We start from the raw sequence: 144,179 nt of genomic DNA, 5'->3' as shown, positions 1-144,179 counted from the left end.
CCTTGGGGTCCCCCCGAATTAATTGGTGGAGGTGGCTGGGGAGAAGGAGGTCTGGGCTTTTCTGCTTAGGCTGCGGTCCCACGAACTGGCCCCAGCAAAAGAAAATGGATGGATGGATGGAGAGAGAAAAAAAGGCTTCACAGGAAAAATAAAAGACAGACTTGGTTGAAGCAACAGCTGTTTGAGTGTTAATTATTAAGATAGCTGTGCTGAGGGCTCAACAGTTGCCTTACACTGGAGTAAATTTAGAGCCATTAGCAAAAGGAGCTGATGATAGGATGGGACTCATGCTGTTATGCTATATGCGGTAGTTAATTTAGACTGCTGCACAGTAGATCATTTAAGGCTGTTTAGGCGATGTGGATTCACTGACTCATTCCAGATCACTCTATGAGTCACAGAGTTCATTTAATGTGAGCAAACAAGTTCAATAAAGTGAAGGTTGACTTGAAAATTGTTCTGTTACTCCAAGAAACATCAAATCCCATATACTTTCTGTGATCATAGCACTTTAATGACCTACTTTCACGTTTGCTTCAAGGTTACTGGCTATTCTTTTTTGAGCTACTTTATACTCAGAGTCAGTAAAAAGTCTGCGTGAAAAATTCCTGCAAGAAACTAAATGGAGAATATTATGTTCCCTTCGTGCCTTCTGTGGGTTTTCTGAAGAGTTTGAACCCTCAAAAATACACATCTGTTAACATAATCCTTGTGTTTCTTTTGAAACAGTACAGTTATCTGAGAATGATTATTTTAAGGATAACTCATCTCTATCAGTTTTAAAGGGGTGTGAAAATAAGTTAGAATTATTCATTATTCAATTATTCATCAAATATCCAGTATATGTTTTCTAGAGTGTGTTCGACATGTGAACATGATAAAACATCAGTTTTAAAGTTTATTTTTAATCAGCCTTTCTAAAATGAAAACTGTATCAAAATCTATGTAAAAGATTGCACATTCAGTGGCTTATTCTTCCAAAAATATTTGGACACATACTGTACTAGTTATCAGGTTTAGCACATCCCGACTCAACAGTGAAAGTACTCTCATAGGGCTGTTAGAGGATACCTAATGACTCCATGTGTCTGTCTCATATGGCACAATGTTGACTGCGCTTTGCTTCCAAACAACATCTCAAACTGAGTGACCTTAACTCAATATCCTGTCTGCTATCAACGAGATTATGCAGGCATGCTAACAACAGGAAATTTGCTCTCACAGGGATTGACCAACAGCCATTTATAGTGACTCGTGACTCAGAGGTAAGTCATGGCAGGGCTGCCTCAGACCACACTGTACAAGCTTGCATTTTATAATCAGTCATAGCAGGAACAACGAGTTATCTCTGGGACTGTCGTTTTATATAATGAGTCATTGCTCGAGTGGAGATAAACTTTTCACTGCAATTACGAAGACTTAGGTTCACCACAGCTATATAAGGAAAGAGAAAAGACCCACCTGGACTGTGAGTCATGTGTATTCATGGAGTATCAGGGAGAAGTCGCATCAGCAGAGTCACACAGTGCTGATGAGCAACAAACATATGAGTCTGTTGTACCAGTCAGGATGCTCACACTGACCCATTTCCCTTTGAATGCTGCAGCACTCGCAGAGAGTCATCCTCTTAATCCCCCTTTGTGTGTGTATATATATATATATATATATATATATATATATATATATATATATATATAAAAAATCTAAACGGGATAGGCTCCAGCCCCGCTGCAACCCTGAATTGGAAAAGTGGAAGAAGATGGATGGATAGATGGATGGATGGATTTAAATGTGACTACTTTTGGCCAAAAAAACAAACAAACAAAAAACTAATGGGTTGCATTTGGACTTCTATTTTGAAAAATAAAAATAACAGCAGCTGTTATTGAGCAGTAAAGTGCAAAATTCAGTGGGTGCGGGGGTAATACAAGCAGTTATTACCATTTTACATTTGCACTGGAAGGAAATCCATTTTTAGAAGCTTGAATTTATGGGAAATGTTCTTTATTTCTGCTTTATTTCACTGCCTTGAGCCAGCGTACAATCAAACAGTGAAGTTTTATTCATTTAGCACTTTTCAAGCAAATCACATGCGTTCAAAATGCCTTCTGAGTGGCTGGCAAAAAGAGACATTACAGTGACTTTAATTTATTTATGTCCCAACCCTCGCCACTATTTGCCATTAGCTTATTTTAGTGATTTATGTTATGGTGGGCATCCAAGAGTACATGGGTGCCCACTATGTGTCTTTATTTTTTTCTTAAGTTTTGTACATCATACCACACAACCAGTGGGGTTACTAACAAAGTCAGAAAGACTGGTTTACATGAACCATGCTTCAATATGAACAACTTTGACACAGCCTTCAAAAGAAGCATTTTAAAGCTACACCAAGTTGAAAAAGGCTACAATAGAATTTCTAAATATAATAAACAATAGGAAACTCTGTCTATTGCTCCTCTACTTATAAGAAAGTGTCCTAAGACCAAGTGTATGTTCAACATTAATTCATTTGGAGGAAAAGGGGCTGTGAACCCCAACCCAACAAAATCTCAGTGCAAGTATGGTGGAGGGATCATCATGGTTTGGGGCTGCTTTGTTGCATTTTGTTTAGGGGAATATCTGGAGTTCAGGAGGGATTGGTTGATACAAGAATGCAATAATTCAAAGCACAGAAGTAAATAAAAAACAAGAAAATGCTAAGCCAGAGTCCTGACATTAACCCAATTGAGATACCAAAGCTGGACGAGAAGACAGCTGCTCTATTAAAGCATCCCAGAAAAACTGATGAATTCAAACAATTTTTCAGAACCAACAGTTCAAATTTAATCCCCATCACTGTGCAAGTCTCATAAGCAGCAACAGGAAGAAGATTGCTGCTTCTTTCTATGAGTTATAATGTCAGAGTTCACTTGCTTTTTTTTTTTTCTTTTGTTTAATTTGCATTGCACACCAGTTTAATCAGACTGTCTCTGTAACTCAGATGAAAGCCGCAAATAATTCAGAAGTGGTGGAGTTTTTCTTTCAGCTGTGTGATATGTAATTTTAATATGTGCAAACATGCAATAAGGATAAGTTTGTGCAGACTGACTATGAAGATATTGTTGAATGACAGGCAATTAGACTGACAGAAAAAAAAAAGCTGTCTTCCTGTTATTCATAGCACGGTGAGTTGAGCAACAGCCCAAAGACTCAGAAGTTCTGTCACAAGGGATTTGGACCAAACACCATTTCCTGTACTTGAGTAAATGAGCTGGTAAAAATAAAAAAAATCTGTATATGGATGTGGAAATGGGGTCTTTCGCATACTAAAGTGAAAGCACAAGAAGACATGACAGGAAGGGCCTACTGCATGTGAAAGGGTGTGTGTGTGTGTGTGGGGGGGGGGGTGGGGGGGGTGGGGTGGTGTTGACTGGTACACCATGTGCTCTACCATCCCTGGAGGAGCTGTCATAAGCTGTTGAACGATTGATGGCTCTCTCTCTCAGAGAGAAAACACACTGCCAAGAGGATCAGTGTTAACACTTTTATATGGCAACAAGCAGTTTGCCCTGAGCTCTGTTCACTCATGAACTAGTTTATGTCAAACACACACAAACAAACCCATACAGGAAGGCACACCACCTTTGTGTATATATATACATGTGGTTCTCAGAGACTGGAATCTATCTTCCTTTCCAGGTAAAATATTGTACTTTTAAAATCAAGGTTAATGTTATTTATTGTCTTTTTTTTTTCTTTTACACCTAAAAATGTGTCATTTTCTGAGATCATAATGTATTGCTGTGTATTAAACTATAAAACAACATAAAAAGTAGCTAAAAGGTGCTCTTCTTTGGGGAGTTATTAATTAACAGTGAAATAGTAACAATGTAACACTGGCAGTAATCACTGCTTCATAGTGTACTGTTATTAGTAATCCATTAAGTTCAGCCTTCAACACTTTTGCATAAGCTTTTGAAGTGGAACTGGCTTATGACTGCATTTTTTGGGAAGTATTTTTGCTGCTTTTCATACATTTGTAATCAGTGTCAAATACAGGGTTTTATACGTGATAATCCAAAACCCCGACCCTCAAAAAAACTCTAAACAGTTTACGTTTCAATTGAATGTGTAGAAAATGTCCAGCAGAACACAAAAGATCTAAATTTTTTGTCTATTACCATTTTCAGTATGGCTTTAAAATGTATTCTTTATTTGATTTACTGAAATAAAAGTGTACTATAATTATAGATGTATTGGGGTTGGTAACCATCAGAGATACTTTCTTCAAATATTTAAGCTGAATGAAACTTTATGGTGGATACTGAATAACTTTAAATAGCTATTTTCTATACAAGTTTAAATGTTGTATTCTTCAGCATGCTGTCTTTTTTTTTAAGTTGGCTAAAAGCTGGTCATCTGGTTTCTTATCACACACCATCCAGAGACCCACAATTTGAATACCTCTCCACTGGGACACTGTGACGTCAAAGAGGTTGAGGCCAGCACAATGTCATTATCATCCATCGGATTGTAGTGGCCGCTGCCCATTCAGTCTCACTGACGTTCCTTTTGTGCTCAGTAATTCTTCTCACAGAAGCCTCCACCCCCACCCGTACACCCTGTCCTACCGCCTGTCTGCTGCAGCCCATCTGTAATCCCATCCCCCACCCCGCACCCCCATATCCGCCCCGTCTCGCCCTGCACTTCTCCAAAACAAACCAGCTGTCTTGGCCGGTCGTGTCCCCGGGGGCGTAAACAGGTGTCGAAGAGGGCCGCAGGGCCTCAGCATGTGACACATGGCCACACGCTCCTCCGGCCTTCTCCTCCAACCTGCCAACACACCACAGAGCGAGAGAGAGTGGTGTGTTTTACACTTTATGGACTTGATTGTTACTGCAGACAAGGAGCTGTTGATAGCTGGAGCTGCACAGAAAACCTTCTCTCTGGGTCAAAGCATCAGTTCACGCTAAATGTTTGCGATAATTTCCTCATGGTCTAAAAAATACTCTTTAAAAATTAATTTTGCACCGGGGTGAAGATTAATTTAACAAAGATCCTGCGTATGAGGAAAGAACCTTGACATACCTTTAGCACATATAAAAATACACACTGCTGTGTAACCAAAATAGATGAAAGGAGAGGGGTATGTCCTGCTGAGCTTAAAGCCAGCTGTATTTTTAGCACAAACTTCACACTGTGCACAGAGGGGGAGGGGGGGGGGGGGGGGGCTGCTGGCTGGATGCAGGTCAATGTGCCTGTACACACATACCAAAATGGTAACAGCAGGTCAATGCCACTATAGTTGTATAATTCTGACCTGCCAGTGGAGGCACGGAGCAAACGTTGGCACCTTACCACCATCACAGGCCTCGTATCTGTTCGCCGAGGGCCATTTGAATTCCAGCTGTGTGAGTTATTCTTCTTCTGTGTGACTCTCTGGAAATTTTGTAAATTGAAACCTACAGTATGTCTTTGTGCAGAGCGTTCACATCTTTTACAACTCTTTCAAGCGCCTGCTAAAAAGATAGCTGACTTTGCAAACTGCTGCTTGAAAGCTGTAAAGTCTTTCTTTTGAAGCTAGAAGAACAAAGGCAGCTTCACACCCTAAACTGTGCCGCTATCACTCTCTCTGTGGTGAGCTCAGCAGTATCGCACAGCCTATTGTACATCTGCCACTTGACTCCTTGACACTGTGTGTGCATGAACCAGGGAGTGTGTGAAGAAGAGGGGGTGGGTGGGTGTTTTGGGCATACATGTGCATGCGTCAGGCTGTACTTGTGCTTTAGGGACTGAGCCAAGCTTGCAAACCAAACTGCCACCCTGTTGATTCCTGTGTTCATGTGTCAAACAAGCTGAGGCAAGTTAGTGGCTCATCTTCTGCGTGCGTGCATGACTTCTATCAGCTTCCATCTCGCAGCAGCTCCAAAGTTATTCACCCATCTGGAGACAAACAACCCAGTAGCAATTACTGGAAAGCCGTATGCTGGAGATGCTGAATGTCAAACCTCAAGTCTTTTATTCAACAAAAACACAGGCACGAACGTATTCTTATGCAACCTCGGTTATGCGGCTGCCAGCCAGACAATTAAGAATATGTGGATTTCTAAAAGTAAAACGGAAAGGAGCCATAGAGCATAGTTTCCACTTGAAGCTGAAAACCTACACTTTCTATTGTAACCATGTGGATGGAGAAAAGAACAGCTCTTTTGATTACAATTATGTCTCATAGATAAACCGAGTCTTTCCAAAAACCCAACAGAGCCAACATTTGTTTTTTCAGACAGCACCAGTTGGTCCTATAGACTACTGAAAAATATAAACACAAGAAAAAACAAGGATTTCTGAAGTGAAATCACATGCAAAAAAAATGTGTTGCATAACTAAATCAAGTGATCTGTTGTGACAGCTTATTTAGACAGAGCCACGTGGAAGTTTATCAGCAATAGCGGGGGAAAGGATGGAGATTGCGCAACACCAACACAGCACATTTGGCCAGCTGCTCAGACTGGCCTTTCATGGCTCTGCTGTGCAGTCTGAAGTCTGAATGGAGACTCACAGCAGCAGATCCTGCATTTGCATTTGATGCAGACTCCTAGCAGACTTCAGGCGGCGGATCCAGCACCCGCGGATGACTCTGAACTTAACCAAAACTTTGCTGATCGAAGGTTAGTGCACTCAGAGGCATACGACGCTAACAAAGTACTTTCGTTTCTGCGTTAGAGCTAGAGACGTAGTTTGAGTGTGACTCGGGTGCGGTGTATTTACAATAACTCCGGCCTGAAGGAGCGCAGACGGAACTAGGTTTTCTAGCGGAGTAGCACTAAATCCACGGCGCATCAGACTACCGGTGCACAGTTCGCCGCTGAGCTCGAGGCAGACGGAGTGAGTCCGCTAAAACTGAACGGTTTGACTCCGACATGTGTTTTATGTGACTTTCAGTAACAACTGCAGTTTGTCTTTAGCTGAATAACGCGGTCATCTCCACTGCTCGGAGCGCTTTAGGGACACTTGTTCCCGTGTTTTCTCCAAACTGACGGGACATCTCGACACTGGACGGACTTCAGCTGAACTCAAAGATGTCAATTTTGCCTTTCACTCCCCCCATCGTCAAAAGACTTTTGGGCTGGAAGAAGGGAGAACAGAACGGCCAGGAGGAGAAATGGTGCGAAAAAGCGGTGAAAAGCCTGGTGAAGAAGCTGAAGAAGACGGGACAACTGGATGAACTGGAGAAAGCCATCACCACCCAGAATATCAACACGAAATGCATCACCATACCGAGGTAAGGAGAGTTTGAGCGCCCTGTTGATGATGTTGACCGTGAATCCAGCATCCTGGCTATAGCTGAAGCAGCTTGGGGGTTATTACTTCAGCTGATTTCATTACAGCTTTGTTTGTTATAGAAAACTCAGAAGGTCTCCCCTCCCTGGTCTTTGCCGTCGGTATCATTGCTTGACTGAGAAGTTGACATTTCCACTTCCTTTCTGGCGTCAATATTTCAAACTCTTGATTTCCTTTACGTTTATTCTGCAGCAACATGGTGGCGAAGGTGCTGCTTAACGAGCTAGCGTTGGACCCCAGAGCAGAGCTAGCAGATCGTGTCTTAAACAAATCGGTGGAGAGCTGCTGTGGCATCATGCTGTCATCATGTGCGCACTTCACTTTAAGTGAACAGCCTTCAGCACTTTGCTGTTATCACAGTAGCGTTCAACTGGGGGCGTTTGGTTCAAAAGCACGGTGCAATCTATGCATTAACTAGCCAGCAGAGCACATGCAATGCAAAAGCATTAATGGAGTCCAAGTTATATAACTTGGCCTTAATCTGGGACGCTTTCTAGCGTTCTTAGTGCGTAGGCGAGCCTGTGGAGCTGGCCTCTCTGCTTTCAGCCTGCACAGCCATTTGTCTATCAGCACATTATTTAGAACAAATAACTAGGACTGGCATTTGTCAGCAAATCACTGCTGGTAGCTTCAGTGAGTCACTTCTGAGCAGTCACTCTCCTTCCCTGATGAGAGGCTGCGCATGTGAAAGCTTCTGAGGTGCACAGTTTAAACACAAGTCTATATCGCTCCTTAAAATATATGTGTAATGCAGACTGGTTTCCCATGTAACTCCCAGTTGCTGGTTGATTCAGTACACCTTATTGCACCCACTGTGCAGAGTGCTGCTGCAACAGTTAGTCAAAACTGAAGTTTTTGTCAGTCATTTTGATGATCAGTTTATTGAGTCATTTCGCATACTCGCGTGGGTCAGCTTTCCAGATTTGGTTTTAAGGGGCATCTCTCTGAGATAACAGAATTGGCATATAATTAACAGATTTAAACCCTTGTCAGTAGCTACAGACAGCGAAAGTCTTCAGTCTGTGGTGCAGAAGAATCCAGTGGTCTGCAGCCTCCACTGTAGAACTAAAATTCCCTGTTACACCTCCCTGTAACAGTTAAAAAAAAAAACTTTAAACATTATAAATGTTGTTTGAGAGTTGTCATATTAGACTGAATTAATATTAACCAGGTACAATGTCTACTGAAAATACAGTATAAACTCACATGTATTTTTTTTTTTTTTAGTTATGTATATCTTTTACAAATAAAGTCTCCAAACTTTTGCTTGCATTCGCAAAATCTCACTAGTGTTCATCAGTTATTCATATTTAATAGCATACTATGTCAGATGAGAACTTAGCCTCTGCGGGGCACTCCCACATTCTTCATTGCCACAAGTGTGCATATCACAGCTTGCACGGGCCTGGGCCAGCGTTCAGAATTAAGCCTACCCAGAAAGTTAAATAATGTTTGCCATGATCCAGGTTTCATATTTCCCACCACTAATGCAGAAGGGAAGAGGCGGAGTGCATTAAGATGACCCCAGATCAGAGCTGGCTGTCAGTGTGGGCTAACAGAGTCCCTGGAGAGCTGCTGTTTCTATTAATTCCCCCACGTTCTGGCTTGCTGACAGCAGCTGCCTGCATGTTCAGGCCTGTCCATGGGGAGATCAGCTTCTATCTCTCTGACACATGAACTGCCTGATCAAGCTCATTGCCACCCCTCTCAATGGTGGTTTGCAATGATGCTGAATGGAAGCAAGGAAGCAAGCACTGTGTATATTGATTGAATCAATAGTTGTATCTGGTGGGGGAATAGCAGGAATGTTATATCATGTATCAGTGGAGTACTTTGAGGTAGAGTTATTAGGCAGCAGATCTCAGACCAAGTGACAGAATGTTATATTGAAATCTCAAGGCTAATTTTTTTCCTTTTGTGTCAAGCACACTTATTTCTTCTTTCTTTTTTTTGTAAGTTTTGTCTGTTTCTACCTCCAAATCATTCTGTTTGACAAGGGGTAAAAATGGGATGCTCAGGAGCTTTGAGAAAAACAGCTGGTTTTTGAATGGCTGATGGTGGTGGTGATGGTGGTTATTTTAGGGGTGGAGGTGATCGACGTGCTTATTGGGGCAGCATGTATTTGTAGGTGTGCCTTCATCATATGAACAGTCACCGGTTGAGGTCAAAAACAAATTATTGCAGGCTTTGACTACTTCTCAGGGACTGCCATTGTTCTACTTGCCTTTTAGGTCTTGGTGGTTTTTGACAATGAGCAGTTTTACTTAAGACGTAATAGGCTAAGTAAAAGTTTAAACCTGTCCAATTTAACGGCTGACTCATTCAGCAGTGAGCAGCTGTGGTACTGACCTACCCTCTTTCTTTTCTCCATTCGTCCTATTAAAGTCCTCTCTTCCTGTGAGCTGTAAACGTGGGTTAGTCACAAACACTGGTGTGTAAAGGGCATCAAGCCACTACCAGTTTCTGATGCGTGAGTGGTGGATGTGGCACGTGGCAGCCTGCCATCTTTTTGAGCGTGACAAGATGACTAACAAATGTCTGTCCCGTTGTTTACCAAGACCATTATCTCTAAACAGAAGCCAAGTTGTGTTTCCATTATACCAGGGTAAAGTGGGAGCAGAGTTAAAAATAGTTAGAAAATCTGTAGGGGGGTGGAGGTCAGATTGGCTGGATGGGTCAACAAAACCTCAGGCTTTGAGAAAGAAGCATGTACATTAGCTTTCTGTTTCCTAAAAATAGTTCATGTTGGTTTCTTTCTATGCTATGGCCATTACTGTTTCCTAACTTTAACCAAGATTACGTAGGCTCTTTAGCCTTAAGGAAGTAGTTACTTTACCCAAACCACATTTTTCAAAGCAAACTATCCCATGTCTTATTTTAACCTAAACCCCTGACCTTTCTCTAACCTTACCCAAGTCACTTTCGTCCCAAACATCAACCACAGCGTAGTCCATTCTTGCATGGTTTTATATTCAAAGAAGTGATTTGTAACTGTTTTGGAAGGCATTGACACTGCCACTACCAAGTAAAAACCCACTCTTGTGGTTTGAAAAGCATTTCTTTCTTGTTGCCCCCCCCCCAAGTTAAAAACCTTTGCATGTGTGGCAACAGTTGACAAAGTTAATGTAAACCTTTAAACTTGATGGTTTTGAGGTCGAGCTTGAGGTCCAAAGCAACTGTGAGGCAGTGGTTGGACAAGTCACAGAGTTGCAGACACTTGTACAGCTTTACTAAAGAACAGCTACGTTGATTAAAAAAAAACAACGTAATATCTTCCTGTACCTCCTTTGGAGATATATCCATAGACAGTATAAAAGATGGACATAGCTACCGTGATGGCACCCATTACCTTCTGAAGTCCCATTCTGAAGCCTTGAGATGAGCGTTTCCTTCATTGCCATCATGGTTGCAAAAAACTGGATGTGACAAGGAGGGAGCGGGTCTGACTGTGGTACTGCACACTCACTGGCTAATGATTTGATTGAAAAGTCATTAATCAATGAGCATGCCTTCATTGGGCTTGAAAAAAAAACTGTGGCACTTTCCCTAAACCATGCTGCAGAATGGAAAACGTGCTTGTCATCATGACTTTGAATCCATTCATAAACTAAACGACACTCCAGTGTGTGTGTGTGTGTGTGTGTGTGTGTGTGTGTGTGTGTGTGTGTGTGCATTCTAATTAAATGCAAGCACAAGTCTACAAGCAAACAATTGACCTTCACCAAAGCTGGGACCAGATATTGGCTTTAAAATTTCTGAAAGAATCAGTTATAGAAGTTGCTGTCAATTACATTTCTGGTAGTCAAAGAATCTGTAGTTTCTGTACTTACAGTATAATAACTAATCACAAACAGAAGACTTTTAGAAGTTATAGTTGTATTTTTGACATGATGGATTTTAATTTTTTGATAACTGTTGACATAACTGGTAGGAAGCCTCACATGTAACTCATGTGTTTTGTGTCAGATATTAATTATTACATAATCATGCAACTGTGTGTAAGGATTCTGTCATGTTTGAACAAATGGTAACATTTTAATAAAAAGTTTTTGGGGGTCAAAAGATCCTTAGAAAGACACACCCATCAAAGTTACCGCTTCTGTGTGTGTGTGCTTTAAAAATATACGTGGGGTTAATGGGTCTGAAATATGACTAAAATAGTGTAGACAGCTGTCAGCAGTTGCTTGGTGGTATAAGCAATTTTCCAAGGTGTGTGATATATGTACTGTGTGAGTTTTCAGGGTTTTTTTCACAGGGCCTACGGGAGAGGATTCCTCACTTTTATCTTAACTTACTTTGGATTTCAGCCAGAGCTGGTTGGGTGCATTTGTCTTGTGCACACACATCCCTCCTGGCAGTAAGGTTATAATCTGATTCACACTGCATGTTAGGGCAGGATGGAGTGAAGGAGCTTCAAGTTCAGTAAAAGAGAAACAGGAGAGCGAGAGATTGGATTAAGAATGAGAGGGACTGCATCCACACTGTTGTTTCTTTACATGTCACTGTTGAAAGTACCTGTTGATATTTGAGAAGTTTATTCTTGGTTTAGGAGATTTCTTGTGTTGATTTTTGTCAGGCCATCATGTTTTCCTGCCTTATCAGTGTGCAGCAAGAGATGTCTTTGTGGTCCAAAGCAGCAGAACCTACTCCTGAGATGTAGAATGAAAACCAATAGATTTATTTGGCAGTGCAGTTACTGTCGTTTAGATTTGCCGCTTTTGGTTAATACCTCTTCTTGTTACTCAAGAAAATAGCTTTTCTTTTGTCTCATAACAAAAACTGTTAGCATGTTTTCACTGTAGCATTAAAAGCACTGAGAGAGAGAGGTATAGGGAAAGACAGTGCAGAAGAGGAATATGGAATTCCCAGTGTATTGTGCAAGTGGTGTTAGACAGTAGCTGTTGTTATAATGGAAAAATGTCCTTTAATGAGGGAAGATGAGACATTAATGGGTGATGGAAGATGACAACCAAAAAGGGGAAGTGACACAGTTGACAAGTGGAATGAAATCTGAGAATGAAAGAGAGAGGTAAACCAGAAAGCCAAGGGTTTAGATAAAAGAAACTGAGGTAACAGGCTGTTTGGCAAGAGGCAGCTTCTTGGATTCTCAAGCTTATCAGCGGGAGACAGTGGTTAGTGTGGTTCACACGCATAAAAGAAGTGTATTCACTAATAGCTGAGATAGAGCCAGTTTGTTTACCTTGTAGACAGCAGCTGAACATCAAAAGAGGTGTGTCTGCATGTGTCTGGGTGGCAGACTAGACTTCATTAAATGCACACAGACACACACTGCTGCTCTTGAAAGCCACACATATACAGCATGCTGTTTATACACTATGCACAGCACTCTGTCAAGTCATGACATTCTGCCATTGTCAGATTCAAGAGTTAATTTTGTCACCCTCGAATCAGCTGATGAATTTTTAAGCTTAGTTCAGCGTCGCTGCTAAAGAGAGAGGATGTTCATATTGATGATTGGTCAGGTGTGTATGAGGTCGCAGTAAGAATGTCCTGTGTTTTGGACCTTGTCTGTTAGAGAAACATGCTGTGCAGTTTAATGTGGAACAACAACAGAGCTGGTATTTGCTCATTCTTGTGCTAATTATATGAGCAGCACAGCAGACGAAACTACCCCAGCAGCATGCTAAAAGCACTTTAAGGAAACGACTTTACTGCTGCATGCTTTGCAAAGAAGATATTCTGCTTCCAGACAACCGAGCAGAACTGGGGAGAAACTTTCACATGAAATCAATCGTCAGTATGTTGCTACATGATACACTTTAAGCGCTCTGCAATCCCCCAGAATATGAAGTACAAGTGGCTACAAAATTGTTAAGTGCACATTCCCGTACAAACATCCTGTCCACAGTTCTTTGGGGCTGGACTGAAAACAACATTTAAAATAAATAAAACAGAAGGGACTTAAATCTCTTATAAAGGTTCTGGTTGATCTGTTCTGCACCTTAGTGTGATAATCTGCCCAAACAAACTGCAGAACAACAGAAACCTTAACTAAAGAGCACGAGTGTGAAAGCACCCAATGAGATTTGTGCTGTGTCTGGTGAAAATTGGTTTGTAATTTTGTCCTGGTTACCTCCCCCCAAAATGAACCTAAAATGACAAATGACCGTAAAACAATAGATGCATATCGCAGGTCTGATTTTAAAATGTGTTGTCCCCCTTTTTTTTTTATTTTTATTTAAATGAAAACGCACACATTGTCATTCACTTTCATGTCAAGTATCACACCTGAGTCATCTGAGACAGCGTTGTTCAACAGGGACAGGTCACAGAGAGTTTATGTGTGTTGTCTGTCTGTGTGTGGTTTGGTGTCTCTAATGACAGTGACAAGTTTCCCTCTTCAGTTGTGTTCAGTATTCCTGTCATTGTTTGATTTGTTTCACTGAAAGGGAATACTGCTGTGAGTCACGACTAATGCATACAGTAAGTTTCTGCGTTTGTAAACTGTAACTGTGTTGTTGTGTTTACTTTGTTTTGATCTAAAAAAATGCGTAGTCTGGCTGTTTCATAGTTAAGTCACATAGCGATGTCATCCTGATATTGTTGCATTTTTGTTGATGATATCGCTGATGTTTGTAGAAACAACAGGTTTTATTTAAGAACCTGCAGAATTATAGGCATTAGGTTTATTTGCACTGCCTGAAGTCTCTGGAGCTTCTGTTTTTGTTTCCATCAAAGAAAAAAAATACAGTAGAATTGAGGCTGAGCACTAATAGCTATAAATGTATTTATGCCATTGTACATGGTTTTGTGTGCGACTGTGCGTGTTGTTAGTCAGCTCAGAGGAATGCTCTTTCAGACAGCTCGAGGGCCTTGAGGAGGGCGTGGGCTGCTGTTTGGTTTGTGGCTTGCACCACGGGTGGAGGGGTTAGAGAGACAGCCCTGCCTCGACTTGGCCCTGGCCCGTCTCACTATCTGCGGGGGAGTGCACATGCAGAAACACACACACAGAGACGTATTCGCCAGACAACAAATGCTCCTTTGTGCTCCACTGGCCACTACTGCTACCACCACCGCCGCCGCTGCTTCTGCTTCAGGTGCTGGGCTACAGCTGGGTGTGTGTGAGAGAGCAACTTACAGGTGAAAGTCATAAAATACAGAAATTGGGCAATCGCTTGTCAAGGAGGTTGTCTGACATTAAGATAAGCGTTCGTTACTGAAGTTGCCGTAGTGGTTCAGGACATGCTAAAAAAAAATAAAAATAAATAAATAAATTAAGAGAAGGGAGAGAAACATGAATCTTTCTCAGCCACTAGATGAAAAACAAACTGTTGATCATTTATGAGGTTTGATGGGCTGAAAAATCTTTACCTCTCACGATGAGAGCAATCTATGAGCTCCGCTTACACTTTTACTGCCAATGACACCGGAAATAGTGACACAAGAAACTTTAGACAAACACAATAAGATCTACTTTATATATCCCAGGGGTTGGGAAATGATTGTGCCACAGCTCAATAAAGTAGGTACAATATACAAAAAACAAAATGGCAGTAAAAGGTAAAAAGTTGCACAAACAAAGGACCTCAGTTAAAAAGAAAATAGAAAAGAATGAAGAGCTCAATAATTAAAACCCAGATTTAATACACTAGGGAGATTAGTAAGTAAAATCTGTCAAAAAAATGCAAGCGGTCTGAGGTGGTGAGGATTTTCTGAGCCTGTGCTTGTGGCAACGGAGCTAAAACAGATTTTGGAGGTGTTCGGCTGCCTGTCCTGTAAGCGGTGCAGTTGGTGGGCCAAGTTGTTCATTTATTATCTGATTTTTGATTTTGATCAGACTTTGACATGAAGTATGAGCAAGTATTTGATATTTGATGTTTTCTTTTGTGCCATAAATTAAGGTCATTATGGAACATGAACCCTGGATGCGCCCCCCCCCCCCCCCCCCAGTTCAGAAACCTGCATGCTCTATGTTGTGTAGATCAGAATTGTCTGTAAGGTGCCAGTGTGTTTGTCTGTTCACCTTTCTGATGTTGGGTTGGGTATCAAAATTGTAATTAGATTAATCTTACTTACTTATTGTTCATTAGATCTTTTAAAAATATATTTTTGGTGCTATTTTTGAGCTTGCATACACTTAAATTTTTTGGATTAAGCACGGTAAAGCTAAAACGAACCCCATTTTGAGGTTTAATGATATCATTATTTACACTGTAAGAGCTCAGCGAAGCCCAGTGGATTTTTGCCACTGAATAAACAACAAGTTAATGTTGGTTGTGAAATCATACTTATTTTTTTTTTTTTTGTGGAAATTTCACTGTGAGATATCATCTCCAGCTGGAGGCTGGCACAGCATGGGGGTATCCATTTTTAAGAATAAACAACACTAATTTTCCTTGAATGAGTGATCATCCTACACGCTGCCCTACCCTAGGAAAAAATGCAACTGGATTGTGGACTGTGGAGAGCAATTTATTGATGACTTGCATCTGGAATATTCTCCGTCATTCATCATTATGGTTCAGAAAGAGAGACGTACTGCTCAGCTCATTGACTATTTGCAGTAAAACTAATGGCTCCCAGTCCTCCATTGTCTCCCCAGTTTTGGGAGTCCAGACTCTGTTATTTGTCATCTAGCCTTGGCAACCGTTTGTCTGCTGGTTTCATGTTTCAGTTAGGCCCTCCTTCACTGGAACCCGGCACACTTCAGCCCTATGATATCACCTATGGGCCAGACTCCCTCTCCTTCCCTCCTTCCTCCACCTTTGGTAGAAAAAGAGAAGTCTGATAGCTTTTCCAGAGAGAGAGTGTGTGTGTGTGTGTGTGTGTGTGTGTGTGTGTGTGTGTGTGTAAGTAATGTTTTTTCCACCTGAGCCTCATTGTTGCTTGAATGCGTTCACAAGACAATATGTTTGGACATCATTGATGAACCATCTGTGTGAACTAAAGAACCTAAATGAAGAAAAACTTTAAAACAAAGTTTTATTTATTTATTTTTTCAAATTCATGTTAATGTAAAAACTGCAGCTTTTATTTTAGTGGTTAGTTTTTTGACTGTTTTCTCAATTACTTAATTCATTGTTTGGGCTACAAAACAGTGAATTTGTGGTCCAAACAATGGACTGCAAATTGGATGATATCAGTGTATGTTAAGTAAAATAAGAAATACATGTAAACAAGATACAGCCCTACAGGACAGTCAGCCCTTTAATCTTTGTTGCTGCAATATTGCAATATTGCTAGAAAACATTGCTTGAAAATAAGTAATTATGACTATAAATAGTGTATATGTGCTTTTGGCCCATGATGGGCTGATATACTTGCTGTTTGCAGAACTGTTGCAATAGCTGCAGTGCTGACATTTTTTCATGGTTACATATGTTGTGTTTATCTCGACGATTAAAGTATATTCACAAAAAGATTAGGACTTAATTATTTCTGCTCAAATGTGAAATATCTTCCCTGTAAACATTTGAGGTGGTTACATTATTGTTGATGTTTAGATGGTGGTAGATAAAATGGGCATGTCAGACATAAGTGAAATTTGTTACTTTGAATTATCCTTCATGGATTATTTAATTGTCTTTCTCTTATCCAAAACATCAGGCTCCAGTGCTCCCTTGTATTGTCTGTCAGAGGCCGAGGAAAACAAAGAGAGCTTGCAAAGGGGGTGCAGAGACAGCTCAGATTGTCACTGTCTTTATTTTTCTGATTCAGTTATGTAGTTGCAATTCTGCAGTTTCAGATCCTTAAATTGGTGGGATAGCAAAGGATTAGCCTGTGATGACGCCTGCACAGGAACAGCTCCTACTCGGAGAATTTGTTAATGTGCAACTTGCTTGGAAATATTGGAAAATATTTTACACAACAATGTTTAACTTTAACACAATGCAAAAAAACAAAAAAACAAACTCCTGAAGTTAGTTAAACTTCAGACTGGTGAGGCAGCTGTGTCTAACCAAAAGGTAGAATTGGTGAAAGATTTGTCTCTTCACATGTTGTTGTTGGAGGGCACCAGCCTCTGCTAAATTTCATTGGATTGTAGCCCTGTTACTTGTGGCTCGACAGACTGGCCGCAGACTTTATGAAAGGCACAAAGGCCATTTCAGCCCAATAGCCCCTCACCCTCATCCCTCACTCAGTACTGTGATGGAGGCTGCGTGGTCAGGATAGTGGGACAGGGGGACAGACGGAGGAGAGGGAAAAGGGGGGGTTTAGAGGCTCAGTCACAGACACTCTGAGCTGCCCTGAGCTGTTGAGACGGTCTGCCAGCCCTATTGTGCAGCTGCAGCCCTCCTTTCTTTATCCATCACCCACTTTGTCCTCCACCCTCCATGCTTTTAAAGCACATATTGTGACTGATCCCGATCTTTGTGATGCACTTGTGGGCACTTAAAAAGTAAAATATTTTCACCATTTTAAGTTAAACATGCAAGTTGAGCTATTTAATAGCTAACACTGGATGACAAAACTGGATCACAAAACAAAAGAAAAGTTTCTAAAAGGCCTTCAGTTTCTGACTGTGTGCTGGCATCCTCCTAGTGAGGTTAGACTTTCATTGGAGCTTGTAGCTTGGCAGAGAGTAAAAAGTCCATGCTAAGCCCACAGGGAAGGAGTGTGTGTGTGTGTGTTCAACAGTCCTCGGACTATTGGCAGCCTGAACACACACACGCACAGTGTGTATGTTTGTGTCTGAGTGTAACTGGGCATGCCTCAGGGTGTTTGTTTTGCCCCCTCCCCCTTCCCCAGCTTAGTGAAGCTCAATCTGCTCTGTCTGAGTCTGTATAGTGAGTCAGCCAAAAGCACACACATTCAAAATTTATGTATGTACTAATCTTCACAATCACTCACATCTGCATATATTCATTTCTTTCTTTTTCTTTCCTTTTTTTTTTGTTGGACTACCACTGTTACACTGCCATACTTTAAAAGTGTGGTTATCTTAAATTGAGACTGTGCTCTCTGCCATCCACACAAACATACATGCTGGTTGGGTGTAAAGGTCACGTTCAGCTTCAGCTATGGGTCATGGGGCACAGTGATGTTGACACAGTTACCCCTGTGGCAAAAATCTATACCAATTTGTCCCTTTTATTTTTAGACATTAGTTCCAGTCTGTCTCCTGACAGAAACATCAGCACTTTGCCTCCTGTTCTCAATCAGAAAGGCAGCCAAGATTTGGTAAAGATGACCAGACACTCGTGTGATTATGTTTAGTTGTTTATCAGCAAAATTATTCAAAAACTACTGAGCCACATTGCAGGAAACATGTATGAAAAAAAAAAAGAAATATTGTCCCAGATTTCAGGAGACTTGATGTGGAGCTGAAGCACAGGCGGAGGAAGAATACATGTGGATCTGTATCACTTTCTTTAAAATCTTGTACAAAATCTTGAAGATGTCACATCGGACGTTTTTATGGATTGATAATCAGACCAATCAATAATTGCGTACCTTATAACATTGTGGTATTGGATGTACTCTAAAAACATAACTATTTCGTGATACATTGATAAATGAGACTCCTTTAGCCTTGGATTTACTCATTATCAATATTGCTATTTGATCATTTTAAGCATACATGTTATTTTTCAATGCAAGTTGTGCTTTGGTTAATAAAAATCAGTCTGATTAGTTTCTGATACTGTAGAGAGCAGCTGAGGGCTAAAGGGTGGAAAACTCCTAAATCCTTGTAAGGCTTCAGATCCCACACATGTCCTTCAGCTCTTCAGCCTGGAACGCGCACGCAGAGGCCAGCTCAGCCCAAATGGGTATTTGGGGTCATGGGTATTTCCCCCTCTGGTACCTCCTGCCTCGTGGCTGGAGCACTCTGAACTCCAGATCATTTTGTGTTTCAAGATCTGAGGTTGGCTGTTTAAATGGTGCTACTACTTCCACTAAACAACAAACTGAGGCTTGATGGTTTTACAGGAGTGGTTTTTGCTGTCAGAGCAGGGTTACTCATCAGAGCCTCATTCAGTGGGCCATCATAAATCTCTGAAGTGAGTCATTCACAGTGAGCAGGATATAATGTGTCTTGACCTGTCTCATACGCAATATTTTGTCTGTTGCTGATAGTGTTGGCTTGCTTTTAAATCAAACAAAACACCATATAGGAGAATTAATTGCCGTGGCCTGTCAGTAGTGTAGCATATAGGTTATAACCTAAATTGATTCTGTATGTCTGTTTCCATTTGATCTAAGTGCTGGGGTTGGTGTGGGGCAAATGTAAAGCTTGTTTACCCTCAGTTATTCATCTGACAAACAGGAGTTTCTGATCCTGTTGTGCTGACCTTTACTCAAGTAAAATTCAACCTGGATCTCTTTTTTTAAAAATTGTTAATAATTGTTTAAATAAATTGTGGAATGTGAACTTTTTCTGTTTGAGAACCACTCACTCGCTGTTCAGTGAATGATTCATCGTAGTTTGTGAACTAGATTGACGGTGATTCGGTGTTCTCCCACACGTAAAATGTATGTAACTTATTCTTCATGCAGAAACTGGGCAATTAACTTTCTGGTGTAGTAATGCTGAGGGCTGCACCTATGCATGTGTTTCACTGATTAATCTAGAACGTAAACAGCAGATCAGTCGATAAAAAAATGACTTTTATGAGAAGTGGTTGTTAGACACAGATAGATATGTATATATAATGTAATGTGCTATAATGCTAATTGTGACGAGCACACCACACTGCTGTGATGGGAACAGCAGAGTGTGGTAACAGTAACAGCATGAGAGCACCAAATCTCAGTTAATGTTGGTGACACAAGAATGACATAGTGGGCATAGGTGGACAGATGTAAGCTTAACAGGTGAAACACATCAAATTATAGCTAATCAGGTATGGTTCTCTAGTACTGTTTTATAATATCCTGTTTTATTTTTCTTTGAGGTGTATTTATTGTGTAAAAAAGCTGACAGCAGCAGTAGGTTTATAAGATACAGTTCATAAATTAACAGTTGTAGCTTCCGTATTAGAAAAAAAATCCCCAGTGCTTGGGCACAGCAGGAGGTCAACTGAGGCCAGGCTGGGCTTGGTGCAAATTCTGCATCCAATTTCAGTTCTCATTGGGATGTGTTGAGGCTCCTATCGACAAATCAAACATGTTTAGATGAGGGGACTTGGGCTCAGACAGGAGGTTGGAGTTTTTAATTGGACACCTCCAAGCATTAGGTAATTGTCCTGTTTATCCAGGTTGATTTGTCCTGTGTTTTACTGAGCAGCAGAGAATTCAATATGACACTCTCCACAGCGTTCTTCTTCTTTTTTTTTATTCCTAAAAGTAACATTTTGTAACTCTTGCTGTAGAAATAGTGGCTTCTGTGCCTGCAAGTTGTGAGTACAGAGTTCTAGTGCATGAAATTCTGCTTGGGTCCAAGTTGAGGTGGTCAGTGCTGGCAAAATGTTATTCAGCTGCACATGTAACAACCACAAGATCATCATCTCAACACAAACCAGCAATTGCACTGTCTACAGCAACAGGAAAAACTTATGCTACATGCCAGTCATCTAAATAAAAGTGGTTAGTTTACACAACTTGGTATCATTCACCCTTCTAACTTTAGGATTGTAAATCAGGGCCACAAACAGCCATAAAAAAATGTTCCTACACCAAACTGCCAAACACACTTCACCATATATAGCAGAAGCCAGTGTTAGAAGTTATATTACGAGTTGAAATAGACTGATGTGACAAAAACTAGTGAGTGAGCTCATCAGTCCCATTTTTTTTTTTTTTTTTTAATTTTGTGAGAGCCTCCCAGAGATTTACTCTTCTCCTAACTCTTACTGGTCCACTCTTTTTCTTGCTGGATTGTAAAGTGTTGCATTTGCACACCCATAATTCCCTCTGAGACAGATGTACTGTAATTCAACATGACTTAACCTGAATGTCTGTTACCTTGGAATTAAATCAATGGCCACTTGGGCCATTAGATAGGTAATGTCCTTTATAATTACTGCCGTATAAAGTCATATTCCTTGTTTCTGGTTGAACTTATTACTGTGCATGATACCATTATTATAACAATTTTCATTAAAAATACTGACTGGAAACGAGGACATTAAGTAGGGCACCAAAAGACCAGCAGAGTTTAGTTTGTATGTCTGTCCCAGCCCACACAGTCCCACCCACTCAGTAACAGAGACCCAGCACACATACTACTGACATCACATCAGCCCTCTCTGACCATTTAACACATCCACATTTCTTTTGTGTGTGTGTGTGTGTGTGTGTGTGTTGGGGGGGTAAAGCAGCAACTCACAAAATGACTCATTCAATAATTACTTTTAATCTTTTTGCCATTAGTTATTGGTCTACTGTCTGATTGAACATTTTGTGCTGTTATGTAAATGTCTTTTTTTTTTTTTTTTTAAATTCAGTGAGCATACACGTGAACGCTGTTTCCTTCCAGATGCACTTTCCATGTGTTTCCTTCATGTCATCATCACTGTTGGTTAATTTACCATGATTCACTATTTCAGCATCCTAAGTAGCTGTGTTGCATTAAGTTTTTTTTCCAAGCTGTTTATTAAACGAGGGTGCATGTTTAAGTAGTTTAAACACCAGTTATGTGTAATAGGGGTCTAACAACAGCGTACGTGACTTATTGATGCGTGGTTATATGCAATGTGGTAAAAGGAAACAGCCACAATAAGTCATGACAATAGATGCCAACACAGGAAAACCACAAAAGAGGAACTGAGTTCACATGCAGACCTTTATAGAATCAACATTATGCAAAGTTCTGGCTCAACATTATTATAGTCTGCTATATAGCTTTAGGTTCTTTTAGCTGCTCTCTTATTCACAAGTTGTCCCAGCAGATGGATCTGCATATTTGATTTGGCAGATTTTTTTACACTGGGTACCCTTCCTGACGCAACCTTCCCGGGGATTTGCGTCCCCTTCCGGTCTCAAAAAGGGGATCTTTTACATGTTCTGCATATGTGTTAACCACTGAATTATGGAACCACCCACTGTAGAGTTTTAATAATGTTGACAAAATGAACATTGGTATCTTGGAAATATTTATCGACTGAGTTTGTATTCAATTTGCATAATAACTCAAAGTGCTTGTGTTTATGTCTGCTCTATTTAAAATCCAGCCAAATCTTTGTTATGTTGACTCTCAGGACTCAAAAAAAGCTGCACGCTGGGCTAAGCAGCATCTGTTGTTCATTTAAATGTTCATTTAATCGTTCTTTGATCAGACATTAGCCCCATTTGATTGCTCTTGTCTTCTGCATGGAAACAGTGAAAGCTTCCAGGGATGCTTTCCCTTGGCTTCCGTATCTGCCAGTACTCCCCACCACATCACACCATACGCCATTCATTGCTTGATGTGCAGCGGTTGAGCCCGGTGGGCGGCTACTGAGCTTTCTGTACTTGGACGTGGCCTTGTTTTTATTTAGAGTGTCATATTTGTACTTCTAAGGGTTTTATCTTAAGCCTTTGACCCTTACTCTGTATGTGAGAGTGAGTGGGTGGGACACAGAGAATGAGGGGACATATGTGGTTGCCTGCCTCTTGCATAAGATGTTGTGTTGTGTATGTGGTTTTTTTTGTTGTTTTTTTTTTGTTTTTTCCTCTGTCATGGGTCATTGTGTTCCAAGATTACAGCCTACAACCCCATTATGTCAGTCTACAATGTCAAACTGCTGCTCATTACTATCTGGCGGCTTAAATCATCATCATCCTGCCAGAAGCATGCCAGATGAGTGCACATGTTATACAACACAATGAAATTCCTGTTATACATACTGTAATCTCATTGCTGGTTGTTTATTATTAGACATGACCTCATATCGCCTTGTTGCACTCACAGCTGGGACCCTCATCAGAGGAAAGTAGTTCCATAGCCCAGGTTTAACAGTAATGGTGAACGCCAAATTTAGCATGTGATACTTTTTAGAGGACACATGTGCACAGTGAATTCTTGCTTGCAGACCAGTTAAAAGATTAAGAAATATATTTTATTTGTTCTAGAATATGAAAGAAAAGACTGTATACCCATAATACTTTGGCTAGGGATGTTCATTGGGCACCAAAAATACATTTGCAGTAAAAACTGCAGCAATCAGTCAAAAGAAGGTGTCAAATAATTACTACTACTTCATGACAGTTAAACGTCTTTAATGACAGTGGAGGAGAATAATATTAATTCTTAGGTTTATGAATTTCTTCATAAGAAAAAGTCACAATAGGAGCAAGCTCAAACAGTAACCAGCCTCAAAGTGGTAGTACTGACACAGTAATTTCAGAAAAATGAAGACATTGGAGCCAGATGCTGTCAAGAAACAAAATCAAGAGTTCTTCTTTTAGTCTAAGTTATCAGTTTTCAGTTGCTGGTTTCAGATATTTTTCTGCTCTTAAGAGTGCAGTGTGGTGCACAGGCACTCCTCTCTCTCATTTTACTCACAGCACACACATGTGGCAGAGAAAATTCAAGTGTACACAAAAAATAAATAAATAAAAATGTGGTGGACTAAAAATGCCGGGAAAGCAAGTAATTGGAATTTCAAATCAAAAGTCTCAAATTGCTGACGAACCTCTGCTTCTTCCTGTACGTGCAGATCTTTGGATGGCCGTCTTCAGGTTTCCCACAGAAAAGGTCTTCCCCACGTCATCTACTGCCGTCTGTGGCGCTGGCCCGACCTGCAGTCCCACCACGAGCTGCGGGCGGTGGAGCTGTGCGAGTACGCCTTCCACACGAAGAAGGATGAAGTGTGTGTCAACCCATACCACTATCAGAGAGTAGAGACACCAGGTATGACAGCCGGGAGAGTGTTAGTGTTTTCTTCAAACACTCTTGTGGTCTTAAAAAAAATCCTTCAGGAGTTGGAGTTTTACATTTTGTCCAATGTGCTCTAATGGCCGTTTTTCAGTGGAACAGTCTTTGTTTTTTTTATGACATGTTTTTATGGGCTTATTTTTATCCAGAGGGTTTGTGCAACATTTTTCCTCGTATTTATTGCACACAACTATTTATGATCAAGTGTTTGCTATTAAATTGTGTTCCAATAAATGTTTATTTTATCCAGATATGAAACCAATCATTGCTGTATTGCTAGATTCTAAGAAACCACTTTCTCTGTGTGTGTGCGTGTATTTATGTCTATCACACAGTGCTCCCACCAGTGCTGGTCCCCAGACACACAGAAATCCCTACTGAGTTCCCACCTCTGGATGACTACAGCCATTCAATCCCTGAAAACACCAACTTCCCTGCTGGCATTGAGCCCCAGAGCAACTACATACCAGGTACCAGCATGCCTCCTAGCATGACTCACACAAAGGGTCAACTTATGATTTACGGTCTGTGAGAACTAGTTTGTATGTTGTGCTGTTTATGTCGTACTAAAGGGTTTAGTGAAAACTGGCTGCCATAGAGAGAGGGGAGTAGTCATAGAGCTAAAATATGGGGATAATGGTGCACATTTGTGGATATTTATAGTGTTGAAAATGGTTGTTTTCCACAAAAAAGACATAAATACAGTTCTTGGAACAGGCCTATGTAGTTTGTGATCACAAAGGTGTGTGATGAGCAGGCATGTAATTAAACTAGCTTTAGTGTCATTCTCCTTTTGCATCATGAGTTGCATGAAAAGCTTTTATAACATTGTCTGAGGGTCAAGCTTCCAGATAAATATAAATGGACAAATGTGGCTGTATTTTTATTTTCTTTAATGAAGTGGATATTGTGGACCAGCAGTTCTTGAAGTGTTTGTGATCCTTAATTTTGACTAAACCTACCTTCCTTTGGATATTCTGTTCAATAGTCTGATGGATCTGAGAGACTTGAGAAACCTGCCTTTTTGGTTGTGAAGTTAGGAAGGGATTATAAATGTTTCTGAACAAGTTAGCCATTGTTATCCAGCATGGTTTAAACATGCTCCTTTCAACAGTGGTTTAACGCACTCATACACTCACTGACTGCAACTGTCTCCCTGTGTAGGAAGTTCTGCGTAGGTGACAAAACAGTGAACTCATTCATACATCACTTGAGTCATTTTCTGTGCACCGTTAATTATGTCATGCTTTAAAATGATTAAAGTGTAGCAGGCCAACTGTAGTACTATTAATAATAATAATAATAAATCATAATAATAATGCTGAGTGGATTTACCAAAATGATTAAATACAAGTACTTTTGGGCTGTTTATGTTATGATGCGTTGCTCTTGTTCCTCATGTCCATCTGTCATTTTTCCTTCAGTGCAGTACTGGATAGTGAAGCTACAATACTTGGTTAATTATCAGTGACCAACAAGTCAATGCAAGACACATGCAATAAACACATGAGTGTCTTTGTGTCTCAGAAACACCACCACCAGGCTACCTCAGTGAGGATGGAGAGACCAGCGATCACCAGATGACCCACAGCATGGACACAAGCTCCCCAAACCTGTCACCTAACCCAGTTTCACCCACACATAATAACTTAGGTAAGAACTGTGTGTCTGTATGTGTACAAAAGTCTCTGTTTGTGTACTTTTCTGTCCATCTGCCTTCATTTGCAGACAAATGTTTCAGTAGTATCTCCCCAGAGGGAATTCTCTGTTTGGTTTAACTCATTTCTGTAAGGGGAAACCAGATGATGAAAGAAGCCTTTGTGTTCCCGGCTCACCATGTGAACTTTTGAACAGGTCAAGACACCGTGCAGCCCACACTAACATCAATAACAATATCCTACGTTTATTCTATCAGGACGGAAAAGCGCCAGGAGGCTTGGCTGGAATGCAATTGGTGAAATAATAAAGCGACACCAGTTTCATTTGGCAGTGCTGTCCAGTTATGTTCTGGACTTCAAAGCAAAGGACAAAATGTTTCTCAGCTGGTAGAGTGACTGTGTTGAGGGAAAACAGAGCAAATTACCAGAAACAGTTGAAGTTACTGAAAACGACCATGGACAAGTCTGTACTTTGACCAATTGGGCTGCAGAATCCTGCAAGTGAGGGTTGAGTTTCCACATTTTGTCTGGTAAAAGCTTCTGGGAAACGGTGTATGGGTTTGACATTTTGTGACGCAAGCTCTCCGCATGTTTTTCTAGAGTTTTTTTTTCCTATGCCTACAGCTGTTTCAGCCCTTTTCTCCCTATATTTGCCTCTTCTTTGTTATCATTGCTCTTAATTTCAGTTTTCTTCTCCATTGGTTTGGTTTTCTGGCTGTTAATTCTCTGATTTCTGCGTTGCCATTCTACTACTCTGACTTCAGTCTCTTGTTACCCCTTTATTTCCTGCTGAATAATTTCACTTTTCATTTGATTGATCTTCACATCTAAGTCTATATTAACAATGATATTGTACTGCATTGTTTAATTTTTGTGTTCTTTCTCCATCTCAGACCTCCAGCCAGTGACATACTGTGAGCCGGCCTTCTGGTGCTCCATTTCTTACTACGAGCTGAACCAGCGAGTCGGAGAGACCTTCCACGCCTCACAGCCCTCACTGACAGTGGATGGCTTTACTGACCCGTCCAACTCGGAGCGATTCTGCCTGGGCCTTCTGTCCAATGTCAACCGCAATGCAGCCGTGGAGTTGACACGCAGACACATTGGTATGGTTTATGACTCCATTCAGAGAATATCGCATTTATCATCACAAAACACTCGTTTACCCACTTGACCTCTTGAAAGTCTTTTAACTAATTAACAAACATGATTATATATTGTGTTAAACCTTTTATACAAAAAATTTTGTATTTTTAATTACAGCTATTGCTGATTTTGTTTTGACTCTGCTGTTTTCTTTTTTTTTTTTTTTTCCCCCTCAAGGTCGTGGCGTCAGACTGTATTACATTGGAGGAGAAGTGTTTGCCGAGTGTCTCAGCGACAGCGCGATCTTTGTGCAGAGCCCCAACTGTAATCAGCGATATGGATGGCACCCTGCCACGGTCTGCAAGATCCCTCCAGGTGTGTGTCCAGCCAACACAGACAGAGAAAACTGGGGGGCAGTAAGAGACATACAGATGACAGAAAAGAGAGCGAGGCAAATGGGTAGGAAGGAAAACACAAAGCACAAGAGGCAGATGAAAGTCTGCTTATCACAACACTGGAGGACACCTTTATTTCTATGCCAAGGTGTCCTTAAGACACTCCACTTCGTGTGAGTGTGTGTGTGTGTATGTGTGTGTTTGTGTGTGTGCAAGTGGTTGAATGTAAAGTAATTTGGGATAGTATTGCTATATAATAGCATTTCATTTTTCCATTCCATGATGCAGCTGCATCTCATACTTCATCACCAGTCCGTCGATGTCTTCTTTGGCTAAACTGTGGTCTGGTTAAAAATAAAGGTTTTTCCTTTCCACAGTGGTCTCTTTACTTTTACCACATGATCATTTTGGAGCATTAAGTTTCCCCTGAATGTATCTGCAAACGTTAACAATTTGTTATCCGAAGCAAGATGTTTATATAGTCATTTAGTTTCAGATACGCACTGCTTTAATTTAGCTGTTTTTTTTTTTTAAATCCAAATCACTGCAATCTGATTAGATGAGACCAAGAAATATATTCCTACATATTCAATATTTGTAGGCGCTCGGTGCTCTTCAGACTGGATATCGCCTTCACCTTCAGCTGTTGTGACCTGATTTTTGATTGTCTTGTTTCTCTGATGGATCTGTCCTGGTTTGTTATTCTCATCAGGATGTAACCTAAAGATCTTCAACAACCAGGAGTTTGCTGCCCTGCTCGCGCAGTCAGTCAACCAGGGCTTTGAGGCTGTTTACCAGCTCACCAGAATGTGCACCATCCGCATGAGCTTCGTGAAGGGCTGGGGAGCCGAGTACAGGTAAGCTGCAGTTTTGAGTTAATGCTAGCCACTATTTTTTAATTATTTCCTGTTACTGCGACAGCATAATAGCTGCCGTGCATACATGAAGTCTATACGAGGTCTGTATGTAAACGCAGACAATAGACACAAACAGACTGTGAATCACATCCCACAGTCCACCCGCCCCCGCTCACTGGCATCTCTTCAGACACTGGTGAATCCGGTTGATGACATCACAGAGCCCTCGTCAATAGAAACGGGCCCCAGTTGGCAAACCAGTCTGTTTTTAAACAAACACACATGTGCTGTGTCAAAAAGAAATGTCAGACTTTCCCTCTTCCATTCCCTCCCCATTTTCCAAAGTCTGACTCACTGATAGTGAGAAAGGAAGCAATGGAATTAAAGGCGAGCACACGATTGGCTGAAAGTTGCCTGTGCTCAGGAAGTCTCCACAAGGGAGAAACCTTTGTGCTGCGAGTGACTGCTCAGCAGTCCCATCCAGACCAAATGCTCACATGTGGAGACACTTAAACACAGGATTCAGGTTACTGGAGCAGCCAGGCCCTCCTCCTTCTCCACCTCCACCTTCGCCTCACTCTCACTGCCTGCCTGTTGGTTTTATCTGTTTAACTCTTTCGTCCCTCATGTCTCTTCTCTGCTGTGGGAAAAGTTTTTATTTATATGTATGTGTATATGTAGTGCTTCTTTGTCTTTTTCAGGATTGAAAAAAAAAAATCTTTTACGAAAGTGGATTTTAAGAAACCTTGCATCACTTTGTAGATTCCAGTTTTCAAGAGAAATGTTTATGAAAGTTGCAGCATATCTTCAAAATGACCTCTTAAACTTAATTGGAACTGTAGAGATTTGTGAAATAAGAAATATTTTATAAACTGAAAATCAGTAGATGAGGTTGTTGGTTTTTCAGTTTAACACACCATGTGTATCAAATTCTATCTTTAATGGCACAGTGTGTTACCTGTAATTGTAAAGCTGTGAAAGCAATCTACAGTTAACTTTCTTGTGTAGAGGAGTGTGACTTCGCTGAAGCTCAAACTTTGTAAGTTTGCTCACGCTCTTAACAGCTGTGTCTGTTTATTTTACCATCCCTGTGTGCTGTCTTTGTCTCTCTCAGGCGACAGACGGTGACCAGCACCCCCTGCTGGATCGAGCTGCACCTCAACGGCCCCCTGCAGTGGCTGGACAAGGTGCTCACACAAATGGGCTCCCCAAACATCCGCTGCTCCAGCGTCTCTTAGGGAGACCCTTCACCTACTCATTTCCTGTCAGTGACTAAAAATACACAGACTGCATGCGGACGAGAACAGCTACACAAGTACTGAAAGATGACGAGCCCCCCCCCTCATTCAGCCACTGTTTCTTTGTTCTTCCTCCCCACCAGCTGTCAGTAGCACTTTTTTTTTTTATATACTTGTTTATTTCAAAAGGGGACAAGTGCATTAAACCAGTTAAATGTTAGAAGGATCTCCACATTGTGTCCAGAGTTTGATGGCAGTGTTTATCGTTGGCGTGTAAAGGACAGAGAAGCTGATGTAACAGTTTCTTCCTGGCTGTTCTCTTTTGTTTAAACATCACTCTTATGAATTTGTTCATGTTTTTTACAGATGTTAAAGCAAACTTCAGATTAAAAAAAAAAAAGTTTTAATTTTTTTTTTAAGCATTAATCTTGAATTTGTAAATCATGTTAAATGCATTTTCCATGATTTTTGTTTTTGTGTTTGGGCATTGAATAGTTTATGAAGATGTTTTCAGATGTGACCCAGTGAGAGGGATTGACATGAGTCATATAATGGGAATGGTCAACCATCATTTGTAAACGCAGTGTGAAGGAAGAGGAATATTTGTTTAGGTTTTCAGACTTTAAGCTGCCAGTGTTTGTCTGTCCGGGTGAATAACAGGATGTTTTAACTGCACAGTCGAGCTTCAGAAACAAGAGAGAAAGCAAAGCATCAGTCAAATGGAGGGTTAAACTTGCTGTTCTTTATCAGATGCTGATTTGAACCGTTGCCCGATTTTACTCAGAAAGCAATTTGATGCTTGAGGATACACGTAAACTCAGACAGTAGTTACATCTCTTTAGATCCTTACATGTGGAATCATTCAGGATGATGCACTTTTGTAAAATGTTGACGCTCTTGTAAAGTGATGTTGCAGCAGCTGCAGTTGTGCTTGTCAGTGAACTATGTCCTGCATTGGTTTCAGAAAGCTTTGCCAATTTGTATTGAATTGTGTAACACAAACTGACTTGAAAACCTCTCACATACTGTACATTTCTGCATCGTTAAAGGGGACCTGTTATGCTCATTTCTGGCTTCATGTTTTTATTGTTGAACTCGCAGGTCAAAAGAATCCTCATTTATCTCACTCTGAGCCTTCGTCGGGAACAAACTGTTTTAGCTCCTCTCCTTTTTAAAGTCAGTTTTCTTCTGATTGGCCACCTGTTGCAAACAGAAGGTCTCAGCAGCAGGTGGGTGGAGAGTCAGAACTGTGTGTTTGAGATTACCATATTCGGGATGTCTGCTTTCATTAGCATCATACAGAGCTGAATGTAGAAAAAAAAGTGGGACTGACTCACAGGGCTTACTTGTACATATGCTGACATGTTCTGAAGCAATGGCCATGTTTAATAACAGCATACAGTACTGTATGAGTGTCTGTATAACAGAAAATAAGGAAAAACATAATAGGTCCCCTTTGAATTGCAGATTGAACACACACTTGTGTGTGTGTGGTATGAGTACTCTACAGAAGGCTGTAAAGTGCAAGGAGAGCAAAGGGATGCCTTTGCTTTTGCTGATGTTCCCTCTCAGCCATCCATAAAATTGGTCTCATATTTAGCCATGCTGACTTTGTGCACTCAGGACTGTAAAAGAAGAAGAAAAAAAACATGAGCTGAATAACATTCAGAAACCAATGTAAAGGACAGATGCATGACTTTTGAGACTTCAGTCTATTTTGCTATCAGTTAGTTTTGTAAGACCATAGGGTGATAACTTTGTCCGCTCCACGTGTTTTTGCATGACAGAAAATAACTGCTGGGGGTACTAACCTTGTATTTTTTTTAACCAGGTGGGATGAGACGGTTTAAGTACAAAGCACGGCTTTTTATAAAGGGAAATGTTTCAATAAATAAGAGGCATGTAAATACCAATAGCTTCTCAAAAATCCCTATTTTTTTTAGGCCTGTACATATAGTATATACATGTGTTGTGATAATGTGGCCATTAACCTTTATAATGTTGATGGTTTTGGAAAAAGAAGAAAAACTGATCAAAAATTGAAGAAAAACTGATGGGGAAAAGCTATCACAGGAATAGACAGTCATAGCTTTAGTCCTGTTTCAGCCACCCGCTGTGATGGAAGTGGAACGATTTCCTTCTTGTTCTAAAACTAGACAAAAACACAGTGGGTGAGCATGAAAACTATTTCCAATCTTTTGCTTAGTTAAATTAACCCGGCTCTTGATGTTAACGGCAGCCCAGTGGTGCTAACGTTTTAGGGACTCGAGTAAGCAACAAAGCCCTGAGATTTTACCATTAACAATGGTAGATTTTGATCGCTTTGAAAGGATGATGACTTTTAAACCTGCAAACTTTAGTGGGGTGGTTTCAGAAACAGTAGCATCTACCAATCTGAAACGAGCCAGCTCTTTGTAGAGCTTCTAGTGCCCTTGAATGCAGCGGTCCTGATTCTGATGGGCTCATAGTCTTTGTAACTACCCAGTAGGGAATATTTTTAAAGCAAATGTCATTTTTATACATTCTGCAAGTCGTAGTGCTTGTCTTTTTTTTTTTTTTTTTTTTTTAAATCCCCTTTGTTCAAATTGTTCCCTGTAATCGGTATTATTAGTTGTGATTTATGCTTCTGTGCTCTGAATTGGTCTTTTTAGATGTCTTGTATAAAAATTGTACCCTTTTATTTTTCTCTGCCTATAAAGAGTTGATGTGATGCTTTATATTTCTGTGTATTATTGGTTTAAAAATAAAATATATATCTTGTGGTGATACAAGAGTGCCAAGTATGAAGGAAACTGAGGCTGGGTGGAACTAATCTTACATGACAAACTGCATCTTTGTTTCCTCGCTATGCATAATTATTCAAACACTGGAACGAATCGACATTATAAATCACAATTAACTCGGTTTTGTAGTTAAACAAGATTTGTTAGCATGAAATGTACTTAGAGCCCATTATTAACATTTCCTTCATTGTGGGGAATTCCTCGTCTGTGGTGGATAATTTCATACTGTCTTCAAAAGCAGACAGAGATGGTAATTACAGGCCCACAGCAGACCTCTCTTGTATCTTTACTTACTGCTACGTTACAAGCTCATTTAAACCATAAACATTTGTGCTGTCGCAGAGGCGCCGCGCAGCTTTGAACATGAAGGCAGGCTTTGTTGTGATGCCCTTAAGGGGAAGAGGCCAGAACAAGCTGCTAGTCACTGCAGAGACCTCTCCGCTGTGGTGACATGAGAAGATTGGTTGTTTAAGTGTGAGGGTGGAAAGACCAAAAGCTGCTTCACACAACTCTCCTGAAGCTGGATGCATTTGAAAAGCAGTCAGTGCAGCAGCAAGGCTTCATTATTAGCTGTAGGAGACATGCAGACCTGAGTGGTGTGTCATCAGACCTCTGTGACTTGTGTGTTGTCTTCACCACAGCCTCCAACCTGAGCATAAGAGGGAAAACACCAGGTTTATGTATGTGTTTGCAAACTATTCAGACCTTTACTAGAAATCCTGTTACTACATATTTTAATCTGAACTATACCTGAAGACAGACAATGACATTAAGAGGGTCAGCAGCAGCCAGGTACAGCTAATCAAACTGTTCATCAGCCAGTGAGAGCGCATCTATAAAAGCAGAAGTTTTGTCAGTTTGTTTATCTGGAGCTTTCAGATGTGTCTTCCCAAACTATTCACCTCAAGGTTAGACTGTGCAATGCTCAGAGAAACTGTAAAAACCCCAAGAACTACATCTCAGACTCTACAGGCCTCAGTTAGCGTGTTAAGAGTTAGAAAAAGGCTGAACAAGTATGGCTTATGTGGAGGGGTTACAGGAGAAAGCCTCATGTTTCAGAAAAGAACACGGCACCACAGCTTAGGTTTGCAAAAGTGCACCTGAACAAACCACAAAGCAATGTTATCTGTAGCCACAAATGCTGTGGTAGGACCTTAAGAGAGTTGTACATAAACCAATGCCCACAAACCTCAAATGACCTGAAGCAACACTGCAAAGAAGAGTGAGCCAAAATGAGTGTTAAACTAGTTTATAAAATAACCCCATCACAGACAGCCTGCACACTCACCAAAGAAGTGCACCCAGAATGAAATGGGTCCCACAACTGATATAGTGATTACTGGTCAAAGCGAGGCAGCTGTATATCCTCTCCATTAGAACTGTGGAGTTTGCTGGGTCTTTAATAACCTGTTTTAGCTCAACACTGCCACCTATTGCCCACAGACAATAATGACAAGCCATTGTTCTCTTTTCTCCTTTCAATCTTTTTGTTTTTATTTGCCATCAAAGAGATGGTGAGGGTCCACAAAACCATCAGATAAAAGTAGGCAGAGACTTTTTTTTTTTTAAATAAAACTGATCGAGAGATTTTGAAGTTAACTATTAAAACTTTGAACTTAGAACAACTGCAAAGGCAAAGAATGCAGGTTTATTAGATAGGAATGCAAAGAGCACTTGCTTTGCATGTAATAAAATGAAAAGACAACACACACCTCAATATGGTGATAATATTCAGGTGTAGATTAGTGATATGTTGAGGCCATTTCATCCAGATATGGTTAAGGGAAATAGATTCTTGGGGGTTACAAGCTTACAGCTAATAGTGATTAAATGAACATGAGTCTATGCAGTGGAGGGAAAGGGCCAGCAGGACCAGGGTGTCCCTTTGATTGAAAATGACTTAGTGTTGACGAGTGGGTGCAAAGATGAACAGATGAAGCATCAGCTCTGTGTCCGTGTGAAGGTCACTGTGGTGCCGGTGTTGACACTGAGAACATTTGTTGGTAAACAAATCCATCTTTGCAAAGGTCACAGTTTGTTCCTTGGCATTCTCTCTCACTCTCCTTCTTTTATCCTCTTTTTTTTTAATCTTTCCATCTCCCTCTTTGTCATGTAGCCACTCTTTTCCTTCCCTCTCCTGCACCCTGTTTACTCCTCTGGTTCCCGCCTGACTTATTTTCATGGAAAATGCCACATGTCGGCTGCCTCTCTGCAAAGAAAAAGCGTAAACCGCACCATCATCAGCACTCAGAAGCCTCCAACCTGATTGCACAGCCACGGGTGGCTACATTACAGCTGTCTCTGGACAGCAGCAGGTACCCGGAACTGCATGCCAGCAGAGATGGGCACCCATTTCTCCAAATGGCTGACGTTGGCCCTCTGCCTGCATGTCACCCTCTCGCACACAGCAGCCATGAAGCTAGCCAGCACTCATCCCCCCCGTCAGCTGTGCCACCCGTGCAGGAGAGGAAACTGTCACACTCCCTCAACTGAGTAGACGCTTCATTCATAAGCACCTGGCCAACGCTTATGTTCAGTGCAAAAAAAAAAAATTTAAAAAGAAAGAAAGAAATGTGCACATAAAATGCTCAGATGCAACCTGGCTGCAAGCGAATGTTTAGTGTGGCAGGAAACAAGCAAAGAAAGTTTAATTTTGTGCGTCAAAGCAATTTTATGCTCCTTGGCACAATTTACTTTTTCTGCCAATATGTTTCAGTTTGTCTCCCTACCAAAACCAGACGTCGCACTTAAGAGTGTAAATATCTGTTTCTCTATCTTGGGCAGGGAAGTTTCTATGATATAATTAATAAAAAGTCAATATTAAACAGCAAACAAGAGTGGAAAAGAAGTGCAGGGGAGAGAGTGGGAAAGAAAAGTGGCGGGAAAAAGAGGCAGTGAGGGAAACATATTTACTGACATCCATGGGCTGTCACCACTCTGATTAATGGTGGCTGGAATCCCTGCCTGGTGAAAAGGTGTTGTTGGGGTGTAGAGAAAGCCCAGGCGCTGACCCAGAACTAATAGCATTCGACTTGAACAAGCTGTCCAACCTGAGAGAGTGAGTTTCTGCTGTTGCCAGTGTGGGCTGGAAAGAAGCTGAAATAACAAAAGTCAGAAATGGGGAGAAAAAAGGTAGATACTGTATCCAAGTTCACACTGCAGCCTTTGAACTTGGAACAGCTGGCCTCCGTGGCACCTGTCTGGTCTCACTTTGTTCCTAACTTAATACATGGGAAATAGTTACTCAAGTTTTGAGAAACAAATCAAGATTTTTTATACTCAGGAGTCATTTGGTGTCATCTTCACCTGGGCTACAGCCTCCCTGGCTGTACAGCACTGGGCTGGAAATAAAAGGCTGTATAAAGGCATTATTCCCACCAATATTCTCACATCAACAAGATGAGTCAAAAAAGGTTGTTTTTTTTTTTTTTGTAGTTTCATTTTTGTAGATGAGCCAGAATCTGTAAGACTTTTTTAATGCACAGTAAAAATTCACAGATATGCAGAGAGGCACTTTATATTCTCAGATAAAAGCCCTACAATAATGCAGAGAAAACCCCAACAATCACATGACCCCCCCCTATGAGCAAGCATTTGGCAAGAGTGGGAAGGAAAAACACCCTTTCAACAGGAAGAAACCTCCAGCAGAAGCCGGCTCAGGGAGGGGCAGTCATCTGAGTCATCTGGGTGAGTGGAGGAAAACTGGACAAAAGACACACTGTGGAAGAGAACCAGAGATGAATAAATGATGTCAGCATGCTATTAAAAAGTGCATTTGCTGATGTATAATAGGTATAATATTAAACGTGTGCTAGCATGTCAGCATGCCGAAGTTGGCACCAAACAAAGTAAAGCCGAGACAGTTGGGAGTAATTAATTTTTCAGGTAATTTGTGATTATAAATCAAATTACAAGATAAGTTCATCTTTTTGACATTATTATTAAAGCATGACAGGACATCTGATTTATTTTATTTTATTTTATTATTTTTAGTAGCACTGGAGCCATTTGGGACCTGAGGAGACGAGCTGCTGTAGATTTTAATGAGGGCTCTTTTGTATGCTGTTGTATTGAAAGCAGAATGTGGTTTGGTGTTGTCTTACTTAAAAAAATGAAGGGCCCCCGTGCATACATGGTTCAGACCTTTACAGCACCGATGGCGTGCGTATTGAAACATCTCTCCACACATTGCAGATTCTGGCTTTTGAACAATTTTTAATCTGTCTTTATTAAACTTACATTGTAAGTAGAATTGTGTCTGATTTTAATGCACAAAGGGTCACAGCCATTCAGTAGTCGTGGTTTCTGTCCTTGTACAATACATAAATTTATCTTCTTTCAAATCTTTTAATGCTGTTATGTACAGTATATAATTAAAACCCACAATTCTACTCCAGTGGTTCCCAAAGTGTGGGCTGGTGCCCCCTGGTGGGCTGTGAAGGTAGTGCATGTGGGCCGCAGTAATAACAGAAATTCAGTTTGAAATTACTCACCAATATGTACCGTTACATATTTACATAAAATACTTATTCATATAAAATTGAATTTAAAATTATAATAAGAGATGCTTATGTTGTGGTATTTACTCATTACTTTGACATAAATTTACTGCTCTTGTATTGACGTTTGCGTCCCAGAGGCACGTGGGTCACACATTGGCATTAGCAGTTTACATATGACTGTGTAGCATTAGCAATTTATAGCCACCAGCCTGTGTTGTCTATGTTTTTTTAAATAAATTTTTCAAGGAAATACATCACTTTCTCTTGTATTTTGATTAGAGTGAAGATTTAAGAGTGGGTGGGCCTCATGGGATTTTCTGGTTTTTAAGTGGGTCGCAGAACTCTTGACTTTGGGAATGACTGCTCTACTCTTAATTAATTTTTTGGATTTGAGTGTAGCTCTTGGGGCCATGTACTTTTAATGTGCAGCAGTTTGGTCAGCTTTGTTGTTGTAAATGTGCTATATAAATAAACTTGACCTTGAATTGACCTTCATGTTGAGAAACATTGTTCTTAATTTGTTAAGCAATTTGCCCTCTCGGTCTTTCAGAGTGACAAACCCCTCCCCGTCTCTTCCTCCCACAGACTCAAATAGTCTTTTTGCTGAGGAAGATAAGACCTGGTTGAATTCTTTAAATACTTGGAAAATGCGCTTCATTGCTTCCTTTCTTACGTCCTTAAAACAGAGATGAATGTGCCATCCTTTACAAAAGAAAAGGTTTTAATAAAGTTTGCCAGAGTAGCAAAATTGCACTTGTATTATCTTAGGTTATAGGGTATTTTCCTAAGTCCTTATGAATTCTCCTCTCATCTTTGCTCGACCTGAGTGGGTAATGTATGATGTAGAGTGATTAGGAAAAGACAAAGGATGTCATCTTTTTTCTTCCATAATAACCCACAGTGACACCGGTGTCACAGTTTCGCATGTCAAGGAGATTTCCTTAAATAAGTTTGTAGTTAAAAAGTTTTTTGAAATTCTTGATAAATTTTTCTTGAAAGAGAAACGTGTGTGTGGGCTCTTATATATTTAAACACAGCCTCGGCCTTGCTGGGATGTTCTTTTCCAGACAGATTTATACCATTTTGGGCAATAACACATTTTCTTGGGCTTTAATTCAAGAAGGTTTTGTGGTTCTTTTGGTGGAATTTCCTATCATCGCTCTGGAGATGGTACACAACTATAAATTTCTGTTAAGCCCAACAACTTCAACAGCCTCTCCCACCTCAGTGAATACCTCTCTGCCATTAAAGATTGGATGGATTCAAATTTCCTCCACTTTAAAATCCTGCTATTAACATAGAAAGCTCTACATGGACAGGCTCCTGCTTATATGTCAGAGCTACTGAGACCTTATCACTGCCTCTCTGATTCTCTAACCAGGGTCTTCTAACTTATGGAAGTGTGTATGTTGGAATGAATGTGTGACCATGCTTAACATATATGCTTATATGTGGCTTTTATTCAAACTGTGAAGCACTTTGTAACTCTGTGTTTTAACTTAATAAGTTTATAAGTTAATATTATTATTATTATTATTATTATTATTTCTTACCTCTTGTCTTGGGTTTAACGCAGTACTATAAATGAAGCATACCGCTGGCCTCCTTCACCTGTATTAGCATCTCTTCTTGTGAAAGCTATCAGCTTTTTTGGAAACGGGGGTATATTTCAGTTATAGCTCGATATGATGTCAGTGCATTGGACTAGCCTATAGGCTGTAACTGCCACCCTTACAGGTTAATGTTTATGAACAAAACACTGGGACTGTTACATTTCTGTATTTTGTATAAAGATGTTAAATGAGAATTAGGCTTGGGGTGGTAAAAGCTCTTCTACTGAAATTGGCCCCTGGCTCAGCTCAAGTTCCAGCAGTCACAGCTACCTCCCTGTTCTCCTCCTCCTACAAAATACCACATAAAAAGGGGTCTTTGCTTCAAAATAATCTGCAGCATACTTGCCAGGAACATCATCCTGCCGAGGCTGTTTTTGCTGAGGGTAACAGCAAGCCCAACAGCTGGGACATAATGAAGCTTTCAGGCACTTGTTCTCCCATCGTGTAGCGCCAGCCCCTGTCTGCTTCCACCAGATGTTCCCCGCTTTCCCTCCAAAAGGCACTGCTGCCAAAAACAGGGACAATCCCGAGCAAACGAAAACCAGCTAACTCCACAGTCACTTCGTGATTATGGGGTGGTAGTTGGATTAATTGCTTGTTTCGTGTTTTACCGGGCGGTGCCCTGTCACTTAGTTGTCATTGTGTATGTAGCTGAGAAAATCAGCTTGACAGTAACTCGAGCTGCTGCTATCAGGCTCTTTGGTCTGGAGTCAGTTGGGGCAGATCAACATGATGTTATTGATTTCCTTTGAAACTTCAGGGGAGCTGCCATTATGAATAACTATGTTGTTTGAGTTTTGATAGAGGACGTGTCACTGTGTGTCCTAAAAAGCAGGTTCTTTTCCACCAAACCTAATGAAGAGGTTAGTGGGAGGCAGCTGCATCGTGGGTGTAACTATACACTGATCAGAGGAGGCTCAGAAGATTCAGGGATATCTACTCAGCACCACAACTGTTGTTGTGAATCAGTGCTGCTGAACTGAAGTTGGTGTTTCTCAGTGCTGCACAATTATATGCTGAACAATAGAACGGAGGCCCCTGAAACATTTGGAGGTTTAAACAAGTTTGTATCTGTGTGCAGACTTGGTTTAAATGTAGGTTCTGGTTAGGTTTTGGTTAAGTGAGCTTAATGCCCTCTAAAGCGGTGGAAACACAATGGTGTCCCTAGTATGTGCATGTGTACGTGTGCGTGCATGTGTGTGCTTTTTTGCAGTGCAGTTTCTGTTAATTATTTCCTCTGATGTAACCCTTGCCGGTGGAATCATGTTGCAGGCTAACTGAATTAATTGAGACTAGATGTTACATATGTAATTAAATGAACTCGTATCATTTATGCTTCGCTCAGTTCCTGTTAAACTGGTAGCACTCAAACCTTGCTTTCTTTGGGGCAAATGAAGGAATCTCTATGGGCCATCCTGTCACTGATCAATGCACATTTAGATGTTTAACATCTGGCAAGCCACTGGAAAGTGGCTTCTATGGCAACACTGCGTTGCCATCATCCTCCCATCATTAGCTTTCACCATTGCCCCAGGGTTCATAATGTCGTTAGAGATGCAGAAAAGTAGCGTTACATGACGTTTTCCAGCTCCTTTTATTGAAGACGCCTGCTATGCAGCCTGCTCGTCCTATTCCATGGACACCACAGGGAAATAAGACATGATGAGAGCGAGCAGACACGAGGTTTAAAATTTCCTGCATCATACCTAATTTTTTTTTTTTTTTTTTTTTTGGCAAACAAACAACATCACACAAGCTAGTGGAAAAAGCTTTATAGCACTGGTGCAATTTTTGGGGTGCTTACGGAAAATGGACCATAAAGGATTTGATGTTGACCCAGTTGGCATTCACAAACATTAACACTGTACATTTTCGGTCCTTCTTTTACATCCAGAACCTCAGCCTGTTTACATTTCCTACTAACAACCCAGAAATGTGTGCCATTGCTGCACTAAGTTTTAATCGAATGTGCAGTCAAAATGATCAGCCACAATGACTGAAATTATGTAGTTGTAATTACAAACAGATGGGAGGCTTTATTTGCACTTAAGGCGGTAGTGTGCATGGGAAATGCAGTGTGAACAAGAATAATTAAGAAGTTAAAGTCCTGTTTTGGTTTTTTTTTCCAAGTTGTGTTTAAATATCAACACTATGATGTACATTTGTTTTAAATTAACGATATATTAATGCTCGGCCTGAAGCAGCCCTCACCTTCAAGCCTTGGTTGTGAAGATAGTGATTTTATTTATTTATTTTTACTGATACTTCAGTGTGTTTATTTGTTTTGCAGGGAAGCAGTGTGTAAAGGCTCTCACGCTGAGATGTTTCCTGATACCCAGGGACTCACCGGGGAGTCAGTAACTCATCAACCGAGTCCGCCGGTGCTTTCTGCTTTGTGGCCTCCCTGTGGCGTATATACAGGAAAACAGTGTTACACAACGGGCACTGATTCCATTTTATTTGATAACAAGTTTTGACACATTTATGTTTATTTTTCTCCTTTATTTGGCACTCTCAGGACTAGCCTTATTTCCAAGGAAATGATATGATGTAAAAAAAAAAAACATATATATATATATATATATATATATATATATATATATATATATATATATATATATATATATATATATATATATATATATATATATATATATATATATATATATATATATATATATATATATATATATATATATATATATATATATATATTGCAACCTCTAGAGGCTGCTAGTGGACTTCACACTGCATTCAACCTTTTAACAAGAACAATTATCAATTAACTTAAAATGGGTCATTTTTAATCTTTAATTTGGATTATGTACGCACATGTCAGAATCTGGTATGAATGTAGTTTTGTGCAGCCATATGGAGTACTGCATATCTTCTAAATACGCAAATATCTTAATTATGCAGCTCTGTCTAGGAGCGCTTTAGAGTAGCTGCTTCACTGCTCAGGACCCCGACTGTCTGTACTTGCTGTACAACAGAGGTCACCAGAGGCTGCTCTTGCATGAAACTGGCACATCCGTTATATGTCTTGAGCTGTGAACTAAAGTTCCCAAAATGTGCTGTAGTTGTGAAAGTTTTTTTTTTCTCTTTAAACTACCTTTAACAAACAGTTTGTATCTTATTTCCACCCTCTCTGAAACAGCAACCCTGCAAGCACAAGCATGCTTTATTTATGCTTCTTGATTTTTATGTTTGACAGTTTTGCTGAGAGGAAGAAGAAGAAGAAGAAGAAAAACTCCTCCTCCCCATCACCCCCGTGTTTCCCCCATTGAGTTTGGAGCTGGTTTGATGTGAACCGGTGCCAGAAGTGTCACTTAGATAAATCACTGTTAACCCAAGCTGGCATAGCTTGGCGCTGGTGACAGAAGGAAGAATTCCACGTGGATCAAATAAATACAGATGTGAAGTAATTAGATGTATTCCCAAGAAGCCTATTGCAGGGCATGCTAAAGATGGCAGGGATCAGCTGGTTTTCCCACTAGCAGCTTTTATCAGTTTAAACAGGAACAGAAACTGGGTGGGTCACAGCCCAGGAGCTGACTTTTTGTCGGGATTAGCTACAAACTGGCTTTTATTTCTGTGGACACTTTCAAATTTGTCAGATTAAGCAAACGTTATATTGACAAAACACAAAAGTTTATTCAGGTAAAAGTATAAAAGCATAACTACTGTTCATGAATTAGGCTTTATAGTTTGTTTTTGTAGCTGATGGCTAGCATGTAATTTTTCTCTCTTTTTTTTTTCTTTAAATTTGAACTTGATTCAAATAATATGAGAGGCAGAACCTGACAAAAGGGAACAAAACATATAGAAAAGTATCAAACTCCAGGAAATGTCAGTGCACACAGAAAGATATGAACGCTGCCTACATAGGACATTTTTTAAAAATAAAATCTAATAAAAGACCTTATCAATTGTATTCCAAGAATTAAGCAAAGTACAGCATTCTGACGGCCCTGAACAAACAGGACTTAGAGAAAATGTCATTGCTTTGGTTCGGTGCAACATTGTGAGCGGTGCACTCGATCGAGGCCCTCCGCCAGTTTATGTAAAACACACTTTGATCTTCAATCCAAAAACACATTTGAGAAACACGCTGCTTTAAGTGCAGCATCTTATAACAAAGGCGGTGTGCATTTGCCACATAATACTGCCATTACAATTAATGCCACATCCCTGTGAAATTGAACCCCACTTTTTTTCTTTTCTTTTTTTTTTTTCGTCGCAATTATGGGCCCCTTCAGGAGGGGACGTATTTATGTCCAGCAGTTAGCAATGCATTGATTTAATACGTTTCTAATCAGGACATGCAGCTTCGGGGCCTAAAATGTTAATTTTTCCTGCTGCTTACAAAGTAGCCTTTGATTTTCTGTCATGGCAGTAATTACAGTGTTTTGCCACTAGACAGGGGGAGAGCTTTGTCTCGTCTAATTATGAGGTAATCATTGCTGTAGTGCCAGCATGTTGTTCTCACCTTTTGTTGATACTATTTTGATTTTATTTTTACAGCTTCCAGCTATTACCTTCCCTTCCAATTCACACTGTGACACAGTTAAGACTGTGTGTGTGAGTGCACGTGTGTGCGTGTGTGTGTAAGTGTATATCTGGAGTGTAGTAGCCTAGTGACTGTAATTGTTGTGGTATGGGTGCTGTTAATTACTGGAGTAAACGGTTGAATCACGGCCAGGGCCCTTTGTGGCTGCAGAGTGGCGGGCAGCAGAGGAGAGAGACAGAGGGCTGGAAAATTGTTTTTACCATCTGGGGACCGAGGGATAGAGAAGGGGAAGCAGAAAGGAGAAAAAGGGGAACAGCAGCAGACAGAAAGGCCCAATTGGTGGTCAGAGCCTAAGGGTCCGGGGGTCCATATGGAAGGCAACACTTTGCCTTGCGCTTTATTGCACACCTTGCTGTTTTAATCAATGGCAAGCCTGTTCACAGAGCCTAGAGCTGCAGTGGTTGTTTCTCATTGTCATACTACTGCTTCCACTTTTCCTGCTCCACTACACCCCAGCACGCCTTACCAAATCTCTGAAGAGCTGTGCAGCACTTCCAGGTCTCTCTGAAAGCCGGCGAAGTAGGCGTGCTACAGTGAAAATGTTTGCACTTTGTGTGAGGTAAAAGCTCCTCTTTGGTAATGATGATTTGATACGCTTTAGGCTCCTGCCTGCGCAGCTCTAATTTCCCAGCAAAGCGGGATAAGAACGCAGACGCCCGCTGTGTTTGGAGTCGTTTCTTAAAATGGACGACACCATTCCATCTGAATTCCATTTGAGTGCTGAACATAATGGGATTAGGCTACAAAAGGCGGCGAGACAGTGGGATATGTGCTAATAACACCATAAAAGTGCCAGTCAGCAGTGGTCTGACTCCCTTGAAACCCCACACTGGTTGGAGGCAGTTAAGCACGTGGTGAGGGATAAAAGGCCTGTGTAGGGGGTTGAGTGTTTTATTTTATCACAGAACTCTTGCAAGAGCATCAATATTGTATTAAATTAGTCCCATGCATTAAATTACCCCCCCCCCCCCCCCACCCACTCACACACACACACACACACACACACACACACACAAAAACAAAACAACAATAAAAAAATGACAAACACAAAAAACAGGTGAATTCTGCTTGTACCAGGATAGCAATCAGTGCTGTACTGTATCTGGTACCATATAATTACTGTAAAGGATGCATACATTCAAATGTTTACTCTGATCTGAGCATTTCCATACTTGAACAAATATTCCTATATAATCCTAGAAGCTAGAAAACGATAACTTATGAGTGGTTTTATTTAGTCACAAGTCCTCAGAGCTGATTTTTTTTTTTCTTTTTCATGGCCTCTTTTTTTTTTGGCCATTAACATTATAAGCTCATGAAAGGAAATCACACGAATGACTCCAAGCTCATGAAAACGACAGAAAAATTAAATATTTTTATAATAAAATGTTGAACTTGCATCCTGTTCAGCTGTCTTTAGCAACCCAAAGTGGCTGCAATAAAGGGAAGTAATTATGCAAAAAATAACCATTTAACTTGCAGAAATTGTAAAGAGAGGAGATGTACTATTAACATTTTAGCTTAAAGTGGATTCCCTTGGAATAAGACTATTATTATAACGAGATAATGGAAATCTCATAAGTAACAACTCTCAGCTATGGGTAACTAAAACCCTGTTTACAGTTCATTTGAAAATGCGTTGTGGACAGCCAGGACTCTGCCACATTTACACCTGTGTCTGTTGTGCACCACCATGATTTTTAGTTTACTGTCAAGTTACTCTTTGTCACTTACTGTAAAAAAGGGCTGCATGCACAATTATTTTCTCCAACTATCAATAGTCAAGCTCCAGATTTGTTTAGTGGCAAGGAAAACGAAATGCTTCAGTAACTAATATACATCTTCAGGGCGTTCTGACTATGGAAACCGGCAGCCTTTTACTGTCTTTAAAGATTTACGCCTCTCTCACACAGTTAAAATAAAATGCAGAAGTTATCAAAGTTATCGTTTCCATTGAACTAAAAATCACTTTTTTGTACCAAGTTGTGAAAAATGCTTTTAACTGCTGGGTATATTAACATGGGAATATGAAGGGGCCGACTCTTTTTGATGCCGGTGTCAAGTGGCCTTTGGAGGAACTGCAGTATTTGGCACTTCCACTTTGACTTCATTATTCGGCCAAGGCTGGCGTTTGAGTGAAGGACAAGATTGAAAAAAGGACGACCATCTCCAGCACTGATGACATATTTTCATGTTGTGTCCTGGTTGGGGGATACATCGGGGCACATTAGCATTTACTTCACAAAATCGATGTGGTCAGATGTGTCACAGAACATCTCGGCAAGTGTTTTGAGAGCTCGAATCCTAACGTGGTGCTTCTTTACTCTCGCAAAGGAGCTTTACTTTTTGGACTGACTGCCTGAGAGACATCATAAAATTAAACAAGGTCTTAATGCCTGTGTTTTCTGGTATTTTTAAGGTAAGATTTTAAAAACATCAGAAGCAACCTACATTTTATTTGCCCTGTGGAGAGTGTCTGCCGTTCTGCAAACCTCACCATCCCTAAGAATGCTAACTGACACAGCTGCACGATATCATCCAGATGTCTGCATTGTGCAATTAACAGCATGTTCAATGGAAACAGTCCCGCATTATGTCTTCTGTACAGAAGTCAGACTGCAACAGGCTGCACTGACTGCTGCACTGACACCCTCACAACTGTTTGGCTCCTTCTATTACACCCTTTGCCATTACTTGGATTTGTGATTAAATTTAGCAAAGTGCTGCCGATAGCCGAATTGTCCAGCCACTCTCAATTACTGTCTGGGGAAGGCACCTGAGAAAGCTTAACACAGCAATTAACAACTTAATTAAGTGCCACAGCCATTGTGGCATTTCTGGAGCCATGCAACAAGGGGTGTATTGATTGCAGGGGATTGCCAGTTGGTCCCCAATTGATCGCCCAATTGATTGGCTTGGATAGGCATTCCTCAGTGACTTGGGGAAGGAGTTGGTGTGTGTTGTGTGTTTTGTCTCAGAGGAAGTAGCTGTCATGCCATTGCATGACACACTGATAATGACCTGCCAGACTGGCTGCATGGCCTCTACCGGTCCCCCCTGGGTGTGACACATGTGTCTGGTGTCAATCATTCATTCGCTCACTCACTGTCTCTCTCTCTCTTTCACACACACACACACACACACACACGCACGCACACACACACACACACGCACACACACACACACACACACACACACACACACACACACACACACACACACACAAACCGAAGCCTCAGGACTCTGCCTGAATCCTAAGTAACATCTGCAGTCTATTCATTCTAAATACACCTGACAGGGGTGCAGTAACACAAGTACAGACACAGCAGAATAGACTGAAAGCACAAGATGCAGCCATGAACCGATAACTGAAATCACAAATACGTGTTAATATCAATTCAGTGGATAAATTTGTGGCATTTAGATTCTGTGTGATTAAAATTAAGTCACAATTTCTTTAAGCACTGAGACTTTTCTACAAAAAAAAAGATCCATTGATGCCGTTAAAAGACAGAAAAAACTACAACACAGGACAGAAAAAGGATGCACCAGCCAACCGACACACATTCACACAGATGCAGTGCTCCCCTGGGAGCAGTTAGGATGCAGGATGAGGCTGGATGTTGGGGGGGGGGGGGGTGGTGGTGCTAAGATGTCAAATAAAATGTCATCTCTTATTGTGTCAATGAAGTAATTCCCTTTTAAAGGCTTGACCCTTCACCTTAGAGGATCTCGGCCAATTGCACAGTGCAGCCATGAGGTGATAACAAATGGCTCAACCGTGGGGGGGGGGGGGGGGGGGGGGGGGGGGGGGGGGGGTGCTGGACTCACCCTGGACCAGTCTCGCCAGGGAAAGGATGTGTCTGAATCAATTACAAACCGCTTACTCTTTCAGAATCACTCATCCTACAATTTGGATCATCTACAGATTGTAAAATGCACTTAATTTTTTGTTTTTTTATATATATTGAACCATTTTCATTTCAGACTCTGGGGTAAGGTCCTACTAATTAACACACCCCCTTTCAATTTAACATCATTACACTCTGTGCCTTAGTAGTTTCCCATTTTGCCACTGGGGGGTAGTATTATATGGATGAACCTGAAGGTAGCTCCATTGAAAAACTCTGAATTCCTGCTTTGGGACCATGCGGCTGTCCATACAATGCACGCTGTAATATTATTAGATTCTGAGGAGAAAAACACTCTGTGTGTGTGTGTTTGTGTGTGTGTGTGTGTGTGTGTGTGTATTTGTGCATGTCAGAGTGTTTGACAGGCTCAGCTCTGCCTGCACCTGCTGTGGTTCTGAGGTGCTCAACTTATGACCTGTAATTACATTGCTACTTTGCTCTTAAATCTCAACAGAGCAGTTTGGTCTCAGACACTTCAGTTACCACACCTCAATACCTCTCTTGCTCTCACATTCTCGGCAAAATCATAATGATAGTCCAGGGAATGGACTGATTCAAAGTTTACTGCAAAAAACAGACAAAAGACATGGTTACAATTAAACAGTTTTCATCCTTAATATTAGGCACAATTTTAAGAAAAAAATGACCTGTAACCCCCGTTGACAGATTTATAAATTCTAGCACCCATTTAAATACGAAGATGTTTCAACACTTAAAGAAGGGCTTGTGAAAACAGCACGACAAGGCCAACAACAATGCCCCACACATAGTCTTTGGAAACAGTCTGCATCAATTTGCATTCAAACTTGTTGTAAAATAGAGAAGAGCAAGAGATCTATCTATTGGGGCACATTTGAAGGTTGGGTCCAGGTCGCATATGTTTGCCCTTGCATAGTTCTGGCACATTGTGGTGTAACGGAGCCTCAGCTGCAGGATTGCAATTTTTAATGAAAAAGTGGGGGGCCCCACACCCAGGTAAGACCCCTGGAGGTTGTATTTCCAGGGCTTTGTTATAACCCACAATGAGGCGCTGTGGATGAGCACACGTGCACACACACACACACACACACACACACACACACACACACACACACACACACACACACTCATGCACACAGATTTAACCCAACAATGATGATGGCTACAGCAGTGGCTGGTATTTCCCTGAAAAAGCAAATTTTAGATGTATCCTTGATCATCTGAAAGACTCTATCAGACATTAAATATTAAATGTCTCCAAACTTCCATTAAGCATACGAGGAAACAGCTGAGGTTATTAAATGCCCACCAAATACAACTTTAGAAATGGATTGAAAATTTTTTGGTGAAAACGTAAAAAAGGCAGTCAGACATTTTAGAGTTCTTTGTGGGCTTGTTACAGATCAAGGACAGTCCAATCACTATTACGCAGAATACCATAAAATATTCAAATTTTCTTACCTGAATTATGCTAGTCATTTTTTGTAATCATTTGGACTTAGTTCAAACACTTTAAATGGATTTCATCAGTTACAAAAAATGATGCAGAATGAGTTTGTGTTATTGAGCACTGGAGGGACTTACTTTACTGTGTGCATGCAGTCACATGTATCTAAGAAACACCTTTGAATTTCACCAAAAAAGAAAGTAAAGAAGTTCATCCGTCAGTGAGCCGCTGAAAGTGTTTGCTCAGCTGTTCAACATACAGGCACTGACTGGACGGCTGATCCTAACGGCTTGAAATAGTCTGCTTGGAAAAACTGCAAATTACTGGCAAGTGTAGCAGTTGTGTGATCTGTCTTGCATTTTATAAGACACTGAGCTTAAATCTGTACTCTTGTTTCCAGCCAGATGTTTATTGCTGGACACACACACACACACACACACACACACACACACACACACACACAAACACACACACAGAGTAATATCACAGGGCTTGTTGTACTTTACTGTACTTAGTGTTATACCTATCAAATTATAACTAAGATTAAAAAATGTTGCAAATCATCTTACTGTAGGGACAGCACGCAGCAGGCTAACAACTGTCAGGAACCTTCAGTAAAAAATAGATGTAAGTCATTAGTACAATTAACAGTGTGATTGGCATGAATTATGTCAAAATTAATTAATTATGACAAAAAAAAAATTTTTTTAATAATGTCGATTAACACTGAGATGCTTTCACTCAACACATTTCTGACTAACTCTGCAGGATGTACACTTTTCTGAAGTCTGGATTTTACCCAGTGTATGTGAAGGGAAGGCTTTTTTTTATTATTGTTAAATGAAGGTCAGCCTGTCTAATGCTATGATCATCAGTGAAAGGTACCAAAAAGTCACAAGTGTTGCAAATTGTGGTGAATACGCAAAGAAAAAGAAGTGGCAGTATAGACTGAGAAATTGAGTTTTTGTCTTTTTTTGCTAGTTGTTTTTATTTTTATTATTATTAGTTATTGTTCAGTTTTGAGACCAAGGGAAATATGGTGTGACACAGTATGTGTGTCATAATTGGCTAAAATTTGCTAAAATTGTCAGATCTCAAAAATAGTCTTTCTCTTAATGGAAGCATCCCTTCTGAAACCCAAAGATCAAGTCGAACTCCTCCAGGATGACACATCAATATGCGCCATTGCCAGAAGGTTTGCCATGTCTCCCAGCACAGTCTTAAGAGCATGGAGGAGATTCCAGGAGACAGGCAGTTACTCTAGGAGAGCTGGACAGGGCCGTAGAAGGTCCTTAACCCATCAGTCGGGCCTGTGTCTGCTCCTTTGTGCATGGAGGAACTGGATGACTGCCAGAGCTATAGAATGACCTCTAGCAGGCCACTGGTGTGAATGTCTCCAACCAAACAATCAGAAACAGACTTCATGAAGGTGTCCTGAGGGCCCGATGCCCTCTAGTGGGCCTTGTGCTCACTGCCTGGCACCGTGGAGCTCGACTGCTATTTGCCATAGAATACCAGAATTGGCAGGTCCACCACTGGTACCCTGTGCTTTTCCCCGATGAGAGCAGGTTCACCCTGAGCACATGTGACAGACATGAAAGGGTCTGGAGAAGCCGTGGAGAACATTATGCTGCCTGTAACATCGTTCAGAATGACTGGTTTGGTGGTGGGTCAGTGATAGTCTGGGGAGACATATCCTTGGGGGGGATGCACAGACACAGGCAACGGCACCCTGATATCAGAATGAAATCCTTGGTCAGACCTTATGCTAGTACAGTGGGTCCTGGGTTCCTCCTGGTGCACAACAATGCCCGGCCTCGTGCGGTGAAAGTGTCATGGTCCTGGGTCCTTTGAGTTGTATTTAGTTTTTGACCTGTTTTCCTGTCCTTGTGTCATTAGTCTTATGATGTTCACCTGTGTTTCCCAGATGTGTCTTCTTCCTTTATCAGCCCTCATGTATTTATTTGATACCACTGACTGGTTCCCATGCTCATCTGACCTAAATCCAATAGAACACCTCTGGGACTTTATGTTTTGGCCCATCTGACGCTAACAGGTGGGACCTCAGAATGGACTCAAAATGGACTAGCCTGTTGCATAATTTTTCACTTTGAATTCAGCCCTCTGGTTGATAATTTTAATTTCCATTAAACCCTGTGGCATCCTTTCCCTCCTGACACATTACCCAGTCCAAATCAGCATAGATAGCCAGAATTATTTTTTTCCTATTGAAATCTGATGTGTTTTCAGTGTGTTCCTTTAATTCTTTTGAGTTGTATATATTTGATTAACTTCCAGGATTGTTAATGCGTCCCACTTTGTCACACACAAACACTGTGTTTGTCCCAGATTTAGTTTGATGGGAGGTGGTCACCCAATATACAGTATATATTATTGTCTGTTATAGTAGATCAAACGTGATCGTCAATATATTTTGACAAATCAAATAATGTAAAAATCTGCACAATTTTTTTAAGTTATGTGGTGTATTGTTTAGTAGCATTATTTTATTATTTTAGTGTGCTGAAAAAATATTTGCTAATAATGCTCAATAATCAGCCCATATCACAAAATGTCACAAATAACTTGTATCCTTAATTGTTGGATTATCCACTCTTCATTTACAAACATGACATCAGGAAATACATTTTCAGGATTTCAAATGTGTTAGCAGTAGTAAGTGTTTGTAAGTAGTAAGGAGACTCTCACCTGACAGGAAGGACCAACACACACACACACACACACACACACACACACACACACACACACACACACACACACACACACACACACACACACACACACACACACACACACACCAACCTCACCACAGCCTTCCACTGATTCACCACAGTATCAGGTATGCCGTCTGCTGTGAATGTTAAACATATGTAGGTGATGATGGCCCACTTGACAGTTTGCCACAGCACATACTGTAAACATCGTAATATGTTAATGTGAATGTGATTTGAGTCTAATAAAAAATGTTTTCCCATCATATCAGGTCAAAATTCAGGTTTGTGACTATTTGTTCAATTAATTACTGAACTTTAAATCACTCATGCACAGAAAATAAAGGCACGTAAAGATATTATTGAATGTAAGTACGAAACTGAACCAAGTCATTTATTGATTTCACCACAGCATTTATTTTCTTTATGACTTTCATTGCTCAGTTCAGTGCGTTGGTCTTTATGTGACACATGAGTTCTTTCACACAACAAAGGTCAGAGGCATCACTTACAGAAAGAGAAGGACCCCCACAAACACTCAGTTGCTCCTCTATCAATTATTGAGCTGCAGTTGTCAGTTGAAAAGCCAGCCAGACTTTCCGTTGATCTGTTTGATGAATATTTCAGCTGACAAACAGGTCACCTGACACTCTGCACCAGAGCAATGTGTGGTTAGAGAGAGGTCACGCATCCTGGCCACACTCATACACATGTGCATACACATGCATATACAGTTGCAGTGTAGTTGTTGCTGTTCTATTGCGAATGCTTTTAGTTACTGTTTATTTACATTACATTTCCCCCCGGAGCTCTCTGCGGTTGTGTTTGTGTTTCCAGTGTTGATTATAAACAATGAAAAATAATACTTCTTCTCCTCTATACACATAGACTACTACATTTTGGAGAAAAATGCCTGAACGATATAGAATTTTTGAGACCAATACCGTTAAGCTGTGGATTTAGGATTAAAGTTACCTTTAGCTTGCACTGTTTGGTCAGATTTGCAAATTCTTTATTAGGCTGCAAAGTTTTTAGCCTTCTTAATTTGCCAGTGAGTATAACGTACATGTGTGATTTGAGCTACAAAAGGCAGACCAGTACAGCGTCCACATCACTGCAGATGCAGCCCCGATCCATCTATCAATCTCCCGCTCCCTTCTCCCGTCACTCGTGAAAAAGACCCACAGATACTTAAACTCCTCCACCTGGGGCAGCAACCCGTCCCTGAGCCGGCGTGGGCACTCCATCCTTTTCCAGCTGAGGACCATGGCCTCAGGCTTAGAGATACTGATTCTAATGCCAGCTGCTTCACCCTCAGCTGCAAACCGTTCCACTGTGAGCTGGAGGCCACCACCTGATGAAGCCAACAGGACCGCATTATTCACAAAAAGCAGAGATGAGATTCTGAGGCCACCAAGGCAGAAGCCTTGCACCACTTGGCTACCCCTAGAAATTCCCTGCGTGAGGGGCCAGACAAAGAGTGATTCAAAAGACTCACCAAGGGAACTGGAAGAGTCACCAAGGGAACTGTTTATCCTGCCCGGGATAGGGTTACTGGGTCCCAACCTTGGGCAGGAATGTGCGGGTGGTGGCCAAGGGCAGAGGCCCTGGCGGATCGATCCCTGGCTATGGAGACTGGCTAATCTGTTCCTTCCACTCTAAAACTGTAACAATCCAGGTGACCAGGTGACCTCTGCCTGTGGACACAGACCCTGTAATTTCCCGGAAATGACCCGCAATACCGATGTATTTGGCTATGTCTATGAATTAGCCCTTGTGACTTCCAACTCATTTTGCCAGATCAGGTGACATTAGTTGATAGCTGTTGATCCACTTTTAAAATAATCTCTGAAGATCTGAATGTTGAAGACAGACACACAAATATCTCTGTTTACTGTTAGGCTAAAAGTTTGATATAGATATAATAATGTATGATATGTCAGCAGCAGTGTAGGGTAGTTTTCTATGTCTGCAAATATTATCCTTTCTATGTGCTACAACATGGACATAATGATCAAAATCCTGAGTACAAAAATAATTAAACTGACCTTACCACTGTAGTCTCCTAACCAGCAAACTAGTCTCTGCTGGTCAGCTAACTAGCAGTCTTTCCTTTAGCAAACCAAATCAGAGGCTAACAGTAACATTAACATTGTTAGCATCAGTCAGGAAGGTCTGAGGCTAAAACTGGAGCAAGTATAACTCTGCCTGAAACCCTTTAGTCTAAAATAAAGGTAACTGTAAAACACGTTTTATATCCTAGGACTGCACTTTTCTGGACAGAGATCTCGGATGTCGTTCCTGGAATCTGCTTAAGCCATTCTCCCAGTTTGAAGGTCACTGCCCCTAGTGTTCGGATTACCATGGGGACCACTGTTACCTTAACCTTCCTAGCTCTTTTCTCAGCCCTCTGTATTTCTCGAGCTTCTCGTGTTCCTTCTTCTTGATGTTGCCATCACTTGGAATTGCTGTGTCTACCACCACTGCTTTACTGCAGGCCTCTGGTGTTGTTCTCCACATCCCCAATGAGTTCCTGATGAAGGCTCTTAGGGTGCTGTTGATCTTATACAGTTCTAGGCAATCCAGGATCCATGCGTGCGTGGCATCAATCATGTAATCTCGAGTGACTGCTCTCTCTACCAGCAGCTGGTGTTTTATTCCTCTGGTATCTCTGCCAATTCCTTTCTGGGCCCCACTCATATATTGAGCCATGTGCCCGCCCATCATAGCTGCTATGATTCCTGACAAGCTTCCATGTTGTGCTGAGGCAGGTTATTGGCCGGTAGTTGGATGGGACCTTCTGGGGATCCATGGGGATCAGGACTGTCCGGTCTTCAGTCAGCCATTCTGGGTGTGTCTTAGCCTTTAGCAGCTGGTTAATTTATGTTGCCAGGGGCTCATGTCAGGGCCTGGTGCTGTCCAATTTTTATGGTATACATCAACTGACTGGTTTCATTGATGGTTGAAGTAGGGATTGTACATAGTGCTGCATTTGCGTTGTCTAGTAATAGTCTGTGATCTTGTCTTGGGGGCGTCCAGGTTTACAGCTTGGCCATGATCTTATCTTTCAGGTCAGCTGCTCTGGCATTGAACATCCCACTTGTTTTGGGGGCTTGGTACTCAATCTCGGAGTGTGGGGATGATGATGTCCACTTATCATCAGTATGCCCTGGTTCTGCAACACCTTTTACGCAGACCTTGCTAATCTGAGCAACATCCGAGCCGGTTTGGCTTCAATGGCTTCTCACTCATATTCCGAGGTGGGCCTGGTTAGCCTGGGGATCCTTACTTGATGCTTGCCCTGGCTGTGATTTGAATCCCCGTCATATTGTTCCAAAGACAGTAATGTTACCACTACACTGTCCAGGTGGAGTTTTTTAAAATTAATTAATCATTTTCTTTCAGACACACTAAACATCAACCTGCTGATAAATCATTTGGGCTCAATAGTTATTGCTGTCATTGGTACTAAAGATCAGAAACAAAACCAGATGAAAAGTGGCAGCTAAAATGAGCTCCATTGGAAATCTTCACACAGTAGAAATCACAGTAGGTAACAGTGGCAGGAGTTAAACAGATGAAGAACTTTTGCTTTTGATTCTAATATTTCTGTACTTTCACTTGTTCAATATTTTGAATGTAGGGATTTTACTTGTAAAGAGGCATTTTTGCACTGTGCAATATACATCACCATTGTCTATTTTCACAATTAAAGCAGCTTAAGCTGTATATTTCAAGATTTTGAATTGCTGGATTTGCTCACATGACCATGCCTCTCCACATATGATTTAATAAAAGAGTTACCTGAGAAAACCATAAAAAAAAAAACTTTAAATTCATCCCACAATAAAACCTTATTATATTTCTGTACAGAAATATAATAAGGTTTAAATCCAGATTTTTGTTTTTGACTTCACCAACCACTGCTTATTATTCCATGCAGAAAGCAGATATTTGGGACATATTTGCTTTAAGAAAGATACTGGACATAGTAAATAAAATCACAGGTGATCTATACTGATTTTTTATTTTTTTTTTGAGGTGACTGAAGAACAAAGTAGCAAACAAAACTAGTGTCAGGACAATTGAAACCTGCCAACATTTGGGACAATCAAATTCCTAGGCTGAGTCTACCAGCTCATTGCAAAAATGTTACATAAAAGGGAAAATCATTGACCATTTTTAGCATTTTTTATGAAAAAGCAGTAATATCTTGCACTCAATAAAGTGACTTGACCACAGCATGAGAGCTTGGGTGAACTGGTGATGTGTTATTTATGTCAGGCTCAGCTCAGATGCTACCTCAATGGAGGAGACATACCCCATAAATTTTTCTATGGCCACTATGAGCAGGTCAGGAAGGCACCAATATTTCCTCTTTATTAGAAACAACAGAAACAACACACAGCCATAAAAGGGGCCCTCTGAGGTGAATCTGAAAGACTGGAAACAGAGGGAAAAGCATGCAGTTCCAAGAGCTGAGAGGTAGTCACACAATCCATTTCTCTCCAGTCAGCTTGTCTATATCCTGGTGCATTTCCTCATAATTCTTACACCAGTGACTCACAAATTCCCCGTGCTTCATCACAGGTCAACTTGGAGATGAACTTTGAAGGAAGAGGTAACAAATGATCACAGCCTCTCGGGCAATTCATATCTACGGAAGTGCCATAACCGTCTACATATCCTGACCTCAATTTGGAGTCTGCGTGTTGAAGGCCCATCTGAGGGAGATGGTATCGATCTGAGCAGGGGCTCTGGCAGCGTCAATAAACAACAGGCTTCAGGCTTCAAGGCTGAGGAGACACATCTCTATTTCAGCTGGAGGGTTTGCATCTGGATACCTGAGTTGGGATATGGCCCTGGGACAGATGGTGGGACATGTTTTTCTTGCTGAACTCACTGCGGGTCCAACTTGTTTGTAAGACTAAGCCAGTGATATTTACCCTACTCTGTTGTTGGATCTATGAAGGTAAATAAGCCCTCAAACCAAAAGCTGAAACATTTTTGCTCTAAATAATTACCATTAATGTTTAGGGGCACAGTAGCTATAGAAAACTACCAAGAAGCAGCCAATATGGGCGAGAAGGATCAATGTTTAACGAGCAGACAAATAGCATTTCAAGATCTTCTATATCAGCATTACAGTGAGAGAAGACGGTGCTGACTGGCTCATTAATCAATAAACACAACAAGCCGACCAATACATTTGACATAGACTAATGAAATAATAATCACCAAGAGAAAAGGAGGATGTGAACAAAGGCTGCATTTCTCATACACTATAAACAAAGAAGAAAATACAACTATAGTGAAAGTAATTTGGCAATTCTGCCAGGCAATTTTATTGCTGTCTTGTTTACTTGCTTTTCTCTCTTTGCTGAGAAAGTTAAATAAGTGTGCTTCATATATTTAGAGTCAAACTGAGCTCTCTTTGCACTGAGCAGCTTATCAATAACAAGAAAAGAGGCATGGGGCAAGAGAGGAGGTCTGATAAAACGGCTTTTAATTACCAGACAGTGAATGCTGGTCTTCCTCTTCCGCTTTCTCCTCCCGGCTAAGTCAGGAGTTTGATTTCTGATAATGTGGATTGCTGACTGGGCTTCATCCTAGTTGTCCTTAAAGCAGAAGGATCTAACGTCACGTCCTCGGAGAGTACGTCTGACAAAGTGCCATATAGATCCTCTGCTTTTCATCGGAAGGCAGTGCTGGTTGAGGCATTAATCTGAGCGCTTGATAGCCATGCTTTGTTTCCCTGTTACTCTCTTGTAACAATTAGGGAGAGTAATAATTTTAGGCTTTACGTGGAAATCTTTAACCCAGCTGTTAGTACAGGTGTAAGTGGTGAGATAAGATCAGAAAGGGTCAATGCAATGAACTTATAACCTCCCTCTGGGTGTGTGTATGTGTTTTTTAAAGGTTCACATACAGATAAGTAAATAAATATATGGTAAGTTCAGTATTTTACAGGCCCTTCTAAAGGTTCCCCTTGCTTTTTAGATGAGATGGAAACCACTGATAGAGGAGTTCATCCTCAGGCCAATCAGGGGTGGAGACATTTTTTTGTAGCAGCCAGTGAAACCCAACCTACTGCACAGCACGCACACCCCACTGATATTGTTTTCAACTGGCACATGTCTAGCTATAGATCTGAGCCATGGGGGAGATAGAGCAAGCTTTAACAAATTCTTATCATTACACAGAACCCTGGTCAACAGACTTGGGTATCAAGTCTGTGGGCAGAGAGCTGTAAATTAACAGAAAAAGAGAGTTCTCTTTGCTCAGGGATCAATGTCGTTTTCCGTGAACTGCAATCAGAGCTGTTTATAGAGTGGACAGAGCAGCTGCTCAATCATAGGGCCATGATCAACAACAGTTTTAAGTGCCCTTTTGTTTTACGCTCAATTATATGCTAATGACTAGTGCAGAGTGGAAACCTTTAAATACTAAAGCTGTTTTAATGTCAAGTGAAAGAGGTAAAAACCTCTTTAAAAAGCTGTGGTGGTTTTTACCTCGATAGCTGTTCATTTCTGTGAAAGCGAAGGCTATTCATACACTATCCAAATTTCAAACAATCCAGAATTTCGGAACATTTACAATAGTAATCAAAGGTCACTGTAACAAAGAGTATTTGCCTCTTTGTTACCCACCCATTATACCTCAGAAAGCTATTGCATTCTCAGTATTGCCATTAACTTATCAACCTTGATCTAATATCAGTGTTATCTACAACCAAAGGAGGCACCTAGTAAGTCAGTTTCAGTGCTGAAACTTTTGAACACTTTTAAAATTAATTTGTATGTTTAATTTTATCGCATAAACACAACAAAAACCTTACCCAGCTTAAATAAACCCTGCATTAGAACTGCAGCTGTGTCGCAAACCTGGGCTATTAGCCTACATTTAATGCCACGTTATAATTTTTGCAACGTAGAGTTTTATATCGTATTTGCTGCACATCAGGCCGCTGACCCCACCAAAAAAAGACCAATGTTTTTAATGGCATCAAGGGCTTTTATTTTGAAAATGCTGCGAGCGGATGTTGATTCGGAAGCGCTGTTGTAGCAGTTTCCTCAAAACTAGCTGGACAGCTAAACATCCCCCATAACACAGTGTAAAACTTTGCCTCGGGAAACAGTGGTATACACTTTAACACTTCAGGCTGAGCCTTTCATACGGTTATGACGTGACTTTGGTGCCGGCGGTGACTGAGCTCAACAGCGGGCCTGTTTTTTTTGGAAAGCTCCGCATCTCTTAAACCAAGTCCGGACTGAGCAGGATGCTAGCATGCGTCGTTAGCAAACCGAGGCAGGAAATTAGCTGGTTAGCTTCGACATCCAGTCAAGTATTATGAGGCTGAAGTTTCCCTCTTATTACTCACACTGAGGTTAAATACTGACGACGCGATGAACAGCGAAGCAATAGTGATCCGTATAAAAACGCCGTCTGGAGATATGGACTCGTCCGTGGACTGTCCATCTCTCCTGAACTTCAATGACTTGCTGGTGAGTCTCCCACATGCTAACTGTAACTCTTAATTTACAGACACACAGACAGGTTTACCTGGAAGTTTTTGGCTCACTGTGTCTTAGTCCTGTTGCCTCATTAATATATGTCAGTCTGATAATAAGCCTGACCTGTCTGGCCTTAATTCGCCCTGTCAAACGTTACAGGTCGCAATCAGAGATGTCATGCCTGAAGCCACTGTCACCGCCTTTGAATGTAAGTGCCTGCTTTAGATTTGGACTGCTTGTAATGCTGCTGCAGAAACAGCCACAGTACTTTGAAACTTTGAATGATTTACTTTGTGTTTCTTCTTGCACATCAAAACATTAGGCTTATAATTTAGGGGCTTATAATCAACCGTCAGATTAGTCTTAAGGACAGTAGACCTCATACGACTGTCTTTCCCCATCATAAACTATAGTGTCTCTGTTGTCACAGGCGGACGCTTGCCAGCTTGAATCAGCTCTTATCTGTCTGAGAGTAAAAATTTTGACACATTTTTGTTGTGTTAATTTCCTTCGCTTCCTCTGTTGTAGTTTTGCACTATGTGTGTCACAATCTACCCTGCTTTTTATTTGTAAGGTAAAGTGTGGACAGTGCTGAGCATTAGGGCTGTAACAATACAAAATTCCATGGTTTGGTTCACATTGCGGTAGAAGCCACGGTTCGGTGAATTTTGGACCGTTCAAATAATTATTTCTGAATCAAATGATGACTTATGTGACTAAAACAAACAAGTTACTTAGAACTTCTTTATTCCTTACAAACAATAACAAAAAATAACTTTCAATGAAGATAAAAGCTAGCTAACTGTGCAAAAACAGAAGCGGACACTGACAGAGAAGTTATAGAAATCCTTGACACCTCACCTCAGTATCGCTCTCATTGGACAGAAGTGAGTTTCTCTGACTCAATGACTTGTTTTGGACTCTTTTCACAAAGTTTTACAGCCTCCTCCAGAGCAAGTAGACATGGACGCTTTGTCGCTTCATATCTCTACTAAGCAGTGCAAGTGGATCACATGTTAAATTAAGTTTTAGGCTCTTGAAACAGGCATTCAGGCCTGTTTATGGATAGAACAGTTGAAGGGTTTTGTGGACAAAAACACTGCTTATTAAGTGCCTTTTTATATATTCTAATCTTAGATTTAATTGTCTTGTTTATAGATCTATTTTAATATCATGGTAGTTGTTGGCAGATTATTCACATTTGTTTTGTCTTATCACCCCAAATTTTGCTGATGTATTAATGCTTTTCTCTCATTTTGGTTCACAAATGAAATCTATGATTTTGATTTTCTTTTAAGTGACTTGTTATGGCTTTTTTTTTTTTCATGATTATTATGTCAACTTTTACAGTCCAAAATTCAAGATGCATGTGTGTATTTTTTTAGATGAAGATGAGGTGGGAGACAGAATCACAGTAAGAAGTGATGAAGAACTCAATGCCATGTTGTCATATGTGAGTATACAAATGAATGAATGAATTACCTCCACCAAGGAGGTTATGTTTTTGGTAGCGTTTGCGTGCATGCTTGTCAGTTTTGTCTGTAAACACGACAGCTCGAAAAGTTTATATTTTGTTTTTAAGGAGTCAGACCGTCTTGTAAGTGGTCTTGAGCCACAGTTCTCCAGGCTTTCTGAAGGTTCTTTTAAGTGATTTCTTGGACATTGGCTGCTTTTTCACTCATTTTCACTCTAGTCCTTCAACCCAGCCATTTTCAGATGAATGGCTTTTTGTTTGCTAAGCCACTTAACACTGACCTATGAATCATTCAAACATAAAACAGGCACCTGTGTTGTGTCCACACATAACAGACAGCTTAGCAAAAAAATTTTTTAAATTGTATCTTTAGGTACTTTGTTACTAGCAGTTTGTTGCAGAAATGCGCATTTGTTTCCCATCAGTGAAAAATGCCAAAGATAACACAGTTTGACAGGTATAGAATTGTATTTTTGCCCCAACAAGGTGATTCCCAAAGAGCTGTTAGCTGAAAACTTGGCATATCTCAGCTAGGTGTGCAGTGTGAAAAGAAAACTGGACAAGTGGAGGAAAAAAGAAGTTGCAGGCCTAAAAAAAAAAAATTTGCAGCAGATGAACAGTGTCTGAAAGTCATGACCTTAAGAAACAGGGAAAAAAAAAATCCTGCAAAGACCTGACACAGGACCTCAGAGATGCATCTGGACCATCGGCTGATCAATTTACTGTTCACTAAAGTCTCATCAGAAATGGTCTCAGTGGAAGGTTGGCTGTCAAGAAGTCATTCTTAAGGAAGGGAAACATGGAGGAAAGGCTAAGTTATACCAAATTACACAAAAAATGGACTGAAAAGTGGCAACTTATGGAGTGATGAAATTCTTGTTGTAATCATCGTCAATATGTACAGAGGAGGTCAGGAGGGAGGTACAATAGTGAGTGTCTACAGCCATCTGTAAAACACGGTGGAGGCTCTGCCATGGTTTGGGGATGCATTTCATCCAGTGGTGTTTGAGTTCTTGTCAAAACTGATGGAAATATGAACACAGAAAAGTGTTCATCAGAGTTTGAGCCACCATGTAGTACCATGGCAATAGTTTCATTTTTCAGCATGACAATGATCCCAAACACACTGCCAATGTAAGAAAAGCACACCTGGATAGAAAAACGTACAATAGAACACCATCAGTCATGGACTGACCTCCTCAGAGCCTGGACCTCAAAATATTGAAGCAGTGTGAGATCATGTTGACAGAGAACAGAACAAAAGGCAGCCAACATCCAAAGAAGAGCTTTGAATGTCCTTCAAGAAGCCTGGAGAACTATTCCTGAAGAAATGAGAAGAAAGCTGCCTCAGAGAGTTCAGACTGTGTTGAAGAATAAAGGTGGTCATAACAGATATTGAATTTCAAGCTCTTTAGAATTGTACAAACTCTGTTTCTGTGTTATAATGCTGTACTGTATTTGTATGTCTGCATGTTTCAATAAATATCAGCGCCTATTTCCCATTTTCCTAGCAAACTATGAAGAAATGAGGTGTTGATCAAGACTTTTGCACAGTACTGTACATGCCAGGGTCATATTTTCCAGTTGTGTTTTTATATTGTAGCAGTCTTACTGTGTGTCAATTCCTCAATGGAAAGTAGTCCTGAAAAAAAACTGTTCAAGTTCAATTCTTTATGCGGTGAAGATGAAATCGCCAAGAGCATGTGTGAACTACATTTGAGTGTTTTGCACATTCCTCCTCCTTTACCCCCCCCCCCCCCCCCCCCCCCCCCCCCCCCCACACACACACACACACACACACACACACAATTTCTTTTGTGTGCAGCTTTTTAGAGCCATTTAAGTGTCTGGAAATTTGTATATTGTATAGTTTGTCAATCTGAGGCTCGTCAGATTGACATGACATGACAAAGTAACAAGGACATTGTTCCGATTTTCTGTATCTTTTTTTTTTTAGTGCTTCGCACAGCGCAATTATAAAGCCACTCACCTCTGTTTTTATGAAGCAAAAGCCTTAGACCTCAGCATATGACACTTAAACTCTTGGCTTAAGTGTTTACCTTTCTTGCTAGCATGAACTTAAAATATAAAAAAAAAATTTGAGAACGGTTTGAAAAAAACCTTTAATGTTAAATATGTTCTGCTAAAATATTTAATTTTAAAATAAAAGGATTTCTTTGATGGTCACCAAAACCTTATTTAGTGACATTTAAAATGACCTCATCAGGCCTGTGAGTTCTATTGAATACTGTGTCTTAAAAAAGACTTAACACTTGTTTAGGGAGCCCATTGTTCAGTCAGAAAATGGTGTAAAAAGAGACAGGAAGATGCTGAGCCGATAGCATTGACAGGTTTTGACATGTTCCCCCTCTTCACTGACGTATTTATCTACAATATAACACGAAGAAACCACATAGCCTCATCTAGTGGCCTTTAACCTATGGCAATATTCAGCAGCACACACGCAGAGACACACTTCACACTTCCCCTTCAGCTCCCTCAAGTACTGGAGTACATTTTCATATTCGACCATACTTACTGTTCATGCCATGGACAGTAAGAGTAATGGCGTGTAATGGGTTTTCTGTATGAAGTACACTGAAAGCTAAATGAACTGTCAATTTTTATTATTTATTATTCAGTACTTAAAGTTTTGCCTCATTAAAGAGCAGCCCCCCTGGGCTGCAGAGTTGTTCAAAATCTACTTTCATCTGTGGATGTCTTTTACCCCCCATCAGCTCACAATGATGCTACTAGAGCCACAGGCACAATTTACACTCTCTGCTTTTTTTTTTTTCTTTTTTTTTTTTTTTTTTTGGTCCATTTTTGTCATGCATTCACTTGTGGTTGCTTTTTAATCATTAAGTAGCACAGGGTAGCAGGGTGATTAAGCAAAAAAGAGACAGATGTTGTGCCAAGAAGTGTAAAACGGACATGGAAAAGGCTTTGACCTCAGCAAGTTTTGTTTTCCATATGTCCAGCTGATGTTCTTCTGTGAGTCCTGCTAAAATGGGAGTAATGCTTGAGACAGTTGCAGTGTTTATGCACCAGTAAAGATTAAGGAATTGCCCGTCCTTAGTGTTTCAGTATTGCCAGTATTGTTGCGTGTTCTGTGTGCTATATTTGGCATCACATTCATTAAACTGTCTGTGAACTGATGCTGCTGCAGTAGTGCCTCTGTCCTTTGCTTTTAGGATGCTTTTATCAAGATGGTTATTTCATACATGAGTAACCAAATGTCAGCAGTAGTCAACAGTGTCCCTTTGCAACATATTGAATATATTTGACATATTTGCAGCTTGTTTTACATAAAATGTAGGAAATTATCTTATCTGAAACTCCCTTTGTTCTGCTTTTGTGGCTCGTTCACACATACAAAAAGACAGAAACCAAACAGTTGTACATACTTCCTGCTTCCACAGTATTGGATGGAAGCATTAATAAGTTTTTAAACTTTTAGCACAAACCTTACATACTTCTAACAGGAGAGTGTTGTCAGTACTGCCCTACGAGTGCAGGGTCTTGCTTTCCTGCTGCAGGCACACCGCTCTCTTTGTCTGCTTTATACATTCTCTGAGAAGCAACGCAGTCAGTTGATTGTATTAACGTTGACACTGGTGTGAACAAGTGTGAGAGATAACAAAAAATAATGACTTTCTGCTGTTTCTAACTGGGGCGCTGTGATATCGACCACAGAAATCACGGGTCTGTATTTTGTAAAGCTAAACGGTGACTAAAAAATGAGGTGGCCTAAATAGTTTATGTAAAAGCCCCACGTAAGATATCACAAGTAGAGATGCGGTGTTCAATCAGCCCAGGACAGGAAGTCGAAGCTTCTCAGCTGACTTACTGTTGGTTCATTTCTCTGTGTTTTTTTCCCTTGGTTATGTTTACATGCTTTTATATTTTAATATGGTTGTTGCTGGTGCCTCTTCAATCAGTGTGTGTTTGTGTCTAGACTGAACACTGTGCTCAATCCCTTGTACAAACAGTGCTGACACACAGGAAGCGGGGGACTTCCTCCAAAGAACACTGAAAAAGTTCCTCTGGTCCAAAGGCGCCTGTTATTGCCTACTGTGACGTGGAGGTTGAAAATTGGCAGACACTGTTATTCATATTTATTTAATTTTTATTTGTCTAAAAAAGGAGCTCCCTGTAATTTGGTGCAGTTTTGGAGAAACTGTTTTTATTTTGGGCAAAAATGGGAAATTTTGTTAAGGAAAAATTGGAAAATTTATTGTATATACTACCATTCTTCTTTATGCAGGCGTATATTAATTAATTCATGACCACGACCCCTGCCTCATTCTACTGAGCCCAGCAGAAATATTTAGTATCCACAACAGTGCACAGCTTTGCCCACAGATTTCAAACCCCATTTGTTCAGTGAATTTTTGGCAAACAAATGTAGAAGTCCCGTAATGGCTTTCTACTCATGGGACTGCCAGCTGTACAAAAAGCTGCTGATCACCTGGAAATACTGGACTCACTAGACTATAATTTACGCTAGTCGTGTGCTTTGAATGTTTTATGCAAGTGTTATGCATTTCAGCAGTGAATTGCATTTGTATTTAGTTTTTTTTTTTTTCCTCCCCCTGTTGTTTGCTGTGGCTGCCTTTTGGCCTCCGTAGAGACTTTAGTGGGTTTTTTGCTTGAGTGTTATTAATTCCAGGTGAGCAGAGAGCCATTATATGAAGTTAATAGGAATTAAGGGAAGCAGCATGTTAGGTGAAACAGGGGATAATTCATTCAGTTTCTTCACAGTTGCTTTGTGTGTGTTTGTGTGTGCGTGCACACGAGAGTCTGTATGTTTTTGTTAACAAATTTATAATCAGACTTTTAAGTACGCTGTCAGTAGATGGTGTTTTTTTTTTTTTTTCCTTTTTTCTTTTTCTCGTTCAAGATCTTTGCTTTAACATTGCCCTGCGAAAAATTCACGCTCGTGATTACTGAGCAAAATTAATGCTCAAATTCGGCACTTAATTAACATCAGTCTACAGAGGGCATTTATTGTGAGAAGTATCCCCCAGCACTGAGAACATTGATTGCTACATGCTCCTGTGAGACCCGCTAGACTTCCAGGCATTTCTAATCATTGTTCGACACCTTGAAAGACAGACGCCCCTGTTCAAAGTTAAAGACCGGGCGATGTCAGGTGCTAAAAAAAACAAAAAAAAAAAAACATGTGACCTCATCGCTTCCTCACTCAGCTCCCCCTGGAGGTAGTGGCGCTAATTCCACCGTTCCCATTTGCTCTTGGTCTGCTAATGATGATGAGACACACACTTTCTCTCTCTTGCTCTCTCGCTTGTCCCTTAAGGCTGAGCGATGGTATTTGGGATCGGACACTGTTTAGTTATTGGCCAACAATGGAGAATGTCTTTTAATAACACACCTACTACAGATTAGGTGGTAATTGCAGCCTTAATCAATAAGCTAGCTGAGCGGAAAATTAAAGGTACGTGAAGCCCAAACACCCCACCACCACCACCACCACCCCCCAACCCAACCCAACACACACGCACATACACACAACATGTTTTTCGGTATTAAGGCCCATTGTTCAGATGCGGTCTATTGAGAATGCTGGAGGGCGAAAGCAGAGGGCTAGGAGCGAGGAGGGATCTGACAGTGATAAATAGGCCTTTTAATAACAGCTGTGCCACATGGGTAGCCATTCTGATCCATTCCCATCCAAGCCGTGCCCATCGTACTCCCTCCCTCCTCCACAATGAGAGAGCATTTACATATTGCTGTGATGACTCGGTACTAGTTTGTAAATGAATTACAACAAACTCGTGTATGCGTTCACAATATAAAGACATCTTAAAGTTTTTTTTATTTTTATTTTTAAAGCCTCCACAAGTAGAGGACATAAACAAAACGCACATAAGTAAACACACTCTCTCTCCCACGCTCACACACACTCGCAGTTTAACAGATGGTTTGGTTAACTGAAACATCAATTATTGCATTGCCTTGGCAAGCAACCGAGAGGCTCCAGAGTGTGTTCTATGCACGTGCTAGTCCTGTAGGATATGAGTGTTTGGTGAGCTGTTGACCTGGAGGAGAAAAGGGTTAATGCTACACTCCTTCAGAACAAGCCCACAGGGCATTGGTCCTCGTCTGCAACAGATTTCCGCACAGCATGCTCACGCTTTACAAAAGACTGTGGATTAATACTGCTGGCAGTTAAATAAACATTTTTTTGTGTGTAATATTCTAAAATTAGTCTGTGTAGTGAGTGGTCAAATCGTCGAATTGAAGGCTTTTCTTTCTCTGTGGTATGTTGTGGACATTCTTGCAAGGATGCTATTTCTGAGCTTAAATGTTTGTAAGTTTCAGGAAAAAAAAAAAAAATCACTTGAAATCAGTGTCACTCTCAACTATTTGTGGTTTTCTTTTCCCCTTTAGTACTGCAACACAATGAATGAACAACGCATGAATGGACTGCTGCCGGACCCTCTGCAGATTTTTCCAAGAGGTATAAAGTGACATGTTTCATTTTTATCGTGGGCTAGGTGATGCTGAAAGGCTCAATACATCTCTAATTAACATGGTGACAATTAATCACCAGCAACATTTAAATATTTAAAAATATTCACACTTTTCTTATTTTACTAAAATTGGTGTACATGACTTGTGTTGTTTTCAAGGAAATGGGAGCAATTGGTTTCTACAAGGAACAGTGGAGCCTCTGGAGAACATTAACATTCAGTGGTTCACTCTGTTGTTGAATGTCATTCATAAATCTACATTTCTTTTGCTCCAAGGGCATTGAAAGTGCACGCTTGTGTTCGGTTCAGGCTAAGCCTTGCCTGCATCTCTGGCATTGTGTAGTTTTGTTCCTGGACTAGTTTTCATAATGAGAGCCTTTTTCTAACAGTTGTTCTATATTCTCATCTAGTTTTCTCACCACTCAGAGACATACATAATCTCTAACAGGCCCTGGGGGAGAAGTGATGAAACATTTTATTGTCGTCTTCTCACTCTCTGGCTCTCTGTCTCACTCTATTTCTCTCTCTATCTGCCCCTCTTTCCTCTAACTCTGTGATTGTTTTTTTTTTTTTTCTTTCTACCTAACTACCAGCCGACTATCTCAAGAGACCAACATCTCAATCACTCTCCTGTCCACAACTAATTTTATAGTAACTCTCATTTCATTTCATCCTTTTTTTCCTTTATAAAGAACTGATTCCTTTTCAACACATTTGTAAATGGCCCAGTGATGTGTTCTACAATCTAGTCAATTACTGTTTCAGCCGGCAAGACTCCAGGGATCCGGAACATACATGGCCTGAAGGTACCTATCTCAATAATTGTTTCGGCTGCCTTACACAGTGAAAGGAGGGGAGGGGAGGGTGAAAAGTTGAGTCAAATGGATTGATAACACTGTGTTCCACTTATTGAAATGTCAATTGAAGTCAAGGCTCTCCTTCTCTTTCACTCATTGTCTTGCTTCCCTCGACTATGTTTATGTATTAGCATATGGCTGTGGGTGTAGCGGGGTTTGTGTCTCTCTCTTTCTGTTCATCTCTCTGTGTTCTTGTTTCTCATGCTGCGATAGTCATTTAAGAACAAGGTGTTATCCTGAAACCCTGTCTCCCCCTCCAGAGTATTATGATCCTCTCATTCCCTATGATTGGAAGAATGTCAGCGTTGGTTAGAGAAAAAACTAAATCGGGCAATAAGAAGATGTCATTGTTCAACCATGAAATTGTCATTACAAGCCCCCAAATGGCCTCTCGCAGACCTTCCCATTTTATGTTAGGCATATGTTGCTATTGAAACTCACTGCTAATTACCATGGGTTAAATGACTTGACACCTCCTCCATCTCTCCAGATGATCCATATTATATCCATCTGCATTTCAATGATAAAACCAACCCCCCCACCCCCAACTACACACACAAAAAATACTACTTAATGTAACCTCTGAGGAGCTTTTATAAGTGCAAGTGAACGGTGTCAGTTTTTTTTAAAGATCAAGAGTCTGTTTTGAGAATATGATGTTCTCTTCAAAAAACCTTTAGTCTTTTGATAATCTTTCCCCTCTTTTCTCCTGCTTTAATATAAAAGTAATTGGCTGAGGGGAGCCCTGTGTGCCTTTTTAAATGAGGTTTTCCTGGGCACTAATTAAAGAGACATTCCCTGTGCTTTAGTGGACCCAAGACATTGGCCTTTTGACCTCAATTAATACGCTATTTTTAGTATCCCCTTTACAGGGTCTTAGCTCTTCTTTTGTGTTCATATCTAGGTTGAGTGTGGAGGTCTTTGAAGTAAACATATATGCAGATGAATAGATATATAAGAAAAAGTCTCCCATGTGGCATGAAAATTTGAATGTCTTCAAATAAGTTTTTAGCCCGACTCTACAAGGCGATTTTCGCTCGCTTTCTTTCTCTTGTGTTAAACCACATTCCTGTATGCCTGTAAATTCCTTTCTTCTTCAACTGCCTCCTCTTTTATGGCAGCCACTTAACTTCCAAGCTGAAGTGAGAACCTGTGTTTTGTTGTCCAAGTGACCGTATGTCTGCTGGTCTTTCGGCCTAGACCACTACGGCCTGATTTAGACTTCTGCGCTGGATCTTTGTAGAGCCTGTAACGTAACCTATGCAATTGGCCGACGATTTTGCTGGCATTTATGCCTGTGCTGGTGCATTATATGTTAATTACCTTGTGGTTGTTTCCCAGTTTTTTTATATGTGGTGCTAGCCACAATAGAAACAAATAAAACACTGGGACTTGTTGTGGTCAGTTTTTTGGGGGCAAACACTAAGTGTATTTCTGTCTTTTTACTTTCATTTGTATGTCTTTGCACACCTTCAGGTTAATACAAGGCCTAACCCAGTGAATGACTGCAGTCATGCTGTCCCAGACTCTATAGCCAACAACAGGTGAGTTTTCTGGGGCACAAGGATCATGTTACATTACGTGGAATAAATGTCAGTCAGCTGATAAATGTGTCAAAGTCTGGTATACTTGGGTCAGTGTAACATCCCTGGTTTCTGTCCCCCAGCTTAAAAAAGTCATCTGCCGAGCTGAAGAGGATCTTGACAAATGGCCAGGTGAGCCCGTGTACAATTTGACCCTGTAATCCATTGCTGTTGCTCTTATTCCTACTGTAGGACTGTGGGCATGTTATACAGAGTGCGTATTTGTATGTTGTCACACTGAATGCACCCGATCTATAGGCTCTCTCGATCTCCCTCTTTCTCGCACACACACTCTGACTCTCTAACTTGTATACATGTGAAGACACAGTGGCTATTGTGTTAAGAAGACCATTACACATCATCCTTTTTCCTCCTAACCTCCATCCTCTCACCATGCTATCACATCAATTGAGGTTAAATTTGGGAGGGGACGTGCTCATGTGTTGTGTGCAGGCATGTTTACATGCATGTTGCAAGGCCTGACTATTATCAGTACTGGTGAGCAGTCTAAATAAACTAACTGTTGGATAGTGCATTGTTAGTCTGTGAGCATCACACACATTTAGTTCATGTTGAAGGAAGTGTTCCAGTGCAAATTAGAAATATTCACTTTGCATTATGAATTTTAAAATTGTGCATGTAAATAAATTTTTTTTTTTGATGTTTATTATTTTAGCTTTGTGTCAGTAATTTGTCTTTTTCAGTTTAATTCAGTTCTTTGTTCTCAGTGTACATTTTTAAGAGCCATTTTTTTGTTTTCAAAAAACTGTTAATAACCAAAATAAAAAAATCATTATTAATCTAAAACTGGTTATTTTTGGCTTGTAAACTTGCGGTGCTTAGCATGTTGGACTTATTTTGCTTTGTTTATTTTTCTTTTGCGGTATTAATGGAAGAATTTGAAAATGAACAGTGCTGGTTTGATACAGTCATTTTCACCCTGAAATTTTAGACCAACACAAACACTGCATAATTAGCTGTGAAAATGTATTTATGAATTAAATGCATGATTACTGTCTCATATAAAAGTCTTCTGATATTATATAAAAACAAACACAAGAGTCAATTTTTCATCATTTGTCTTTTACATAATTACACCCGTAAGAGCTTTGGCCTTCTTCAGTGCTGAATAGTTTATATTTACATGAGCTCTTTTTTTTTTTTTTTTTAAATCAAGGATTTATAAAATTATGCCAAACAAATCACCAGTAAACTCTACATCAGCCAGTGCCCCACTTACCCAAACACAATATCCTTTTCTGAATTAGACAGCAAAATGTGGTATTGATCTCCTCTCCATCCTCTGTTACTTTGTTTTCACTCCTTATGTCGCTGAACTTGAAGTGACCTGAAATCTTGTCTTGTTTATAGCCTTCAATAACAGTGCAGTCTCATCTCTCTCACGTGCTCACGCCCTGTCTCTCTGCCACTTTAGTTACACATGTAATCCAGCGGTTGCATTCCTTCTCACGTTATAACATCTAATTACAATCAGTGTAATCCTGTGTGTGTTTGCTGTTCTGCAGATAAATGCCCAAGATATCCACTATCAGGAGCAGCTTGGCCATGGAAATGGAGGCACAGTTTACAAGTAAGTGTTTGTTGGCTCTAACATCAGCATTGTAAGGCCAAAGGACAGTAATGGAGAGTGACGCTGAAGAGATACTGTAGTTTGAATGATGGTCTAAGTGATGCATTTAGTAAGCCTGAAGAAACTACATGGCAGATACTCAACAAGAATGCTACATTTAGCGGCTGCTTTTTAGACTGAGTGTGACTTTTGTCATCTTTCTGTCCACCTTTTCTAACAGAATAGGACTCAGAATTGCATTTTGTGTGAACGGTTTTCCATTCCTCACAGCACTCGTTTTCTGTCGTGTCTCCATTTATCTCTCTCTGTTTGGTGTGGCATCTGTCAAGCTGGTTTTTGTCTGTACCTTCTTTTTTTTTTTTTTTTTTTTTTTTTTTTTTTTTTTTAATTCTGAGTTGAAGGTTGCAAACATATATGATATCGATTTGGGGTTGTAAGGTATGACAGCCATTGACTTAATCGGCCTATTGTACAGCACATAACCTGCCACCATGAAGACCTCCATCTTTTCTGGCTAGACAAATGTATAACTGACCTGATAACACTATGACAAGGTTGGCATTTGTGGTGTTCCTTCTATCTTTCTTTTCCCTACCTTGTGCTTTCTCTTCCCCATCAATCCTCAGCTATTGAGCTGTTTTATTGAGATTGAAGTATTGATCACTGCTCAGACTAACCTTGGCTTGACGGAGTGCTTACCCTCAGATAGTCCAACAAAGCCAAACGCCTGTCTTTATTTATTTCTTTATCCTTTTCTTTCCAAACACCTTTTACTGTTTTATGATTTTCAGAATTTTTTTTTTTTTTTAAAGCAGCAGTTTCTTATAGATGTTGTAGAATAAGATTGTTCATCAGTTTGGCACCAGAAGTGGTTACACTGCACAGGGGAAGGCCAATATTGCAAGGCCAACAACTTTTCAGTCAGTTTAGCCCAGCAAAAAAAAAATCTATATGCAATGGTGCTGAAATTTCTGTGGTTGGGAGGAGAAGATTTGAAAAACACAAATAATACTTGTTATTTTTGTGGTTGTATTTTCAGTTTTAATGCAGCTATGTCTTTTTTTAGTATGATGCTAATTCCATTTAGCAAATTTTGTGAAATAAAAGTAGAATACTCTGCCCTCTTCAGTCTCTGCTGTTCATTCCAGCTTATATTGGGCCTATCACTTGAGAATAGCGCTACGATAAGCTCCCCACCTTTTAACCTCTTAGCCCATTTATGACCTAGAGCCATTTAGACTCAATTGGATGTTACCAGCATCTCAGCTCTCCATAGCCACATGCTGACCTAACCATCCATCAATGTCAGCCTTTGTTTTTTATTACACACTCTTTCAGAGGTCCATCTTGTCCGTCACTCCTACTGACTCTCCGCCTTATAAATACAACAAGGACACACAGGCTGTGTTTGTGCTTCGTGGATATGGCGGTGCAATTAAAAGAAGCACATTTACCTGGCTGTGGTGACATCTACTTAGACACCCACGGCTGCTCCTTTAGTCACTCAGCCCATTTTCTCCATTGATTTAGTTTTTTTTTTTTTTCCTCCTATTGATTATTGTATTTTAAATGGCCACACTTCATTGGTTGATTGCTATCAAATTCTCTAGTTGTGTTAAATGTGATTCCACATGCCTGTCATCACAGTGAACACTTTTTTTCCTGTTTCCTTCATTGAATTTAGTCCAATATATGTATTTGTGCAGTGATGGGCAAGAGATGGAGCCTGTGTTGGCTGTTTGATACTTTGGTAAACTTCCTGCTGTGGTGTGGAACAGGTATATCGAATGAGATTAGGGGATGAGGGATTCCATCCATAAACGCACAAACCTTTTCTTGGCTGTTTTGTGTGAGATGTCAGCATCCAGCTCTGCTGTGATTTTTTTTTTTTTTTTTTGATCCCTGGATGTCCCAATGTTTGTAACTCAGATGTTCAGAACATCTCCAAACTTGAGAATAAACATCGCCTTTTGCATAAAACTGAGCCAACCTTTGTGTTGAGCTTGATCATTGCTAATGAGCTTGGCAACCCAAAGATCAAACTGCAATTTTCAGTAGAGGAGCCAATAATGTCTTAGACTGAAAGTGTCACATAAAAAAAGTGATGAGTGTGTTTTATTTAACATTCATCGTGAAATTGCCCATCAGGGTCAGACTGAGTTCAGAGTGTCTGCTATAATGTCCTGAGGGACAATATTCCCCGTATTTGGCCTTATCTTTGGTGCCTGCAATTGTATCCAGACCTACAGCACATTGAAAACACAGGAGTATCTGTACACTAGTACAGTCTTCACTCACTGCCTACCCTTCTTGCCAGATTTAGCTTCCTGTGACCACATCCTCTGTCCTAAAATCAAATTTGAGTTGAGGGTTTCCACTGGAGGTGAGTCTCTGCGCTTCCCTTGTGTGCATGTGCAAATGGTCAGCCCAGTGAGTTATGGTTTTTGATATTTGTTAGCCAATGCACGGAAAGTTTTGGATTGCACCTTGTATATGAAGAGCTGTGAAGCTAACCTGGGACTCACTGAATCCACATCTCTGTAATATGTGTTTCAGCCATAAGAGGCCTGTTCACAAAAATAATGACAACTCCTATTTTGAATATTTGTTTTCACCTTTTAGCAGATTATGAAATAACCCTTTAAATTTTTTTAAAATTAGAATTTATATGCATTTCTGCATACAATGTTTTGGATAATTAGGAAGCCTTTTATGTCTCTCTGTGAATGCCTGTGTTTGGGTTTCTGTTAGTCTGTGTCACTTGGGTGACCGATGAAAGCAGTATCAGGTGAGAGTCAGAGAGAGAGAAAGGCAGCTCGTCGTCCATGTGGCAGTGTAAGCGTACCACGTTAGCCCTGATCCAGCAGGCCAGTCTCTAACCCACGGCCCCAACTTCAGAGACATAGAGAGAGGCCCTATGAATACTGCATGATGAAGCTTTTATTACAGAGCGAGCTGGAGTGTAAATAAGATCCAGGCAATGGTGCACGTTTACTGGGGTCAGATCAGGGGGAAGTGGCAGGGGGTGGCTATGTAACCTTGTCCCTATGTCTCCCGCTGTCACAGGCCTGTCACTGTAACTCATACAGGGATGTTCGGCCCTGAGGCAGTCAAGGACAACCTAAGAAGAAAGCTTTAACTTAATGGAGGTCCCACTGTATCACCAGCCCTAAAACATTGGGATTACTAATCTATCTATATTATATCTAGCTCAGATTTACCATTTCTCAGATTTTGTAACCTCCTTTAGCTGCAACAACCTATATCGGATGTTTCCTGTAGTTGGAATATTTGTAACTTGATTTGAGGAGGAAATTTTGGCCATTCCTCCTGGAAAACCATTTCAGTTCATTAGTATTTAAAGTCTTCATAGAATAACTCTCTTAGGTCTTGCCACGCATCGTAATTGGTTGAGGTTGAGACATTTTAGAACTTATATTTTCTTTTCTGAAAAACAGTATTCACTTAAAAAAAAGTGAGACTTACCATGAAGTCACTCATGTGCAATGAAGTAGTGGTTCCAGTAGTTGCATTCAGTCACATGCTGAGTAGTTTTTCAGCATTCTTAGACTCCTCAGTGAGAACTACAAGGTATCTAACACAGTGAAGATGCGGTTTAATCTCCTTTCAGGCTGCCTTACTTGCACAGCCTGCCCAGTCAGTATTTAACATGTCTACCCCTGCAATCTTGCCTCAATTAACATCTTTGTCTTAATTAAGAGGCAGCAGTCATGCTTAACTGATATTGATTGTAGCTTAAAGGAAGACACAGACATCAACATGAAAACAAGGCCATCAGCTTTATGTTCAAAAGGCTCTGGTCTAGAAAGATGACGCTTAAATTCATAAACACTCCATCAGTGTCTTAATTTGTGTCCTGACACAAATTGAAGTTGAATACAAACATCTTTACTGTTTCAGCGATACTGACTCTACTACCTGTAGATACAAGGAAATGATAAAAGCTGAGATGGTCCAACTAACAATGAACTGAGTAAATTGCTGAATATGTGAGATTACTGTTTGTGCTCTGGCCAGAGCCAAAGGTAGTTCTGACTGTGGGTAAATACCTGAAAGGCACTAATAGGTGCCATTAATTAAAGGCCTGGGATAGTTTAGAGGTATCTGTTCGAAGAGCAATGCGATACTCGAATCTTAGACACATTAATCACACCTTGTGCAATACACATTCTCTCTGAACGACCCACAGATGGTTGAGTAACCAGGTATCACATTTACTAAGCCTGTTTGTGAGCTAACCAGCCTGTGTGACGTACACTGAACCCAGCTCATCCCCATCACCTGACAGCTGTTGGACAGTATTTGTCCTTGAGGATTGTATGTTGAGAGGTCCTGAGGTATTGTCACTGTGTACCGTAAACTAACCTTCAAGGGCTGTAACTAAAGCCGGCGTTTGGCATTAAGAAGTTTGATAATTAAATCATTACGGGGCCCGTCTGTGGCTGCTGCTTTACTTGCAACTCAAAACTGTCTGGAACAACTAGAGATGGGGCTGACTGCATCTGGTTTTGGGTGATGATCTCTGACCTCGCAGAGAAATGACAGCAGGATTTTGTCATTCTAATTTAGACTCTGTTGTTGCTCAGAAAGTCAGATGTGGAAGTTTTATAGTCAATTCTGTGAGCCACTGGAGATGTTATTCTTTGTGATCGCTTTATTTCCTTTTTGTGATACATTATTGAACTAACAAACTGTAGCATCACTCACATACTACAGCTTGTTGGTTTTAATCAGATAGTGCTGCATTTTTATCTTTCAGAACAGAGTCTGGAGCAGTTTCACTTTTGTAGCAAAAGTGTTGAAAGTGACTCAACCTTAATGGCAAAATATAAATTTATAAGCAAAGCATTGAAATGGCCCTCACATTCACCAGATAGGAACATGGCTGAGAATCTGTTAAAAGTCCTGAGGAAGAATAAGAAGCTATTTTCAGCTGCTCCTTTATTCACAAGGGATGAATAAGGAAGTATTTGCAAGCTGTGATATTAGTGTGAGGCAGGTTTACTAAATAAAGAGTAATAAGGGTGCTTAAGCTTTTATAAATACCACATTTTTTTCATTTTGTGAGTTCCTTAAATAAAAAGTCACATTGCATTACTGTCTCAGGTTGTATTTGTTTCTCTTTTGTTCAGTTTTTTTTTTGTATTGTCGTCTCTTTTGTCCCCTCTAGAGCATACCATGTTCATGGCAAACGGGTTTTAGCCGTCAAGGTAAGAATTCCTTCCTTTTACATGACGGTCATAGTACTTACTCTTTCATTTAGTCTGCCTCTTTGAAACAACAACTGAATTTGTTAGTGATGAGTTTATAATTTGGCTGTCCCTTTTATCCTGCCCGTGTCTGATTGCAGGTCATTCCTCTGGATATCACGGTGGAATTACAGAAGCAAATCATGTCAGAATTAGAAATTCTCTACAAGGTTAGTTTCAACTCATTGATTTGACTGCTCCTCGTTACCTGAACAGTGCTTTTTTTTTTTTCCCTGTACTGACTCTTGTTGTCCTACCACAACTACATTTTTTTTAAATTAACCATGAGTTTAACTAATGAAATGCCATTTATCACCTCTGGTCTTACTTACTAAGCCAGGGATCAGTGATACATGGATACACAACCACACAAACATGCATGCGAACTGAGCATGTGAGTTTACTGTTTTTTGGGGTTTTTTTTTTATACCTCCGTGCTCACAGTTCCAAACTTATGTCAGCATGCAGACTTACTTAAGGGTTACTGATGAGGATTTGTGCAGAGCCGAAGTAAAATCCATCAGTATTATATTAATCTTTTTTAACTAGTGATCACAGAAAGCTTAAATTTTATGCAGTTTGTTGCAGTTGTTGCAGCTTAACCCTCGAATTCTTGATTACATTTAATGAGTATAATATTAAAGCTTTTAAAAAAAAAAAAAAATCCAAAATAAATATTTTGGCATGCTCTTGAATCATCACATTTTCTGTGCTCTTTAATTGCAGTGTGATTCGCCCTACATCATCACTTTCTTCAGTGCCTTTTTTGTAGAGAACAGGATATCAATATGCACAGAATTCATGGATGGTGAGTTTTTCTGTGACTTAAGCAAATAGATCTTGTTTTTTTTTCTTTACTAGCTACAGTTGTTGGAAGAGACTTTGGGGAACGCTCCTCTCTCTGCTGTGTATCCATTTACACTTCTGCAGATCAAGAGAATGTCTGATCGCTGTAAGCTGTTTAGCTTGCCTGTGTGCTAAAAGCTACAAGGGTGTGATAAACCTTGTCTTAAGTGCAGTTGTAGGTGTATTTTTGTGTGCCTTGACTGGTGTGCGATGGAGAAATGTCGGTTTTTTAGGTGTACATGTTTGGCAAAGTGTGTTAATGCAGCGATTTCCCCGGTTTCACACATTTTTCAGCTTGTCAGCAGTCTCTATAACTTCTGAGCACTCTGTTAGTTCATGAAACTTCATGGAATCTATAGCTGTGTGTGTACAAATGTCAGCAAGTTCAAATATAGCAGACACTGAATACTGTATATTTGGTATAATTGTGCATACTCACTGTAATTCTGCAGCACACTTGGATGATATCTTTAGTATCTACATCATCTTAAGTGAATTGGAATTTTTACGATGTGTGAAAAAAATTTGACTTGTACACAAAATTAATTTATTTTGCGCTGCATATATAGATCAGCACTTTTCTGTTGGCAATGATGCTAGTTCAGGATCTTTGGGATATGCTAGTTGCCTCAATATAGAGCGTGGATTAAGAAGAAATGAGCATTTAGTGTTTTTACTCTCTGAATTGTGCAACATGTCTGTATCACTGTATTGTGGAGTAAACACTCGTAATATATCAATGAGAAGTTTTGTTTTCAGAGAAAATCACATATACATTGACACAAACTAACCTGTGTCAATGTGCAATCTGTGTTATGCAGGTGGCTCTCTGGATGTCTACAAAAGAATTCCAGAACATGTGCTTGGGAGGATTGCTGTGGCAGTAAGTTATAAAGTACACAGAGTTTCTGTGCTGGAAAGCTAAACGCTTAAAAAAACATGTATACAGTACCAGTCCAGACTGGTACTGTATACAAATGCTACAGCAAGGAGGAGCCAGGATGTCAGGTTTGGGGGGGGGGGTGGATCATCATCCCCCTGGTACTGGCTACTGGTAGATCAAGAGGTCACTCGAGCTAAGACCAGACTGACCAACCTGTGCACCCCCTAGATCAGCGGTCTCCGAACCGCATCCGACCCCGCCCCCTACTTCCGGTTTGCGATTTGATATAAAAAATACAAGACAATTTGGCCTTTTAAGTGACATTTTTGACATTTGGCTTTCCAAATTTAGGGCAGCGGTTTGAGACCTCTGCCCTAAATTGATTACAAGAAAGCCTATGGCTGGTCTGCATAGGTCTGAACCCCCTCTGCCAGATCGTTAAACAAGACTGGCTATGGATACCAACTACGGAATGGAGCAAACATCAGCCACCTCCTATACAGGGACGACATTAAGCTGTATGCCAGGAGTGAACGAGACATCGATTCACTGATCCACACCACCAGGATCTACAGCAATAACATTGGAATGTCATTCGGACTGGAGAAGTGTAGTCGGATGGTAACAAAGAGAGGGAAGGTAGTCAGAACTGAGGGGACTGCACTACCAGAAAGCAACATTGCAGACACTGAAGACAGCTACAAGCACCTTGGAATCCCACAGGCAAATGGAAACCATGAAGAGGCCGCTAGGAAAGCCGCAGCTACCATGTACCTGCAGAGAGTAAGACAAGTCCTGAGGAGTCAGCTGAATGGGAAGAACAAGATCCGTCAATCAACACCTACACCCTGCTAGCCTTCAGATACCCTGCTGTGATCATAAGCTGGCCAAAGAAGGAGATGGAAGCTACTGACATCAAGACAAGAAAACTCCTTACCATGCATGGAGGGTTTCACCCCAAATTCAGCACCCTGAGACTGTAAGCTAAGCGGAAGGCAGGAGGCCGAGGACTAGTGAGTGTCAGAACCACTATCCCAGATGAGACAACAAAGATCCATGAGTACATCAGGAAGATGGCCACAAATGATCATGCGCTTAGTGAGTACCTCAGGCAGCAGAAACCTGAGGAAGAAGAACAGGAACCATCATGGAATGACAGGCCTCTGCACAGCATGGACCACCAGCAGATAGAAGAAGTGGTTGATATTGAAAAATCCTATCAATTGCTGGACAAAGCTGGACTGAAAGACAGCACAGAGGCACTGATCATGGCAGCACGGGAACAAGCTCTGCTCTACCACACCAGGCAAGACCCCAGGTGCAGGCTGTGCACAGATGCCCTTGAGACAATCCAGCACATAACAGCAGGGTGCAAGATGCTAGCAGGCAGGGAATACAGGGAACACCTGTATTCCCTGCTAATTTGTGTGGCTCCCCCAAACACAAATTTCCTTACTTTTTGTACTAAGTTTTTATATAGTATTAATGTGTACTTGTTAAAATAGTGCTGTCCATAGTGCATATTAGGGTTTAATCCCGGGATCCGGGATTCCCGGGAAATGCGATCAGAACAATTTCCCGTTTCCCGGGAAACGTTAGACGGGAAACCGGGAAAAAAGTCGCGCGCGTCGATTTGACTTTCAGAAAGAAAAGAAAGCTTCAGAAAGTTAAATTTAAAGGAAATATTGAGAGAAGGGTTCGTTTAATGCGAAAAGCATTACTCTTCATTTCAGGCACGTTCAGCCTCCGTTTAAGGCTTCAGCCTTCATCTCAAGCGTTTTAATAGAGGTATTACACAGTTGTACTTTTTTCCTCTTTAATTTGTTGAAATCGTAGGCAATGTGTTTACCCTAAGGTATTTTGTATTATATAATTTCATATTATTATATATTGTTATATTGCATTATATAGCCTATAAAATATGCCTGCCCTGAACAATAAAGAAATATCTGTTTAACTTCGAGTGTTTCTTTTCCTCGTTTGCAGCCGCTTACTAACAATCATGAATTAGGATACGGGCCTAATGGGTGAAGAAATGATCATGAAATAGATTGCTTTAACATATTTCGCTTTTAAAATGGAGTTGAGTAAAATGTATATTTTTTAGGCTATAAGGATTGGCCAGTTTTTCAATAGACGATTCACAGCGAACCTACTTTAACCCTCAGACACGGTGTTATAAATTTGCTGTTGCCAGAATGGCAATGACCAAGTCGTGGTGCATTACTCAAGGCCCTGTGTTATGCCATATTATAGTGTAGTACGGTAGTTAACTTTTCAATGACTATTACAGCGTTCCACTGGTGGAGATACAGTGTAACAGATGTCGCCACGACAGCGTGGCTGAGCCATTATCAATGCTGTGGAGATGAACCGTATTGTTTTGTACCAGCAGTTGTAAAATATCTTGGTATAATTCCATGTACAATGGAGGAATATTTGAATTATATTTGTTAAGGGAGTGTTGAGGAACGATACAACACCGCATAGCTCGAGCACTCAAATGCCGAGATGTAGGTTTTATTGCGTTAATCAAGCCGACGTTGCCCCCTACTGGGCATAACAGGACATAGCTGGAAAGCTACCTCTACAATATCAGAATAGGTTAAGGCCGACACAGGCTACAGAAGGCCTAATTAAAATAAAAAAATAAATAAACTTTTTCCCGGGATTCCCGGGAAATGGCTCGTCATTTCCCGGGATTTGATTCATGTCATTTTCGGGAAAAATATTAAACCCTAGTGCATATGCTGCAATGTTGCAGCCCAAATACAACAGTGGTCTGGGAGACAACTGGGAGTTTATTTCTCGCTTCCTCCTTGATAGACTATACCAGCAGGAAAGCCTTGTTCACATACCTCCATATTTAGTGACCTTAAGTGGACCTTAAATCGTAACGTTTGCCTGGCTCTAGCTGGCTTCCTACTCGCACATTCATATAATCATTATAAAGAAGTCAATGGCGCAAGCATGAACTTGTGTATGCGCACACATCCAAACAGAGCATGTTCAGAGCGTGAAACTATAATGAGGTCACTCAGTGTAATTTAATATAAGTTTTGATATTAATATTATTTTAATGCATTATTAATAAATCAAGTTAAACTGGTTTTATTGACCATCATTGATGTCTGGGATTATCATCCATCAGCACATCCCTACTGCAGTACTACGTTTGTTGCTGAGAGGAATGGGTATTGATAAGATCTTTTGATGCCAATACCAAATTAATAAATAATATAAAATGGCCTGCTTGAAAACATGAAACCATTGATAAAAGCTTGGAGGCTGAACTGGACATTTCATAACCGTTTCTCAAGCCGAACTGGCTCTCGATTCCCTTTTGTAAGTTGCTGATTTTTACCTCTTGAATTTAATTGCCCATGCATACGTGGCAATCACAGCTTCAGTGTGACCTGTTATTTGTTTGCTGCAAACAGAACAGACCTGAGACAAAAACTCATTTGATGTATTAAAAGAAATAAAGAAAGGAGAACCACAGGTGTGAATTTTTCAATTAGCCCTTATTAGGTGAATGATGGACAAAGTGAGTGTTGTTTTCCTCGTACACTCCCCTCTTTCCATTTCTCTCTCATTCTCTAGTCCCAGTTAAAACTCACATTTTGATCGGATTTGGCCTTGATGTTGATTAATGCATGCCTCTTTTCCACACTCATTACCCTAGTCCTGTCTCCACCTCCTCTTTTCTGTCTCTCTCCTTTAACTTTGTCCGTAATCAAACAATGACAGCTATTTAGTCAGTGTTAATTCTAATTCACAGCTTTCCTTCCTTTCCACTGTCACAGTTGTTAATTATCACAGAAGGAAAAGCACCCAAGAGGGTGCGAGTGGAGCTGCAGACGCCAGTTGTTGCACTTGCACCACAACCTTTCAAAGCAGCAGGACTTCAGAGAGCTTTTGTGATTTCTTAATTTATCTCAGAGGTTGTTTTGCACGAGTGCTGGATGACGGGAGCCTTGAAGCTAAAATCAGCTGTCACACCCCATAAATGAAGAAATCACCACATTTGCAAATGACTTTAATACTTACTTCTTACTTTCTAGGTGCCCTGAGCTGGCTCCTCCCTGATTCTTTAGCTATTTACAAAGTCATCCTGTTCAGAAAGAGTTGCTTATGTCTTTATGCACAACTTGGTTGCTTGCTCCTTTATTCTCCGTTTGCTGCTAGAGACTGGTAGACATTTTGCTTCAAAAGTCTTGAGCCACCCCTCATTTCTTTATATTTTGTTAGGAAAATGGGAAACAGGAGCAGCAATTTACTGGAACATGTGCAAACATCATACATAGAAATACAGTATAGAAGGCAACAGTTCTAAAGAGCTTGACAGTCAGTATTTGGTGCGACCACTTTTATTCGTCAGCAGTCTGAATTCTCTGAGGCAGCTTTCTTCTCATTTCTTTAAGCAGTCTTCAGGAATGGTTCTCCAGGCTTCCTGAAGGACATTCAAAGCTCTTTTTGGATGTTGGCTGCTTTTGTTCTGTTCTCTGTTAAGATGATCCCACAATACTTAAATAATTTTGAGGTCCGGGCTTTGGGGAGGCCAGTCCATGACTGATAGTGTCCCACTGTGAGTCTTTTCTGTCCATGTATGTTTTATCTGCACTGACAGTATGTTTGTCATGGCTGAAAAATGAAGCCGTTACCAATCAGATTCTTTCCAGATGGTATTTCGTGGTGGATCAAAATCTGACCAGCAAAATTTGACTTGGCTCCTTCTAATTATCCGTCCATAAAATCAGAAATAGAGACAGTTACTGTTGGGAGATCTAAAGTGAAACCATAGCTCTCATTCATTCATAGGACTGATTTAATGAGCCCTCGAGCAACATGCTTTAAGCCTTTTCTACAGGTGTAAAATCCCAGAGAGATACTTATGTGCCTACAGGTCTGTAAATAAAACGCTCTTCTACTTAAATATGGGGAACTAATATTTAGGATTCACAACAGTTTTTTTTTTTTTTTTTTTTTCTCCAACATACAGAAAATACATTTCAACAGTGTTGTCCTCATTTGAAATGAAAACACTGCTCATGATTGCGTTCAGACATGGACCGCATCAGTACATGTGTGAACTATAACAATACCTCCAAAGCTTTCAGCAGTTCAGGATAATGCGATGTGTTTCCTTATGTAGCTGTTTAGTATGCGCTATTCAAATTTATTTATTTTTTGCTCAAACAAGACAACAGCTCTCTCTGCATGTTTATGCTTGTGTTAAACTGATATAACCTGCAACTTGTTTGGATAAGACCCCTACTCCATAGTAGTTTTTGAGGTAAACTACTGAGATCGTCTATAAGTAGTTAGTCTAGTATAAACCTGATAGTTTGTGCAAGCTGGTCTTATGCAATCACAGTTTCTCTAAAGGAGTCCTTCCATCATGCCGTGTGCTGGGATCCTGGAGCCAAAAGCCTCCTGTTTTTGTCTAAATTCTATACTTTCAAATGTGTCACTTTATAACTGAAGTCTTAAAGCAGAGGTGGAGATAAACTGAGTTAATGTGAAGTAGTTATTATTCAGCAAGGTGTGCAGGTTACCCTCTGAATGTTGTCAGAGTTAATAGTTGTTCTGTACTGCTTGTGTCTCTAGGTAGTCAAAGGCCTGACATATCTGTGGAGCCTGAAGATACTTCACAGAGGTGAGTAAGGTAGTGCACGGCTCTGTGTTATTAAAAAGAGCAGGGTTGATAAAGACAAGCTGCAGTGTGCTGATGTTGCAGTTCTATGAAGCAGTTTGTCTCCACAGATGTCAAGCCTTCCAATATGCTGGTGAACACCCGAGGACAAGTCAAGCTCTGTGACTTTGGTGTCAGCACACAGGTACACTGATTTGTTTGTGTGAGCGTGAGTGAGAGCGAGCGAGCAAGAGAGCATAAGATAGAAGAGAGAAGAAGAAAAACAGTTGTCTGTAGCTGCATAAACCGCAGTCTTGTGCTCTCGGCATGTTTGTGTGTGCATATGGTCAGCTTGTCAATCACCACATTCATTTTCCAACTCAAGACATCAGTGCTGTCCCAGGGGTCTTCCTCTCACATTAACCCCCCACCTCCATTGTTCTGCAGCCTCTGAGAAAAATCACTTGTTATAATTATGACCCACACACAACGCCAAGCCTCATTGATATGTATTCAGTAGATTGGGGGGAAAGCGTGGGTGATAGACAATAGCGTAGTCATTGTGTGTCTGCGCGTGTGCTTGAGTCTGTGTGTGCAGCAGCGTGTGTTTTGTAATGTAATCATCAGGGACAGACCTTCACCGCTCCCCAAAACATCAACCCTGAGGTCTCCTTTTTCAATGCACACACACACACACACACACACAAAACACGGTGCCTTCTGTGGTAAATTGTTATTCATTTTTAACCTCTACTTCCTTGGCAACTCCAAGGTGAATTTTACACCCTCACTGACTTGTGTTTTTAACTATAATTTTCTGTTTGTCTTTTCCACACATACACACACTTCCTCACTCTTTCATGCTCTAGAGGGCATGCTAAAAAAAAAAAAAAGAAAAGAAAAAACAGCCTTAAGGGAACAGACATTCATTATCACAGTCCTGTCATTGATGGCATGTGCCATTGTGTCCACACACACACAAACTCACTAATGTCTCCTTGTCTTACTCCTTTTCCTTTGTGCGAGGGTTTAGTTCAGCCCAAAATCTCAAGCTGACATGTCAGTAGATTTAGGTAAAGAAAATTAGTCCTTGTATTTCTTTATTCCCCAATATGATGTTTTAAAGTTGTTTATATTGTGATAATTTGAATAGTTAGTGTGTATATTGTTTATTCACTTAAACACTCTTTTATTTGCAGTTGGTGAATTCTATTGCCAAAACATACGTGGGAACTAATGCATACATGGCGGTGAGACACTTCTTGAGTTTATTCAGATTATTTTAAATTTATTTCAACGAAGTCATGAGCTAGCCTCGGACTTTGTCCTTACAGTTGTTTGTTTTTACTCCGCAGCCGGAAAGGATATCGGGAGAACAGTATGGGATCCATGCAGATGTTTGGAGCGCGGGCATCTCTTTCATGGAGGTATAACAGTTTATAAATGGCTACCTGGCATGTGCATACACTCGAGCGTTTGTCAGATTTATGCAGAAGACAATCGTAACAAAAGTGACCCATTGCACATTTAGGTGTCATGTAGTTAAAATGCAATAAGTTGTATGGCATGTCTTAAGTCTGTTTGTTGCTCATTGTGTGTGGAAGTTTGTCAGCGTCACTGTTGTTCTCTCTACACAGCATCTATAAAGTGCTCAATTGACACTGTGTTCAAATAACATTTTAATTTCAGTGTCCACCTCCCTGGTCTTTTGTCCTCTCACTGACATTATTGATTCTCCATCTGTTTCTGTGTCCAGCTCTCCGTCAGCAGTATAATAAACGATTCTGGCTTCTGCCTCACCTTTGTTGGTCAATAAATTTAATACATTACAATTATAACAATAATGGAGTTCACATTGATGGAGCCGTGTCAAAATCATGGACGTAATCTTTGTGTGATTAAGACGCATAGTAGTTTAGCAGTGGATACTGGGCCTGGTCTCTTTGTTTCTAGCTGTGGACATGTGCATAAAGCTAAATGAATTGGCTTGTCATCCTGCTCCCACTCTCTCATCTTTAGCCTACTAGTTTGTCTATTTATGTTCAAGAGAAGAGCTGAGCATTTTGACAATTTAATAAAGTAATGTTGCCAATAAGCTGCCCTTGACCAAGATGAAAAATGCCCACCCCGAGTGAATTGCAAAATGTCAGGGAGAGCTGACACCCCCCCCCCCCCCCCCCCCCCCCCCCCCCCAGCAAAATAACACACACACACACACAACTGCCCTCTGATACTGTCCCCCTTCTCTTTATCCCCCTCTTCTATTCTCTGCAGGTGGCAGTTGTTGGGGGGTTATTAACTAATGGCTGATGTTGTTTGATGAGGAAGTGTTATCAGCTGGTGGGCACTAAGCTTACCTCAAAGACTGAAAGTCTCAAGTTCTGCACGCTTGACTAGCTTCAGCAGCATTTTTCCTCCTGTGTCTACACTTGAAATTTAAGACACTGCTTATGGCAGGGTGTTTATACATTTGTTCATAATGATGGATACACTGTCATTATTCCTTATAGTTTAATGGAATGCAGTCCAGTAGCCATACAGGAAGTTTTACCTTTGTGAGGTTTAATATGTCAGAAAAAGTATTGCCTTAACAGTTAAGAGCATAATCTTTTGTAGGGGTTTTTGTTGCATTTTAATCTGAAACACTCAGACAGTACCTGTTAATGGGATGGATAAAAACAGATTGTTTCAAGATATGCTTTAGCATTAATTGTTATTGTCTTCTCTATACAGCTGGCGCTTGGCATGTTCCCCTATCCACAGGTAAGAGCTTTTTATTGGTATGGTTATGAGATGAACAAAATGCTGGGATCTTTCTAGGATGACTTCCTGTTGCATTTTTATTCTTCAGTAATGATTTTCTTGATGGATCAGCCACAGTCGCGCTTCCTGAGATAGTTGAATGTGTCAAGACAAAATATGAAAAAAGAAAAATTACAAGCAACCTAAAGACCCTGCTCAGTAATCTGCTGATTAGGCTCATTTTCTCATTGTACTTTTATGGTAGTTTTCTGTTATAGGAAACACCAATCATAACCCCTGGAACTTTATTTCCACCCATCATCAAATTATCTAGATCAGCTGTTGATTTACAGTTTTCAAGAGTATGAACTGCTGTTTGGGTTTATTTTTTTCCCCTCATTACACTAAGTTAAAAATCCTGCTCAAATGTAATTGCTACAAAAGTGGCTTCCCAATCCCATCAAGTCTTAATTAGTCCTTTAAGATGGGTTTATCTCACTAATCTCTAGCTGAGCAATCTGAATCTGGTTACCTCGGGTCACCTCTTGGCTGCCCATGTTCACAAAATTTGAAGGGGCAGATTTTAATTAGGGAAATTTGTTCCTGAAATTAGACTGACTGTGTGAAAATATTAGTTATTTATGAGAAGAGTTGGGATTTTTCACCTGCCATTTGACAAAAAGTCTACACAGTGGACCAGCTATTTTTCATTTTTGTTTTTGTAATTTTCATGATTGTTTAATGTGTCCAAAAATCAGACTGCTCTGTTAGTCAAATGAAACTTGAAAATAACTGATTTAAGAGGCAGATTGTTTGGTAACTGCTGCACCATCTGCCCAGCGTTTGGCTAAGTTTCTGCTTCTTTTCAAGAATGCCAGTTATCCTTCCTGAGCAGAGAAAAACATTCAATAAATGTTTGAGCCGGACATCTAATAAGGCTTAAAAATCTTAGGATGTATGCAGGAAAATGTGTTCTTGTATGCCATTGGTGTTTTGGCCGTTAATGTCCATTACCCCTGTTTAATAACGATCTCCAGTAAAAGTCATTTATCATGCATTTAGACAGGAATTTATTCAGCACCTATTTCTGTGCTTTCACAGTAAACATCTGTCTATGAGACCGATTACAGTCGGGATGTAGCTCTTAACATATTTTCGGTGTTGATCTGTAATTCTTAAGTGTGCAAGTGCAGGTCTTTGTGCAGCAAAGCAAAGGTGTAGATTGTGGAGTGACGTAAATGCCATGCAGTGATCAATCTGTGCGCCTGTAGCCTTGGGTGTGTCTGATTTGTGCGCTCTCTTCTCTTCATTTTATTCCGTCATTATCATGTTAATTGTTAATGTATGAGATGTACTTTAGTCCTCCCTCACTGATATAAAAGGGGTGGACAAAATGGAAACACCTCTCTGCTTTTAGTGAGGCTCTCTACCATCACGCAGCCTCCCTCATCTTGGTGTTAATTTTCCCCTAACTCCATATGGCGCTGCAGACAGTTCACCTGCAGGCTGTAGCAGAGCAGTGTGGCGAGCGCATTCGGATCCAGCTCGTCAGGCGCAGCCAGCCAAAGTCCTCGGGCCTAAGCTGTCATTTTTGCAGACGCTGGCACAGCTGTCTGTGCAAAACCCCCTGCTACACTTCACAGAGAACATTTTAGCACAGGCGCAGAGCGAAGTTGTGGAAGATGAGAGAAAAATTAGAAGTAAATCTGTGGGGTCTGAATTTTTACTTAGTTAAAAATGTTGCTGTGGTGTTTAGATCTTACTCCAGGAAGGAAGGAAGCGTGTGCGCTTTCCACTTGCTTTTATTTGCGGACGTTGTTTAGATAATGAATGATCCCTCATTCATTGTTTTGTGAGTGTGTATGCACGCACAGTAGAGTCATCACCTCATGTTTGTCATGATTAGAGATTGTCTCTTTAATTCCACTTCACCACATGTCGGGATTCATTTGCATTCTTTGTCAGGAGTTAATGGAGTTTTGCACGGCTCGCTCTGAAAGTCTTTGAAGACACCAGACCTGATGTGATGTGTATACAGCCGCCAGCAGTATTGTATCTGATTGATTTGTTGTCTTTTTGCTTGCTTTGTGGTTGCTTTTGTTTCTCTTCATTTTGTCTTTTTTTTTTTTTTTTTTTTTTTTTTTTGGATTAGTGGATGAAACACCACGTCAATCTTTAGTGTGTCTGTCTCAGGAACTTTCATTACACATCAGTGCATCCGTCAAACAGTATAGATGCTTTTCTTTTGTTACTTTGTTTTTGAAATGGAAAGGAAATGGTATCTGTTCCCACAGTGTAGTTTGTGTGTGTGTGTTGTAAACAATGTTTGCTGTAATTTTTCAGCTCGGTACAACAAATCCAAACTGTTTCATATTTCGTTTGATCACATGTCCTCCTTTAGGAAACTAGTTAACATTTTGTTTCAGTGGATAAGACTTCACATATAGATTACTTAACAGATTATGGGAATACAATATTTACCTTTAAACCTTTTACTTATTACCATTCTAGTTACTGTGAATTAGACATTTTTGGATGTTTGCGTTACCACTCATTTTACTTGATAGAGCTTCCTTTAATCCATCACGTTGCAAATCTAAATTCAACACTTAGAGAATCTAAGAGCTAAGGATGAAAACGCTGACAGCTGAAAGAGATCAAAGAAGAGCTGCTTTTATTGCATGATGTTTAATAGTCTACAGTTTCAGGGAAGCACATCTCACACTAATGCAACAGTATGTTTGTTGTTGACCTAACAGCTAAAAAAATAAAAAATAGAGGTACAGACCTCATTATTTGGGGCTGCCCTTAATCATAATGAAAACATGCTTGTCAGCTTTTGAAATTGATGTTTTTTTTTTTTTTCCTTTTATGATCTATCTAAAAGAGAGTTGTCCTGATTCCTTACCCTTGAAAAAAAATATCTTCTTTCAGGAGGGTAAAAGCCATATGATCTTTTAGAAGTGTTTATTTAGCGGCTCTTGAAAGGAACAGAAATCATTTGACATCTAAACAGTGATTTTGTGACTTCTTATTTTCATGTTGAGCACACTGATGTTTTGAAGTAGTGGGAGAAGCTCAAAAACTTGAGTGGGCTCTCCACCTCAAAGACGTGAGAAGCTGGTGTTTATTTTACATTTGCATACACACACACACATACACACAGTTTTTTACACTGGCATACATAATGTTCATCTTCAGAGTTAGATATCAGGAGAAAAAAAAACTGCAGAAATGTACTAACATACTAATAATAAAGTGTGAATCCATTTTCTTTCATTTATCTAGTTTAGTGTTACGGCGGCCGGGGGGGGGGGGGGGGGGGGGGGGTAGGTTCAGTTAATGGGGAATAACTGGGAGGAATTTTTTTTTAACCTTCTTTTTGATGTGTGGTCAAAGTACCCAGTACAGGAAGAATAAGTGCTCATTTATGCTTGAATAAGTTAGTCTCCCACTATCCAATTCCAACTCCTGGAGCAGCACGCAATTTTGTTCTAGTAATTATTTCTGAACAAATTAGTTTTCCATAGTTGCCTTTAATGTGTCTGAATCAGGCAAAACTGGATATAGAGGCAGTTTAGGAGTCTCTTGGTATTTACAGAGTGTAAAAACCTGTATTTAATCGAGTGGATCAATAAGTGTTCTAATGCACTGTCAAAAGACTTGGAGAAATGAGCAATTTATTTGCCAAACATTATTAGACATTTAGCTGAGCCTAGTTTTTGAGTCTTGTATCATTTAGTCTGCGTGATGAAGGTATAAATTTAGGTCTTTAGAAGTGAAAGCAGGCTGTCCTGATGAATTCAGCCCGGGGGGGTAAATAGGAAAGCTAAATCCTGTCTGTATTTTTGTTACTTCAGTGTCATACATTTAAAGACAGAGCCTGTTTTGTAATCTTTTAAATGAAGCTCTATTGCTTATTTTTAAGAAAAGTCTCTTTATTTTTGATCCCAAACACAAAGGAGGCTACATGCACTAAATCAAAGAATTGGATACGTTACACGTTTTTTTTTTTCCCCCTCACTTTCAAGAGCTCCCTTGTCGTCGTGTGTTTAGCTTGCTATAGCCTTGCTTGTTCAATGTCAGTGTTTCACCTGTGAAGCTGAAACAGTGGGCACACTCTTTATAAAACCTTAATACTGTTTGTGACAGTCACTTTGCATCCCAGCACATCTCGATCACCTGGAGGGCAGGAATGAATGCTCCTCTGAAAATTAGCATTAGTGGATCTTTTACCCCCATTCTCCTCAAATGAGAGCAAGGCCATTAACATTTGTGTGTTTTCATTATGTAAATGGTGTTAACACATACTCACAAATTGCCAACAGGAAAGCAATAATTTTCTCCCAGTGATCATAATGTGTCCAAGTGCATCGTCTTGATTATGACACGCTAATTACATATTGCCTCGTCTCTTTTTCTCTCTTTTGCCCTACAGATTCAGAAAAACCAAGGATCTTTAATGGTAAGTTTTATTGCAGTGGAATAGGAAACTCTGAAGTCTGTTACTATTGGTTGACTCTCTCATTTGAAATAAAAAAAAAAAAAGTCAAATTGCATTTTTGCAGAAAAATATTAGATCATGCTTAAACTGCTGGTATTACATTAGGTGCCATTATGGAATAATAAAAACATTCAGAAGCTGAATGGTAGCTTTGCCTGAGCTCACTGCATTTGATTAATCTAGGTAGACACTTTTTTTTTTATCACACTATTGATTTTCCGTATTGCCAAGAAATTCCATGTAGGCTAACATGTCCCCCCCCCCATCTCCCCGTGCTTCTCCTCTTCCAGCCTCTCCAGTTACTGCAATGCATTGTTGATGAGGTGAGTCGTCGTCTTATGTGCTTTTGCATCTAAAGTCAGTCCTAATGGCCCGGAAAGCTTATATTTTGTTTCCTAATGAAGCAAACCATTCAGGCGGCTTTGCTCCCCATTCACTCAACCCTTCACCCTGCGCTACTGCCTCAGGCAATACACATATGCACATGCACATTACTGTAGAGGTTGGACCTGTCATGGGTGACACATACACACAAAACACAGCCCTGAATTCTGTGTACTACTGTGCTAATACCAGGGTAGACAAAAATGTGTTTAACCAGGAACCAGGAAGATGTTTATTGTGTCTAAAAAGTCGCAAAACACTCCCATAAACATAAAACTGAAGAAACTGATAATGATGCATGCACACTGAAGAGCACAGGGAGTGATTAGCCATGGAATAACCGATTTAATTTTGCACAAGCAAAAGGATACAGACAACCATCGAAGAAAGACAACAAAGTTGACACAAATAATTTTATAACAAGTTATTTAAGCCAACTGATTAATCTGCTCAGTGACAACAGGTACCCCTTTTCATTTGTTTAAATTTGTTTACGCTCTAATACTTATCATAATTTTCCATTTCTAACCTCAAATGCATAATGCAAGCAAGAACAAAACTCACAGAAAATAATTCAGAAACAGGCTAATACAGGGAGGCCCAACCTGAGCCTTACTTGAACAGTTTCTTTTTTGTTATGTATTGACATGCTGTTGTAAAACTGTAAGTTCACACTGCCTACATTTACATCGTAAGCAGGATTCATAATCTTTCCCTCCCCTCTTCTTTTTCTCCTGAGTTCTGTGCTGTGATGTACAATGAAAATGGCTCAACGACTACACAGCGTAAAGCATTCCTGCAATGTCCCCATCAACAGCTATATCGCACATTAAACATACAACGTCACTTGTCCTTAACTGCCTATAGATTGGCCGTAATTAATAATTAAATGCTTTCGGTTGTAATGGATTGACCTGGGCTGAACTGTTCATTAGTCAGCTAGACGTAGCCATCACTCAAACTATTTTTCCTGTGCCCTTTCCCGTCTCCCCTTGAGGCAAGAGAGCTCTCATTGTTGTCCCTGACTTACTGTCCCAGCTAGTGCAGTGCTTTGGAGGAAGAGACAAGAGAGTAACCTCTCTTTGGACAGTTGTGGCGCTGCATAGAGAAAACTGTTCCCACTTAGATGTTTAGAACCTGGTACAACTTGTAGAAACCCTTTTTGCTCAATATAAACGTAAACCCAAATAAATGAGCTGGGACATATCCCATGGAGTAGTTGGTCTAATCCAAAGACATTTTTAATTAGTCTAGACACACCTGACTCAACTCTATGGCAGGTGTGATAAATTGCATCTGACTCCCTGGCATTTTGTAAATATTGCTCATTACTATGTACTGTACATGTGAACCTTTTTGCTTTGGATATTGTATATGACTTACCCACTGGGAATTTGAAAGTTGCTTTAATGGCTGAATGAAGAATATGCTCTTCTGAGTGGATCGTTACTATTGAGTAGGCGTGTGTGTGTGGGTGTGGGTGTGTGTGGGTGTGGGTGTGTGTGGGTGGGTGGGTGGGGGCTGGCTTTATTTTTTATTGTCTTTTTTTGAACCTGCGTAAAGATGATTTCAGCAGCATCCCAACACAGTGGTCTCAACATGTAGACCAAATAAACACATGATAACCATTAAATTATACAGGTGGTACACACACAGATTACCAGTAACTCCATAGTGTAGTGGTTTACACATTTATCGAATACACGAAAGATCCCCGGTTCAGTCCCAGGAGGGGGTTCAAATGCCTGAGCCGGTTGTGTGAGGAAGTAGCATCCGGCGTAAAAATTTGCCAACTCACAAAGGCGGATCCAGCCGCTGTGGCGACCCCTTGTGATTAAGGGAGCAGCTGAAAAAAAGCATTTACTTACACAGAATAACAGATGGACTAAGGATTATGGTTTCAGCTCAAGTAGATAGAAGATGGGATGGCTTCACAGAAGAACTGTAGTCTGACAAGACAATGGCTTTGAAATTCATGGGGAAAAAAAAGTCACAGTTCACAGCTTACCATACGACTGACAGCTAGTTTATTTGCCAGCATTAGAAAAAACATATTTTTTGATTTGCCTAATAACATCTAACTAAGATGATTTAGGCGGCATCCCAATACATGACATTTTGGGGCATTTTGATGAGTATTTGAAAAAAGCCAAAATTTGCCATAACTCGGCAGCTATAAAAATGGTTTAACATATGAGGCTGCATCACATACTCGACATACTGGATCTTTCTAAGGGATGTTATGTTGCCCACTCTCAGTTACACACGCAGTGATTCCACAGGAGGATTTATACTTCTGAGTTGAATCTATACTGTACAGTAGATATGCCATAACCACAAACCTTTCTGAAAGCCTAAGCTGTAACCTGATGTGCATGTCTCTAGAAATATTGCTACAGCGCACACCAATTGTGATTGGCCTGTTTGGTACCATGGTTTCCTCCTACACATTTCCAGCTACCACATAAATACTGGAAAAGGCATCGCCCACATCGTAGGCTCTACATAGATTCTACAGAAAGTAACAGTATAAACAGCATAAACAGTATAAATTAAGCATGACTCATACTGAACCCAAAGGGCGTTTTATATATATATATATATATATATATATATATATATATATATACTAGTCAAAAAGAAATTAAAGGAGCACTTCATCAATCTTTGGTGTGATTTTAAATCCAGCCCTCAAAGGGTTGATGATTCTGGTTTCCATTGACCATTCTTATGTCCTCATCAAATTACACAGTGTGTATCAGTAAAGATTTAAAACTTGAGAATTTCATTCATCGAGATCTGAAGAAAAAAAAAACAAAACAATGCTCACCCTGTTCAGCCAGGGTCTTGAATTAGAAGTTCTCTGCAGTTGTTTCCGCCCTCTGTAAGCTGTCCTCCCTCATTAAGGCGCTTCTCTCCTCTATTTGTTGAATAGCAAGTGGCTCCACTAATAAAGAACTCCCACTTTATTTTCAAGCCTGTAATTACTGATCTAATTTTGCCAAATAATTGCTTCATGGCAATGACATGTATATTTACTTGTACCCTTGTACCCTTGTAGTGTGTGTTCTGTCTTATAGTGGTGCACATTGACAACCAGAGGACTAATTCACGCAGACTGGCCACTTTCATCAGCCTGCCTGTCTTTTGTTGTATCGCCTGCTGCCACATCAAAGCTGCAGCAGTGTTCCTCTCAGGTGGAAACATGAATACATGCATAAATGTGCGTGTTTGTGTCTGCAGAAAGGTGCCCGTGCAGATATGTGTGAGAAGTGCAGACAGAAATTTTGCATCAGATTTACCCTACACAACACATAAATTAGTTGATTAGTCAACACTTTGTACATGTGGTGCACGTAACTGGTTATTATTTTTGCATTTTTGTATACACTAAAATATAGTGATTTCAATTATTTGGTGCGCCGTCTCTCTAAATGGTGCATACTGAGGTTTTTGAGTTTTGGTGCTCAAGGGCATTTGTTTGTGCATGCGTATTTGTGTATGTGCTATGATATACTGCTCATCCAAGCAGCAGCAGAACTGTGAAGTGCAGTGAGATTAGAAGAAATTCATTCCTTTGTTAATTTAAATAGGATCATGCATCATGCTTTGCGGGAGCCTGCCGATCAGAGCATTGAGAAATGGCAAACACTGCCCAGAGGTGTTTTTAATGGCACAGCAGGGCTTCGGATGTAAAGAGGTTTAATTCTTTGCATTTGAATGAATGCCTGATCTTGGACTTTATGATTTTTGTGCATGTCTGAGTAGGTTATTTCATTTATTTAAGACACATTTGCATCTCTGTGTGTGTCATTGCTCTGCAGGTTGTAAAAACTTGACCTAAACCCACTGTGTCTCCTCATTTTGCACACAGAGCCTTGTGTTGGGATGCAGTACTTACAATTTTAGAGTTACATCTGGGAGATAATATTATAATAATCCTCAATAAAAATGGTAATGTTGTGATTTCCACACAGTTTTATACTTGGCTCTCTGCTGGAGTTTACTAGTATTGTTGGAAAAAGAGAATACAGATGTTAATGTAGTACAGCTGTTGCTGTATAGTGGTTTACACTTTTTCTCCAACTATGTCAGTGGTTAAAAAATAATAATAATATACATGTTGGGAGGTTTTCATGCCAACAGCCAAAAATAGGGATAAAGCAAGAGTGGGAAATGGATGGAGTAATGAGGTGAAGGGCTGTAATAGAGGGTCAGTTGGGCACAGCTGTTCTACACGACACGGTTCATAGAACTTTGATTGACAACATGCAGCAGGCCTTTCACAGTCATACACACACACGCACAATTGTGTATTCATGGCCTCAAAGTTTTTGACATGCTCTAATTTTAACATAACTGCTCATTCTTAGCATGGCTGCTGCTTGTCTGAGCTTATCTTAAACTTAACCTTACACCAATCCTGACGCATGTCTTTGCTTTTCCTATTGATTGTAACCATGTAGATGAGAAATTCAGAGGAAATTATACGTTTGAAAAATGGGTAACAAAATAGGATGTAAACTCTGTAAAATGTAGCCACCGTAACATAAAGTGTTGTTTTAAAGCCTTAAGGTTAGTATTTTTTGCCTCCACCATGTTGTTTTTTTTCAAGCTTGGTCCAGCTTAGTTAGTAATCTGCACCTGTTGACTGAGCAGTTGCAATTCACAGATACACATATTCATGAATTAATCCTAACATACTACAGCTTCACCTGCCAAAAACACGACTTTCCACATAGCTGCATTAAAATGTTCCAGATAATGCAAACACCGTCAAGAGGCTTTATTAGCAGAAGTGAAGCCTAGAAAAGAGCTTTTGGCTGCAGCTCCCTGTGTCATCGTCCTGCCTGTCAGTGAAAGCGGTGTGCCCCTGATTTAAATCCTTGATAAAACGTGTGCTATTTGGGAGGGGGGGGGGTCATCCTCTACAGTTTTTACGTAGAGGTAAATTGGCTGTAGAGACTAGGCTGTAAACATTTTTTCGGCTTTAAAGATGACCATTTTAACATTTTAATGACATTTAATTTTGTGGGCTGATTGAGTTTTGTAGCTTCTCGAGCGACTGCAGTTTTGGGCACTTACATGTTGGCTTAATTTTGTTTTAGCCAAGGAGATCTCTGCTTATAAAAGATGTGTTAAATATTGCCAATCTATGGAATACGTCTAACAAAGGAATGAAAAAGAATGTCATATTGTCTGTATGTTTTATACCTGGATCCTACGCGTCACACATTCACACATTCCAAAAATCAGCAATGATAAAATTTATAGAAAATCTTAATTGTTTGGTTCAAGGTTTAAGTTGTGTGGTCAGTGTTATTATGAGAACGTTATGCTTTTTCAATAGAAAGGTTGCTAGAAAGGTATGATCCAGAGCAAAATAAACAAATCTAAAGTTTTTAGTTCCGTCATTAAATATTAGCTGTTCGTGTTGAAATAAATACAAAATATTTCTCTGCATCAGCGAATCCATTTTAAACCCACACCTCTTTCCCACGTCTATACAATGAAGTCCAACTGGAAAATATTTAAGAACATAGTAAAATGGAGTAATTCTCATCCATAAATCCGTGAATGCTACAAATTTAGTGTTCATCTGAATAGCTTCAAAGAGCTCTGAAAATCTTTTGTTACCCTAACTACTTTGTGTCTGGGTACATTTTTAAAAGAAAGGGGGACATATGCAAAATCCACTTTTTTAGCCCTTGAATACATTTTTTTTTTCTATGTGTACTTTGAGTGTCTAGGAGTGCAGAAAATGTACATTTATGCTGCGTAGATATCTATATATTCTGTCTGTTCAGTTTTCTCTATTCCCTGTTAGGTTTTCTGACATGTCTCACGGCTGTTCATGTGGCAGGTGCTGAGAAAATAAAAAGTACAAATAAGTTCTTGCTTTGCATCATAGGGTTGCTACGGTAACCATCAAGCTGAATATCTGTCCTGTAAAGAGGACCTGTTTTCAAAAGGTGACGCTTGATGAATTGTCAGTGTTGCACTGAGGGCTCAGTGTCACGTATACAGCTGTTGCTTTCCTTTAAAGGTTTGTCCCTTTGGTCTGAAGATCTTTTAATTGAGATCGGAATCGTGTCTCATTCACCCCTTTCTCCACTGGGCTCTGTACAACCATGCCAATAGACAATCTAAACCTTATCAGCCTTAATATACAGCACGTTCTCTTGTATCAACACGTTCACCTTTTAACTTGTTGATTGGTTGACCCAACCAGACAAATGCTGTGTCACAACAGGTGCAACACATTTATTACAACTTGATTGCCAGTCACCAGTTAATGCTTCTATGAATACAGAGGATATAGAGTGTAGCCTTAAGGTCAGGCACTTTGTAAAAGAGGGGTACTTAGGATCACTCAACATCACTAAATCCAGGCTCTTCAACAGTATATACTCTTTGAATCTACAATATATTTTAGCAGTAATAGTAGGGCTGCACAGTTAATGAAATTTTATTCTTGATCAGGATTTTGGCTTCCCACAATACAATTAGCATGATCAAGCGATACTGAAAATGTGCGCTCTGCTCTGAGAAAGCAAAGCAAAAGTAAAATTAAGCATTCCCCTGAAGCTGCACCTCACCACATGCATCCCACTTGGTCCTTGTGTCGTGCAGCCTGAAGTTTTCCAAACTAGTCTGGATGAGTAACACTGCATTAAAAGACAGATGTACAACTAAATTCAAATGTCTGGCACAGTGGAAGGTGAAGAGCTTGTCCTTCAAAGTGGGAAAAGGGACAATTTACTGGACAAGAGACATGCTATCCTCTCATGCAGTGATTTATTTATTTATTTATTTTCCTGGAGTGGCAAAATCCACAGTGTAGGCAAAAAGTCACAGGGGAAATGTAGCGAGATCTTGCGGCAGTCGAGCACTTTGCTGCAAGTGTTATTCAGCTCCATTGTGCAGGTACAGTGAATTGAGTGAAATACTTTATATTTTGCTTGCAGGAGATGCACTTAGGTGAAAAACATCTGGCAGACTTTTTGTCTGCAAAGATTAATTTACAGGAATGCAGTGCAACATCGAGTGTGAAAGCAGTGCCCTGTTGATTTAATTTTGTGTTAACTTTAGGTACAATTTTTTTTATTTATATCTTTTATTTTTCATCCAAGAGATGCACTGAGTTTAGGCACATAAGGAGGAGGACATTATATTAAAAAATGATTTGTACAGACATAAAAGCGGTGTTGTTACTAAAATCAGTGAATAATCGTGACAATCTCAATACTGATAATGATTGTGTTAATCATTTTAGACACAATTGTGCAGTCCTAATCAATAGTGTGATGACTTGAGCCACTTGACCTCATTCAGCTGAGTGTCTTTGGGACGTTGTTGTTGAATAAAGCCTGTAGAAACCTTTCTGCAGCAGCACCAGCATCACCTTCCACATGGCAGATTCAGTGTGTTTAATATGCTGCTGCTTCTGCTGTATGGACTCACTCAACTTATTTATTTTTTTGTTTGTTTTTTAATCCCTAGGGGACAGCAGCACGTTTTAGATTAAACCTAGAGATGTAAACCTAGATCCTGTTTTACTTGTCAGCTGTGTTACACCAAAAGGCAGAATTTATTTTTAAACTTTTGGCCATTCTTGAAATATTGATTTAGTCCTCCTAAAACCTGCACCATGACGAGCCCTCTTGCCAGAATTTTTTGGAGAGAAATTAAAAAACGAGTTTTATGATGATTTGACTTTGTGAAACACTATCATTTCAGTCAGAAGGTGCAACCATGAGTGTGAGCTTGGTTGATTTGAGCTCATGAGTCAGAAGTCACGTTTCAGGATTTTATTAACTTGTTAAAGATTTTTTAGTTAATTCAACTTTCATCTCTAACCCACAAATCTTGTAAATTTCTTCTTAATTTTTCAAATATCCCTGCTGATGTGAGCTAATTTGTTTGTTTTTTTCTTTCAGTAACTTGTGCCAGGATGCTTTGTCCCACATTAAAATGTTACTTGCTATTAAAAATTGTCCTTTTTGTTTTTACAGGATCCTCCGGTTCTTCCTGTCGGCCAGTTTAGTGAAAAGTTTGCTTACTTCATCACTCAGTGGTGAGTTAATTATTTATTTAAATGATTTGTTTTGTAGAAATTGAGGCACCATTTAATTTAATAAAAAGAAACTTTGTGTTTTCAATAGCCATTGACTGTGTAGTCCTTTTATTTGTAAGTTTGGTTTGTACTATCTTTAAATATTTGCCATTGGCAAATATACAAAGGCGTCTTGCTGCTTTTGACATAGATGAGCCAAATCACTGCAGATGAATCAAAAATATGATGGCATAATGGGAATGAAGTGCATTAGCCCATCTTATTAATGCCTTGTGGTTGAAATAGCCATTAGATCAGTGCTCCATTTTTGAATAGAAAGCTTTTCTTTATTTACGAGGAATGATTAATTTATCTAATGCATCAGGACACAGAAAATGTTTACCCTGCATTTGCTTTTGATTAATTTTCCTCTTGTAACCTTTACAGTTAGACAAACATCTACATACACACCCTAACCACATGTGAGCTCTGTGTGTGTGTGTGTGTGTGTGTGTGTGTGTGTGTGTGTGTGTGTGTGTGTGTGTGTGTGTGTGTGTGTGTGTTCAGCACTCACAAGCTGATTATATACCAGCTGTTGTTTATCCCCCATGGCTGTAGTATTTACTTAAACAGAGCATTTCTCTCTCCGGACCGAGGCACAGGTACTCTGCCTTGGTTCAGTGGTGGTACCATCCTCTCCCAAACTGTCCCTAGATGGTCATAGTCCTTTCAGCATGATGTTTTAACAAGTTACATGACTACACTACTCACATTATGAAGGATGCTTGCAGAAAAATATGCAACACTCCCCTAATCTGTCTTAAAGAAATGGACCAGGTTGTAAGGGAATTAAACTCTTGCTTTTACTTTCTGTAGCATGAAGAGTTTAGTTTCAAGGTTCTTTTTAACATTCATTTATAAATAAAATTCAGCATGAATTAGAAGTTAGAACAAAAAATATCTCTCGGGCACTTAGAAACACAGTTTTAATAGTGTCTGGCTTTAAAATGCTTGGATCTCTCTTTTCAGTATGAGGCGAAACCCCAAAGAGAGACCTGCACCTAATAACCTCATGGTAAGTTAAACCAAACCTTCTATTAAACACTTCCAAGGACTGCAAAATATAGGTTTTGAATAAATGTGTACAGAGGATGATCATATTCATGCATTCCAATAAAAATTCAATTAAGCATAATTTTATTATCTCTGTGGCTTTTGGAATATGCAGTTATATTTTCTGCAGTGATTGAGGTGTTTCAGGTCAAGGACCCTCCAACTTGGCATTGATGTGTGGAAACGACATTAATGAACTTTTTGCTTCAGATAAACAGTTTCAGGCAGAGGTCAGCTAGAAACCTTGAGGAAGGATTGAGACCTACTCCAGGAATAATTCGTTCAATTCACCGCACTGGAGTCAACATGAATAAATCAGTTGTTCAAGAGTCACATCATTCAGGCTAACAAAATTAAGTTTTAAATTTGACAAGCTGACAAAAGAAAATTATTTTAGAAAGTGTAAGTGTGTGTGTCTGTCTGTCTCTGTGCGTAAATCACTAGGACTCCCAACGCTATGTAGCGCTATCAGTTCAACCCTTTTGCCAAAAAAAGTCAGTTTCACATGTTGTTATAAATTACATTTTCCTTTCAGGCATTTAGATGTACATTTACCATTTTCTACAATATTATTGCTGCTCATTCAGTCATTTTAGGACCTGAATCCCTTTGGAACGGCATTCGGTGAAAAACCTGCTAAATCTAAGATGCGACTTGTGATTAAGAAAGTAGTTGAAAATATTCTTTATTTTGGTTACTCATAATTGACCTTGGCAGATTATAAATATTTCCTCACTAAAATATTGAAATTTGTAATTGAATTGAAAATAATTCACATAGTCCAAGAATCTTGCTACGGAGATCATGGTCACAACATGGTGCAGCCGTTGCCACAATGATTATATTGATTATATTAATATTTAAATTCAATAGGTCATTTAAAAATTTTGTGTCACAAACAATTTGAGACTAGAGGTATGTAAAATTATTCAACCTTAAATGTTCTCATTTTATATATATTATGTTTTCACACATCAAGGAACTGCTGCAAATCAGACTCACTTTAAAAAAGAACAATGGCAGACCCCAGAGGTGGACATGAGTGTGCAGGGTTAGCTATGGCCACCACAGACTGAAGTCTGGCAACCCCCACATAACCAGTATTAAAGCTCCTTTGGCAGCTATGTATCTACTAATAGAACTGCACTAATATCTAGTAACTATGCAGAATTTTACTGCAATTGTCTCATGAATTTATCAGTAATTAAAAAAACAATTTAGCAGCCAGATGTTTTAGATTAAAAAAAAAAAAAAGGCCACTTTATCGGGGTACACATGTTCAATGCAAATATCTAATCAGCCAATCACATGCGGCTATTCAATGTATTTAGGCATGCTGAAGATCAAAGTGAGCATAAGAGTGAAGAAGAAAGGTGATTTAAGTAACTTTAAATGTGGCGTGGTTGTTGGTGCCAGACAGCCTGGACTGATTATTTGAGAAACTACTGATTCCCACACAGACGTCTCTGAAGTTTACAGGGAATGGTCAAAAAAAGAGAAAATATCCAGTGAGCAGTAGTTCTCTGGGTGAAAATACCTTGAGGTCAGAGGAGAATGGCCAGCCTGTTTCAAACTGATACTAAAGCAATACTCTGTCCAATTAAGGTCCGCAAAAGAGCATCTGAATCTACAGCACATCAAACCTGGAAGCAGATGGGCTACACCAGCAGAAAACCACACTGGGTGCCACTCCTGTCAGCTGAGAACAGGGAACTGAAGCTATAATTTGCACAGGCTCACCAAACAGTTCCAGCTCTGATGAGTCTTGATTTCTGCTGTGATATTCAAGGATCAGAATTTGCTGTGAAAACACGGATCCTGCCTTGTTTCAGTGGTTTAGGTTGTTGGTGGTGTAATGGTGTGGGGGATATTTTTATGGCACACTTTGGGCCCCCCACCTGTAGTAACTGTTTAAACACCACAGCCTACTCACCTTCTGGTGGCTGCTTCCAGCAGGATAACATGCACAAAACTCAGACTGGTTTCTTGAACACTACAATGAGTAGAGCGCGTCTGGGATGTGGTGGAACGGGAGATTCACATGATGGATGTGCAGCCAACAAATCTGCAGCAACTGTGTGATGCTATCATGTAAACATGGAGCAAAATCTCAGCAATTTTTCCAGCACCTTGTTGAATTTGTACTGGGTAAGGTAATTCAGAAGGCAAAAAGGGGTCCAACCTGGTACTAATGAGATACACTTAATGAAGTGGCCAGTGAGTGTATACATAGCTGTCATCCCTGCCTAAGCAGATGATAAAATTGAGTGACAAAAAATTTGGCCTTCAGGAAAGTGTAATCAGTAAGAAAACATTTTTGTGTCACTCATTTGTAAGTAATGTTCTCAGCTGAAATATGTTTTATGGTGCATTAAATATTACATCCCAATGTTAACTTTCTCTGGCTGGTATTTGGTTGAGATTAAGGTGGCAGTAATTAATTAACTAACAGCAGCAGTAACAAATTAATTAGTGGTATTTCAGTTAATACTGAAGAGGCAGCGACTGGTGTAGTATTAAAATAAGGGACAAGCATACAAGCCAAGCCACATGGTTCCCTCCATTTGTGGACCTGATGATTTTCTTTAGTTCTAGCATTAGCACGCAAAACCAGCAGTTTGTGTTTAAAAAAAAAAAAAAAAAATTGCCTTTTAAGAGTTTTAACACTCTGGAGTTGCTGTGCAAGGATCAAGGACACTGACAGTTGCATTCCCAGAGGGGTGAGGGGTAAAGGGTTGTGCTGTGGGGAGGGTGAGCTGGAGAGGGTAAATGCAGAGCTGCTAACAGATTGCATGTTCTCAGTCTCACACCAGAAAGGAGGTATAAAGGGAAATGCTGGCTGTACAGGGATTTCATACTTCCAGGAAAAAAAAAAACTGAAGTGCAGCTTGATGTTTTTGTGATGTTCTGCTCAAATTGTTTGGCTGTTATGTGAACACAGCTTCCATTGTTTTTATTGAGTGACATCTCTGACTCAAAGTCTGTCTCAAAGAATATTTGATTGGATTTTTTTGGTCTATTTATCTTGTGTCTGGCTGAATGCACAGTTGGCACATCCTTTGGCTTGTCTTTTTTATCCATATGAGGAAGATTATACGTTTATACATTATTATACAAACTGTTTTTCACTGTTCTGTAGTTTTCTTCTTTTGCAGTTAAAGATTTCGTCCTACACAGTATGTGAGGGCAAGGGTTAAGGATGGCATTTTCTGATTTTTAAGGGGGCCGCAGCACTCATTACTTTAGGAACCACTGGCCTAAGTAGTTGTCACTGAAACTGTCTCTTTACTGTGACTTCATTTTTTTTTTTTTTTAAAGTAAATTTTCAAAACATGAACCAGCTTAAAAGCCAAAATATCTTTAAGGACTGTAGCCTCCATGTAACATCAGCAACTGATCATTTAGAACTGATTGGACATTCTTTCTTCTATAATGCCAATGAAACAAACCTCTGTGTCCTGGTTTGGACATCTGGTAATGCCCATGCTGCTGTATTGTTTGGTCTGTGCTGTTGGCAAACTGATAGACACTATCTTGCCACAAGTATTCACTTGTTCATCCAAATCATTAAGTTATTGTTCCAATCACTTTGATGGCCACAGGTGTATCAAACCAAGCACCTAGGCATACAGACTACTGCTACAAATATTTGTGAAAGAATGGGTCGCTCTCAGGAGCTCAGTAAATCCAGCATGGTACCGTGATAGGATGCTAACTGTGCAACAAGTCCAGTCGTGAAATAAAATTGTTATTGATTTATAACAAAGTGGATGCGATTGGGAATGACAGCAACTCAGCCATGAAGTGGTAGGCCACATAAAAGCACAGAGCAGGGTCAGTGGATGCTGAGGCGCATAGTGCACAGAGGTTGCCAAATTTCTGCAGTCAGTCGCTACAGCCCTCCAAACTTAATGCGGCCTTCAGATTAGCTCAAGAACAGAGAGCTTCATGGAATGAAGCAGCTACATCCAAGCCTTACATCGTCTGGCAATCTGATGGATGAGTCTGGGTTTGGTGGTTGCCAGGAGAACGGTACTTGTCTGACTGCTCTGTGCCGAGTGTAAAGTTTGGTGGAGGGGGGGATTATGGTGTGGGGTTGTTTTTCAGGAGTTGGGTTCGACCCCTTAGTTCCAGTGAAATAAACTCTTAATGCTTCAGCATACCAAAACATTTTAGACAATTTCATGCTCCCAACTTTGTGGCAACAGTTTGGGGATGGCCCCATCCTGTTCCAACATGACCAGTGCACAAAGCAAGGTCATAAAGACAGGGATGAGCGAATTTGGTGTGGAAGAACTTGACTAGCCTGCACAGGGTCCTAACTTCAACCCAACACAACACCTTTGGGATGAATTAGAGCAGAGACAGTGAGCCAGGCCTTCTCTTCCAACATCAGTGTCTGACCTCACAAATGTGCTTCTGTCAGAATGGTCAAAAATTCCCATAAATACTCCTAAATCTTGTGGAAAGCCTTCCCAGAAGAGCTGAAGCCATTACAGCTGCAAAGGGTGGACTGACATCATATTAAAAACTATGGATTAAGAATGGGATGTCACTCAACTTCATGTGTGTCTGAAGGCAGACAAGTGAATACTTTTGGAAATATAGTGTACTTAATAACATTGAAAAAAATGTAAAAATTGAGGTGGTAGATGTTGTTTATATGCTAAAAATGGGTCATTTTTGCCCATTGCTAGGTAGTTGCTATGCAACATGGTATCTGATATAGATGCAAAGGGGCCTAAGATGTATCTATGCACCAAGTGTGGTTGCTCAGCCCCTCATCGTGTAGGAGTTTGTGGTCAAAGAAACAAACACACAGAGATTTTTGTATATTATAGTAAGATGCAAACAGTTATGTTAGAATCAGACAAAATGTTTTTGTTTTAAAGGGCAGCACAGTGGTGTGGTGGTTAGCACTGCTGCAAGAAGGTCCTAGGTTCGATTCCACCTCGGCTGGTTTCTTTCTGTGTGGAGTTAGCACGTTCTCCCCATGTTTGTATGGGTTTTCTCCGGATACTCTGGTTTCCCCCCACAATCTGAAAACATGCAGTTACTGGGGTTAGGTTAATTGGTGATTCTAAATTGCCCATAGGTGTGAATGTGAGTGTGAATGGTTGTTTGTCTCTCTGTGTTGGCCCTGCGACAGGGTGGCAGTCTGTACAGGGTGTACCCTGCCTCTCGCCCTATGCCAGCTGGGAAAGACTCCAGACCCCCCACCCCACGTGACCCTGAAGAGGATGGATGGTTGGATGTTTTAAATTTGCCTTTGTGTTATGCACAGGTGCTACTGATTGAATGAATACAAAGAAAAATCGACTTAGCTGCTGGTTGGTGGTGCACTAAAGGACTTAAATATGCCCTGTGTAGCACTAGAACTTGTATCATTATAGATCAGCATTCTTACAGTGGAATCTGTTTGTTTGTTTGTTTGTTTGTTTTGTGTGCACATACATGAACATGCCATTTTCTGTAATGTGTTTCGGTGAGTAACATCAAATCTCGGTGTCTTAAAAGAAAACTCTGAATTTAATGCAGTCAGTAAGAAGTTCCTTCCTATATTTTCTCTTTAAATTTAACAGTTGTTCTCAATATTTGCTTTATTACTTAGTGTATTTTCATAGTATACTAATATAACAAGTGAAAATATGAACAAGTTCATTGTGCTCAGTTATGTTGCACATCAAGAATGAACTGTAAAGCCAAGAAAGATGCCCAGTGTCTGTGTCCTTTAATGTGCAGAGAAGCCAAAACATCTTGGTTCTTTCTTCAGTCATATATTTATACAGCATCAAACATAAATCCTCTCTTTGAGAACAATAAATAATATTTATTATATTTGTTTAACAAGATGATTCTCTCCATGCTGATTTTTGGTTTCTGGTTTTGCGTTTTATTATTTGTTGAGAGCGATCAACAACAACACATTTCTCCATGTCGCTTCCTCTCTGTCATTTAGTGTTTTTTTTCTCCATTCCAGTTTTCATATGTTTTGGGTCGTTGTAACTCACGAGGTGGCATTTTCATCTGTGTTCCTGTCAGTGTTTCTTTTGTCACTCTCCTCCAATATTCCTACTGTGCCCCACTTCCTTCATATTCATATTGCGATCCCAGCACTCTTTTTCAAATTTTCAGTTCTCCCTTTCTATATTTGTCCCCCTCCATCCCACTCATCTTTCCTTTACCTATATTTTGTCCTCCTGTAGGCCTTTCATTTCTTTCTCTGCCCATGATGAACTGAGACATAAGGTCATGGATGCCTGCCTTTGTGACACCAGCCTGCTGATTGTCTTTCTCTTTTCTCTTCTTTAGTCCCTTTTTCCTCCCCTCCTCTCACGGTGCCTCTCCATTCCCCCAGCCTCCTGAGTACATTAAAACTCTTTGCCTATTCTATCTGTATGTTAATGCACCCAGACATCATTCCATCCTTTCTCCTCTCTCTGCTCCACTATTTACTCTCACTTCTTCTCTGTGGAAGGTAATGCAGGAGATCACACAATAGCGTAGACACTGAACAAACAATGTTTTGTGACCATACAAAGTGACATAGTAGCTCCAGTTTGCTCATCAGGTTTCAACATGTGGTTTCTCTAATCACTGTTGTAGCTTTTATTGACGTCATTGTCACTGGCATTTTATCCTATTAGCTGTTCTTAAAAAGGCTGCTGTTTGATTGCATGCCTGCTGGTAGGTTATGTCCCTGAAGCTTAGGTTATGCCTGTTATATACTTGATGCTTTGTGTGTATAACTATCTCATTCTATTAGGTCAGCTTTATCATTTTGCCCAGCTAAGGCCCACAGTGTAAGAAAAAGCTTTTTAATGGGTTCATCCTATGATCGCAACATGACCAAAGGAAGCACAATGCTTTGATTACAGTACTGAAGAAAAAGGCCAGAATGAGGCTAAGAGCACTTAATGGTAATAGAAGTAGTGAGAGTGTCAGTCATTTAGATTATTATATGGTGCACTGTTGTGCAGGTATTAAACATCAGTGCAAAAAAGGAGCCAACCGACTCTACTGAAATATATCTCCAGCTGCACATATACTCACTGCGCACTTGATGTTAACACAAATATCAACCAATCACATGACAGCAACTCAGTAGATTTAGGGATGTAGACAGGAGCTAAATGACCTGCTCGAGTTTAAACTGAGCATTAGATGTGGAAGGTGATTTAAGTGACTTTGAATGTGGCGTGGTTTTTGGTGCCAGGTGGGTCAGAAGCTGCTGATCTACTGAGATTTTTCCACACAACCATCTCTAGGGTTTACAGAGAAACTATCAAGTGAGCAGCAGTTCTCTGAGTGGAAATGTCTTGTTGATGCCAGAGGTCAGAGTAGAATGGTCAGACTGCTTCAAGCTGATAGGAAGGCAGCAGTAACTCAAATAACCACTTGTTACAACCAAGGTACACAGAAGAGCAGCATGTTGAACCTTGAAGTAGATGGGCTACAGCAGCAGAAGACTGCACCAGGCGCACTCCTGTCAGATAAGAACAGGAAACAGAGACGACAGTTCACCAAAATTTTCCTGTAAAAGATTGAGAAAATGTTGCCTGGTTTCATGTGTCTCAGCTTCTGTTGCAATGTTAGGATGGTAGGATCAGAATTTGGCATAAACAACATGAAAGCATCCATGTAAAGCCAAAAAATATGCAGCAACTGTGTGATGCTGTCATGTCAATATGGACCGAAACCTCTGAGGAATGTTTCCAGCACCTTGTTGAATCTGTGCCATGAAAAATTGAGACAGTTCTGAATGCACTGTAGTCAGCTCGATTAATGTTATTTCACTTCATCTGTGTCTTCCCGGCGTCTCACCACAGGTGCATGTTTGAAGAGGTGCACTCACAGTGAGAGCAGAGAAAGGAGGAACAAGTAGATCAGTCGGTTGTAATTTGAAGCCTTAATTTATTCATTCATTCATTCATTTTTTTTTTTTTGTTTTGTTTTAAAAAGGCTAACTTGGGGACCTGTCCAGGGTGTACCCTACCTCTGGCAGCTGGTATAGGCTCCAGGCCACCATTAGTCTGAATCAGATAACTATTTATTCAAGAGGAAATATCAAACTCGAGTCTTTCTAGTTGTAATAAACTTGCTTGAATCAGTATGCACTCTTTCTTCTTTTGTCAAGAATCACTTGATGAGCCATTAGAGAGGCAAGTGTGTTTTCTCTCGTCATACTGATGCATCTTTCATTGTGGACACCCAATCCTGCCGTCATAAGCTCAGTCAGTTAAGGAGACTTTCCATTGGCCCGCTCCCAGGACTTTGGCTGCAGGTATTTGGTGGTGACCCGTCCTGTCTGAGGTTTCTTGCTTTAGGTTTTGGCCTGGCTTATTTATTAAGCTGTAGAGCAAGAATGAATTAATACGAGGTTTCTGGGATTCATACAAATGGTTCAAACATTATCATGCACGTTTGTGTCCTTTTTTTTTTTTTTTTTTTTTTTTTTTTTTTGTATTGCCAATTTGTGCGTATGAGTGAAGAAAAATTACGATGATCCCCACAACCTTAAATTGTTTGTTTTGGATTTGATGGACATTTCTCTCATACACAGACACACACACACACACCTTCATTGTCCCTCGTTCCACAGCCAGCAGCCTTCACGCAGCCTTTTAGCACCCTTGTCAAAGCAGTCTTCCTATTCTGCTTCTCTATTCATAAACACACACACAAATTTCATAGCCCCCCTTTCAACCCCAGCGACACCAGATGAGCCCCTCAATTTTTCACAAAGGAACCCCCTCTTTCCTCTGACGGTCCTCAAATCAAGTTTGAGCTAACACACAACCACGCACACACATACACACAACCACAAGGACAGAAAGACACAGATAGAAACTATGTATAATCACTGTTTGACCACTTGTGGTGCTAGTATCAAAAGGAGTCGATCTTTGTTATTAAGATAAGATAAGATAAAACTTTAATGATCCCACGACGGGGAAATTTGCGCATTACAGCAGCTCAGTATAGAGAAAAATGAAAAGGATGAGTAAAAAACAAATGAACTAAAATAGAGTAGAATAAAATAGAATAGAAAAAACTATACACATATACATAAGCACTATATACATAAAATATATATATCAATGTCAATACACACAATACGCACATATACAAACACATCAAAGCACTGTATACAGATATCAAAACATTATATACATTTGTAGCCGGTAAGATACACGGTATGCATTATATGGGTGAGTGTAATAAATAAAATGTATCTGGACTGTATGGATAAAGTGATGGCAGAGGAGGTAAAGTGTCTTATTAATAGTAATCTTCCTAAATTTCCGCTTTTTTGGTGCACTTTCCTCAGTTTGCTCATTGATTTCTTCACCTGCCAATATGTGGAGGGAGGTTATGTTTGCTTCTCTTTATTTTCACTCATTCCTTTCATTAGACAATGAGGAAAATGTGTTAACTGTAGTTTGAGATGTTCTGTAAAAACATTTTTTCCTGCATACATCTGATCAGATCAGTGACATAAACACACATTGTGCTTTTACTGTATATTTGGAGAATTTGTAAGATACACTTCAAGAAAGTAGCTGACTGTAGCTGAAAGTGGCCTAGCAACAAGTTTGATATTGACATTTGCTCACAGACATAACAGATATAAACTATATAAACTGTGATGCCAACTTCTGATTAGCTAAGCATTGTCTATCATGTTGGTCAGGGATGACTCATGGCCTCAAATAGTATAGTCTATGACTCATCATTGACCAATATTAAAGCCAAACCTGCTGCTCAGCAGTATTGTTCAAATGCAAACAACATGGTTGCATTATGATTATAGTGGTGTTGTGATGTTACACATCAGCAGATTATGTAGTATGGGTGCATTATGTCATAATATTCTTGTACACACATGATTATAATATGACGTGAATATCTTGTAAGTATGCATTATATCTGGCTTATTGTTATAGATTATATAAATAGAAAGACATAATGTCGTATACACTCGTGTACAAGAATGCAGTATGCGCTTTCTCTAATTTGTTTACCATGGAAATTTTTTGTGTCTATTCTAGGATGTGGTTACTAAAAAGTATTTGTAGAAATATTAAAGACAATCACACAGTCTCAATCTCTTACACCATGCTTAAAATTCACTTCATTTAATGAGTATTATTAATACTAAAAAACATATTTTTACTAGAATATTTATTCTATTTTTACTAACCGAGGGGAGACTAAAAGTATTTGGATAAAAATTCAGCGCGAAGCCTCCAAATTAGGGCAGAATAGATTTGCAGATGGTAATAAGATGTCTGCTGAAGGGTTTTCTGTTATGAAATGGGGCTGTGATGTTATCCTGGCTTCTACATTTATTTTATATTTTCGTTAATGACAGGAGAAAATCCCCATCGGTGATGGGTCTTGTTTTGTGTCTCTTTGGTGATGCTTTAAGTGGACGATGGCCTGCATGGATTGCACTTATCATGTGTGTTAAAACTTTGGAAGCCATTTTATTATCTGAGGAATTGGTGTGTTAATGTTTGCAAAAAGGATTTTCACATGCTTGCTTGTGTATCGTTGCACCTCTTTTGAGACATGCACCGTGTGTCTCCTCCTCCCTAAACTTTTCTGTCTGCACCTTCTCTGCCAAATGTTTTCACATTTCACCCTTGGGTGTTTGTTGATGAAAATCCCATTTACACATACCAGGGCTACAGCATGGTAGTGCTTCAGCTCAGTCATTCAGATGTCAGTCAAGTCATTTTAAATGATGGCTGAAGTCAAAGTTACATACAAATCAATATTAAACCTTGTATAATAAAAACAAAGCATTTTTGTCATGCTATAGGCTTCGTCCCAGCTCAGTTTACCTCAGTTTTATCTGCCTTTTTCCTTTAACCACACTAACAAATGACTACCTCTGATAGTGAATCCTGGCTGTCGATTTAGTGGAAAATTTGTTTACTTGGTTGGGAACTAAACCGTGAGAGTAACACTGTTACTCTTTTTTTTTTTTATATTCACATTCTTTTCCCCCCACTAATTTTCTTATGGTGGCAAACATTTGTGTTGTGGATATGTGAAGAACAGCAGGCACTCTTAAATGTAACATTAAATATGTGGATTATTATGTTTTTGAGGCGAAATGGCGCTGTAGCATACTTTCTCTGGGAACTAAGACTGGTACACATACACACACACACAGCCTGGCCATTCATACACACACCCAGCCAGTTTCCAAAGGGAGCTAGTGATTAGCATGCAAATCTGTAAAGTCCTAGTTATTCTACCTACCTCTTCACCCTTCTCTCTCTCCCTCACACACACACTGTTTTCTCCCAACACTATTCTAATGAGGTGATGACCAGTCTCTTGTTATAATTGCCTCAAACTCCTTTTAATTTCTTCTGAGCGAATTAATCATACATTGAGTTATTTAAAATCGCATAAATTAATCTTAGATTAAACAGACCCTTCAAAGGCTTCAAACAATTAAAGAGTTCGGTAGTATTTCCCCTGGGTGTAGGGCATTTCTATTTGAGCAGTTGCAGGTGATTATCCCAGTTTGATATGGCCAGACGGTGATTAATGCAACTTTTAAATGAGTCCTTCCCCCAGCTCACCTCTGTCCATGCACTGCTACAGCAGAAAGTCAGACACCTTCAGTGACCTAACTAAGGAGTGCTTATTCACTCTGTGTTCCTAACTCTTACCTCACAGGTTTCATACTTCATTTAAGCTGCAGGGAGTTTTAATTATTACACAGATGTGTAGCAGCAGTGTTCAAAAGCACTCATGCTGGGGGGGGGGGGGGGGGGGGTTTCTTGCACATGTGAGACTGTAAGCAGTCTGGAAATAAACTATTTGTCTTCAAAAATATTATGTTGGACTTTTTAAAATCTTGTGCTTGTTTATTTTCATTTTTGCTCACACCTCATAGATCTGCTGCATGTGAGAAAGACTTCATAGTCCAAAAGAAAACTTGTTACTGTCTGCTGTATAGAAATCTGCATCCTGCTGGTTCAGATACTTTGAATATATTTGGAGGGGTCCAGTTCCTCAAATGTACTTGATATTTGTGATGTGTCACCAGCTGTGGCACTCCTGACAATAAAACTACAGAGTAGGAGCTCTCATATGCCTTCTCTCCTGTAGTTTTAAAATCAGGCTTAAAAATTTCCTTGTGCTCAGGCTGCCTTAGGTGACCCTGGACAGTCACTTAATTTTGATGCTCTAGACCTAAGATGCCGGGAAACCTCCCATGATACACTGAACACCTCAGCATTTAAACACCACAATTGCATGCCATTAATTTGACAATATTTTAAGATATTCACTTTACATCATGAAGTGTACTGAGTTTACTTATTTTTATATTAATAAAACTTAAATATAATAAATCCGAGCAGCATGGTGGTGCAGTGGTTAGTGCTGTTGCCTCACAGTAAGAAGGTTCTACACTATATGGGCAAAAGTCCTGGTCCACTTACACATTATACGTACAGGAGCTGCCCGACCATGGAAACTCCATGGAGCTTCTGCTGCTCAGTTTCTGTGCTGATGTTAATGCCAGAGGAGGTTTGGAGTTATTGAGTGTGCTCCTTGGCACTCGGTGACCCCGCTCTGTACCTTTATGTGGTCTCACACTTCATGGCCGAGTTGCTCTGGTTCCTAAATGCTTCCATTTTGCAATTAAACCACTTACAGCTGATTGTGGGGTATCCAGGAGGGAAGAAATTTCACAGACTGAATTGTTGCATCAGCAGCATCTTATTCCAGTACCACACTCTAATTCAGTGAGCTCTTTAGAGCTGCCCATTCTTTCACCAATGTTTGCAAAAGATGGATGGCACCTGATCATATCTGCATGGCTAGGTGCTTGATTTTCTACACCTGTGGCACTGAAAACAACTGAATTAAAAGCTTAAGAGGTGTGGCCCAATACTCTTGGCCATGATCAAACCTGCTGGCCAGCTGGAACCTTTCGCTATGGAGTTTGCATGTTTTCCCTGTGCCTTTGTGGGTTCTCTGCAGGTGCACAGTTCAAAGACAAGCATGTTAGGTTAATTGGTGAAGATGTGGATGTGAGAGTTTGTGGTTGGTTGTCTGTGTGTGTGTGTGTGTGTGTGTGTTTGCCCAGTGTTGGGCTGGTGACCTGATCAGTGTGTTCCCAGCCTCTCGCCCTGTGACAGCTGGGATAGGTTCCAGCCCTTTTGCAACAAAAGGTTCATTTAATATCTGCTGTAACTTTATGTTAAATCATGTAATTGAAAACACATGCATTTGCCTAGCTGTCGTAGAATTATAGATGCTGTGAATTTACATTTTCCAACTAGCTGTCTGTGTTGGATTAAAATTTCATACTTAACCATGGAAGCAGTGAAAACCAGCATCCAGACCGGGAACGATTTACTGGCTGTCCTGGAGCGTTTGATGCTTAGTTTCATTTTCTGGGCTTCCTGTGACGTCTTGCGTACACTCTGTTTAGTTCTTTTTCCTCAGCCTTAATTCATTTGTTTCTTGGGTGTGTTGGGATATGATGACAGAAAGGAGGCCGAAACCAGATCAGATTCTAGGTATGGTTTCGGTTTTGGTATGTCTTTAACAAGCATGCGGTGTTTCTACTGTGTCTTTGTGCATGCATACTGTGGCCTTTAGGGTTAATTTCTAGAGCAGAGGTTGGAGAGCTTGATTTTAAAAACATCACTCAGGACTTCCTTCTTTATTTCTGTATCACTCCCTCTCTACTGAGGCAAGGAAGAATGATTGATGAGATGGGTATTCAGCACATAGGGGCACCCAGGAGCGTCCACTCCACCCGTCTCATACTGACACACACACATGCTTACAATGATATGAGAGTAATTAACCTCAGACTGTGTTAACCCCAGCTGGCCATTAGAAGGACAACAGGATTGATGGGGCTCCCTCCTAGTCCTTAACAATCTCTACAGTTTGTCCAGGATTAAAACACAATGGAAAGTGTTTCCATTTTCTTTGAAATGTTCACAGAGGTAACAGTGGGGAGCAAAGAAAGCAGAAAAGTCAAAAAGCAAACAGATCTTGGTGGATTCTATCAAATCCTGATACTATAGAAGAATTCCCCCCTATTCCCCCTCAGTGTGATTTTATTATTATCAGCGTAATTGTCACATATTTTCCTGTATAACCACAAATAGACAAGAAGGCTCTCAGGAGGAAAAAAAGTGGACCAGGCTGTCCTACTTTATCACTAATCTTATATTGTCTGCACCAGTTTGGGTGTTGCTGGCGGGTGTTAAAGACCCCAGAAGAAACAGCTGACAACAACATTACTGACCTTGGAGTCACTTTCTGCCTCAAATTTGAATCAAACTAGTAATGTCGCTGTTTCAGGGAAATATGGTTTTTATATTGACAAGATTTGCTTTTTTGCTTTTGACCTACATCCCTGCAGATCAAGCAGTAATAACTGTTAGTTTTATTTGATAAAAGTTGGAAAAGAGAATAGAGCTGATCTTGATGTTTTGAAGCCAATATTAACATGTGCCAGTATGTTTTGTTTAGATAACACTTAACATAGTTTTGGATACAAAGCCAATAAGTGCGTGCGTGCGTGCGTGCGTGCGTGCGTGCGTGCGATGGTCATAAAGTGCAGTTAAGGTCTCAGTCACACAGCCCTACAGACTGGTTGGCGACCCCCCTGCCGACTTCCGGTCACTAGGTAAAAATGCGTATTCACTGTTTCCTGGTTGGCGAGCAGCTGCTGGCAGTCGCTGAATGAGATCGGCCGCAGAGAGGGTGCTGCACCAAAAACCTCCCTGTCATTGCTTTTTGCAGTTTTGCTACTGCTTGGCAAGTAGTTGGCAAGTGTTTGCAGAATTGCCGTCTTCCATGCAAAGTATGGGCAACTGGTTAGCTTTTTCGGTGCAACACCAAATGCAATCTGTTTCACACTAGCAACTGCCAACCAGTTGTGGAATACACCCTTTGCTCTTGCAACCAGTGTTCACCAAGGGTTCACTGACCGGGCTCTAGATGTGCATGAACTAGGGCTCTAGCAATTAATTTCACAGCAACTGCCGGCAACTTCCAGCAGCCAATCACCAACCACTCGGGGGAATGCACATTTTTCCCTATTGACTGCTGGTTGCCAGATGGGTGCCAACAGGTCTTCAGATCTGTGTAACTGAGGCTTAAAGCGGGCTGGATCATGTTTTCCTTTGTTGAGTATTTATACTAGAAATACAGTTTTGACCTGATGTTGGCTGCATAAAAATCAGGTGGAGATCTTGGACATTAGAGTCGATCCTGATGAATCACACATGAACAAATGAGCTGAAGTCTCTTCTCAGTAACAGATGTTAGTCTCATAGTGGCATTAAAGATTAATGTACAGACTACATGCTGCTACTATGGCTGGAGTTAAACTCTTCAGTAGTGACACTGTTTATAAAGTTACTCATTAGCCAATATACCTCAGTGTTGCCCTTTATGCCAGATTGGACGATTTATTGCTCGAGTTCAAATGGTGACAAAAAAGCAGAGCAGCTGTGTTTGTGTTTTTGCTGCGATTGATCTTCTTAGAACCAAACTGCTGCAAACACTGACAGCTTCTTGTTGTTAAGGACGGATATCACTGAAATCAGTGTTGACAAGTTCATTTAAACTGGCCGGCCAGAGCGCTGTTTATCTAATTGGACATCTAGACACTCAGATAAAATTCATGGTTAGTCTGAGTTGATTTGTCTCATTTGCAACCTCTTTCCTTCTCACCTCTGACCCCTCTGTGACCTCTGCAACCTCTGGTCCACAGTCCACCAGATGAGACTGGTTACTGGGACCGGTGACATGTGACATCTCTGTTTAAGTCCTGCAGCAGTAACAAGTGAATGCTGCTGGTCTGATGGCCTGATGAGCTACCAGGTCACATGGTCTTGGGTTTTCTGAAGCTCACGAGAGCTTCAGAATTCTTCTTTTTTCTTTTCTTTTTTTTGAAAATGTGTCAAAGCATTTTGACTGCCATTCAGGAGGTGGTTTGTTTCTGCTGTGGCTACCTTTTATTACAAAGCTCATTTCACATCCTGGTATGACTCACGTAGCTCATTAAACTCAAAAGATATTTCTTTGAAATGTTCTGACAGGCCATTACTTAAACGTTCTATCTTTATAACCAAATCTGTTGGACATTAATATTTAAGAGGGTTTGATGATGTTCCCGTTTAATTTATTTGCATTTTATCATCTTGTATCTGAGTCATGGTTCACAAATAGCACTAGAGCATTCACTTCCCATAAACACGTAATAACGTTTGTGGCTCCAATCTGTTTGATAATAAAAATAATATCGTAGAATGGGTAGAAATTTTTTTTTATCGCATTTTGAGTTTTCTTTTTTTATGAGAAAGCTCATTACTTATATTTTTACAGCCACTTTAGTTCATTTTTACCACATAAGTTATTACGAAGGTCATATATAAGGTATTTATGTTTTTTAAAAAAGTGAAAAGTACAATTTATAATATAATCTAGTAACTTTTGTTTATCATGTATATTTGCTTACAGATACCTTTGTAATTTTTTTTTATTCAAAAATCATTTAACGCTCGCGTTTCTTCTTCATTCAGGATCATCCCTTCATCGTGCAGTATAATGATGGAAATGCCGAGGTGGTGTCGATGTGGGTTTGCCGCTGTCTGGAGGAGAGGCGGGCTCAGCAGGCTCAGGGACGCATGTGACCTCCTCCTGTCGTCCAACCGTGACAGACCAGGACGTTTGATCCCAAACACCCATTAAAAAAGGATTCAGGGTCAAATACGTCTATATGCACTGTACCTTAATATATATGGACAAAAATCACTAGATGTTACTTTATGTGAGCAATTCTTTATGTAACAGCACCCCTGGGGTGTGACATCGAGGAGCACGCTCGCATCCTTTGAACTGAATATTAATCTCTGCATCAGCGGGTCTCCGCCTGCAGATGCTTTCCATTTTAAGAGAATCCCAAAAAGCAGTGACCATCACAGTCCGATGAGCGGAGAGGTCGATGGTCCTGATTTAAGGGACAGGAAGAAACTTCAAAGTACAAGACTCCTACGTGCTGACAGAGTTGCGCTCTGCTTCGATGATGGTATCCCAAATAGCCGTCTTGTGCTTTACTGTTGACAGCCCTCCCATGAATGTTAAGGTTTTGCCTGTGAGTAAATGCCCATCTGTGTGCCTATTTTTTCCAGCGCTATAATTTGTTACCTCAGCAAACTTGATTTGTCACTGCAATAGCAAAACTTCCCCCAAAATATGCTCAACCTTTAACTCTTGGACTTGAACGTGTGTATACAATTGTTCCTGAGCTGGTTAGGTTGAGGGTTTCCTGCAGTAAGTCTGCACTGCAGTGTTTAAAGTAAAGAGCAATATTCTAAAAGCCATTAAGAATAAGGGAAAATACAGCTAAAAGTATAATCTCCCCTGACAAAGCACCACTGTTTAAAAATGTTTTTATTGTGACCACTAAGTTACTTTAGAATAAAATGTCATTTATTATTAGACATTTCACTGGGTTGCCTAAGAGATCACTTTATTTTGCTGCAAAGGGAAAACGTTAATGCAGTGTACTTGACACCAAAGATGATACAGATGGTGAATTATATGGATTTCTCATGACTTAGGCAAACATAAGAGGCTAAGTGACTCAAATCAATTGTTTCAAAAAGGTTTTTACGTGCAGCCGATGAAATGTGTAATGCTTAAGTGCAATTAAATGGCATTGCTTCCACATATTCACAGCGAACGTTGCTTACAGTGGCACGATCTGCAGTGTGTGAATCAAAGGAAGCAAATGCAACAGAAAAAAAACATGAGCTGCAGGTTTATTCTTCTTCAGCGAAAGATGTGGTTTCATCCTTTAAGTTGAGGATACATGGACAGCAGTTTCCTTTATGAGTGATCAGAAACTGAAAATGTATCAAACAGTCAAACATGCTCCATCGTGTCATTCATAATGTGGGGAATCCTGAAGGTTGCAATATTTAGTTTGAGTATTTTGCATATTATTTCTAAAATGGACAAACAATTAGCAGCTCAAAAAGTTCAGGACGCACTGCTTACCTTACCTGCGTGTGGCATTCACAGAACCTCTTATTTCTCATTCCAGCAGCTGCACAGCCCGCACGAGGCGCGCGTCTGGGAAGCAGCTTGAATCTCTCTCCTCATACAGAGTTTCTTAACAAAATTAGGCGAACACTGCACTCTCCCCTCAGGGTTGGAAGTAACAGCACAAACGCTGCAGACCTACAGTCAAAGGTTTCAGCCCATCACACAGAGGTAAAAGTAGGCCAGTTCAGATAGAAGGTGGGGGAAAAAATCCCAGGTAAACCTGAGTTCTGACTGCAGTTCACATTTTATCCACTATATTGCAAATTCAGCAGGTTATAAGTTTGGGTTGGCCATAGTTGTCCCACGGTGTAATGTGTTTAAAGCTAATTGAAGGTTGCTAAGGAGAAATGTGTATTCCCCGATCAGTTGGTGAGCAGTTGCTGTGAAGTCAATTGCTTGAGCCCCAGTTGCACAAGCCTAGAGACCAGTCAGTGACCCCCCCCCTTCCCCCGATAACCACCAGTCCCAAGGGAAAACTCTGTATTCTCCAGTCTTTGCAGGCGGTGAAAAGTGAAACTGGTTGCAAAGAGGTATAATAACCACCTTGCGCTCGCTTTGGTCACTAGTAGATTGTTGTGTTGTCATAGTTTGCAAGGAAGACACCAGTTTGTTCACCTTCAAAGTAAAAGTTTGGAGTTTTGAAATGTGCTGGCTGTCACATTTTTTTCAATTTTTACTGCCACTCTGCAGTAGTTACCAAGTGCTTAGGGACAAATCAGCGTTTTCCATACAAACTACAGACGATCACAGCAAGCTGCTGGCGGTGGAAGCAATCGCAAGGAGGTTTGCGGCTAGTTTCAGCCGGCAGCTGCTCACCAGTCGGTCAGGGAATACACATTTTTCCCGACCGGTGGGGCCACTGACCATCCTCTGAGCTGCGTTTTGATAAAAATTTTCTCACAAGAAAACAAAGAAAAATCCAAAATATCCTGAAATACATTGTGAGTTATGTACTGCATGTTTTTGGCGCGGTCGCTGTTATGCTGCGATGTTCCAGCTGTGAACATTAGACAAACACTGGAAGTTTATCGGGTTACAAAGTGGAAGCTTTTTGTCATTGCTCCCTGATCTCCTGATTTTCTGTGAATTTGATGTGGTCACACCTTAAATTATGTTTCATATATATTTGAATGATCTAATATGAAAAACATTACACATTACAATGTGCTTTTTGGCATTTTTGTGCCTTTATTTGACAGAAACAGCAACAAATTATGACCCACCAGGAATCAAACTGGGGACAGTGGTTAAGGCGCTTCCACCCTTACTGCTCAGTTATTGGTCACCATCAGATAAACCAACAATGCCACGATAAGTAATTTATTGCCACTGTTTGCCTCGTAAACCTGCAAAGGAAGTCCAGCCGTTTACTTTTACAATTTTTTTTTTTCCTTTGGTTGTTGATGTTTTATTTTTTATAATGTTTGTGCAAGATGCCATTTATTTACCTATTGAAGTCACTACTCTTGTAACAGGTGAAAATGAAAAATTGAAGGTGTTCCTGTCACTGAAATGCATCATTGTGGATTCTTCAACAGTTGCACAGAGTAGATTAGGTTCTCTGCATTATACTCAGTTTGATCACACACTTAATACAGTACATCGGTGAGACAGCCACATGATACTAGGCTGGCCTTTACAAAATAGTAACTGAACTGTTTTGTTGCTCATGAACAGTGTGGTGACTTTTCTTGCCAAGCAAATGAAACCAAGACGATGGCAACACTTCACATTTCTGGACAGTTGTGCACTTTGATGATTTTGAAATGTTCTCACAGACTCTGACTTTAAACAGGAATCTGTCGTAAAAAGAAAGAAGAGGGACGGCCTGCTTCTGATGGAGCTCGTCTCTCACTCTGTTTCTCTTGTTTTCTCCTGAACTTCAGAACATAAAGTCAGTGATGAGATTCAGCAGAGGTATCCGTGCTGTGATATTACTGTCTGACTATGGCCTTTCTGTAATTATCCATGTTGGCACATATTCCTGCCATAATAAATAAAAGGTATTTAAACAATAATTTGGCTTAGCATGAGTTTTTATTGTTAACTGTTAAAAGCTTGTTTTCCAGTCTAGATTTTATTTTGAAGGAAAGATGAATTGCATCAGTTTGCTTCAGATTTCTTCTGAAGTTTCTGTGTACTTTGATTATTTAACACTTAAATAGATCTGCAAGAAATGTCTCTCTGACTTTTTTTATCTGGCACTCACTCCTTTAAATTTTGCCGGCTTGCTTCTTTTTGAACTTAATATTTAATTTTTACTTTTGGGAGAAGAAGTGCAGCCAATTCCAGATCTTTTGAAGTCTGACTACAAAATATGAAAGAATAAGCTGATCACAAAGTGAACGTGTGCAGTAAAATCTCTCAGTGATCCTACCTTCATGTAGGCAGCGCACGGTATGAGAGACAGGGAGGCAATCTGAGTGTCTCGTTCAAAATGTCTTGCAGATCAAACTTTCTGTAGTTTGTGTTTGGAATATAGAATATTTCAAATTAATCTGCAGTAGACACAGCATATCTGCCAGCACCAAAAACCCCAACCGCTAAATTTAAGCAACCAACTGAACAGTTACAGCCTTTCCAAAGGCAGGATTTACTGAAAGAGTGTTTTGTTATGCTGCAGTCACCAACGGGAAAACAGTAGTTTGATAACAGCACGACCAAAATTAGTGCAACTGTGTGAAATAAGGGACTCAGTCTGCAACCACTCGCGGTCAGTGGCTGTCTTCAAAGCAACTTTTGGTGCTTCAGGATGGTAACAAAACGGTAATAAGGTCGAGTCAGTCTGCTATCAGTTTGTGACTGAAAAGGACGAAGTTGCAATCTGTTTGTGGTAATACAGTGATTAACTGTAATAAATCTGTGAAAATGATAAATCTCTTACCATCTGTTGCTTTCTGCATTCACTGAAATTCATATAAACTGCTTACATTCAGAGTCATAGATATGAAACGGAAATTCCTCAATAAATAGTGATGTATTTGCAGGATGCTGATTTGCTTTTTTATAGGAATATAACCAGAATACAATACAGTTGGCAGCCAGTTGAGTCGAGTCCCCTCTTGCGAAGAGACGCATGGGAGATGAGTTGCGCTTATTGGCAATCTGCCTGCATTAATAAACAATTGACAATTGTTGACAATTATTTGCAGACCTTCATCAGTGTGTCTGAGAGTAACTGCAGTCAGTCCGAGTTGAACCGCGAGTGCTTGGAGACAGGTTGCCTCCCACCAAGCAACCTGTGCAGTCACCTTGTGATTGAAAGTGGTCGCCCAGAGTTTGAGTCTGTAAACACTTGCTGAATGAAAAAAATCAGTGCAGTCATAGCAGTTGCAAAGAGGTGGTCGACCCAGTATCACTCTGGTGTGACTGAGCCATTAGACAGCACCGGTTTTTTCCTGATGTCCCTAATAAACTGGCAACAGATGGTAAAATATAACCAGCCTGTACTGAGACAGGGAAAGCCTCCAGGACACGGCAAAAACTCTTCACATGGTGTAAAGTGTGTAAGAAAATGAGGGTTTCTTCATTAGTAGTTTGACATTTACACATCTTTGCATAGAATGACCCAAACCTGTAAGCACCCATCTCTCCTAAGTTCATTTATCATTTGCATTTCATAATTAATCTCAGTCAACCTTTAATTAACATCTGCTTTATTCTTGGTTATTAATTATTAGCTCAGCACAGACAAACACAATCCAGTGCAATGACTGTGTTTTAGATGATGATGTTTGGGTTTTTTCTCCTCTTAAAACATCCATTTTCCTTTTGCTCAACTTAAAAACACATTTACAAAAGAGACCTCTCAGTAACTTGGCACACCTTCAACTTCTGACGTTAAACTTCATTACTTCTGAACAAAAAGTCCTCATCTCTGCTGTAACTCAATTATAGTTTATTAGATGAACAAAAGTAAAAACATGGACCTCTGATGATAGAATTTTAACCTCAATCTCAGTAATTTAAGGTTAAAAGACTTCACAAACTAATCCCAGTGTTTTCCTGACGAGCCTCTGAATGAGTTTTCGAATGAAAGCTATTTTCATGAAGTCCACAAATGAAAAGAAAATCAAGGCAATAATCATGTACAATACAGACAAATGTATTCATTGCAGTCTTTTAATGTTAAATATGTTCAGATCCAAAGGCTCGTGAATGTGGTCATTCTTGATTTTTAAAAATAAAATGCTTTAAATCAAAAGACCACCAAGTACAAATGTTGTAGAATATAAAATTGCACTAACACAACCCAGAGCTTAGATAAATGTAATGTAAGTGGGTTTTTTTGTGTGTTTTATTTCTGTATTTTGTCGTCTTTATGCAGAAATACTGATGTTTGAAGGAAGAGCAGTGTTGCTCACTGCTCACGTATCCTCATGTAAGAATTTAGATTTCTTTTTGTCAGTTATTCACTGCAGAGAAATTGTAAATACACATTTATGTTTGCAGGTGGACAAACCCATTTTTGGACTTTTCCGCCAGTGCTGCCATGAAGTTGACATGTTTTGTTTATAATGTGGAGCCTCAATTCCAAAAGAGTTGGGATGCTGAGTAAAACTTAGGTCCGTGTTTACTACTGTGTAGCATCCCCTCTTCTTTTAACTGCGGTCTGTAAATGTCTGGGAACTGAGGGGAGAGCAGCTGCTGGACCTTTAGGACAGGAATGTTGTCACATTCTTGTCTGCTCAACAGTACCAAATCTTTTTGTGTGCCAAATGTTTTCAGTTGGTGAAAGGTCAGGCAGGCCAGTTCAACACCCAGACTCTTCTGCTATGAAGCTATCCTATTGTAATAGCTGCACCCCTGTACCATCAGAGATGCAGCCCTCTGAACTGACACTGATAACAAGCCAACTGGTCCCTTTCCTCCTTGGGCTGGAAGATGCAGGATCTGTGTTTTCCAAAAAGTTTTTCACTTTGCCTCAGTCCATTTTGAATGAGCTTTGTTTCAGAGAAGAGAGCAGTTTTTCTGGATCAGGTTCACATACGGCTTCTTTTTTGCATGATGGAGCTTTAACCTGCATTTGTGGATGGCACGGTGAACAGTGTTCAGATGTCTGGAAGTGTTCCTGAGTGCATGCACTGATTTCCATGTCAGAATCATACCTGTTTTAAATCCACTGCTGCCCGAGAGCCGGAAGATCACAGGCATCCAGTCTTTATTTTTCAGCCTTGTCCCAAGCACACAGAGATTTCTTCATACTCTCTGAATCATTTAGTGATAGCTAAAGATGATGAGATATTCAAAGTTGAAGTTTTACATTGAGGAACATTATTCTGTAATTGTTCCACAATCTGTAGATATGTTTTTTGTTTGTTTTTTTTTTTGCAGACTGGTGAACCTCTGAGACTTCTGAGAAACTTTGCCCCTCTAAGATGCTCTTTTTATACCCACTCTGTTACTGACCTGCTGCCAATTAACTTAAATTGCTGCAAAAAGTTCCTCCAGCTGTTTCTTTTTTAGTACCACTTACTTTTCCAGCCTTCTGTTGCCCCCATCTCAACTTTTCTGAGACATGTTGCTGCTGTCAAATTCAAAATGAGCTCAGATTTTTCACGAACCAACACGATCTGATATCTTTTCTGTGTTCTGCTGTGAATAAAATGAGGTTTGCAAATCATTGCATTCTGTTTTTATTTACCTTTTACACAGGAGCCCAACTTCTTTGGAAGTGGGGTTGTAATATTCTGAAAACTATTGGCTGGTTTGCAACTTAATATTGTACACACATTAATATGAGTCTCTAAGTGAAACAACAAAAAACTGTCAGTCATCTGAACGTCCATCTAGTGCCATGATGGCTCAAAACTGGATTTTCTTTTCTTCCAGCCTTGCTGACATTTGAACTGAGCCAGACGAAATGTTTCCTCGTTTCTATTCTGATGTGAAGTTGAGCTAACTCCTGTCAGGAGTTCAGCTCCATATTTAACCCCATCAGACCTCTCTGAGCTAAAGACGAGGGGCTAAATCTAACGGAAGACCAGACGACGCTCGTGGTCACTGTTCTGAATCAGCACATCAGTAATAAGCTTTGACAAAGCTGTCTCACTGAGGGGCTCAAATAAAAGTGGAAACAATCTAATTATTCATGAAATATACAGTTTGAGATGATATGACTTTATCCAGGACCTCAAATAAAAGAGACGGTCTTGATGTTAGTTTATAGTCACAGTAGTGGGTGAATACATGCACGTTTTAAAGACAATTTACTTAAGATTTGCAGGGCTAACAGTAGGAAATACTTTGAGCAGCTCAGTGCGATGATATCTGGGACACAGGAGGAGCAGTTCTTTGTTAGGCTTCACTCTCACTGAAAATGTAATTGGTTGAAATGGGTTAAAAGAAGCAGAATTAACACGATGAACAGACTGACTGCAAGGATCTGGCTGGATGTGGTAGCTGTTTCTCCACCTCATTTACAGAAATAGTGAGAAATTTTTCAGATGGTTCAGCAAACAGTTCAGGAAAAGAGGAGGAGGGACCTCTAATCACTGAATCAATTACTTTTAAAACAACTTCTGGATTGTGGTTATTTATTTTAGTTCAGAAAGGTAACTCAGTCCTGTGTACAGTAACATTTTAGACAGTAATATATGCTGTTTTGAACTTGTGGGTCTTCATGATTTCTTATTTTAAAGGCTCACTTGTGGTCTTTCAGCTGGGGGGGGGCGGTTGTTTCCTGGTTTTAAATGGTGCAGTTTGGTTGGAGATGGATAGGCACTGATTGTTAAACTAATTAGGCGGTGCATCTGAGCTGAGATGCAGTTTAAAGGATGTTGAATTAAAAGAATCAGGGTTTTTAAGTGCAAGAAAAAAACAAGAACATGCTGCAAAGTATTCATGGTCGGTTACAAGCCGCCAAATTAAAACTCTTCAGAGGGAAACCACCGATGGCAGTACTAGGTCTAAGGTGTGTCAGTTATAATGTGTGGTCCCATTAACAGATTGACTGATGTTAAGAGTTGAGATTTTGGTCTGGAGCCTGTCCCAGCTGCCATGGGGAGAGAGGCAGGATACACCCTGGACAGGTCACCAGCCTGACAGTTCACACTCACACCTATGGGCGATTGAGAATCGCAAATTAACTTAACCCCACTAACTGTGGGAGGAAACCCATGCAGACATAGAGAGAACATGCAAACTCCACACAGAAAGCCCCTGACTAGATGGTGGATGTGAACCCAGGACCTTCTTGCTGTGAGGCAACAACTCTAACCACTGTGCCACAGTGATGTGCCTAGATTTGATTTTATGATATTGTGAAATGGCAAAGAGTTGTTGTCTAAACTTCCTAAGATTAAAACCATTTCAGAGGCCTCAAATTGATCTCTGCAGCTTTTTGTTGTTTTAACCTTTATTGGATTCTGGAGATCTGCTCTTTACGAGTTCACCTGGACAGTACCTAAAGAGGTTGGATACAGTCCACCATTATGCTTCACTTTTTATTACTGACCATGGAAATCGTGTATATTACTGTTTTCTGCACAAGTGGCCGTCTTTGTATGTCCAAAGATTTTCTAATTGGTTGGTCCGGGGTGTACCCCCCCCCCCAAAAAAAATGGATGGATGGATAGTTACAATAGGGAAGGAGCGAGAGAATAGCTCTTGGTGTTGCTCTCGTAATGATCTGTTATTGCATATGATTTGCATGTTTATGTCCACCTGCCTGTACTAATAATCAGTTGCAGGGAGTTTTGAGGATGACATACAAAAGCACAAAGAAAAGAAGCCCCATCAGGTTTAGGTATGAGAACTGATAGAAGCTCAGAAAACTGAGAGAAAACTGATTCAAGAGGCCTGTTAGTTTAGATGCAGAGTACTGCAGGGGGGCCTTCATGCAAGGCTATCCAACCTGTAGGAATATGCCTGGAGAGTACTGTGTTTGCACCTTGTTGCCTTGTTTATCTTGTGTATCTCCACAATGGGGACCAGCAAAGCCACAGGGAGAAAACAGAGTGCAACAGCAAGTTTCTAAGTCTAGATGGGCTCCATTCAAATGGCAGCATGCGATCCAAATCCAGCAATAAGTACTGCTTAAAAACTGCTAAAAAGCACCAGTTTCGCTCAGCAAAGCAGGCTAGAATCAAACTGGCAGATAGGTTAGGCAATCCTAAATCATTCAGTTCATTCTAGATCCAGATGTTCATTAACTAAAATATTTTTCTAATTTAAAAGTACGTCCCTCTGGCCCGCTGCCTGATGCTATTCCTGAGTTAGCTGGTCCCAGTAGGCCCCCGGCCAACTTTCCGCACACCTGATCCTGGCCTCCAAAGAAAGCTGCCTTTTGAAAAGTCCTTCAGAAGGAGGCGTGGCTTTGATGAACTTATACCTCTCATTTTCTTTCTTTTTTTTTCATTTTTATTTTTTTAATTTATTTATGTCTGCTGTATAAATACATTTATATATGCATATCAAAGTATAAAGCCCTCACTATGTGCCTGTGGCACTTTTACTTTAACTATGTTGTTTATTGTAGACTGCGCTATTTTTTATTCTTTATCCTGCTGCTCTAACACAATCATTGCCCTTGTGGGATCTACCTACCTATCTATCAATCTATTGATCTGTCTTGCAGAGAAGACCTACTAAATCTGTTCCTGAGTCAGACGATATCACACCTGTTCACAGGAGGCCCCTCCCACCCCCCAACTAACCTGTTGCCATGTACAGAATCAGCCTTTGCTGACTTGCAAAACTATTATGGTTTAAAGTCTTGGGTATGTCCCCATCCTGCCCTGAACTCCAGCACTGAGTGTTCACCACCACCGATAACCCGCCTCTGGCTCTCTGTGTGTCCACTGCCAGCTCGACCACCCAACTTCTCCAGCTAATCTTCACGTTCCTCTGTATTCGATCTCTGCCTGCTCCTTCTGTTTGCTATCCTGTCTGCATTTTTAAAATCTCATTCTTACATTTTTAAGTGAGCCTTAATTTTTACTTTAATCATCTCCCTCGTGGACTTTTGCCTCATCAGAACTCTGACATTACAGGTATCAAGTACTTGTGATCTCAAGAAAACGAGCCAGTGTAAAGTTCACAAAGTCATCATGTTGGTCTCACTGTTGTTTTAAATAAACATAATTATCCATGTCCTCCCTGAGCTTCCACGCAGAGCTGTGGCCTTCACTGCTCTATTGAGGCCCTTAATCTAAGTCATGCTTTAGTCTTTGGTCAGAGACCTTCATGGTGCTTTTCATAAAAGTTTCTGTTTGAGTGCAGCTGTACAACTATTGACAGGAAGTCTAATTTGATAATTATGCAGCGGTGTGTGTGCGTGCAGTAGATCCATGAAAGCATGTTGGAGCCCTGACATAGGTCTAAGTAGCATGCTGTCAATCAGTGCTGTGTTGTATTGAGTGTGTTACAGCTCTTTGAAAGAAGTCCCAGAAAGCAGAAGGACGGTGAGAATTTTCAAACCCATCTATACTTTGGCATGATATGATTATGCTGAAATTCTTTCTGAGCTTCATTTGGCCATTAAATGAAATCTGTCTTCAACATAATGATTTTCTGATTGAGGTTACCTGATCCTCAAGAGGCGAGAGGTACTTTACCTACAATGGTGTCTTTAGAAAAAAACAACCTTGGATACCTGCTGCGAGATCAATGAGAGAGTTTTCCTAAAGTATTGACTGCATGGTGCCAATAAAAGAGACGGCAAAGTTCCTTGTGTGGTTAATAAACTCTAAATATGCAGGAATTTTTAAAAAGTATTGAATCTTGTAAGTCCGGGTAAAGTAAAAGGAAATTCTGAAGAAAGAACTATACTAATTACAATGCTACAAAAACTCAACTACCATGTTCTACAACTAGACTAAAAAAATACAAAAGGATACTAAAAACAAAAAAGAGAAGATATGTTGATAATAAAACTGAATGTTATATCAATAAAAGGCATTTTTCTAAAAATAGATGCAGTCTGGGAAATAGTCTGGCATGTGTCACAGCCCTTCGTGGCTCACAGGGACAAATTAATTCAGTAATTTGGCTAAAATAGAGCATTGATCAGTCAAATGTCAAAAAAGTGTCTGGTAACCAGTGAAGAGTGACTTAGATATGCCTTTGTCCCCTGGTATTCATTAAGAGCCAAGGCTCTACTTAAGGCATGAAATGCATTTTGGACTCAGTAGTAATTACAGTTATAGTAACTGTAACTCATTGCAGTGAACTGTAAACATTGAACAATAATTGAACATAAGTGAATTATGTTTTTCAAATGAATGGTTGCTATCAAACAGTCAATATAGACTTTATAAATGATGGATGTAGCTGAAAGGTGACGCCAGTGCCAGCAGGGGGCAAATCTCCGGGTTGCCAAGAAGAAGCCTAATTATATAGAAGTCAATGAGAAAAAAAGTCAACTTCTTTCTTAAATTGATACTTCAGTAAACACTTTCCTGATGAGTTCATGGCCTCAATCTTTAGATTTAAGTCCTGTTGAACACAACATGATATTAATTCTGTTAAGTGTGGGTCCCATTTAGAGTGAAACAGAGGATAAAGCAGGTTATGCTTAATTGCAATGTGACTGAGAAGTTGTTACTATAAAACAGCTCAGCCACACCAGAGTAAAACTAAGACGGCAGCCTCTGTGACTAACTGGTTGCCTAAAGGTTGAGGGTGCAACACCCTCTACTTCTGAGCAACCACTTTCCATCACAAGGCAATTGAACAGATCACTTGGTAGGAGGCAACCTATCTCCAAACAATCCCAGTCTGACTCAGACTCACTGCAATCACTCTCAGACAGATTGGCAAAGTTTTCCAAATCATCAGCGTCTAATTTATAATCGCAGACAGATTGCCAGCATGTTACAATCAAGCCTGTGCAGATGAGTGCAACTAGTTTGCTATGCTTCTCTGCAATAGGGGACTCAAATCATCTGGCTGCCAAATGGTAATATTCTGGTTATATTCCTATATAAAAGCAAGGTTGCTGAGCACCTGTGTCAATATTTGTGGTGGAAATTCTGTTTCTGTTCTATGAGGTTCCATCTGGACTCTGAATCTAAGTAGTTAATGTGAATTTCTGTGTATGTAAACAGTAACAGATTAACAATTTTCAACAATTTATCACAGTTAATTGCAGTATTATCACAAACAGATTGCATGTAATTGCCAACTTGACCCCATTCAGTCACAAACTAATAGCAGACTGATTCTGTCTTACTGTCATTTTTTTCACCAACGCGATGCACCAGAATCACTTTAAATACAACAACCGACTGCAAGTGGTTGCAGATCAGGTCCAGGACTTCAAAGAAACTGTTTCAAAGGCAACAACATCACAAGCTGATTGCACAGGGTCACAGTCATTTTAATCCTGCTGCAGTCTGCAACCACTGTTTTCCCTACTGTGACTGTAGCATAAGTAATACTCTACCCTCAGTTTCTCAGTCAGATGCTTGCTCATTACATCTATTTCTAAAAAAAAAAAAGCCATGATGGTGACAGCCAAAATCCCAAACTCAAGGCTTTAAAATGGCAATCCAACAGCACTGTTGAAAATCAGGCAGGCAGCTGGCTGTTATGTCCTTTAAAGTGCTCAGAGAAAAGCAAGAAATAATATTGACAGAAATAGCTACAAAACACTTAACCTGTTTACAATTTTACATTACATTGGGAGGTACAGTGGTGCAATGGTTAGCACTGCTGCCTCCCAGCAAAAAGGTTCCTGGTCCAAACCCCAGCTGGGGCTTTCTGTTTGGGGTTTGCATGTTCTCTTTGTGCCTGTGTGGGTTCCCTCTGGGTACTCTGGCATCCTTCCGAAGACATGCATGTTAGGTTAACTGGTGATTCTAAATTAGCTGTGAACATGAGGTACTTAAAGTGTGTAGAATAAAGTGCTGTATGGTTAAAACTGTGACTTGAAGTCTAAAGCACTTTGAGTAGTCAGTAAGAATAAAAATGCAATATATAAATGTGCGTACATTACAGTGGCAGTTTCAGCATTTGTTATACAGTACTTGACACAAAGTACAGCTTGAGCGTTGTGATGAGCTGCTGTTAATTGTACCAAATTTAATGACGTCCTCTGGAAGCCTCAAATGTGAATCTTGTGGTGGCACTTGATAAAAAAAAATCATTGGATCACTGCAGGTTCATCCTCTGGGGATCATAAAAGTTGACACACCAGATCATTTCAAAACACTGAAAACAAAAAGTGGACTTCGCCACAGCTCGGACAATGCATAGCAATACCAAGCTGATCACAAAACATGAGTACCCAACCTGTCAGTTAAATGAAAAGAACAGGTCAAAAATATGTGGAACAGCTTGTTTGTGCTGTTGCTGGTGAGAGGTTAAAGGGAATGGCTCTTATATAGTACTTTTCTAATCTACATGAGCAGAAAAGCAGTCTCATTCACATCTAAGTGCTCCGATAAACATATTGGGACCAATTCAAGGTTCAGTTTCTTACCTGAGGATACATTTGTGTGCAGACTGGAGCAGCCAGAGATTGAACCACCAACCTTCTGATCAGTAGATGACCTGTTCTACTTCCTGAGACACAGACACCTCTTCCTCTGTTCCTCATCCAGCCGAATCACCAACAAGCTTATCCTGTGGCTATACATCCGTCCCTCCACAGTTCACAAGAATTGCTACTCCTCCAGGAGTATTGGAGAGAAACTTCTAATTCAGTTCAATTCAGTTTTATTTATACAGCACCAAATCACAGCAACAGTTGCCTCAATATGCTTTATATCATAAGGTAAAGACCCTACAGTAATTACAGAATAAAACCCAACTATAAGACAACCCCCTACAAGCAAGCACTTGGCAACAGTGGGAAGGAAAAACTCCCTTTTAACAGGAAGAAACCTCCAGCAGAACCAGGCTCAGGGAGGGGCGGTCATCTGCTGGGACTGGTCGGGGGTGATTGGAGAGAGACAGGACAAAAGACATGCTGTGCAAGAGAGCCAGAGATTAATAATAACTAATGATTAAATGCAGAGTGGTGTATAAACAAAGAGAGGTTGAAAAGAGGTGAATGAAGAAGAAACAGTGCATCATGTGAAGCCCCCAGCAGCCTAAGCAGAAACTAAATTGCATCTTAAAAAAAAAAAGAGGGTCTTCCATTCTACTTTTAAACACCACAAGTAAGCCAGCAGTCTGAGAGCAAAGTGCTCTATTGGGGTGATATGCTAACTTCTGCCCAGACTATGCTCAAGGTCAAGGTCACATTTGTCATTTTACAAGCAATAACCTGTGAATTGTGTTATAGCGCGAGCCAGATGAGCTACTGCACAAGTGATGTTCTGGTCTGGAGGACTGCACGCAAGCATGCCTGGGTAGGTTGCATACCCACAATCCTTAACTCTGCATAAGCAAATATCTACACAAAAGGGCAGAAGTGCAGTACCATGAATCCCACTTGAATGTCCTTATTAGTTTTAAGCCATGCTAATGAGCCGTTCATTAAGTCTGGGGATTAGGCTGGGGACGGCCGTCTCAGAGTCTTAGTCGGTCCAACAACATTTGTCAAGAAAAGATGTTCAGACGTTCATGGTTGTGGACACGTTAATCTTAAGGCCTCCCACACTTTTCCATCAGTGCTTTCCCAATTGTAGTTTGGAGCAACACACTTCTAAAGCTATTTCTTACACTGCTGCAAACTTTGATGGAAAAACCAGTGAATTTTTCTACACTTTGGTCAACCATCAACTTTTCTTATAGATATGAGCACATAAATATTGTTCTGGGATGTAAAAAGCTGTGACACTACCCTGTAGGGGCCCAAACCACCTTTTGCACCTGCATGGGCTCAACCCAGAGGAGAGGAATGCTGGGGTACTTCTTTTATTTACATCTGAATCTTCCACATAGTTTTTAATAAACTATATTTTTTCTTGACACAGTTTAGACTAATTAAACCTACTTTCTCAATTAGGCAGGTTTTTTTTTGTTTTATGGATGAATGCAATGCTTTATGTGTTTAGCCACATTTAAATCAACGTTTAACGGCAATCAGTATTTTTGCCAAGGCTTTGACTCAAATCTGATCAAAGCTGCTCAGTCTTAATGTGACGGATTAGTTGGTTTTTAGTGGCCAAATATTACAGAAACATATTTTTCTGAGCTCCATCATGAATAAAGGAAAACCCTCACAATTTGCTAAGTGTTCAAAGATTTGAAGGATTATATTTTTCCATGAGAATTGTATTTGTGGCCGTGAAAATTCTGGAAATATAACCAGAAAAAGAGCCATTTGTCATTGAGTAATACAAGGATGACCCCGGTTGTTTAAAATTGTATGAACTTATGTTGTATGAACTTATAATAAACTGACTGTTCACAGACGTGCCGTCAGATCATTTTATTTACCCGATAATAAATGTTTATCCAGCCTGCAGGGAGCACTGATGGTGATCAGGCAGTCCAGCAGTGTTGCTGCAGCTCTGCCTGTCACAGGCGCTTTCTGTGACATGTAAATTGTAGCATCAGATGATCTATGGCTGCGCTTCATGTGACCTATAGTGATAATATGTCTGGAATTAATATTTGGATGCTCCATGATCTCATCTGGCGGGCCTCTCTCCGGGATATTGACCGCGCTTTGTTTGGAGATGCGTCTTCATTTCTGCCAGTCCCGGACCTTCAAATTCCCCAAATCCCACTGAGATGCGTCTCCGCTTTGTACCGGCCTGTGACCTTTTTCCAGAGCAGTCCGACTTGATTAGCACATCAGGCGGGACAATGAGTGGCCGCCATGTACACAGCCATTACCCAGATCCCTTTATCAATGTCCTGTAATTAAAATGTCACCGTTTAATTTTCGAGCCATCGCTTTCCTCTCGGCGGAGTCTTTCCTCCAATAAAAAAAAAAAAAAAGTGCGATCGAAATGCTCTTTTCACTGGACACAAAAAAGGATGCGGAGAAAGCGTTTAAGTGAGCCGAGCAGGGAGGGATCAATAGGCCCTTTAGTCCGAGAGGAGGATTGATTGGTCTCTAAAATGGGATTTATAGGGGTCATGGTTTTATAGGGTGCTGATACAACTGTTAATTATAAAACATTTGGCCTCAGTTGCCGCTCTTATTAAATCTGTCCTGATTGAGGTGAGCTTGATTTATCTCTTTAAATCATGTGGCAGAATTCAGGCGCTGTGAGATGAAACATAAAAGTATGAATATGCTTCAGCTTCAATCCCACAAAGGCAGGGAAAAAAAATTCTGCAGTGTCTGAACAGTTACCTATTAAAGACCCCCGCCTCTTTTTTTTTTTTCTAATGCACTTTTCTTTTTAGTCACCTTTGTGTTCCGCAGTGGATGTTTTGACAGAAGCTTTCAGATATTTTATTTACATGTTTGCACTGGAGAGCAAAAAGTGGTGAGACAGAAGCTTAAATTGGAGGTTGCTAATAAGGCAATAAATCAATAAATAAATCAAGCTTAAAGAACAAAAACAGACGTAAATTCTATCTTAAAGCAGGTGGATGTGAACGAAATATTTGCCTTTTACCGTTTAAAGGATGGATGAAGCACACAGAGAGATGCTTTAAGAGCCTAAATGCAAAAATAAAAATCAGACTAAATCAAGAGAACGACAGTACTCCCGTTACAAAGTGAGAATCTCTCACTGAATTGTGTTAAAGTGTGACGCTTTTCTCTTTGAAGTTTGAGAAACTGGAACAGATAACAAAACTGATAAAACTGGAAGATAATACACAGAAAATGCTGAAAGATACCAGCGCAGAGAGAGAGAGGATCAGCGGACCCAGAATAGTCCTCAAATTTTCTGATGAAGTTGAGCTTCCCATGTGGTGTTTTGTGTCTCTGGACATGTGTACAGAAGTCTTCAGCCACCAGGGCATAAATGAGGAAAGCTAAAGTTTGCAAACTCTAAATCATAAGATGACAAGACAAAATTCCTCCTGTGGTTAGGCTGAATAATCCATCATGTACAGGTTCACCTGTGTTGAGCTGGGACTCCGACTTAAACCTGAAGCGCATTAATATTTTAGGTTTAAAGGTTTGTTTGAACAATTGGGCGCATATCAATGAGGCCCGGTAATTTGTAGACTATCCAACAGTAAGAGCTCGCCTAAAATTACCGCTGAAATGTCTAATTAAAAACCCCTCGCTGCTGAGCCAGCCACGTCAGCTCACGTTTCCCCCGGAATAAGCAGCGACAATGGCTGCATTCAAGTCGGCGGTCTAAATAATTAAAAAGAGAGGAATAATTACAGTATAAAATTGTAATTATTGGCGGGGGCTGCGGGGGGGGGGGGGGGGGGGGGGCACTCTTGATGGTGAAAGAGGAGAGGATGCGCTTAGGATCAGGTTCAGCATCAATATTGCAGGGAGGTAAAACTGGGGAGCTCAGGCTGCACGCAGGCTGATGACACTTCATACACACGCATCACTCACTCGTCACTTCATACACACTTCATACACACTCCCCTCGCACAGACACTCAGCTCGAGAGTGTGAAGCGTATCCTGGTCTAATTCTGTTTAAAAGGGTTAGGTTTTAAACAGAAACCAAACGGCTGGTTTGGTTTCTGCCTTCTCTGACATGTTACGCATTTTTCAGTCAGGACTTTGCCGTGCAGCAACTGCCCAGTGAGTTCTTGTCCACAGTATGACCCTAATGATGTTCTACAGCTGCCTTGTCTGTGAAAAGGATCTCAGAAACAGGTCACATAGGAGCGGTGTGACTTTCTATAAGGTGGGGGGGGGGGGGGGGGGGGGGCATTTTCTGCAAATGTTCCTCAAACAGCATTAAAGAGTTTCTTTGCTGGGCACTAATCTGAGCAGCAGATTAACACTTAAAGCAGCAAGATTGCCCAAATTAAACTACAGTTTTGAGAAAGGGGAGCTCTGTGGTACAGCAGTGGTAAAGCTGCAAAGAAAACTCTTTAGAATGTCTTCATTGTGGGTTTTGATTTCAAGTTATACAGAAAACGTTTTGGACCTTCAGCACAATGTCAACCTGAATGAAATGCCTTTCTGTGTGCCAAAGGCTTTGAGCGTTTGTGGTGGTCACAGTGACTCAGTGCTGCTGATTTGGCTCATCTCTGATTGTTGACTTAAAAGGTAACGCTTCATTTTTCACAACTGAACTTTTAGATGAGCTTCTTTTTAGACATGGCCGAGAATGTGACAGGCATACTGTAAATAATAGCAATGATTCAGCAACTCTGTGTGTGTGTGCGTGCGTGACTAAAATGTATTTAGTTAGATATTTTATGGTTGTGTAATATGGAGCTGTCAGGTAGACTCAATGAATGGACAGTTTCCTGTGTGGGAGAGTTGCCCTCCACCCATCCGTGGGAATATTGAATCTTGAATTCATTTTTATAATGATTTCTAACTTTAATTCAGCCTCTGAAAAGGTGTAGCCCTGATAAAAGGTGCGGCGGATGATGTAGGAAAGCAAATCTGACTGTTCCTGCCTCTATACTACTTGATTTTAAATATTGCTCTCAAATGGGATATTAGCTCGGTTAAACTATTATCCATCGATCTGGTCATCACAGGACTAAATCAAGTATCCTGTGTGTGTGTGTGTGTGTGTGTGTGTGTGTGTGTGTGTGTGTGTGTGTGTGTGTGTGTGTGTGTGTGTGTGTGTGTGTGTGTGTGTCCTGAGGCATCATCATCATCATCATGTGCTCTTTCCAGATTAAACGCAAAGGCTCTAAACACAATCACGTCCAAGTCCACGAGTATTTCACTGCTTTGTCTTTCATTTCATCTTTTCTGACTTGGATTTTTTTTTCTTTTTTTTTTAATCGCCAAAGCCGCAGATTGATTTGTGTGGCCGGCGTGGAAGCCGAACAGATGGTCGTGTAACTTGATAAATGAGCCCGGGCCTTTAGTCATTCTCGGTGCCCTCCACAGTGCCACTCGCGCTGCCTCTGTCGGTGCTTTTGTCGGTGCGCTCCAACTTCGATGGCAACAATACAAGATGTGCGTGATTACACTGAAGCTTATCACTATTAGACACTGAGCCTGATCTGTTAGACCAGCGGTGATCCCCATTATGGGATCCGGGAGCCCCCTAGAGGGTCCTTGACTGGGTTCAGAAAAGGGTCACCATTGTGGCTGTTAAATCTGTACTCTATTTTGGTGTCTCTGCACAGATATCTCCAAGATTATGTCACGATGGATCTCATTCTTAAATTATATGTAATAGCAAATACATTTCTATATATAAAAACATGAGTCTGAGGGCCGAAATGCTTTTTCCATTTGGGGTCAGCAGGGGCCTAATTGATATTTTTGTTTCTGATCATGTTTGAGCTGGAGAGAGAGAGAAGGAGAGGGGGTGAGAGTCAGAGAGAGAGAGCGCTATTCAACACCGGCATGATAAGACAGAGAGAGGAGAGAGACAGAGAGAGAGGGAGAGAGGTGCCATGTGCTTCCTGTCTGCACGCCATTCACCTCCCAGTGCTCCAACAGGATGGAGGTCCCGTGTGTTGCTGCTTGCCCTCAAATAAACTGAAATAAAGGCTCCTCTTCAGCGCTTTTACTGTCAGTGCGCCGTCTTTTTACACCACCGTCCCTCTCTGGACTTGAATTTTCATCTGTTTATTTTCATATTATTTATTATTTTTCCAGCCTGACGTCCCCTGCGGTGTGTTATATTTCCAGGAGAGAAAGGTATGTATATATATTTTTTCTTATCACCAATTCAGTCTGAAATTACAATTCGGATATATTTATTTTATTTTCTCGCGAATTGATCACAACTTGTCAAACGTTGCGTTATCAGTTTATCAGTCGTTCTGTAATAGTTAAAAATTAAAAGTAGCGGTTTGCATACATTTCAGCGGCCTTAACCTGCGAAGAGATGCAAAAAGTAAGTATGCAGAGGTGAACGTGAGATAGGCCTGCTTCAGCCTAATTTCGAGCAACCGTCTGCGGCTAATCTGCACAGAAGCTTTAATTATATATAGGGCTAGTCTGTTATTAACAATGCAAAGACGCACGCTTGGAACTGTGTAATTAGCTACCAGGAAAGCGGCTTATAGTTGTTCTTTTCTTCTCCGCTAAGCGCATTGGCGCAGCTCAGGCTGCATTTTCCTTCTGTCCTTATCCACGTATAAGATTCTTATGTGACCCTTAAGTAGTTGGCCCTTGAGTTCTGAGCCGATTTCAGGATAAGAGGAGCAGGAGATCCACCAACGCGCAGGAAACTGCAGGACAGGAGAGGAGGCCCAGTGTGAGGAGGCTGAACTGATGCGAGAAATAATAAACATGTCTAATTGATTTCACTTTTTTATAAGTGAATTATTATTATTATTATTATTATTATTATTATTATTATTATTATTACTTATGTATATATTATTTTATTTTTTTACTATTTTATGGATTAAAATAATACAGACGTAAGACTTGATAAATATAATTTTAATTTTTGTTTTTAATTTTTGTTTGTTTTTATTAAAGTTTTTTTTTTATTATTCGTTTTTTGTGACACTTTTGTCACAAACTAAATCAAGTACAGATTAAAATCACAAGAGGTATTTTACATGCTTTTCAAACAGGCCTCCGGTTAACTCCAGTTTTCTCTTTGACTTACAGGTTTCCAGGGATGGATTCGATGCCCGGACAGCTTCGAGACGCGGGACGAGAGGCCAGCTCTTCCCCGAGTTTGAAGCAGGACGCACAGAGCTTTTCCGGCCCCGGCTCCCTCAAACCAAACCAAGTGAGTGAGACATCCCTGTACGGGGTGCCGATTGTGTCTCTGGTCATAGACGGCAAGGAGAGACTCTGTCTGGCGCAGATTTCTAATACCCTGCTGAAAAACTACAGCTACAACGAGATACACAACCGCCGGGTAGCTCTGGGCATCACCTGTGTGCAGTGCACACCAGTGCAACTGGAGCTCCTGCGGCGAGCCGGGGCCATGCCCATTTCCTCCAGGCGCTGCGGCATGATCACCAAAAGGGAGGCCGAGAGGCTCTGCAAGTCCTTCCTGGGAGCGCACAGCCCTCCAAAGCTACCAGAAAATTTTGCATTTGATGTGTGTCATGAATGCGCCTGGGGCTGCAGAGGCAGCTTTATACCCGCCAGATACAACAGCTCCAGAGCAAAGTGCATCAAGTGCAGCTTTTGCAACATGTATTTCTCTCCAAATAAATTTATTTTCCATTCCCATCGCACCCCAGAATCCAAGTATCTGCAGCCGGACGCGGCCAATTTCAATTCATGGAGACGCCACTTGAAATTGACGGAAAAAAAAACAAATGACGACGTTTGCCATGCATGGGAGGATGTAAAGGCCATGTTCAACGGGGGGAGCAGAAAGAGGACTCTGCCCATGAGCAGCTCCGGAATGTCCTCGCCGATGAAACCACAGGCCTCGTCCAGCCTGGTTCAAACCAGCTCCCCTGAGATTCCTCACAAAACTTTACGGTGCGACGAGGATCAAGGAAATAATAACCTAAGTTTGGCGAGGGGCGAGCGGAGTTACCCGGTCATCCCGGTGCCCAGCAAGAGCTTTAGCATGCTTCAGAAAATCCCCCCACCTCTGTTCCCTCACCATCCCTATGGCTTCCCCAGTTACGGGCTATGTCAGAAAAAGAGCGACGGGGTGCCCGATGCGAACAAAAACACCGTCCCTGGTGTGTTTTGGCCTGGCACAAAGGACTCGATCTATCCTGCTTTCCCCATGTTTTGGCCTACAGCTGGCGGCCTTCCAATGCCGCCCTACCCGGGGTCTCCACCCAAACCTCCTCCAGAACTGCTAAGCGTCCGACAGGCCGAACTCGACTTATCGGACCAAAGTGAGAGAGGCGCAAACACACCCAAAGACACCAGCCACCACCCTCACCACCAGCAGGACGGCGGAGAGCGCTGCCCCAGCTCCCAGTCCTCCTCCACCAGGAACGACGAGGACAAGTCCGGGGACGATACCTCACAGAGGAAAATCAGTTACATTTCAGCCTTCAGACCCGTTGTCAAAGACGCAGAGACCATCGCCAAACTGTACGGCAACCGGGACACCTACGGTTTGCGCCCTGGCTACTTGTCTCCGGATTTTATCAGCGAGAGCTCCAGCTACAGATCAATATCACCGGACAGAGACAGCGTGGTGGACGACGACGATCCGGACGTGGACGTGGAGTCCAACCGGGGACAAGACGAGGATGAGCCGGGAAGGGACCACCATGACTCCCCTGTGCTGGAACGGGTCTCCTCGGGTGCTGAGGAGAGTCAGGAGCAGCCCGATGCAGCCTCCAGCCCCGCGGCAGTCGCAGCATCACCGGAGGACTCCGCTCACACTGGGTCATCGGACGAGGACAGACAGATGCGTAATGGCTCCCCTCTTCATGAAGTAAGATTAGATTAAATGAAACTTTAATGATCCCCTTGGGGCGACTTGAATTGTCACAGTAGTAGAAAATATGGTTCGAGAATTAGAGAGTGCACAGGAAGCCTATAAAATATATTAGGCTAATAAAGATTTTAAGAAAGGAAAATTCAGAAGTAGATATTTGATCATTATATATTATAAATATTAGTAATAATGATTATTATATAGTGTTTGGATCCCCTGCTATTAAACTGCCTGGGCGAAGCGTCAAGGCCTTCGATTCCCTCCTAAATTTAGTTAAAGGAACATTTTTCCAATAAACAAACACCTCAGTTTTCTGCCAGTGTATCGCTCATTTTCCATTTTCAAGCAGGCTAAGTAAGCCTCAATATCCTGATTTGCACAGATTTTTAAAAATATTTATTCAAATGAAAATGCTTTTCCACCTGCACAGTCATAAGACATTTTACCACATTAGTGTCTTCAGTAGCCTCGTTTCATTTTTGAATAATTTCACCATCTTCACAACAAATCATTCCTTCTAGTTTTTGAAGAAAAAAAAAAAACAGCCTAAATCATGTGCGCCAAATGACAAATAATTGGTGTCCCGCCATTAAACGCGATTGTTCTTCATTTTCAGGTGTACACTCGCGAAAGGGACGGCCACGTGCTTCTGAACGAGCCTTCCACGTTTGGGTCCAAACAATTGAGCAGCCCTCGCAGATCCAATGGTAATTACCGAACCAGTGCGCGCCGAGCTTATTAATGCAAACAGGCGCGTCTTGTGTCCTTCAGCTGAAAATGTTGGTTGTTCGTGTTTAGGTGTTCACCACGTGTCTGAAATACAGACCCAACGCTCTGCAGCGCCCTATCAGGAGCCAAAGGACAGACAAGGTCATTAATCACCCTGTTATCTGTTTTTATTTTATTCACTTTAAAAAATATATCGCTTTGGGCTCGTTTAAATATATTTATTCAGTAGCCCTTTTACAGTATTACAGCTGTACAGGTGACGTAAACAGGTTAAACAGCGTCTGTTTGTTTATTTTATTTGTGCGCAGCCGGTGGAGCTTTACGCATCGACATCAGCGTGCACGAGAGAGATCTGGAGAACATGGCTAAAGGTAAGAGGCCCCTTTCAAGCTCAAAAGGAAATAAAAGAGAGAAAGGGTGAAACAGGTGATAGTAAACGCCAGTAATTATTACTCCAATTTTGTAATTTGAGTACATACAGAATATGTAAATGCAGGCCGGGCCTGGCCACTGCCACTAATATCCTTTTGTTATTTTACATTTTACAAGCTCAGTTTGATTAAGCAGTGCCCATCATTTACGAAATAGGCTGGATTACATTAAATCTAATTAGACCAGAAACATTTTCAAATATAGTATCTTTATTAAATGAATATTAAACACTGAGTTCTACCTCATTTTAAATGGAGCTAAATACCCCAGCCTGTTAAAGATGACGTGCCAAAATCCAAATGTGCATTTACATTTTTTTTTTAGCCCTAAAGTGTTTCCATAGTTGTTAACCACTTAATCACAAGATGTAGGAGTTTTGACTTATTATTATAAGAGGAAATCGTTTAGAGGCTATTAATATTTTAACGAACAGAGCCATAACCCCGAGGCACGGCAGCTAATTATTTTACAACGCTTGGAAAAACCCTGGGACTCCATTATTATCGTCTCCACCTCCAGGCGATGCATGGCAATTACTGTGGCAGCGAGCGAAAGGAAAACAGTGAAAATGGTTGTTATCAAGGGTGTAAACGCACCTGAAGTCGGCTCACATAAATCTTTATGTGCAGAAATTCAAGAATATATCATAGTAAGTGGAATCAAACTGGTGGGATTTAGATGAAGGTAGAGTCTGGAGGAGGAAAATGTGTTTTTTGTGCTATTTCTGAAGGAAAAGGTGCTCATTTGTGGCGATTATTAATGGTTATTTGCAGAGGAATTGCAGAAGCAGCTCGTGGAACAAGTGGAGCTGAGGAAGAAGTTGGAGAGAGAATTCCAGCATTTAAAAGGTGGGACCAACATGAATGTGTTTTGTGAGTCAGAGTCACAGAGAGAGTCACATTTTGCATCTTTGTGTGGATTTTTTAAAAAAAGGCTGTGCTGTGCAGTCAGACTGTTTGGAGGAGAGGGAGTTATGTTTCTCCTTTGAATCTTGGATTGTGTCTTTAAATTTATCCCCACAAAGTCAGAGAGTTTCCAATCTGATGTGGCCTTCGGTACTCTTCAGATAATTTTCAGGATCAAATGAAGCGTGAGCTGTCCTACAGAGAGGAAATGGTCCAGCAGCTGCAGATTGTTCGAGGTTTGTCTCTCTCTATATATATTCTGTGCCTCTGTAGACTCTGACTGTAAAGCAGATGTAGATCAATGCTCTTTAAGTTTATGAGGGGAAAAAAGACTGAACCGCAAAAACGTTCAAATAGCATAAGCCACTGCAATCCATCTGAACCAACTAGACACTGAACTAAAAAAGAAAGGAAAAGTGACACTTGCATATTGAAATATTGGCAATTTGTGTCCAGGCTTTTTCCTGTAAATTTCATGTTTTTTGTCTCCCGCAGTTCAGTAAATTATTACATATCAAAAGGTGAAACTGAAACCACACTGTTTTGCTTCCAAAGGCTATTTTCTCCTAAATCATGCTCTGGAAAATTGAATAGACAGACCATTATGTAGTGCTGTATCGGTTACATGCAGTAGACAGCAACTAATGCCACCCGTTAAAGGATTGGTTTAGTGTTACAGTAGTTTAAATACAGGGTTCAAGTACACAGAGGGGTCACTCTAAATACCATAAGGGCAAACAGCATACATTACACTCCTCCACCTCACATGCTCCACCAGAAGCTTACATTTTTTTTTTTTGGAAATCTTTTTTTATTTCTTTTTGACCGTTTGTTTTATATTTTTTTTTATTCATTTCATGTTTTTAATAGACACTTTGTGCAGCGAGTTGGACCAAGAGAGAAAGGCTCGTTATGCAATACAGCAGAAGCTGAAAGGTAATTTTATCTGGTCCAAGAAGGAACACATGTGATCTTTGCCTACAATCATAAATATGCAAGTGTAACTTTTTATTAAAGATCTCCAGTGATCAGTTTACAATATTTCCATAAGAAAAACACAATTAGGGGTCGGTTTACGATTTTCAAAACAGTCTCATGGCAGTACTCACATGCCCATATCAAAACACTGCTGTGTTCCTCCTGATGGTTCTGGCTTTAAGGGATTCGCTCTTCAAGCAATTTCAGCCTAACTGATCAAAAAGCCACAGCAGGCAGCAGCTGAATAAAGAGCCTCTCTTCCAAACTGGCCCTTATTTACAGCTTATTTTCCCCTTTTTGTTACTGACCCTCCACCACAGCTCAAACTGTGTTTTTATTATTTTCCGTCCACCTGATTTTCTATATATTTATTTAATCTGTGCAAACAAAAACAAACCCAGCTGCAAATGCATTAAAAAAAAAAAAAACTGTTCCAGAAATACTGTACTGTTGGCCTAAATGGAAAATGTGTATAAATAAAGGTGAGATAGAAATGTTAAAAGCCACCATGGAGTATATACAAAGCATGTGACTTCAACATCCGCTGAAGATAATGGTAATTGTGGCATAATATGCATAAAGCAATAAGGAGAATATGGCATTATTCAAGTAAACACATGAAACAAGCAGAAATGCCTTTTATTCTCCTATTATTTATTTATTTTGCTTCGTCTTTTTTTTTTCCAACATTCGAGCTTTTACTGCTGCTTTTCTAATTACGTCATTTTGTTGCTTCTTCTTCTTCTGCAGCGGTTTAATGGCAGCAGTTGGAGAGTTAGCTCCACCAACTGTTTCATTTAATTAACAGAAATGCTAATTAATTCCCTTCAAGTTTGTGCTACATTTGGTGGGGAAACCCAGCTCATGAAAACAAAGAGTAAATAGGACTAGAGGATTTTTGTCTCCTTTCACTTACACTGAAGTCATGTTAGGACAGGAGGAACATTTACAACAAGCAAAAAACAAAAACAAATTAATATGTGAGTATTGTTTCATGACTGTTACTCTTTGCAAGACTGGGGAGAGGGGGAGCTATTCAAGTCGTGCTTGATGAATTTGCCAGTAATTTGTGAGGTTGTTGTCTGTGTTTCTGTGGCATGTTCTCACTGATGGACTCGTTCCTCCCCAGAAGCTCACGACGCCCTTCACCATTTCTCCTGCAAGATGCTCACCCCTCGTCAGTGTACCGGAGCCTGTACCTTCAAACCCCCACTGCTGCCTCCCTAGTGCCTGGCACGACACAGCACCTGACCCCAGCACAGCCAAAAATAAATGAAAAATAAATTTAAAAAACAACATGCACACACACACACACACACACACACACACACACACACACACACACACACACACACACACACACACACACACACACACACACACACACACACACAGGCCCGCCTCAAGAGCTCTCACCTCTCACCGAGGAGTACCAACCTGCTGTACAGATACACTGCTGATTTTAGTACTTGACTTGGGTGAACACGTCGAGACTCAGAGGAGAAGGATTTGACGTCTCCTCAGAAAACTGAACTCTTGCGTTAAAGAGATCGGGGTTTGCTTCCACACTGAGTTTACATCGTGAATCGCAGGATTGTAGATGTGACGCTGCAAAGCTCAAACCGAGGAGTCTCACCGAATCAAAGCTGTCTGCTCTTTAGCTATTCTGAAAAGAAAAAAAAAACACTATATACATACCGTATATATATAAATATATATATATATCATGTGACAATGTGCAATGTACAATTGTGATATTAAGTTTAAAATGTATCATCATTTAGATTTTTGTTGCTTCTTTGAATATGTTAAGTTTTTACATATATTTGTTATTTATCTGTACTCAATTTAATTTATTGTTTAGATGATTTGTAACACTGTAATTTGTCAAGCACTTTAAATGGGCACAATTTCTGGATTTGAC

At 40.4% G+C, this 144,179-nt stretch overlaps 3 protein-coding genes across 4 annotated transcripts; all 3 read left to right on the top strand.

Annotated features, from left to right (window-relative positions):
• The first annotated feature begins 6,806 nt into the window (after window positions 1-6,806).
• smad3a (SMAD family member 3a) lies at window positions 6,807-32,033 on the top strand. The gene is made up of 8 exons (XM_030719712.1): window positions 6,807-7,264; window positions 23,865-24,058; window positions 24,418-24,552; window positions 25,610-25,735; window positions 26,634-26,846; window positions 27,064-27,201; window positions 27,934-28,078; window positions 29,193-32,033. Exons 1-8 carry the CDS (start codon window positions 7,062-7,064, stop codon window positions 29,314-29,316), a joined length of 1,278 nt encoding a protein of 425 aa, XP_030575572.1. The 5' UTR covers window positions 6,807-7,061; the 3' UTR covers window positions 29,317-32,033.
• Window positions 32,034-57,913: 25,880 nt separating this feature from the next.
• Window positions 57,914-119,934, top strand: map2k5 (mitogen-activated protein kinase kinase 5). The gene is made up of 22 exons (XM_030726010.1): window positions 57,914-58,358; window positions 58,527-58,575; window positions 59,753-59,820; window positions 66,256-66,325; window positions 67,104-67,144; window positions 68,672-68,739; window positions 68,862-68,910; window positions 70,305-70,369; window positions 75,561-75,600; window positions 75,741-75,809; window positions 76,366-76,447; window positions 77,307-77,368; window positions 82,979-83,027; window positions 83,135-83,208; window positions 84,203-84,253; window positions 84,359-84,430; window positions 85,737-85,766; window positions 90,184-90,210; window positions 90,540-90,572; window positions 98,649-98,710; window positions 99,719-99,764; window positions 116,389-119,934. The coding sequence occupies exons 1-22, from the start codon at window positions 58,260-58,262 to the stop codon at window positions 116,497-116,499; spliced, it is 1,317 nt and encodes a 438-aa protein (XP_030581870.1). The 5' UTR covers window positions 57,914-58,259; the 3' UTR covers window positions 116,500-119,934.
• Window positions 119,935-136,327: 16,393 nt separating this feature from the next.
• LOC115776242 (SKI family transcriptional corepressor 1 homolog-B-like) lies at window positions 136,328-143,626 on the top strand. 2 transcript variants are annotated; one of them, XM_030723858.1, is made up of 8 exons: window positions 136,328-136,525; window positions 137,453-139,208; window positions 139,828-139,918; window positions 140,010-140,081; window positions 140,249-140,311; window positions 141,146-141,220; window positions 141,439-141,513; window positions 143,388-143,626. In XM_030723858.1, the coding sequence occupies exons 2-8, from the start codon at window positions 137,463-137,465 to the stop codon at window positions 143,480-143,482; spliced, it is 2,217 nt and encodes a 738-aa protein (XP_030579718.1). In that variant the 5' UTR covers window positions 136,328-136,525; window positions 137,453-137,462; the 3' UTR covers window positions 143,483-143,626. The 2 variants fall into 2 exon arrangements, with proteins under 2 accessions (XP_030579718.1, XP_030579711.1); XM_030723851.1 differs by having other exon boundaries at window positions 143,385-143,626.
• The last annotated feature ends 553 nt before the right edge of the window (window positions 143,627-144,179 follow it).

This window comes from Archocentrus centrarchus, chromosome 3 (genome assembly GCF_007364275.1).
Source record: "Archocentrus centrarchus isolate MPI-CPG fArcCen1 chromosome 3, fArcCen1, whole genome shotgun sequence".
Lineage (NCBI taxonomy): Eukaryota > Metazoa > Chordata > Actinopteri > Cichliformes > Cichlidae > Archocentrus > Archocentrus centrarchus.
The sequence above is the reverse complement of the archived record's forward strand: the minus strand, read 5'-3'. Positions and strand labels throughout refer to the sequence as shown.

Bases quoted from the DNA above. Each gene is read 5' to 3' on its own strand.
- smad3a (XM_030719712.1), top strand. From the start codon at position 7,062: ATGTCAATTTTGCCTTTCACTCCCCCCATCGTCAAAAGACTTTTGGGC. The intron at 24,059-24,417 runs GTATGACAGCCG...TCTATCACACAG, and splicing joins TCAGAGAGTAGAGACACCAG to TGCTCCCACCAGTGCTGGTC. The intron at 27,202-27,933 runs GTGTGTGTCCAG...TATTCTCATCAG, and splicing joins GGTCTGCAAGATCCCTCCAG to GATGTAACCTAAAGATCTTC.
- map2k5 (XM_030726010.1), top strand. From the start codon at position 58,260: ATGAACAGCGAAGCAATAGTGATCCGTATAAAAACGCCGTCTGGAGAT. The intron at 59,821-66,255 runs GTGAGTATACAA...TTTCCCCTTTAG, and splicing joins TCAATGCCATGTTGTCATAT to TACTGCAACACAATGAATGA. The intron at 98,711-99,718 runs GTGAGTTAATTA...CTCTCTTTTCAG, and splicing joins GCTTACTTCATCACTCAGTG to TATGAGGCGAAACCCCAAAG.
- LOC115776242 (XM_030723851.1), top strand. From the start codon at position 137,463: ATGGATTCGATGCCCGGACAGCTTCGAGACGCGGGACGAGAGGCCAGC. The intron at 140,082-140,248 runs GTCATTAATCAC...ATTTGTGCGCAG, and splicing joins GGAGCCAAAGGACAGACAAG to CCGGTGGAGCTTTACGCATC. The intron at 141,514-143,384 runs GTTTGTCTCTCT...GTTCCTCCCCAG, and splicing joins GCAGCTGCAGATTGTTCGAG to AAGCTCACGACGCCCTTCAC.